The following is a 119,714-nucleotide window of genomic DNA, read 5'->3' on the forward strand; positions in this document are numbered from 1 at the left end:
TTGAACATCCATCTGGTGGAGAGTATCACCTCCATGAACCCTGAAAAAGGAAAGAAAGGACAAGGATAGTTAGCGAGGGAGGCAACAAGCGAGCCCTAAGCCCTTGCGCAGCCGTTGGTTGCTTCGCCGGGGTTGAGACGGAGGGCCCCTAGTGGAATCCCCCCCCCCCCCCTTTGTATCCGGTCTTATGCTGACACAAGGGTACTGGCCCATTAAGTGACTCAGGAGGACAAAAGTGCACGTCAGCCACAAGGTGCTTCATCGGCAGCTTCATCAGACTGGGGAATGGGGGAGTACATCTGGAGAGCCATAAGTTGGGCAGCAGCTCGGCGGTCAGCGATGCTTTCCATGGTGGAGCGGAGACACCTGAAAACTAAAGGAAAAGACAAAGGTATTAATAGGCAGGACAGCAAAAACAGGCCCCCCATGACGAGGAGGCCCTTTAGGCTCCCGGAGGTCGGCAACCAGCTGGTTAGGGAGGAAGTCCAATCCCAAGCGCTGTTCCAGGTTTGGACGGGGACGTGGGCCAACTTGACCATCCGGTCAGTTATCTCGCTGATGACTTGGCTTTGGTCATCAATCTGTAAGCAGCAATTACTGAGGTTAAACTTGCCACACACCCCGCCTTCCTGGGCCAAGAGGTAGTCAAGAGCCAAGCTATTTTGGTAAACTGCGGTAATAAGCTTAGTATTCTGTCGGGCTAGAATGTTGAGGGCAAAGGCCGAATCATTGGTAAGGATCTCGAGCACTGCCTGCAAGCGGATAATGCGGTTCAGCATGTAGATAGGAGTACGGTACCCGTAGGTACCATCTTCAGCCCATGTGGCCGGTCCATAGTAATGAATGATACGTTCTGGCGGCCACTCGTTGTCCTTCCAGTCTCCTATCTGGACTTTGGGTTTGGTGCTTGGGAGGGACCGTTTACGTCTGCCAATGTTATCAGGTCCCTTTTCCATGTAAAGGGGGATGCCCAACGTCTCGCCGACTCGCAGGGGCAGAAGGAAGAAACTAGGTCGGACGGTGCCCAAGAGACAGGTACCGTACCAGCGGGCCGGGAGCTGTTCATAGGCCCTGCGCCCGCAAATATAGTAGTAGCCCTCCGGGGCTACCCACTTAAGGGAGGCATTCCCTCCGTGTGTCCACGTTGCGTTCAAGGTGGGTTCAGTCCAGATGGGCTCCGGGGCAGGCAGGCGGTCCGTCTGCCACCAGGTATGTCGACTCCCGTTAAACTGAAGGACCCCCGTGCAAGCGGAATCTCCCACGGGTACAGAATAACGTTTCGATGGCGCTCGACTAGCGCAGAGAGTACCTATGAGGTTGGTTCTCAGGGCCCATTCGTACGGCTTCGGGCGCTGGGGAAAGGTAATGTTTGTGGTGTTGAGCGCATCCCATGTCTGCTGTCGGATCTCCCTCGCTTCCCAAGGCCATTGCTCACCCATATCGGTGCCTCCACAGACGAAACAGTTGGTAATCCCCAGGGAGAAGGCAATGTTTTCGGCCAGGTTAAGGAACATATTCCGCGCTTCTGGGGAGATGGGGAACTTAGTCGCTGCTTCTTCAGCGCGAGCGATTTCATCGAATACCTCTTGGTACCCAACGACAGTAGTCTGGTAGTGCGTGGGAGGCTTTGTTTCGAGGCTTTGAGATATGGTGATATACGTCAGCGGATCCATTCCTCCTCCGTCAATGCCAAGGCCCCACGTTCCTCTCCATGGCATGTCGTGGCCTCGGATGGGCCAGTCTAGGGACACATAGTTACCAGAACCTCGACGAAATTCGCCCAGGCCGGTGCATCCGGTATATCCTCCTCCCGTGTAAGCGCATACTCGTTCCCAGCCCGAGGCTCGAGTGTCGCCGGCACACGGGAGCCAAACCCAAGGGGAGCAGCATCTCATGTCTGGACTGAAAGGGCAGACATACTTGTGGTCGTTCACATATGCCTCACGCCAACTTTGGCTTCCACACTTACGGGACCAAGGGTGTTTGTCCATGGCGGCGCAAACGTCGAAGGTGAGTGTAGCCACAGTTTGGGTACCGCCAGCAAGGATGCGAGTGGAATTAACGTAATACAGAATGCCATCCCCTTCAACCCCCGGGGACCCAGCCACATACGCAGGGAGTCCTACACTGAGGGTGACATTGTAGTATCTTGGCTTGGTGGGGCTATGGCAGACGGTGAGGTTGCCTTGGAGGCACCTGTGGAACTGTTGGAGGCCAGCCGTGGTGATGATGGCGCAAGTCGGAAGGAGCCGACAACCGCTGTCCGGGGGCTGCGACTGGTGGATGAGGGTGGTGACTAGGTGGTACCCTCCTTCTATACGATGGCGCACCAGGCGCAAACATTCAGTACAGTTCTGGCTCAGGGGGTGATAGCTCGGGACTGAGCAAAGGAGGAGGAGTAGACTCAGCATCATCATATATATGGTGGGAGGTATCCGAGCCTTTGCAGCAAGAAGATGATAAGGCCCACGATTATGGCTACAATAAACGCAGAGCCAAAGACACAGTGGGTCCAAAAGCTGGGGTCCTGTTGCTGGGCAGGCATGAATCTACCGGTTCACGTCTTTCTGAGGGTCAGCCGTAGTGGAGCGTTAGGATGTTGATGCGCCGTCCAACGCTTCGGGGTGCTGCTAGTAGGAGCAGCAGGCTTCAGTCGGGTCCAATGTATCCACACTGGGTTTCCTGCAATTTTAACAGCGGTTGGGGTCGTTAGGAGAACAAGGGAGGGCCCTTTCCATTTGGGTTTCAGACAGTCCGATTCATCCCACTCCTTTACCCAAACTTCATCCCTCACCCTAAACTGGTGTGTAGGACTGGTGAGGACTAAGGGACCTACACTCTCAGTGTATTGTTGGATGTCCTGCACTACCTCGCGTAAGGCTTTCATCTGTCTCACTAAGGAATTCTCGCCCTGTATCTGCAAGGAGTCGGGAAAAGAGGGTAGTGGTGGTGGTCTAGCATACATCATCTCACAAGGAGTAAGGCCTGTGGCCTTGGGGGTGCACCTCATATGTAGCAAGGCCAGTGGGAGCAGGTCGGGCCATTTGGCCTTTGCCTCTTGGCACAGCTTGGCTAGCTGATTCTTCAGGGAACGGTTAGCTCTCTCCACTATACCGCTGCTCTGGGGCCTCCGGCACAATGCAACTTCCAGTCGAGGCCCAGTCTCGTACTGAGCTGTTGTGTAACTTCGCTGGCGAATGCAGGGCCGTTGTCGGAGTTTATTTGCTTGGGGAGGCCGTATCTCAGCAGAATGTGCTGGATCAATAAGGAGGTGACTTCCTTCGCCATTTCCGTTCTGGTGGGCTGAGCTTCAATCCATCCAGTGTAGGTACACAAAGCGACGAGGATGGCTTTATATCCCCGTGCTGGGGGCATATGCGTGAAATCAATCTGGCAAACGTGGAATGGGCTAGTGCCCCGGAGAACATGGCTTGGCGTCGGACCGGGTCCCGTCCTTGGATTGTTCCGAGCACAGGTTAAGCATTGACTGGAAGCATTTTTGGTCCACAGAGATAATTTGTTAATGTAATAGGTCTTCTCGAGCAGGCGTCCCAGAGCGTTCTTGCCTAGGTGGGTTCGTTCGTGGGCCTCCTTGGCCACGGTCCACGCCAGGGCTTCGGGTATCCATATGCGTCCGTCTTGTAGCATCCACCAGCCATTGCGTGCCTCCAGGCCCTCTTGCCGGGCCCATTCCGTTTCTTGCGGGGCATAGATAGGGATCTCGGTGGGGAGGTGAACAACGAGTACAGGGTCAGAGGAACAAGAAAGGTAAGGGAGTTGACTTGCTCTTCTTGCAGCGTCGTCTGCCCGCTGATTTCCCCGGGCGATAGGGTCCGTTCTCCCGGTGTGGGCCCTGCAGTGCATCACAGCCACCTTCTTCGGTTTCCATACTGACTCGAGTAACTGGCAGATCTCAGCGGCATTTGCAAGTCCTTTCCCCTCAGCTGTCAGAAATCCCCTCTCCTTGTACAAGGCTCCGTGCACCTGGAGGGTGAGGAAAGCGTATTTGGAGTCGGTGTAGATGTTAACAACTTTTCCTTCAGCCCACAGGAGGGCTTTGGTGAGGGCGATCAGCTCCGCTTTCTGGGCTGACGTTCTGGGCGGCAGAGCCATAGCCTCGATCACATGGTCCTCAGACACGACAGCATAGCCAGCTCTTCGAATTCCCTCTATCACCTGGCTGCTTCCATCGGTAAAAAGGGTGATGCCCCCTTGCCAGGGTTGGTCCTTCAGGTCAGGTCTGCTCGAGTGCACAGTGGCCATTACCTCTTCACAGTCGTGGAGTGGTGGTTCAGGGGCCGGAAGGAGAGTAGCGGGATTAAGGTTAGTTGTGTCCAGGATCCGTACCTCCGGATTTTCGCACAGGAGGGCTTGGTATTTGACCAATCGGGAGTTGGTCATCCATCTGGGTCCGTGGCTCTCGAGTAGGCCGCGGATGGTGTGGGGCGTAGTTACAAAGAGTGTTTGGCCGAAGGTGAGCTTATTGGCCTCATGTATCAGCAGACAGGCAGCCGCAATGCTTCGTAGGCAGCCCGGCCATCCTCGTGCTACGTTGTCCATTCCCTTGGAGAGATATGCTACAGGGCGTTGCCAGGTGCCGACCAGTTGGGTGAGGACTCCAAGTGCCAATCCCTTCTTTTCGTCGATGAACAAGTGGAACGGCTTAGTCACGTCTGGCAGTCCGAGCGCTGGTGGGGCCACAAGGGCATCCTTAAGGTCCTGAAGGGCTTTCAGTTCGTGTTTCTCCCACCGGAGATTTTGGCCCTCGAGTTCAGGTCCTTTCAGTTTGGCATACAAACTGTGGGTCAGGATGGCAAAATTGATGATCCAAATGCGGCAATATCCAGCGGCTCCGAGGAATGCCCGTAGTTCCTTCTTATTTGCAGGAGTGGGTTGGTTGCGGATAGCTTGGGTTCGGGGGATACCGAGCCTCCGGGTTCCTTCTCGGAGGCGAAACCCCAGATACTCGACTTCGATCTCGCATATCTGGGCCTTCTTGCGACTGGCCCGGTACCCCTGGGCTTCCAGGGTTTTCAAGAGGTAAAGGGTAGCTTCTGCACAGTCCGTGTACGTTTCACGGGCCACCAACAGGTCATCCACGTATTGGACGACCGGCCCATACTCGTCCTGATACGTCTTCAGGTCCTGAGCGAGTTGGTCGCCGAAGAGGGTGGGGGAGTTCTTGAATCCCTGGGGGAGTCGTGTCCAGGTAAACTGCTGCTTATTACCAGTCTGTAAGTCTTCCCACGTGAAGGCAAACAATTTCTGGCTGTCGGCGGCAAGGGGGATGGAGAAGAAGGCGTCCTTCAAATCAATGACACTGTACCACTTGGTCTGGGCTGGCACTTGGGCGAGAATGGAATAAGGGTTCGGTACGAGGGCAACTATGTCGGCTACCTGGTTGTTGACCTTTCTCAAGTCTTGGACGGGCCTATACTCCGACGTTCCTGGCTTCTTCACGGGCAATAATGGGGTGTTCCAAGCAGATCTGACAGGTCTCAGGACCCCGTGCTGAAGGAGTTTCTGTAGGTGTGTTTGCATGCTATGCCGGGCTGCATAAGGGATGTGATATTGTCCTTGGTTGACAACTTGGGCATTTGGTTTGAGTTCGATCCAGAGGGGGATGGCGTTGACGGCTAGTCCACCAGGGTTCACCTCCGCCCATACGTTGGGCACCTCTTCCATTAGGTCCCTTCTCTGTTGTGCGAAAGGGGTGTCCTGGTAATAGCGGCCGTCGTCAGGGCCTGCAATAAGGGGGGCATATAGTCTCCATTCCTCCCGCACCGGGCAGAGGAGCGTCACTGGTTGGTCTTCGAAATGGGCTTCCACTTCGCCCGTTGGTTTGAACTTCAGGGTGGCTTGGAGTTTGCACAGTAGGTCGCGGCCAATCAGGGGGACGGGGCACTCGGGGATATGGATGAACTGGTGAGACACCATCGTCCCACCGATCTGGACTTGGCGTTCCCTGAGGAGGGGGGCTGTGAGCGATTTCCCAGAAGCACCGATAATTGGTATGGTTTCTTTTGTGGCCGGGGCGATGGCTGTGGTGATGACGGAACGTTGGGCCCCCGTGTCTAGGAGGGCCTTCATCAATTGCGTCCCCACGCGGATCTCCACCAGAGGGTCAGTAGGGACTCTGCCCTCCCGGTCCCTTCATGCCGTATGGTCCCGGGTGGCGTCCAGAGCCATCTGCCATTCCTGCTGTTCGGCCCGTTCCCGGCCGCGGCCCCGTCCTCGTTGTCCTTGTCTGGGGGCCTTTGGGTGGTCGGTGTCTTCCCCCCCTCTCTTCTGGTCACGCGGTTTCTCCGGACAGTCCGCCCACCAGTGCCCTTCCTCCCGACAGTTTGCGCATTGGTTGCGTCCTAAGGGGGACCGTGTTCCTCTCCCCCCTCGGCCTCTACCTCTGCCCCGCGGCCTGGACCCTAAGCGTTCTTCCAGCACTGTGGCTAACACATCCGCATTCTCGCGCATCCGCCTGGTGGACTCCTTCCGGGCTTCGGCCTTCTCTTCTTGGTCGCGGTATCCGAACACGCGATCAGCTATGGCCTTCAGTTGGCTGATGCCCATCCCTTCAAATCCTTCGGTTCTCTGGAGTTTCCTCCGTATGTCGGGTGCTGACTGGCTAACAAAACTCATGACCACTGTGGAGACGTTTTTGGGGTCCTCGGGGTTTATTGGACTATGTCTCCTGAATGCATCCATAAGGCGCTCGAGGAAGTCCCCCGGACTTTCATTCTTCTGTTGAACTATATTGTGAATTTTTCCCATATTTGTAATTTTCTGTTTTCCCTTCTTAAGGGCCGCCAGGTATGCCTGTTGGTACCGGCGAATGACAGCCTGTCCTTCCTCGGTCCGGTAGTCCCATGCAGGGACCGCGGTAGGGGCTTCTGTATCTAGGATGGCCTGTACGTTAGCATTTCCCGGGTTGGCGTCTCGGATCGCTTGTTCCATATTTTGCTGTAGGAGGCGGCGTTCTTCAGTGGTCAGGATGTGGGCGCTCAACTGCCTGAGGTCGGCCCACGTAGGATTATAACTGTAAATGATGCCTTCTACCAGTTCTATCAGTTGTTCGGGTTTCTGATCATAAGATGGTCCGTGCAACTTCCAGTTATATAGGTCAGCGCTGGAGAAGGGGACGTGGCTGTAGACGGTCGACTGAATGGGCTGGGCATCGGCCACTGGGTTAGGGGTGTAGGTCGTAGACTGCCGGACCGGGTATAGGTTAGTCACTTCTGTCCTCCGGGAAGCCGGAAGTGTACTTCTCGGACTCGACTGGGGGTATCGGGTAACGGTTTTCACTACTCTGTGACTCTTCCTGTTAGTTGTGGGGTCCGGGATTATAGCGTCTCCAGTGTCCGACTCGGACTCGGAGGCCTCAGCGTCATCCGGGCCATCCGACAAGTCCGCGAGGTCGGGGTATAGGGGAACGTATGGAGGAGGCGCCACATCATCTTCGTAGGCTTCCGTGGTAACAAGAACTGGGGCCTTAGGGGGCACCTTTTCGGGCGGGCCCTGAGCTTTCCCTCGGCCTTTCATGGGTGGTTTAGGTTTGGGAAGCGCACTGGTAGCACGGGGCGTGGCCTTATTGTTCTTGGCGGTAGTACGGGGCGTGGCCTCTGGGGCTCTGACGGAAGGGGCGGTGGGCGTTATAGGGGCGGTTCCCCTGGCCTTCGGAACGGCAGCGACTGCCGGAGTTTGGAGAGCGAAGGCCGGGGTTCGTTTAGCTCCCCGCCCCTTCCTCTGTTTTATCACCATAAGGGCGGCCTTCTCTACCTTATGTTGGGCCCAGTCGGGCGGGTCTCGGACAACGCTTAACCATGCCTCAATGTAGGGGATGTCCTCTGGGCACCCGGGGTTTCCCCCAACTATGACAATATTCATGACCGCCGCCACCTTTTCGTACTCAAAAGACCCTTCCGGGGGCCATTCGGCAATTCCTAACCCGGGCCACATAAATTGACATCGCTGTATCATCCCGGCCCTACTGCATTTATCTTGGTCGAACACTTCGCTAAAGTGTTCCGTCATTAAGTCTAGCGGTGTGGAACCACCCCCGCCCATCCTAACCTGAGTGCCAAAGGATAGGAGACAGACGAAGGGGAGAGGGATGGTGGAGGAGTAAGGGGTCTCGTTCCACCGGACACAGAAGGGTCAACACTCGGCCTGACCAGGACGTGGTCGCCCAGCCTGGAACTGCAGGCCCAATCACACAACTTTCGCACACAACAAGAAACCCTCCCGTACGGTTTCTTCGCCCAAGCCTAGTGAGGTTCCGGGACCTAGTCCGTATTAGTCACTGGCTAAGAGGGTGATCAATCCTCTTCTTCGGCCCTTTACCGAGCCGGTCACTACGTTGAGTATACTCGCCTGTCCGTCGTCCCAGCAGGCCGCGCCGTCGTACGCGTCTCTCCGGAGAGAAAAAAGGAAAAATGAGAAAGCTGTTTTGTCGGAGCCACACAGTCCCACTTTCAGCCGGCCGGAATTGATCGGCCCTCCCGCCGTGAAGTGGACGCTGAAGTCAGCGGTGGCCACTAACCACTTTCCCGGCCGGGGGAGTCGGTGAACCGATCCGCCTGCAGTGGGAAGGGGAAAGAATATAATCCGATTTCCCTTTCTACTCCTGTCCCATCTGGGTCGCCAATGTAACGGGTCAGAAAATCAGGAGGCGAAAGACAAATTGGTTCCAAAACAAAACAACTTTTATTGCTAGCAATTCACACAGCACCGAGTACAATCTCAGAATACTGTGTGTCGAGCGTCATCTGACACTCGTTCTTATACAGATTACTGGTCATGCGCATAAAACGCATCATACGTCACACACACTCATGCGCAGTACAGGCACATGCGCAATACATTAGTAGTTCTGTAGTTCTCACAGAGAAAAGACACGTCAGTTTCATAGCTTTCATAGAAATTGTTACTTTGCAAGAAATGTAACTTATTGCAGTGTTCCAGCACATTTACACAATACAGCCTCTATGCATGGATCACGAGACTGTGCTGGCAGAGCCAGCTGCCTTCCATACAACCCTAAATTGCTGACTACTACAATTTGTTATCTAGCTGCTGGTTAACAAATACATACTACTAGTAAAAGTCTAAACTGCACAGGTTTTGGTCTTAGTCTAGGCTCATTATATGTAAGGCACAAAAGGTCCAGTGCATTAATAAGGTATGGCTAAAAGGCCAAAAGCAGAGGTAGAGTCCATAAGTATAAGTCCATCAGTAGGCACAAAACATGAGGTTGTTCTGGTGGTCAGTAGTATTCATAGTATTCGAGTAGTATCCGGCGTTCCACTCCTTCACTCCTAACAGAAACTAACAGGGGTGCCCCTACGCCCTACACTAACAGAAGTGCAGGGAAGCCACAAGGGAAAAGGAAGGGAAGACAAATGCCAGACCTAACACTGGTGCTTCCTAAGCACCAAGCTACAGCAGCTAAACACAGGTCACGAGGAAAAGTGGGGAAGACACAAGGAAACAGGCAGGAAAGCCAAATACCCAAACAACAAAAGGTACTTCCTAAGCACTTACTAACAAGGGTGCTCCCAGCACCAAACTCCAGCACTGCACCAACAGCAGTGCTATTCACCGAAACAAAAGGGAAAAACAGGGAAGTCAAACACACAAGTCACAAGTGCACACTGCACTAAACTAACCTGGACCTAAAGCAAGTAGCCAGAAGCAAACGTTGCGAAGGCCCTGAAGGAAAGAACACCACTTCCTTATCAAGGCCCTCCCAGATGATGTCACTCTCCCTAGAGCCAGGCAGAACACATTGAAACCCCGAGAGGCCCAACCCACATCAATGCAGCACTGAGAAGCTCTTGAAGCCAGTACACCCAGGGAGAGGTAGAGCAACTCAGACCACACTCACAGCTGCAGTGAAGTGAGACAATTAGTCCCATGCTGGCAGCAGCCGGCACAGAGAGAGAGAGAGAGAGAGAGCTAGCTCAAACAGGACAGAAAAACAGAACAGAAGCCAGCTAAAAAGCTGACCCCCAGGCAAAAGGTAAGTTTGAGAGGGGTTCTGACCATGATCATAACACATACAAAGTAGAGAAACATCCAAGAATAATTAAAAAATTAGAAAAATAATAATAAAGAAAAAGATACATAGGCTTAGTCCTTAGTCCACATCTAGGAAAGTGCAGTAGGCTAACGAGAAAGCTGTAAACTCAGGGAAATTGAAACACTGTAAAGCAGAGCAGGCAATACAAATATATTCATCTATCACTCCAAAGCCTCAAAAACCTGATTAGCGAGTACCGGTTTATCAGAAAGAAAACAATTCCCCAAAATATAACTATTGTTTCCCTCTTGAAGGCTTCACTACACTACACCTGGGTGTGGGAAGCCTCTCTGTGTTTCACTGTGCTTTCTGCCTGCTCTGTGGTTTGTGCCTGAACAGCCTCCGTAGTTACCTAGAGATTGCTGCAGCTGTGTCTCTGGTGTTGAAGGGCTTTATTAATCACTTAGAGACTGCAGCCTTTGCCTTTGCATCGTTTAAGGTCTCTGGTATGCTAGAGTGCTCTGTGCACTGCTACATTGTCCAGTTCTGTGTGATTGCCTAGTGTTTGACTAGTTAGCTTGGGCACAGCCTTGCTTGGTAGCCTGTGTACAGCTTACTAGTTCTTCTGTTTGCTCTGTGTGAGTTCCTAGTGTTTGCCAAGTTAGCTTGGGCACTGCTCTGCTTGTTAGCTTGAGTACAGCTTCTAGGTCTCCTGAGTTTAGCCTCTGGTTTTCCCCGGTGGGGTTTCCTTGGTTTCTGGAGCTTCAGCCCTAGTCTTGTCCTTTGCCAGTTCTCCTTGTTACTGGAGCTCCAGCCCTAGTCTTGCTATTGGTTCTGACCCTTGCCTGTACCTATCTACTGCTGCTAGCCGCCTGCCCAGAGATTCCTGCTTTGAACCTGACCATGCCTGTCTCTGCCTATTGCCTATACTCAGATATTCTCTGCCAGCCACCTGTCTCGGACTATTGCCTGAACCCGGACATTCCCTGTCTGCCTGTCTCACGTTAGCCTAGGTACCTGGGAGCACGGCTGGATCCTGACTCTGGTTGTTCCTGTTGCTGGTTTCAGTTCTGGTTTTCCTGTAAGCCCTACCGGCTGCTCGAACCTGAGGGCTGAACCCTTGGGGAAAGGCAGCTAAGCGTATGTGAAGCCTACTCCAGTGTGTTCCGGTCCGGTGCGTTCCAGTCCCGAGTGTTCCAGTGCAGGACTCCAGTCCGGGGTTCCAGTCCAGCCTTGTCTCTTCTCTGCTCCAAAGGTGATCTTGCCTGCCACTGCCGCTCCTCGGCCGTGGTCCAAGGACTCACGTACCCAGGGTTCCCGGGGAAGAAGCCTGACAGAATGCCAAGGTCCTCGAGAACGCGACACTTGGTGCTTAGGAGCACCTTTGTAGTTTAGTGCTTAGGAGCACTTCTGTTGGTGTAGGGCTTAGGAATTCTTTCTGTTAGTTTAGGGCTTAGGTTTCTTTTGTTAGTTTGGTGCTTAGGAGCACCTCTGTTAGAGTAATGCTAGGAGCACTTCTGTGGTTAGGTGCTTAGGAGCACTTCTGTCTGGTTCGCTGTAGGAGCACTTCTCAGTTGCTGAGTTTCCCTGCTTTCCCCTGTGGACTTCCCTGCCTTTCCTTTTGCACTTAGGAGCACGGCCGTCTGTCCTTGGCCCTGCATTCCTGGTCCTGGTACTGGCAAGCTTACTCTTGTATTCCAGTCCCGGTGGGTCCGGTATCTGGTAAGTCCTGCCGGCCGCTCGAACCCAGGGGCTCAACTCCTGGGGGACGGTGGCTAAGTGCAGGTGAAGCAGTGCAATCCAGTCCAGTGTGTTCCAGTCCAGTGCGGACCAGTCCGGTGTCCTCCAGTCCAGTGGGTTCCAGTCCATGTGTTCCGGCTCGCTGGTCAGCGCCTGCAGTCCTTGCCTGTGCCGGTGTGCTGGCCCATTGTTGGTTGGTGGGTTTTGCCTGCTGCTGTCGCTCCTCGTCAGCAGCCCAAGGGCTCACGTTTGCTCCAGAGCCCGTCCCCGCGGGCTCTGAGCCTGAGAACCTGACAACATGGTCTGGATTTGGGGAAAGGTGACCTGGATGTTGGTGCTAATTTTATTTGAGTAAGATGAAATGTAAATGGTATTTTGTGTAAAAATTCATTTTCTCCATTGGTTTTAATGGGGAAGAGCATGGGCGTAGACTGGGGGGGGGGCGAGGGGGGGCATTGCCCCCCCAAACGACGACGATCTGCAGCGGCGAACTGGCGGGCGGGGCACCACTTCAATAGTAAAAGCAGCAAGCACTAAGCAGGTCCGACGACAAGCCCAGCATTCCCCTCCCCTCTTCAGCCTGCAGCCCGCCTCCGCAGGGCTTCTATTGGTCCAATTTGCTGCCAATTTGCAATTTGCTGGCAATTTGGACCAATAGAAGCCCCGCAGAGGCGGGCTGCAGGCTTCTCTTAAATGCCTGCAGCAGCCGCGCCCCGCCCCCGCCTGAGACTGGGAGAGAGAAGACGTTTGACGACGTGAGTGACGTCACGAGCAGCCTGCCTGAGCGTGAGCGAGCCTGCTGCCTGATCTTGTGCAGCTTCCGGGAGAGCGGATTCGCGGAGGCGCCACTACCGCCAACAACATTGCCCTCACTGCTTGCACTGGTAGAGGCCCCTGGTAGAAACGAAGGACCCTCAGCCACCAGCAAACTCTCAGACATAGCGCGAAGTCCCCTGCGTTTTCTAGGAAAGTTGCACTGCATTCACCTGGCCACGTGTCACCACCGGAATACAAACAAGGCAGGCAGAAAAGTCGCGGGGGTGTTCAGCTGTTGTGCAGGAAGGAGGCTGAGCCTGGATAGAACGGAGCCGGTCGGTGTGAGCAAATCCCAAGAGTCACTGCTGTGGATGTGGATTAGCTGGTAGGAGGGAAGAAGGGAGACTGGACTTGGGGAAAGGAGGAGAGACACTGGACCGTGAATGGATGGGAAGAGAAAAGAGAGCGTCAGGGAGACAGAGAAGCGAGATTCTGGTCAGCGAGGGAGCATAGAGACAGGGACACAAAGGGACAGTGTTGGACACAGAGGGGATAAGGACACATAGGGATAATGCTGGAAGGGAAAAGGGATATTGGAAGATGCTGGACATAGGGTGAGTAAGAAGACAGGGGAGATGCTGGAAATGGGTGAAGAAGACAGGAAGGGAGAGAAAAAATAGGAGATGGACTGGAGATCTTGTAAAGAAAGTTAAGGAAGCAGAAACATGATGGGCAGGGGAGAGAGGAGAATTGCTGGACAACAGGGATTGATGGAGGGGACAGGGGAGAGAGGAAATTTGCTGGAGGAGAAGGCAGGGGAGAATGGAGAGTTGCTGGACATGGATGGATGGATGGAGAGGAGGGCAGGGGAGAGAATAGAAATCGCTGGACATGGAGCGGAGGGCAGGGGAAGGAGGAGAATTGCTGGGCATGGATGGATGGAGGGTAAGGGGAGAGAGGAAATTTGCTGGATATGGATGGATGGATGGATGGAGGAGAGGGCAGGGGAGAATGGAGAGGCTGGGCGGATGGGTGGAGGGAGGGGATAGAAGTCAGGAAGGAGATGCACATGGATGGAGGGAAGAGAGGAGAAATGCTGGACATGGATGGAGTGGAGGGCAGGGAAGAGAGGAGAAATGTTGGACAAGGATGGAGGGAAGGAAAGACAAAGGAAGGAGATGCACATGGATGGAGGGGAATGAGGAGAAATGCTGGATATGGATGGAGGGAAAAACTGCTGAGTTTAAGGGCTGGTTTGGAACACGTTGAGGGCAGATACTGAAACTGGAGGAAGGATAGGGACAGGGCTATAGATGGTAGACAGGACGCATAAGGACACAGGAGGATGGTGGACATGGTGAGAGAAAAAATATCAAATGGAAAGAAGACACTGCATAAAACAGAAGACACTGGGACCAAAGCGAATAGAAAAACTAAATGATCAGACAACAAAGGTAGAAAAAAGTATTTTATTCAGAATTTATTAATTGGAATATGTCAGCTTTTGGAAATGTGCATCTGTGATATTTTGCATATAAGTTTCAATTTTCCTGGTATTGCTGCATGCTGAGTCTGACTTCTTGAGTTAACTTTCCAGTTCAGTATTTTGCCTTCATATTTTTTGATTTCTAGTTCCTTGTGTCATGTCTGTTGTGTCATGTGTTTTTCATGTGTGATCAAGGTGCAGTATTCTGCTAGTGTGTAGTATTTGCAGCCCTTTTTGTTTTGCTTTTTTTTCACGAGGTAGTGTATTGGTGTTTTAGAGCCTGGTGTAATTACAGTTTTGCCTTTTCACGCATAAGGTTGTAGCTAGTCCTGTCCTTGGAATTAGTGCTGTTATGGTTTAGTAAGGATATGAGTGTGTTTTTGCACAAGTTTGTGTATAGCGTTTTGCAGTGGAGAGATTGTGTGTTGGCCTTACTGAGGTGGCACCAAAACATCAGAAAGGGTATAGAGCCTAAATCATGACACACTACCTCTTGAAGGATCTACATATAGAGCCTATGCATTTCTAAGGTCAACACTGGTATGGTATGGGAAAGGGGGTGGGGAAATACTACTGGAGATGAAGAGGGAGTGCTGGGTAAGGAGGAAAGAAGGAAGGAAGAAAGGGAGAAAGGGCTGGCTTGATATCTCATACATATTCATTATGGTTATTCCCCAAAAAAGCCAGCTCTCTTTCTCTTCCTTCCTCCATATTAGCATATTCATTTGCATATGTATATATGCAAATGAATATGCTAATATGCTCCGCCCCATCCTTTGCCCCCCCAAATGAAACAGTCAAACTACGCCTATGGGGAAGAGGGATTTTAAAATGGAGATGAGCTGAAAATTCCAAACTGTAAAAGGTAGCTGACAGTCTGTGCGCCAGCACCTGATTGGTGATAATAGGTCAGGTGGCTAAGCAGAAGCTTGGTTGCTAGGGTAACTGAGTGGCTTACAGGGTCAGAGGAACTGAAGAAGCTGAAGGAGTCAAACCTGTGTGACAGTTGTCCCTGTCTGAGACAGGAAAATTGAGCTTAAATCAGTGAGCACAGTGAAATAAGATAGAGTGTGGTGAAGGTAAAGAAGAGTTGATAATTGGGAGAGGTGTGTCTGGTTTAGCATGGGGCCTGAGGTGTGTGCTGGAGTATTAAAATGCTAAACAGGGTGTTTAAAAGGTTGCTTCAGAAAAATATACCATTTTAAATATTGGTTTTATTTTAAGGAAAAGAGAAATTGTGTTTTGTAAAAGGAGTTAAGTGAGAAAAGGGGTAAAGTATAGCTGACCTGCCTATCTGCCTGAGTATAGCTTATAGAAATTGGTGCCTCTGTTAAACCTGTTGGTACCGTTTCAGTAGGCGTATTGTGATTTAATATCACGCTGGGCATTGCCGTTATTAGAGTGAGGATTGAGGTATGTGTGTTGAAAGTGAGTTAAAGTGAAATTGTGAGTGAGAGTGAGTGTGATCTCGGCCAGGAGGCAAAGTGTTCCTCCTTAGCCAGGGAAATAAAGTCAAGTTAGGCTCTTGAAAGGGAAATTAATTATTTTTCTTTTGAAAGTGAGGTAGACGGCCATAGTAAAATGGAATTAACTAAGCCCTTACCTAAGGTTCCTGACCGAGTAAGAAGAGAAGGTTTTGCTTCTTTTTTAAATTATTTAGAGAACAAGTCACCAGCGTAGTCGAGAGAACAACGCTAGACCCGAAAGTGCACCAACGTAAAGAAAGAAAGACCAAAGTTATCATCATACAAATCGGCTAAGTGATCCAGCCATCACCCCTTCCAGCAGTTCAAGAGACTATATGCATATATCTATAGATACTTACCTGATAGTTGAGAGTATAGGGGTCTTCTGCATCATTTTTAATAGGAAGAAAGATTGATTCTGAAAACAAAAGAAGTAGATATAAAGAATCAATTTACTTCATTAAAGTTTCCAAGGATACGGTAAAGCTAAGTAAGGGAAACTTGCAAAGGCTAAAACGCATTTGATTAATTCATGCTGTGCGCAGCTAATGCTGGGAAGAAACCTTGTTGATTGAAGATATAATCGTTTATTTCCTGGTGGGGATAAAAATAGTTGAAAGTTGTATTTGCATATGTGGTAGCGCAATATAGAACTGACTGCAATTTGAGAACTCATAATTTAAATTTGACAGCCAGGTTTTAATGCCGCTGTTTTGTTTTCATATATACAAATATTTATAGAAACTATTTATTGCATTTTTAAACATCTTGCATAATAAATTATTTTAATTTATTCTCATAGTGTGCAATTCCGACATCATTCATAATACTTCAACATCAGAGGAAATTCCTTATTTATTTTTCACTGCACCTAATGACATACATATCATAGAATTTCCTCAAATACTTTTTCTGTATAAGTCCTTATTGGTGACTGTAAAGGTGGGGAACCCCGATACCGTGAAAAGAACATCTAACCACCCTATTTGAAATTCACCAAAGGGGGATTCTATAATTCCTGCTGAGATTTCTGGTGTGGAGAGGTAGATCTTGGAGTCATCAGCGTAAAGATGATACTGAAAACCATGGGATGAGATCAGAGTACCAAGGGAAGAAGTATAGATGGAGAAGAGAAGAGGTCCCAGGACAGATCCCTGAGGTACACCAACTGACAGTGGGATAGAAATGGAGGAGGATCCACCAGAGTATACACTAAAGGTACGCTGGGAGAGATAAGAAGAAAACCAGGAAAGAACAGAGCCCTGAAATCCAAGTGAGGACAGCGTATCAAGGAGTAGGCTGTGATCAACAGTGTCAAAAGCAGCAGATAGATCGAGAAGGATGAGTCTAGAAAGAGACCTTTGGATCTGGCCAGGAACAGGTCATTGGAGACTTTAGCAAGTGCTGTTTCAGTTGAATGAAGGGGGCAAAAGCCAGATTGGATCAAGAATAGTTTGAGATGAAAGAAAGTCAAGGCAACGGCGGTGAACAGCAGATAATCCTGCTTTTTATGAAGGCCTTAATTTAAAGTCAAAGTTTAGTGTATAGGATTTAGTGTATAGGATTTTCACCACTGCTTTTGTCTCCTAGCTACTACTCATTTGCCTCCCTTTGTTTCTTCTCACCCAGTACTTCCCTCGCCCTTAATTGTCTTGTCTTAATTGACTTAATTCTCTTAATTGACTTAATTGTCTTAATTGACATCGCCCTTAATTGCCTTGTCTGTCTGTATTATTTTTAGATTGTAAGCTCTATTGAGCAGGGACTGTCTCTCTGTGTCAGGTGTTCAGCGCTGCGTGCGTCTGGTAGCGCTATACAAATGTTAATAATAGTAAAATAGTCTGTCTAAACATATGATAGGTGATTTCCTGTCCAGAAGTGAAAAAAATATATGTATTTTGACATGCTCAGGTGCTTGCACAGCCCTGTGGATTCTCAGAGGCACTGTCCCTATGTTCATTCTGGAATTGCAGCTTCTTCAGATTGGGGTCGGTGGTCTGGTATACATTGAGAGCACTCCTCTGAATGGCATCAAAGACAACCTGTAAGATTTGTTCATCCCAACTGATCTATGTGCCGCCCCTGCCTGTCTCTCTGTTCAGGACCTCACATACTCATAAGTATTGCCATAATGGGACAGACCAAAGGTCCATCAAGCCCAGCATCCTGTTTCCAACAGTGGCCAATCCAGGTCACAAGTACCTGGCAAGATCCCACAAAAAGTACAATACTTTTTATGCTGCTTATCTCCCCCCCCCCCCCCCCCCCCTCAGTTGAGATGTGTTTGGACTAACGGTGTCTATTTACATTTTTCAATTATTCTAGAAATAAGCAGTGGATTTTCCCAAAGTCCATTTTAATAATTTTCTATCGACTTTTCCTATAGGAAGCCATCCAAACTGTTTTTAAACCCCGCTAAGCTAGCTGCTTTTACTACATTCTCTGGCAACAAATTCCAGAGTTTAATTACACGTTGAGTGAAGAAAAAATTTATCCGATTCATTTTAAATTTACTACTTTGTAGCTTCATTGTGTGCCCCCTAGTCCCTAGTATTTTTGGAAAGAGTAAACAAGCGATTCACATCTACTCGTTCCATTCCACTCATTATTTTATAGACCTCTATCATATCTCTCCTCGGCCGTTATTTCTCCAAGCTGAAGAGCCCTAGCCGCTTCAGCCTTTCCTCATAGGGAAGTGGTCCTATCCCCTTTATAATTTTTGTTGCCCATTTCTGTACCTTTTCTAATTCCACTATGTCTTTTTGAAGATGCTATGACCAGAATTGAACACAATATTCACGGTGCGGTCACACCATGGAGCGATTGAAAGGCATTATAACATCGTCATTTTTGTTTTTCATTCCTTTCGTAATAATACCTAACATCCTATTTGGTTTCTTAGCTGCTGCCGCACACAGAGCAGAGGGTTTCAACGTATCATCAACAATGACGCCTAGATCCCTTTCCTGATCGGTGACTCCTAATGTGGAACTTTGCATCATGTAGCTATAATTTGGGTTCCTCTTTCCCCCACGCATCACTTTGCACTTGCTCACATTAAACATCATGTGGTATTTAGATGCCCAGTCTCCCAGTCTCGTAAGGTCCTCTTGTAATTTTTCACAATACTCTTGCAATTTAAGAACTTTGAATAACTTTGTGTCATCAGCAAGTTTAATTACCTCACTAGTTACTCCCATATCTAGATCACCTTCTCTATCATCTGGGACTCTAAATGTCCTCCGCCAGAGTACATCTCGGCACTCTCTCAGCTGAGGGGTCTAAGGAAGAGCGAGTTTGTTTTTTCAACTATTTAAATTCTTGCAGTAAACTTCTTAGATTTACTTTATGAGTAGAATGGATAAGTTGGTTATGTTTGAGGTCGACTATTTTCAGCCCATAATGTTTCATAAGAACTGAAATATTTAGCGTATTTTGAGAGCTGTTATTTTTATCTGTCAGTCCTCGCTCTACTCTGGCCTACCCTACTGTTGGGAAGGTAGGCCAGAGCAGGCTAATGGCCTGGACCAGTGGCGTAGCCAGACCTGACATTTTGGCTGGGCCCAGAGCTAATATGGGTGGACACTATATATATATATCTATATATATCTATATCTACTGTATATCTATATATCTATATCATATAAGCTCCTCATTGCCCTAGGCAGTGAAACGTGTACCCCACCAGACCAGAGTAATCAAAACGCTGGCTGGTCATGGTGGTGGGCTTCTGGGTGGGGGTGGGCCCTTCACTGCAGGGCAAAAAAAGGTATACTTTAATCATTAAATATATACATTTTTTGCCCTAGGCAGTGAAGTGCTTACTCCACCCAGAAATTCCCCAACAATAAATTTTAATACTGCCCAGGCCCCAGCTAGCTTAATTTTTAAAAATGTTAAAAATTATGATGTAAAAGTTTAAAACAAAACGTATTAAAAAATGTATTACCTGTAGTGCTGGGCTGGGCTCAGTGGGCTGGCAGCTGCTTGGCAGTAAAGTTGCACCACGACAGTTCGATTGTAATTTTATATCACACTCACTATCTCGAGACGGACGGAGCGGATCGAGAACCAGGCTGTGCATGCCGCCGCGCACAGCCGCTGGATACCGCGTAGGATGGAACAACATCATCACTCTGTCATCTGAGTCATCAGCAGCACGCAGCGGCCTCAGTGCGGAAGAGGACATCATGCACGGGGTTAGAGGTCTGTGCCTGCGTGCCATGCATGCTGTCTGCCTCAAGCCTGAAAGGTAGGTGGGCTGGATCAGCTGAGCGGGCGCCCTACGCTACAGCTGCGAGAAGGCTGCTGCAGTTTGTGCGCTTTTTAGCCGCGTTTGTTTGGGTGGGTGGATGGGCCAGAGCCGACATTGGATGGGCCTGGGCCCACCCAGGCCCACCCGTAGCTACGCCCCTGGACAGACAAATAAGAAGAACCAAATAGAGGGATTGTGCAGACCTGTCACATAGTTTAAATATGAAAGATATGATTCAAGACAAGGATCTTGGATCAGAGTGTGCAAACTGTGTAGCAGTGCTGATGAGAATATATGGGAGTTCAGTGCACTGAGCATGGTGTCATTATAAGCTCTTCACTACTACTACTACTACTTAACATTTCTAAAGCGCTACTAAGGTTACGCAGCGCTGTACAGTTTAACAAAGAAGGATAGTCCCTGCTCAAAGGAGCTTACAATCTAAAGGACGAAATGTCAAGTTGGGGCAGTCTAGATATCCTGAATGGAGGTATAATGGTTATGTGCCAAAGGCGACATTGAAGAGGTGGGCTTTGAGTAAGGATTTGAAGATGGGCAGCGAGGGGGCTTGGCGTATGGGCTCAGGGGAGTTTATTCCAAGCATAGGGTGAGGCGAGGCAGAAAGGGCGGAGCCTGGAGTTGGCGGTGGTGGAGAAGGGTACTGAGAGGAGGGATTTGTCCTGTGAGCGGAGGTTATGGGTAGGAGCATAAGGGGAGATGAGGGTAGAGAGGTAATGAGGGGCTGCAGATCGGGTGCATTTGTAGGTAAGTAGGAGAAGCTTGAACTGTATGCGGTACCTGATCGGAAGCCAGTTTAGTGACTTGAGGAGAGGGGTGATATGGGCATATCGGTGATATGGGCATATCAGGCAATGGACTTACACAAGAAGCCTGCATGGAGATATGTGTTTTAATATCAGCTTCATATTGCTACAGCATCCTTAGCTTGTATTTTGCGTAGATAAGGGAAGGTACCAGGCGCTAACTGACTCTGGAATTAGGAATTTAGAGCAGTAAATTGTAGCTGGATAGGACAAAGAAACAGGATTCAGAAACTTGGGAAGGATGGGTGAGAGAAGATAGGTTGAAAGAAGAGACAGGCAGAGATGAGAAGGAGGAATAGAGAGATGGATAAAAAAAACTATAAAATGAGAGAACACATTAGCCCCTGTGCGAGGATCTGGTGGGCCTCTGGGGAGCCAGGTGTCTGCTAATTTTTCCCAATTTTAATTTTGTTCTCTTTTCTAAGTATTAGTAGCGCCTTGCACTTTGCTTTCGCTTATGCTTATTGACTGCTGTTTGGAGTGAAGAAAAAATTAAGAGAAGTTGCTGTCTTAACAACCGGTTATGTGAGAATCATTTGGGTATGCTTCACCCATTGCAGAGGTGGTGTGAAGAAGGTAAATCTCACAAGTGAGTGTACGCTTGAGCTGTGCTCTTGCGGTACAGTATCTACCGATATCAGATGGGGAGTGTCTGCCCCCATATTCATGGAGGCAGGGTGCTTCTTGTTTATATGTGTTTTGTGCTCTTTAAGTAGGATAGGACTACAAAGTGATGTAATTGTAGTTCTCTTGTGATAGGCTTTTCCTGAGTACCTGTCCCTGTTCCCTTTGCCTTGTGGGAATTATCCTATTGACTGGCCCTTGTCTCTGTGTATGCTGGGCTGTAGCCCGCCCATGTTCTCTCCATTGAGTGAAAGGAATCTGTCTGCAGCATGCTTGTTATGAACTGTATTTAACACTGGACCTTGCTGCTTTTAGCTTTTCAAAAAAGCCTTGTAACATCATCAAACTTTTACCAAGTATTTACAGCATCTACTTTTCAGCCAGTGCTGAGATTTCCTGGCCTCCCTGGTAGACAGGGTGAGCTGGTAGAGAACAGACTCCCGGTTCTGCAAGGCAGAGACACACACACACACACACACACACACACACACACACACACACAGTAAATGATGGCAGATAAAGACTTGTACATCTATGGTGAAATTAGGTCTTACCTGCTAATTTTCTTTCCTCTAGACCCTCCAGACCAGTCAAGACGCTTGGGTTATGCACGCCTACCAGCAGAGGGAGACTGAGAACACTAAAACCTAATAAAGTATAAGCCACCTGCCAACCCCCAAGCAGCCAGTAAATCCGAAACAAATCAGAAAAGAACAAGCAAACATAGAAACACATAGAACCCTGTACTCAGAACTGAAAAACCAATACGAATGTGCTTCTGTTGACCGAACGCCAAAGCGTTGCGGTCCGCCCCTGACAACCCAGAGGCTACTGTCACGATGGTGACTGTTTCCTTGTCTGTGCTCACCTCACCCTCTTGTGGCCAGAACCGGTGGCTGCTATGAATTGTCACACGTTCCAGACTTCAGCCCAGTCTGGTCCGAATCTTCCGGGCTGCCAGACTTGCTTTTCTTGTTTGTGCCTGAACAGCACCCATAGCTGCCTTGTGATTCCTACAGCTGAACTTCAGCTGCTGATGGGCTTTATTAACCACCTGGGAACTTTTGTGTTTGCCTTTGCATCGTCTAAGGTCCCTAGTATGTTGGTGTGCTCTGTGCACTTCTGCCTAGTCCAGTTTCTTGTCTGAGTTCCTTGTCTGGTTCTAGTTAGTCTGTGTGTAGTTTAGCTTTGGTTTTATTGCTTATTTCCTAGTCTTGTTTCTGGTCTGTATTCCTTGTCCAGTTCTTGGTTGTCTGTGTTTCTTTCTTAAGTGGCTGCTTGGCAGCTTTTAGTCCTGACTCTTTCCTGTCTGTGTTCCTTTCTTAGTGGCTGCTTTGCAGCTTTCAGTCCTTGTTTTTGAACCTGTCTGCTTTCTACCTAGTGTGGTATTGTTTGTCTGAGAGCCCTAGTCTAGTATTCTGCTTAGCCTCCCTTGTGTATTCTAGCCCCTACGTGTATCCTGTTGGTATCCAGTTTCTGCCCTGTCCTGTAAGTCCTGCCGGTTGCTTGAACCCGGGGGCTCAACCCGTGGGGAATGGTGGTCAAGAGCAGGTGAAGTTTAGCTGTTCCTGCTCTGCCTGTTCCAGCTTGTTTGCCTCAGCTGCAACTCCAGTCTGGGGTTCCAGTCCTGTTCTGCCTTGTCTCTGGTTTGGGGGTGGTTTTGCCTGCCACTGCCACTCCTCGGCAGTGGTCCAAGGGATCACAAACCTAGTGTTTCCGTGAAAAGCCTAACAGAATGCAAAGGCCATGAGCTTGGCAAGATCATCCTTCCAGCTGGGCTTCCAGCCCAGGACATTTGCTCCTGTTTCCTGTGTGAAGGTCGGTTCCCGCTTCATTGTTGTTCTTGATCCTTTCATGACACTTTATGAGTATCGTGGAAAACTTTTGTCTGATCCAGCCTTGAAGAAGTGTCCTGAAGCAGCAGCAGAGAGAAAGTGTGTCCGGGAGCTTGGGATTGCTGAAAATCCAGTTTCTGCCATTGATCCTAGGACCCCGCTCTGTGAATACTGCCGCCTACTTGTCTCCTGTCCAGCCCTGCAGAATACTCCGGAAGCTGCCGCTGAAAGAAAGCGTCTTGAGAGTCCCACGCTCCAGGCTTACCTGGAGTCCAACCTGAGGGGCGCTTCCAGCCGAGTTGCTCTGGAGTCCATTCAGAGGTCCAGCCTGAGTTCCGCGTCCAGCCAAGCTTCTGATTCCAGTCTGAGTGGTGCCTCCAGCCTCCGAGTGGCGCTTCCAGCCAAGCCTCAGAATCCAGTCCGAGTGGCGCTTCCAGCCAAGCCTCTGAGTCCGGTCCGAGTGGCGCTTCCAGCCAAGTCTCTGAGGCTGGAAGTACCCGAAACCAACAGCTCAAAAGGAGGGCCCACCAATACCTCCAACACCAGATTCAAATCCCACGGAGGAACTAACTGACGCTGCGGTGGATGAATCAACTTTACAGCATGCAAGAAACGAACCATGTCTAGAGAAGAGGCCAAGGAAACCCCCTGTACCTGAAACAAGCCAAAGCCACCACCTGTACCTTCAATGAGGAAAGAGCAAGTCCTCTATCAACACCATCTTGCAAAAACGCCAACACCTCTGGAACCAAAATGCGCCAAGGAGAACCAGAACGCTCGTGACACCAATATTCAAAAATTTGCCACACACAGATATAAGCGAAGGAAGTGGACCACTTACGGGACTGCAACATAGTATCAAATACTATGGAGGAAAAACCTTTCTTCCGCAATTTGTTCCTCTCAAGAGCCAAGCCGTAAGTGAGAACTGAGACAGATTGGGCATCACGATGGGGCCTTGCACCAAGAGCACAGAGTCTTCTAGAATCAGGGGTCCCCTTACTGCCAGACGAACAAGATCTCTGTACTACGGACGACGAGGCGAATTTGGAGCTACCAGAATCACCGTGCCTAAATGCCGCTCTATCCTTTGCACCACATGACCTACCAGGGCCCAAGAAGGAAACACATACAACAGCTGTTGAGGAGGCCATGGAAGCACCAGGGCGTTGATCCCCTCGGACTGCGGATCCCGACAACGACTGAAAAACTTGGGCACCTGAGCATTGTTGGACGTTGCCATGAGGTCGATCACCGGAAGACCCCATTCCATCACCAGACAGTGAAATAGCGGACGATGCAATGACCACTCTCCAGGGTCTAACATGTGTCTGCTTAGAAAATCAGCTCTCACGTTATCCACTCCGCCCACATGACCTGCGGATAGACACTGCAGATGAGTTTTCGCCCAACGCATTAACTCTGCTGTCTCCTCTGCAACTGCTCGACTCTTCGTGCCGCCCTGATGATTGACATATGCGACGGCCGTGGCATTGTCGGACAGCACCCTGACCGCCTTGCCTCCTAGAACATACAGAAGATCCTGAAGGGCCAAGTGGATCGCCCGCGTTTCTAGACGATTGATGGACCAACCGGCTTCCTCCACCGACCATCGACCCTGGGCCACTTGTCTGTGACAATGGGCCCCCAACCTCCTAGACTGGCATCCGTGGTGAGAACAATCCAGTCCGGAGAATCCAAGGGCATGCCCTTCACCAGATTCGGCGTATAAAGCCACCACTGAAGGCTGAGGCGAGGAGCCTCCGGCAAAAACAGTCTCTCCTCCGTCCTATGTCTGAGGCGACCAACGATCCAGCAGGGATGACTATAACTGCCTCATGTGAGCTCTGGCCCATGGGACTACCTCTACTGAAGCTGCCATGAGACCCAATACCTGCAGATAAGAGGGAGCTGAAGGAAGACTCTTGGAGCAAAACTGACGAATCAGAGCCTGCATCTTGGTGATTCGAAGAGACGGTAGGAACACACGTCCCTTCACCGTGTCGAAATGAACTCCCAGATACTCCAGGGACTGCGATGGTACAAGGTGACTCTTGTCCACTTTCACCACCTAACCGAGCGACTCCAAGAAACTCACTACTCTTGCGGTCGCTTCTACACTCTCCTGCCTTGACTTGGCTCGAATTAACCAATTGTCGAAATACGGATGAACCAGGACTCCTTTCTCCCTCAAGGCTGCCGCCACGACCACCATAACCTTGGAAAAGGTACGAGGTGCCATCGCCAGACCGAACGGCAGAGCACAGAATTGAAAATGCTGACCTAAAACAGCAAATCGAAGGAAACGCTGGTGCACCACCCAGATGGGAATATGTATATAGGCTTCCGTCAGATCCAGAGAAGTGAGAAACTCCCCCGATTGTACTGCTACAATGACCGAGCGCAAAGTCTCCGTCCAAAAGGAGGGAACCTTTTTAGATCTAGAATAGGTTGGAAGGAACCCTCCTTTTTGGGCACCATGAAATAAATGGAGTAGCAACCCGCCCCCCTCTCCGAGTGGGTACGGGCACCACAGCCCCCAAACTGATCAAACGAAGGACAGTTTGGCAAATTGCCCTGGCCTTGAGCCGAGAGCGACATGGAGAAGTCAGAAAGAAGTCACAAAGACGGCCATCGAACTCCAGGGCATACCCGTCGCGCACCACTTCGAGCACCCACTGGTCTGACGTGATGTGGGTCCACCTCTGGTAAAACTGACGTAGACGAGCACCCATGTGAACCAGAGGCTGGACCTGCACACCTTCATTGAGAGGCACGCGCCGAGGCGGAACCCACCTAAGAAGCATTTTGGCCTCCCCGGCGGCCTCCACGAAAGGGCTGAGTATGCTGAAAAAAATCGCCCTCTAGGCGCACCATTGAACCTCCCTTGCCTGTACCGGCAAGCATCTCGCAGACGCCCACGCCCCGACAGCCCGTGACCAGCTGCTCTGGGACGCATCTCTGGCAGGCGCAGAACCTTAGCATCTCCGAGGCCGCATACCAACTTATCCAGCTGTTCCCCAAAAAGCATAAACCCCTTGAAGGGAAGAGAACACAAGTTGGACTTAGAGGCCGCATCTGCGACCCAACCTTGAAGCCACAGAGCCCGACGAGCTCCCACAACCAATGCCATATTCTTCGCTGACGCACGCAGTAAATCATAAAGATCATCCGCCAAGAAAGAAGAGCCCATCTCCAGCTTAGCTAGTTCCTGCACCCACACAGATTTATCCACCGCTGGATCATCCAGAAGTTTTTCAGCCCAGTGGAAACAAGCACGGGCTACTAAACCTCCACACACCGAGGCCTGTAGCGACAACGCAGAAAGATCAAAACTACGCCTAAGAAAAGATTCCAACTTCCTATCCTGAGGATCCCTGAATGCAGCCCCCCATCAACAGGAATAGCAGTGGCTTTGGTGACCGCCGTCATCACCGTATCTACTGTAGGATGCCTTAAACAGTCCCTATCCTCCTGCGGAAGAGGATAAAGCCTCGCCATAGCCCTAGCCACCCTACACGCAGAATCATGGGAGGACACTCCTGCATGACCATATCTCTAAGGTCTTTATTCATGGGAAAAGAACGGGCAGACCGACAAATACCCTTAACCAACGGGTCTACTTGCTTTATCTCTGCCACCGTGGTCTCAGGAGAATCAAACCAGAGTAGCCACCACCTGATCAATCAATTCCGCTAGCTCATCTCCATGAAAGATTCTCACTACCGAGGAATCATCACCTGGTAAGGACCCCTCCTCTTCAGGACAGGTGTCCAAAGGAATTTTGTGTCCAAGATCACTGCACTCCTCTTCCAAGGGCTGTAAGGACAAAAACTCAGGGTCCTCTGACCACTCTAAACGACGGCGTTTGGCCACAAAGGGACCTACCCCCTTCTGAAGATCTGCCTGCTGAGAACCTGACTTCCAAGCTTGGAACATGGACCAGATAAAATCAGGAGGGAAGCCTATGCCCCCTGAGCACTCTGGAGACCAGCCTACATTCTGCCCTGAAACCTCCTGAGGAGAAACCGCAGCACCGGAGGAATCCAAGATGGCGGCGGTTCCCACCAAAATCGGAACCGCCACCACAGCACCCGAGAGCGAGGAAGCAGCAGCAGAACCGAAGCTGACCCCAGACACCTCTGCTGACAAAACTGTAGGTGAAGAAAGAGGCGGCTTCAGCTCCCCACATTGTGCCCCCAGCGCGTCCACCCCTCGGCGCGTACAGAAACAGCAGCGGGACGGTTTTGCCGAAGACATCCGACAGGGAAGGAAGAAGGTAAGCAAAACAAACAGCAGCAGAGCCCCTGCTCACTCTCACTCACAATCACACTGCAACTCTCCCAAACCACTCCAAACCAAACAAGCAGAGATTTCCGTTTCTTTTTTTTTTTCCCAACTTGCTTCTAAGCTCCCAGCCTGCTAACAGCTGACAAGGGGTATGGCTGTCAAGGTTCCTGCAGTACACAGGAGCCGAGGCACAGGGCTGACTGCTCAGGAGAGCACAGCAGGGGGAGGGACCCAGTGGCGTAGCCAGACTGCCAATTTTGGGTGGGCCTGAACCCAAAGTGGGTGGGCACAAAATTTTCTCTCTACCCCCCCCCCCCCCCCCCAGCAAAATGTAGTCACACTCAGATGCATTTGTCACACAGGGTAAAGTGCTGTTCAGTGCATCAGATTTCAGACAATATATTTAATAGCCTAATCCTTTTCAGTGAGCTTTCAGAGGCCAAAACCTCCTGCCTCAGGTCAGTATAATGCTGTTACGGTATCCTCTCCTGACCTAAGGAAGGAAGTATTGGTCTCTGAAACTTTATTAACACCATATTACTTTATCCTAAATTAAAAATAAAATTATTTTCTTTACCTTTGTTGTACGGCCATTTACTTTTTCTCATTGTGTTGCTCCCAGTCTCTAGATTCTGCTTTCCTTCGTTTTCGCTTAACTCTTCTGCCAGGGTTTCCTGGCCATTTGTCATTTTTCTCTCCTTTTTCTTTGCTTTCTTCAATATTTTTCTGCCTCTCTCTGTGTCCAGATTTAATTCATTCTTACTATCCATTCTTTAATTTCCTTCATCTACTTATGGCTTTTCATCTTTTTCTCACCCTTGTTCTCCCCATGCCCCTTCCTCTTATTCTCCAATCTTTCACTACTCCCCCTTTCCATGCAGCCTCTCCTCTTTCTCTCCCCATCCTTCCAGTGTCTCCCCTCTCTCTCCCCATCCTTCCAATAGTCTCCCCTCTTTCTCCCTACCCTTCCATCCAGCGTCTTCCCTCTTTCTCTCCACATCCTTCCGTTTTCCCTCTTTCTCTGCCATCCTCCCATCTGTTTTCCCTCTTTCTCTCCCCATCCTTCCGTTTTCCCTCTTTCTCTGCCATCCTCCATGTGTTTTCCCTCTTTCTCTCCCCATCCATCCGTTTCCCCTCTTTCTCTGCCATCCTCCCATCTGTTTCCCTCTTTCTCTCCCCATCCTTCCGTTTCCCCTCTTTCTCTGCCATCCTCCCATCTGTTTTCCCTCTTTCTCTCCCCATCCTTCCGTTTTCCCTCTTTCTCTCCCATCCTTCCGTTTTCCCTCTTTCTCTGCCATCCTCCCATCTGTTTTCCCTCTTTCTCTGCCATCCTCCCATCTGTTTTCCCTCTTTCTCTCGCCATCTTCCATTTTCCCTCTTTCTCCCCATCCTGCCATCTGTTTTCCCTCTTTCTCTCCCCATCCATCCGTTTCCCTCTTTCTCTGCCATCCTCCCATCTGTTTTCCCTCTTTCTCTCCCCCATCCTTCCGTTCCCCTCTTTCTCTGCCATCCTCCCATCTGTTTTCCCTCTTTCTCTCCCCATCCTTCTGTTTTCCCTCTTTCTCTGCCATCCTCCATCTGTTTTCCCTCTTTCTCTCGCCATCCTTCCATTTTCCCTCTTTCTCCCCATCCTGCCATCTGTTTTCCCTCTTTCTCTCCCCATCCATCCGTTTCCCCTCTTTCTCTGCCATCCTCCCATCTGTTTTCCCTCTTTCTCTCCCCATCCTTCCGTTTTCCCTCTTTCTCTGCCATCCTCCCATCTGTTTTCCCTCTTTCTCTCGCCATCCTTCCATTTTCCCTCTTTCTCCCCATCCTGCCATCTGTTTTCCCTCTTTCTCTCCCCATCCATCCGTTTTCCCCTCTTTCTCTGCCATCCTCCCATCTGTTTTCCCTCTTTCTCTCCCATCCTTCCATTTCCCCTCTTTCTCTGCCATCCTCCCATCTGTTTTCCCCTCTTTCTCTCGCCATCCTTCCATTTTCCCTCTTTCTCCCCATCCTGCCATCTGTTTTCCCTCTTTCTCTCCCCATCCATCCATTTCCCCTCTTTCTCTGCCATCCTCCCATCTGTTTTCCCTCTTTCTCTCCCCATCCTTCCGTTTCCCCTCTTTCTCTGCCATCCTCCCATCTGTTTTCCCTCTTTCTCTCCCCATCCTTCCGTTTTCCCTCTTTCTCTGCCATCCTCCCATCTGTTTTTCCCTCTTTCTCTCGCCATCCTTCCATTTTCCCTCTTTCTCCCCATCCTGCCATCTGTTTTCCCTCTTTCTCTCCCCATCCATCCGTTTCCCCTCTTTCTCTGCCATCCTCCCATCTGTTTTCCCTCTTTCTCTCCCCATCCTTCCGTTTTCCCTCTTTCTCTGCCATCCTCCCATCTGTTTTCCCTCTTTCTCTCCCCATCCTTCCATTTTCCCTCTTTCTCCCCATCCTGCCATCTGTTTTCCCTCTTTCTCTCCCCATCCATCCGTTTCCCCTCTTTCTCTGCCATCCTCCCATCTGTTTTCCCTCTTTCTCTCCCCATCCTTCTGTTTCCCCTCTTTCTCTGCCATCCTCCCATCTGTTTTCCCTCTTTCTCTCGCCATCCTTCCATTTTCCCTCTTTCTCCCCATCCCTGCCATCTGTTTTCCCTCCTTCTCTCCCCATCCTTCCATTTCCCCTCTTTCTCTGCCATCCTCCCATCTGTTTTCCCTCTTTCTCTCCCCATCCTTCCATTCCCCTCTTTCTCTGCCATCCTCCCATCTGTTTCCCCTCTTTCTCTCCCATCCTTCTGTTTTCCCTCTTTCTCTGCCATCCTCCCATCTGTTTTCCCTCTTTCTCTCGCCATCCTTCCATTTTCCCTCTTTCTCCCATCCTGCCATCTGTTTTCCCTCTTTTCTCTCCCATCCATCCGTTTCCCCTCTTTCTCTGCCATCCTCCCATCTGTTTTCCCTCTTTCTCTCCCCATCCTTCCGTTTCCCCCTCTTTCTCTGCCATCCTCCCATCTGTTTTCCCTCTTTCTCCCATCCTTCGTTTTCCCTCTTCTCTGCCATCCTCCATCTGTTTTCCCTCTTTCTCTCGCCATCCTTCCATTTTCCCTCTTTCTCCCCATCCTGCCATCTGTTTTCCCTCTTTCTCTCCCCATCCATCCGTTTCCCCTCTTTCTCTGCCATCCTCCCATCTGTTTTCCCTCTTTCTCTCCCCATCCTTCCATTTTCCCTCTTTCTCCCCATCCTGCCATCTGTTTTCCCTCTTTCTCTCCCCATCCATCCGTTTCCCCTCTTTCTCTGCCATCCTCCCATCTGTTTTCCCTCTTTCTCTCGCCATCCTTCCATTTTCCCTCTTTCTCCCCATCCTGCCATCTGTTTTCCCTCTTTCTCTCCCCATCCATCCGTTTCCCCTCTTTCTCTGCCATCCTCCCATCTGTTTTCCCTCTTTCTCTCGCCATCCTTCCATTTTCCCTCTTTCTCCCCATCCTGCCATCTGTTTTCCCTCTTTCTCTCCCCATCCATCCGTTTCCCCTCTTTCTCTGCCATCCTCCCATCTGTTTTCCCTCTTTCTCTCCCCATCCTTCCATTTGCCCTCTTTCTCTGCCATCCTCCCATCTGTTTTCCCTCTTTCTCTCCCCATCCTTCCGTTTTCCCTCTTTCTCTGCCATCCTCCCATCTGTTTTCCCTCTTTCTCTCGCCATCCTTCCATTTTCCCTCTTTCTCCCCATCCTGCCATCTGTTTTCCCTCTTTCTCTCCCCATCCATCCGTTTCCCCTCTTTCTCTGCCATCCTCCCATCTGTTTTCCCTCTTTCTCTCCCCATCCTTCTGTTTTCCCTCTTTCTCTGCCATCCTCCCATCTGTTTTCCCTCTTTCTCTCGCCATCCTTCCATTTTCCCTCTTTCTCCCCATCCTGCCATCTGTTTTCCCTCTTTCTCTCCCCATCCTTCCGTTTCCCCTCTTTCTCTGCCATCCTCCCATCTGTTTTCCCTCTTTCTCTCCCCATCCTTCCATTTTCCCTCTTTCTCCCCCCATCCTGCCATCCATTTTCCCTCTCCCATTCAGGCCCACCAGCCCCAGCTCCCATTGCCGGCCACTGCTGCTTTTCCTGATGAGCAGCAGTGGCCGGCGCTACAAAAAGAAGAAGCGCTCAGCTGACTGAGCTGAGCGCCAACGCATTGCTAAGGAAGAGAAAAAAATGTTTTTCAAAAACGCGGCACTGCACGCAGCCTCGAAGCATTGGCTGCTGGCTCTGCAGGCTCCTTCCGTCTCTTACGTCACTGCCCCTGCTTCGCTACAGGGGCAGTGATGTAAGAGATGGGAGGAGCCTGCACAGAGCCAGCAGCCAATGGTTCGAGGCTGCCTGCGGTGCCGCATTTTTTTCTCTTCCTTAGCGATGCGTTGGCGCTCAGCTCAGTCAGCTGAGCGCTTCTTCTTTTTGTAGCGCCGGCCACTGCTGCTCATCAGGAAAAGCAGCAGTGGCCGGCAATGGGAGCTGGCGCTGGCGCTGGGCGGGCCTGGACTGAAATTGGGTGGGCCTGGGCCCACCCAGGCCCACCCGTAGCTACGCCCCTGGAGGGACCTGATCACTGGGTGTAACACCCCAGGGGAAAAAATGGAGCCCCACCGGACCCACTTCCCCAAAGCACACAATCTAAGTACAGGGTGGAAGAAAAGGCCTAAAAACAAATCCGAAGCCTATCAGACCAGACTGGCTGCTCAGGCTGCACGTCTACCCTCTGCTGGAGACTGAGATTTACTGGCTGCTTGGGGGTTGGCAGGTGGCTTATACTTTATTAAGTTTTAGTGTTCTCAGTCTCCCTCTGCTGGTAGGTGTGCATAACCAAAGCGTCTTGGACGGTCTGGAGGGTCGCTAAGGAATTGCAAGTTGTTTCCTTTTGTTTGAATTTGCACTAAAGAAGATTTTGGTTCAAGAGTTCTAAGTCTTCACAATGATGTGCACTGCTCTGGTTTAGCTGACGGTCTAGCTGAGTGTGTGAGACAGCACTTTTGCAAGGACTGTACAGTATGACATTTAAATCTTTCTAGGTTTTGTACCCCAGACACACTGTCTGAAAAGCTCTTTAGCTTTCAATGTCACTCATTAAGGTGGTAAATTTATGATGGTCCACACTTGGCATCTCTGCATTCAGACTCCCAGAATTCTTAAGATTCAAAAGAAATAACCCAAAACAAAGAAAAGAAAATAAGATTATACCTTTTCTAAAACGTGTTATCTTACTTTTTTTTTGTTTATTATTTATTTTATTTATTTATTTATTGCATTTGTATCCCACATTTTCCCACCTCTTTGCAGGCTCAACGTGGCTTACAGAGACCTGTTATCGTAACACCATTCCAGGATGTCAGGTACAATTGGTGATATAGAAGGATTAGGATGGTAGAAAAGGAAAGATCTAGACAGATAGATCTAGAAAGAAGATTTTTTTCAGTTTTAGTTGTATTGGTGAATTGGTATAGTTAAGCTATGGGTTCTCTTTGCAGGCCTTGTTAAAGAGATATGTCTTCAGAGATTTACGAAAGTTATCTATTTCATTGATTATTTTCAAGGTAGTTGGTAATGCGTTCCACAGCTGCGTGCTCATGTATGAGAAGGTAGTCGCATGTATTAGCTTGTATTTTAGTCCTTTGCAGCTGGGGAAGTGTAGAGTAAGAAATTTGCGGGATGATCTTTTGGCATTTCTGGGAGGCAGGTCCACGAGGTTTAGCATGTATGTCGGGGTGTCTGCGTGGATGATTTTGTGTACAATTGTGCAGATCTTGAACGCGATACATTCCTTAATTGGGAGCCAATGAAGTTTCTCTCTTAAGGGTTTTGCACTTTCATAGTTTGTTTTTCCAAATATGAGTCTGGCGGCGGTATTCTGGGCTGTTTGGAGTTTCTTGATAATTTGTTCTTTGCAGCCAGCGTATAGTGCGTTGCAATAGTCCAGGTGACTTAGTACCATTGACAGAACCAGGTTACGGAAGATGTATCTCGGGAAGAAAAGTTTTACTCTTTTGAGTTTCCACATGGAGTGGAACATCTTTTTCGTTGTATTCTTCACATGGGTTTCAAGTGTGAGGTTTCGATCTATGGTAACTCCAAGAATTTTCAGATTATTTGAGACGGGAAGAGAGAAATTTGGTGTAGTTATGGTAGTGAAGTTGCTTGTGTTATGTTGTGAGGTAAGTAGAAGACATTGTGTTTTTTCTGCGTTAAGTTTTAACTGGAATGCATCCGCCCAGGAGTGCATGATTTGGAGGCTTTTGTTGATCTCCTTGTTGATTTCATTTAGATCACGTTTGAACGGGATATAAATCATGACATCGTCTGCGTATATATAGGGGTTAAGGTTTTGGTTGGCTAGTAATTTGGCTAAGGGTATCATCATTAGGTTGAAGAGGGTTGGTGAGAGGGGGGATCCTTGGGGGACTCCACATTCAGGTGACCATGGGGCTGATATTAGGGTTACCATACGTCCGGATTTACCCGGACATGTCCTCTTTTTGAGGACATGTCCGGGCGTACGGACGGGTTTTGGCCAGCCTGCCCATTTGTCCGGATTTCTGGACAAATGGGCGGGCTGACGCTGATGTGCGGGCGGCGGACTGATGCTGACGTGCGGCGGACCTCCCCTCCCATTACTCACGATCTTCCCTGGTGGTCTAGTGACTTCGGGGCAGGAAAGAGCCCCCTCTTTCCTGCCCGGCGCGCTGCTCTGCATCCTGTATGCTGCCTGTTACGGTCTTGGCGAGATTCAAAATGGCCACCGAGAATTGAAGTCTCGCGAGGCCGCTTCAATTCTCGGTGGCCATTTTGAATCTCGCAGAGACCGTCACAGGCAGCATACAAGATGCAGAGCAGCGCGCCGGGCAGGAAAGAGGGGGCTCTTTCCTGCCCTGAAGTCACTAGACCACCAGGGAAGATCGTAAGGGGAGAGGTGGTGACGGGGCCGAGGGGAGGTGAGGTGAGGGGGTGACCAGGGGGAGGGGACAATGCAACAGGGGGCATGGCAAAGCGCGGAAAGGGGCGGGGAGAGTGCGTGAAAGGGGCGGGGCGAGGGCGTGAAATGGGGAGGGGTATAGGCGGGGCAAGTGTCCTCTTTTTTTAAGGACAAAAATAGCGCTCTAGAAATGTTAAGTAGTAGTAGTAGTAGTAAACCTAGTTGATATCTCCGCATTCATTGTTACTTGGTATGCTCTTGTGGTCAGGAATCCTCTGAACTATTTGGTTAGGCCCATGAGACGGGAGGGGCTAGAGTGTCCGGGCTCTATAAAGCCTTCATGTTTAATATTCCTTCTTAAAGAAATTCCAGTGTCTTAGTTCTCATTCTCTTTTTTTCCCCCTCTCCTAAATATAATCTCCTATATTGTATCTGTTAATTACTTGCCACTGCAAATCACCTAACTAGCGTTTAACACGAACCTTGAGAAACTTCAAGGAAGGTTTACAAATCTAGATCTGCCATGTAGCTTTTTGCCAGTCAAAAGATGGCTGCCTGCTTTTCACTCTGAACTCACACGGCACTTCTCTAGGTCATTGTTTTTCTGCCTAGATCCCTCCTCCCCTTCCTTCCTCCCAGACCAGTAACATAATTTCCTGCAGCTTCTGTGCAAGCGAGAGAGGCAGAGCTGGCCGCCGCAGCCTTAATCCCAGGAGAGAAAGGAGTCTAATCCTTCCAGCTAAGAGAGCAAATCTTCCTGCAGCTGATTCCCCAGAAAAGCAGGAGCCAGAATGATGATTATTAAGGCAGCAGAGCCTCAGCCTACACAGGTACAGCAGTTTTCACTGCATGGCTGGGGTCAGGGACAGGGTGGGAGGAATATATGAGAAAATACCCGGACTGGAGGCATGATTATCCTTACTGGTTACAGACTTAGTGTGTGTGGGGAGGGGGCAAACAGGATGACACAAGTATTGCATGCAGCGCAGCAGCAGCTGAATTACATTTCCAGGAAGTGAGACTGAGGCCGAGAAAGGTTTAGCACAGGACAGGACAGGCTGAAAGGCTCAGCCAGGAAGAGTGAGGCAGGCTGGGAGATGAGGGAGAGAGGCCGAGGAGGAACTCTTGAGATGGTTGAAAGCATAGGAGTCAACTTTTCAAAATGATTGGGGGTGTTGAACACAAGCCAATATTTTCCTTCCACCTGCCACCACAAAAAAAGAAAAAATCTTAGTTTGCATTCAAAGATATCCTGACCGTCCCCCCCCCCCCTCTCGTGCTGGCCATGCAGCATCTCCTCTCTGTGCCCCCCCCCCCAACCAACATCACCCCTCTTTCTCTCCCTTCCCCTGCTGTCCAGGATATCTTCTCTGTCTCTCTCCAACCCAATCTAACATTGGCCCAGTGTCTGTCTTGCCCCCCCCCCCCCAGACCACCACGACACTGTCTCTTCCTAACGCCATTCCATCATCACGTTCATCCAACATTGCCCCCTCTCTCTGCCCCATCCATCTAGCATTACCCCCCTCTCTCTTGCTCCTCCACCATCCAGCGTTGCCCCCTCTTTGTGTCTCTCCTCCATCCATCATCACCCCTCTGTCTCTCCTCCCTCACTATCCAGTATTTCTCTTGTTTGTTTCTTTCTCTCCCTTCATCTCACTATCCATCTTCACCCACCTATTCCCCACCTCCAGCATCACCCCATCACTCTGTCTTTTCCCTCCCCACCTGGACACTCAGTCACTCACTCATGGGCACCAACCCCTCAGCCCCAGAGATACCAAGTCACATACCTTATGCGTGTGGCATGAGCATTTTAGCTGCTCTTATGCTGAGCACTCCTCTTCACACATTCAAGAACATGCCTCCTGCAGTTCAGCATCTCTCCCTCTCCTGCCCCCCATCCCAGCATCTTTCCCTCCATTCACCTCCTCCCTCCCCTCCCCCACACACAGTGATCTGGCGTCTCTCCCCCCCCCCCCCCCCCCCCCCCCCACTCCCCTCTCCCAACCCATTTCTACAATTTCTTTGTCCACTCTCTTGCCTCTCACGGTCTGGTCTCGCTTCCCCTCCCCACCTGTGGATTATTGGTGCCCATATTGGTGCTGAGGACTTTAAGTTATCAATATATGCTGATGATATTCTTCTTTACACAACAGCTGACTCCTACTCCTTACCCTCTCTTCTCACCTCCATTAACTCCTTCTCAAGTATATCCGGTTACAAAATTAACTGGAGTAAGTCAGTTGTTAAGCCCCCCCCCCCCCCCCCCCCCCCGTTCAAAGACATCGTATCTCCAACTTGGAACCCAACAGCATCAAATGCACTCAATCTGCAGCCCCTCACTACCTCTCTACCCTCATCTCCCCTTACGCTCCTACCCGTAACCTCCGCTCACAGGACAAATCCCTCCTCTCAGTACCCTTCTCCACCACCGCCAACTCCAGACTCCGCCCTTTCTGCCTCGCCTCACCCTATGCTTGGAATAAACTCCCTGAGCCCATATGACAAGCCCCCTCCCTACCCATCTTCAAATCCTTGCTCAAAGCCCACCTCTTCAATGTCGCTTTCGGCACCTAACCATTGTACCTCTATCCAGGAAATCTTCTAGACTGCCTCAATCTTGATTGACTGCACTTTTTTGTCCTTTAGATTGTAAGCTCCTTTGAGCAGGGACTGTCCTTTGTTAATTGTACAGCGCTGCGCAACCCTGGTAGCGCTTTAGAAATGTTAAATAGTAGTAGTAGTAAATACCTGGGTATCCGTTACAGCAAAGATGTAGTCAAATCTCTCCATCTCAACTCTGCTACTTTTTTTTATCCACAGTGAATTCTTTACTAGACAAATGGTCCCCTCTTTAAGAACATAAGAGTACCCATACTGGGACAGACCAATGGTCCATCTAGCCCAGTATCCTGTTTTCCAAACAGTGGCCAAGGTTAAAGTGAAGGGCCTAATGTTAGGGTTACCATACGTCTGGATTCCTCTGGACATGCCCTCTATTTCAGGGGACTGTGGGGGGTCTGGGCGGTTTTTACCAGCCTGCCTGTTTGTCCTTTTCACTTAAAGGAATGTGCAGGGCGTGCAGGAGGACGTCAGGACTCGCAGCACAGATCAGCGAACGTGCCGGAGACCGGCGCTGAAGAAGACTAAGGCTGGCAGGGGTTGGGGACCCCCGTCAGCAAAGGTACCTTGCGGAGGAGGGTCGTCGGTGGTGGGGGGCGAAAGTGGCGGGGGAGGGTCGGCGGCGGGGGAAGCGGGCTAAAATGTGCCCCTCACCTTGGGCTCTAGACCCCCCTCCCACTGAGGTCTGGCTATGCCCCTGCCGTGCAGGTCTTAATCTACCGTCGTTTACTGTGTTACTATGGGGCCCTTTTACTAAACCTATGTGCCTATGTGTTCCCAATGCAAGTCAATTTGGAGCTACTGCCCGGCTACCGAGTGGCCCTTGTGGTAATTTCATTTTTGGCACGCAGCTGCTAAGCGCGCTGGAAAATAATTTTTATTTTCTGGCGCACAGCAGAAACCAGGCGGTAATCATCATTCTATGTGCGTAGACAGTTACCGTACGGTTAAAGTGTGAGACCTTACCGCTTAGTCAATGGCTGGTGGTAAGGTCTCAGACCCAAAATGGACGCACATGCGCCAATTTTTATTTTGCCACACGTCCATTTTTGTCAAAAATTTAAAAAAGGCCTTTTTTACAGGCGCCCTGAAAAATGGATCTGCATGTGCCCAAAACACGTGCTTACGCTTAGTAAAAGGGCCCATAAGTTCTCAGTACTAAAACTTCAGAGCAGGTAAAGAATGCAGAAAATACAGCTTTATTGTTGAAATGTGTTTTTTTGTGATTGTGGTTCATGGACCCCTATGGGACCCCTGTATCCATTAACCTTGAGCACACATTGCAGTGTATTTTCAGTTTTGGAACTGAACGGGTAACGTTTTGTGTTCCAGGTCCCTGTGATATTTGAGGACGTTGCCGTCTATTTTTGGGAGGAGGAGTGGGAGATGTTAGAAGAATGGCAGAAGGAGCTTTACAAGGAGACCATGAAGGAGAATTACAAGACTCTGGTATCACTGGGTAAAGATTGCTTTTTAATTTCTGTTCTAAAGGATGGACATTGAAACATTCTGGGTGCCCTTAGTACAAGGAATAAGTTGAAATTTAGTTGGTAGGTGGTCAGGTATATGTACTTGGAAAAAGAATGGTAGGGAAAGGGAAATGGGTATTGATATACTGCCTTTCTGAGGTTTTTGCAACTACATTCAAAGCGGTTTACATATATTCAGGTACTTATTTTGTACCAGGGGCAATGGAGGGTTAAGTGACTTGCCCACAGTCACAAGGAGCTGTAGTGGGAATTCAACCCAGTTCCCCAGGATCAAAGTCTGCTGCACTAACCACTAGGCTACTCCTCCACTAGCAACGCGGCCGCGCAGGCTTCTGTTTCTGTGAGTCTGACATCCTGCACATACATGCAGGACGTCAGACTCACAGAAACAGAAGCCTGCGGGGCTGATCTGCAAGGGCAGGCTTCTACATGGAATGTTGCTAGTGGAATAGCAACATTTCTTGTAGAATGTCAAATAGTAGCAATAGAATCTCCAATAGTAGCAACATTCCATGTAGAATCTCAACTAGGGAAAGGGAACTGGGACTTAATATACCGCCTTTCTGAGGTTTTTGCAACTACATTCAAGGGCAGGCGGTTTACATATATTCAGGTACTTATTTTGTACCAGGGGCAATGGAGGGTTAAGTGACATGCCCAGAGTCACAAGGAGCTGCAGTGGGAATGGAACTCAGTTCCCCAGGATCAAAGTCCACTGAACTAACCACTAGGCTACTCCTCCACTAGCAACATTCCATGTAGAAGGCTGCACAGGCTTCTGCTTCTGTGAGTCTGACAGGACGTCAGACCCACAGAAACAGAAGCCTGCGCGGCCGCGTTGCTGATCTGCAAGAGCAGGCTTCTACATGGAATGTTGCTAGTGGAATAGCAACACTCCATGTAGAATCTCAAATAGTAGCAACAGAATCTCAATAGTAGCAACATTCCATCTAGAATCTCAAATAGGGAAAGGGAAATGGGACTTAATATACCGCCTTTCTGAGGTTTTTGCAACTACATTCAAGGGCAGGCGGTTTACATATATTCAGGTACTTATTTTGTACCAGGGGCAATGGAGGGTTAAGTGACATGCCCAGAGTCACAAGGAGCTGCAGTGGGACTCAAACTCAGTTCCCCAGGATCAAAGTCCACTGCACTAACCACTAGGCTACTCCTCCACTAGCAACATTCCATGTAGAAGGCCGCGCAGGCTTCTGCTTCGACGTCAGACTCACAGAAACAGAAGCCTGCGCGGCTGTGTTGCTGATCTGCAAGGGCAGGCTTCTACATGGAATGTTGCTAGTGGAATAGCAACATTCCATGTAGAATCTCAAATAGTTGCAACATTCCAGAATCTCAAATAGTAGCAACAGCAACATTCCATGTTGAATCTCAAATAGGGAAAGGGAAATGGGACTTGATATACCGCCTTTCTGCAGTTTTTGCAACTACATTCAAAGCGGTTTACATATATTCAGGTACTTATTTTGTACCATGGGCAATGGAGGGTTAAGTGACTTGCCCAGAGTCACAAGGAGCTGCAGTGGGAATCGAACTCAGTTCCCCAGGATCAAAGTCCACTGCACTAACCTCTAGGCCAGTCCTCCACTAGTAACATTTCATGTAGAATCTCAAATAGTAGCAGCTGACCACTAGGCTACTCCTCCACTCCAGTAGAGAGATGGTACTGATCAGAGATTTTGAGCTTCATGTTTTGCTGGTTCTTCTGGGCACTGCTTAAACTTGCTCGCAAACATTCATAACACAGGTGCACGTAACAGATATGGGCTTGCATGAATTATTATGGAAAGTGAAACCATTACATCCGTCTTCTCACAAATTCTTAGCTATTTTCAGTGTTACAGAACGGGGGCAGTTCCATAAACGGGTACCACAAGTTAAATGTGTCGCTGCCGTATGCTCAGCACCAAATCTAGAACGGTGTCTGTGTGCCAAGGTTCCATTATAGAATGCTAACGTAAGTCAGCGTTGGCACGCCTAAATGTAGGTGCAAACAGTTAATGCCTGGTCTATTTATTTATTTATTTATTTGATTTTATAGCCTGTCCTTTCGACTATGCCCAGAACGGGTTACATGGTTTACATCCATAATGAAACACAATACGTACAGCTTATGATCAATTACACACAGTACACACAAACATAAAATCAATCAAACCAATCTACCAGCTTAACAATTAAACAATTTGTCAGAACTCTTTAAACCAAGCGATTTTTTGCAGCCTTAGGAAAATTTAAAAGATTATTAATGGATCTCATCGCAGGAGGCAGCTTATTCCATAACCAAACCAATAGATAAGAGAAAGCTCGTGAACAAGCACATTCCAGCTGGAAAAAATCTTGCAGAAGGTAAAAGAAAATGTTTTCCACACCGAGAGCATAAGAACCGGTTTGGTGTATATATGGTAGCTTTTCCGACACATAAATCGGAAGCATATCATGAAAAGCCTTAGAAGCTAATGCCAACATCTTAAATACACCATTTACTAATAGGAAGCCATTGTAATGATAAAAAACAGGATGAAACATGATCACACAATGCCAACTTTTTCAAAAGCTGAATTGCCGAATTCTGAACCCGCTGAAGCCTCTTCAAGCTCTTACTTCTTGTAATTTAACAACTTTGAATAACTTTGGGGTCCTTTTACAAAGGCACACTGAAAAATGGCTTGTGGTAGTGTAGGCGCGGGTTTCGGGGGCGCATAGTTCCATTTTTCAGTGTTCCTGCAAAAACATTTTGCTGAAAATGGGCGTGTGGCAACAATCAAAATTCCCGTGTGTCCATTTTGGGTTTGCGGCCATACCACCAGCCATACACCTGGCAGTAATGACCTATGTGCGTCAGATGCCACTTGGTGCGCGTCTGTTATGCACGCCAGAAAATAAAAAATATTTTTCAGTCGTGCGTCAAAATTGAAATTACCGCAAGGGCCACGCAGTAACCGGGCAGTAACTCCAATTTGGCGCATGTTGGGTGCGCGTAGGTACCTATCCGCCTGATAATCGAAAGTGATTGGCGCCCATATTTCGACCCAAATCGGGAGATGGGCGCCCATCTCGCAAAAGCGCCCAAATTGGTATAATCAAAAGCCGATTTTGGGCGCCTTCAACTGCACTCCGTTGCGGAAACGGCCAAAGTTGACGGGGGGGGGGGGGGGGGGGGGGAGGGGTGTCGGAGGCGTGGTGAAGGCGGGATTGTGGCGTGGTTATCGGCCGAACAGAAATGGGCGGCTTTCGCCAATAATAAAAAAAAAAATAGGCGTTTTTAGCGAGAATTTAGGGCACTTTTTTTGGACCCTTTTTTTTTACGAACAAGTCCCAAAAAAGTGCCCTAAATGGCCATATGACCACCAGAGGGAATCGGGGATGACCTCCCCTGACTCCCCCAGTGGTCACTAACCCCCTCCCACCACAAAAAAAGAACTTTCAAAATGTTTTTTTCCAGCCTCTATGCCAGCCTCAAATGTCAGACCCAGCTCCCTGACAGCAGTATGCAGGTCCCTGGAGCAGTTGTTAGTGGGTGCAGTGCACTTCAGGCAGGTGGACCCAGGCCCATCCCCCCCTACCTGTTACACTTGTGGTGCTTAATGCTGAGCCCTCCAAAATCCCCCAAAACCCACTGTACCCACATGTAGGTGCCGCCCTTCACCCCTTAGGGCTATGGTAATGGTGTGGACTTGTGGGTTTTGGGGGGATTTGGGGGGCTCAGCACACAAGGGAAGGGTGCTATGCACCTGGGAGCTTTTTTAATGTTTTTTTTTAATTTGTAAAAGTGCCCCCTAAGGTGCCCAGTTGGTGTCCTGGCATGTGAGGGGGACCAGTGCACTACGAATCCTGGCCCCTCCCACGACCCAATGCCGTGGATTTGTTCGTTTTTGACATGGGCGCCTTCGGTTTCCATTATCGCTAAAAACTGATAGCGCCCAGCTCAAAAACGCCCAAATCCTAGGCATTTGCCCCGCAGAACCCGTATTATCGAAAAAAAGATGGGCGGCCATCTTTTTTTGAAAATACGGTTTGTCCCGCCCTTTCGTATGGCTGCCCACGGAGATGGGCGTTCGCGTTCGATTATGCCCCTCCACGCGGCTTATTAAAAGGGGCCCTTTGTGTTGTCGGCAAATTTATTTACCTCACTAGTTATTCCCATATCTGGCTCATTTATAAATATGTTAAAAAGCAACGGTCCCAACACAGACCCCTGTGGAACCTACTATCAACCCTTCTTCATTGAGAATACTGACCATTTAACCCTACTCTCTGTTTTCTATCATTTAACCAGTTTTTAATCCACAATATAACACTACCTCCTATCCCATGACTTTCCAATTTCCTCTGGAGTCTTTCATGAGGTACTTCGACAAATGCCTTTAGAAAATCCAGATACACAATATCGACCGACTCTCCTTTATCCACATGTTCCCTCTGACTTGCTTACCATTACCTTATCTCTGGGGCACAGGGGCCAAGGAGGCAGGGGCAATCATCATGCATCCCAGTTATAACATCCGAGAAGGACAATTAGATTAGATTGGGGAGAATCCTGGGATCCCTCAGTGCGTCTTCCTTCTCTGCTTGCACGTCTGCTCATCCAAGACCAGTGGCTGCCAGTCTGAAAACTCCAATAGACTTGTACCCTTTTCCTGTTGTATAACTAGCCTCTATTTAGCTAGCTTCCTGGGAGGGGCTTTCAGCTACACTCCTCTTATCCCTTTTGGTTCCTCAAACCACTGCTTTAGAATTTGCTGTAAGGCAACAACTCCTATACCACCACACAAGTGAACTGCCTCTCCTAAAGCCCATTGGGATCCACTCCCCAGAGTCCAGGCGTTCGCTTTCAACCCAAGCACTCTACAGAAAGGGTAGAGGGCAAAGGGAGTCCTTCCTAAACCCAGCATGAAGTGTTGTTAGCTATAAACCCCTTCTTTTTGATTCCATGGTTTGTCTTTGAAGAGCCATCCCTTTACCCTACTTCTCTGGACATTTTTCGTGGGTGAAGAGTCACTTTCAACCTGGCTATCACCCCATAGGCAGACTTATTTATTTATTTCATAAATTTGTATCCCGCTTTAAAATCAAAGTGGGTTATAATAAAAGTGTTCACAATATAAAAACAAATCCATCAGACAATGACGAATAATTAATCTCATAAAACTAAAACACCATTTACAGGCAGGAAGAGCTGTTAAATACTTTTACAAAATAAAAAGTCTTCAACAAACGTAGCATTGCTAAGGAAAACCTCCAACGTTCTTGATGTCACTGGTCACAAATGGTGTTTTGTTTATTTTTATCATTTGTCTTCTGTCTGGCTTTATAGCAGAATCTGCCACATATTAATAACTGAAAGATGTGTAAATGCGATCAGCTTCTGGTGCAAGCTGGATGCCCTCAGTGGCAGGAAGGAGATCAACCCTACAGACCGCTTTGGTTAAACTTGTTTTCTCTACACTTATAGGGGTTTCTTTGTTCCTCCACCTCCGGTGGTTTTCTTTTGTTTCACCACCCATGCCACATCTTAAAACAAATTTGCGTGATTCAAAATAATAATTAACAGGCCAGAGGCCAGCTGAACGGCAGTGCCGCACAGTGTCATGTGGGACAGCCCAGCTTTTGCTGTTGTGGAGGAAGGAGTCTTAGGCACTGCACCACCGCCGTATCTAGTGGCTGTATTTAGTGTAAGATACCAGCTTCCACTGTCGGCTCTCAACAGTCCCTCTTGTAATTCCTCTTGTAGCCTTGCAGAGAACCAGAGGTTAATGGGAGATTGCAGACACTTGGAGGAGCAAGAAAAGAGAGCTATTGGGGAACCATCTCTCTGACCTCATGTGCAACTTTCTAACTCTTCCTACTTTCTTACCTATCTATATGTTACATCTTTGCTTTACACTTCACTATCAATTATAATGCTCTGTTACGTGTTGTGTTGACATTGTAAGTAGTATACCATGCCATACTTTGTATTGTTTTTGAATATTTTTTCTGCTGTAACTGTCTGTTGCTCATGTTTGATCTATTTTTACTGTGCACCGCCTTGAGTGCATTCCTTCAAAAAGGCGGTAAATAAATCCTAATAAATAAAAATAAATAAATTAAACACTTGCAGGCTTAAGGAAAGGGGATTAAAGATATAAGATGATAGAGAGACTGAGAAGGTGTTGGAGGGTGGGGGTGGACAGAAGCAGGGAATAGATGGGTGAAGGAAGACGTTTGGAGGCAGAGAGGTAGAACAGATGGGGAAGCTGATACAAACTTCTGCATCATTTTTCCATCCTGTTTGTTTCCGGGAAGCCTACTAACAACACTCCTCTTGTAACCCCTGGCAAGCACATAATGCAAGCATTAAAAATGTATACGTCAGTAGACATGCAGAGAACTAAGGCATTGACATTTCTGATTCAGTTTAGTAAGGAACCATATGGGCCTTGCATATGGGGGAAGTAAACTGTTTACTTGGCATGTTTTATGGAAATTACTTCATGAAGTTAGAGGAGATGCAATGAAATCCTCTTTTCCTAGGAATGGAATTGCCAACTGAGAAACCTGATCTGATAGTAAGGATTGAGAGAGAGGAAAACCCATGTGTCAAGGCTCAATGGGATTCAAGAGACAAAACGAGATGGAGAAACTCCTGTGGAGGTAAGTGATGGGACATAATAACTGGAGTTAAGATGATACGTATGAACACTGTAACACATTAAATAGTAGCAGAAAAGAACCAAATTGGCCCATCTACTCTGTCCAGTTGTGATTCTTCTACTTCGTTTGAATTCACATACTCAGCCCACTACCTTCTCTTTAACTTGAACTTTCAATCCCCTTCTCGTCCTTGTCCTCCATATCAGCCACAAGCATGTCCTAAATTTCTGAAAGTACTCGCTTTCAAGCTCATCTCATCTTCCAGCCCCAGATCGAACACTCCACGTCTTATTGCCAAGTTCTCTAATAATCCACATCTACCATAACTAGTGAAGCCAGTATCTAAAACATCTGGCTTCTACACGCTCACTGAAGTTTGGTCATGCCTCGTAAATGATCCCACTTTCTTCTCGGAAGACCAGTGAAATCATACCGCTACTCTTGAGGTCGTTACATCAATGCCTTTTCAGAGGCCCGTTGCAGTCATGCCATTGCTGTTAGGGCTGCTGTTATGATCAGTTTACTCCTTGGCTACCCCTATGACCCGTGGTGCTACTAGATCTTCCACTTTTCCTTCACTTTCTAGAAATAAGGATTCTTTGTGTTTATCCCATGACTTTTAAAATCTGTTACCATTTCAATTTCCATCACCCATTGTGGGAGGTGTGAGGAGGTTAAGGATAAGCCCCTAGGAAACAGGGAACATACCTGAGGGGTAGGGTTTCCAGATTCCCTAAGCTTCTAGCTGTCCATCAAAGGAAGGGGTGGTTTCAAGGGATGGTCTTGAAAACCCCTGCAGTTAGAGAGGAGGAAGTGGAAGGGCAGGGACATGCAGAGCTAGAGGAAGAGCCTCAGCCTAGAATCTCAAAACCCAATCACTGAGGAAAGGCTAGATATGGACTTAGAGGAGGCCTGCAAGCAAAGTTACAGAGGAAGGCCCTCTAAAACTAAAAGCCAGTTTGGAGAGACTTTTGGATAGCATAAAGGTGCTAAGGAAATTGTTACCCGTAACTAAGAGAAAACAGAGTAAGAGAAAAGAGGGGGAGGGGCAAAGACTTTATTGGGGTGAGCGGGAGCCCCAAAACATCTGTTGCCAGGCCAATGACCCAGGTGTAACCGGAGAAGAAGAGTGCCCAAAGAAAGAGAATGTATGGATAAAGTGTTGACAACCATAGTTGGAGTGCTGCATGGGCAAATTGACTACTTAAGCTAAAACTGTGTTTACTATTGGAAACTGCCTCACAAGAATTGTTGTAGTGGAGCAGGGCTACTGGAGAGAAACACAGAGCAAGGGAGATCAACTGTGCCAGAGCTGTCTTGCCTGTAACAGAGTATCCACCCCCCAGGTATCCACCCCCTTTTCATGAAAAAGTATTTTCTGAGTATCTTCTTGAGTCTACACTCTTGGAACTTCATCTCATGACCCTTATTTCAACAACTACTACTACTACTACTGTTACTACTATTTAACATTTCTAGAGCGCTACAAAGTGTACGCAGCGCTGTACAAACACAGAAGAAAGACAGTCCCTGCTCAAAGAGCTTACAATCTAAATAGACAAAAAGTAAAGCATTTAATATTTAAGCAGTCAAGCACAAGAGAACAGTACTACTACTACTACTTGACATTTCTAAAGCGCTACTAGGGTTACGCAGCACTGTCACAGTCACAGAAGGACTGAAGATGTTGAAGGGTGGTCAGTGTGATTTATTTCCACTGCAAAAAGGTTTGCTTCTAGTATGTAAATGTCTCTATCTAGGTTTTTTTTGTGGATATGTTTTGTTAACCTGAGGCAATGGAGGGTTACGTGACTTGCTCAGGGTCACAAGGAGCTGCAGTGGGAATCAAACCCAGTTCCCCGGGATCTCAGTCTGCTGCACTAACCATTAGGCTACTCCTCCATTCCTCAACACTTTTTGAATGCCACTCTTTTGCCCTTTATTTTTGTACCACTTCGCTAATATTCTTGCTAATGAATATACTTCTAATCCCTTATTAAGCAAGTACAGTTTCCTCTTATTCAACTAATTGTCAAACTTTAGTGATTAACTGGAGGAAAAGACTTCAGATGATCGGCTTTCACTTATTAGAAATATTCAGTATGAATGCCGCGGGCTTCCTCATTAGCCAGAAAAACCTCCGGATATTCAGTCACTATTTTATTGGTTGATTTTTACTCTTTTCTTTATCTATATTGGTAAAACTTTTTCTTTAAATATGATATTTGATACTAAATGGGCACTTATCTTGAACGTGGCAAACGTGGTTTGTTCTACAGAGAGCCTCTGTTTCACATTTAGCTTCTTCAGGAGACAAACCAGTAGCCCTTCAATGTCGTGCCCTGAAACAAATGGTGAACTTAGAGGAATATATTGAAAGCCTCATGAAATTCGTTAAAATTGCATCGTTTTATCAGCATTTAGCGGTTTTAGCCTCCCTTCTTGCTTATCTAGTGCTTTCTTCATTGAAATGAGTGAATCCAATATGGCGCCTGGTTTTTTAAAGGATGCTGACTGGATCCACCAATCAAAAACACTGAAACGCTTGTCAGCATTTAAAGAGACCCCTGGGCTCTAACTTCAACTTACATGGATACGAACAGAATCTTGAGGTTATCAAGTAACTCGTAAGAACATTTTCCATTCCATTTTATTATTTAACCTGGTAGGGATGACTGACCTCAACCTATGTATCCATCGTTGTTCTGACTGGATTAGTTTCCGGTCTCGATCACCCCCTCTAGGAGACTGAGGGATCTGATCTACGACTACACATTGATAAACTTCAAATATATGTTGGACTACCAAACTATGTGCTACAATGGGATTGCCTTGCATTATATGGTGTTTATGTTCACTAAGGAGTTGTTTAAGCACCCTAGTGGTTTTTCCTACATATATTTTCTTACATTTGCAGATCAAAATATATACCACATGTGCACTGTTACAATCCATTGTATATTTCAGAGTGGAGGAGTGGCCTAGTGGTTAGGGTGGTGGACTTTGGTCCTGAGGAACTGAGTTCGATTCCTGGCCCAGGCAGCTCCTTTTGACTCTGGGCAAGTCACTTAACCCTCCATTGCCCCATGTAAGCCGCATTGAGCCTGCCATGAGTGGGAAAGCGCGGGGTAATAAAATAGATACTATTGGAGATTCTACATGGAATGTTGCTACCTTTGGAGATTCTACATGGAATGTTGCTATTCCAATAGCAACATTCCATGTAGAAGGCTGCGCAGGCTTCTGCTTCTGTGAGTCTGACGTGCAGGACGTCAGACTCACAGAAACAGAAGACTGCGCGGCCACATTGGTGATCTGCAAGGGCTGACTTCTACATGGAATGTTGCTACTATTGGAGATTCTACATGGAATGTTGCTATTCCACTAGCAACATTCCATGTAGAAGGCTGCGCAGGACGTCAGACTCACAGAAACAGAAGCCTTCGCGGCCACATTGGTGATCTGCCAGGGCCGACTTCTACATGGAATGTTGCTAGTGGAATAGCAACATTCCATGTAGAATCTCAAATAGTAGCAACAGTGGAGGAGTGGCCTAGTGGTTAGGGTGGTGGACTTTGGTCCTGGGGAACTGAGGAACTGAGTTCAATTCCCGGCCCAGGCAGCTCCTTGTGACTCTAGGCAAGTCACTTAACCCTCCATTGCCTGCCGCATTGAGCCTGCCATGAGTGGGAAAAAGTGCGGGGTACAAATGTAACAAAAATAAAAAAATATATATATATTGTCTGCTATCTAAGGGATTTACGAATGTATCTGTGATTAACATAGAAGAACAGTACAGGCAGGATCCACATTTTTGTGTCCTTTTGTTTCCCCTTGCAGCATGGAAGAAAATAGGTTTTGCAAAGTTTCTCTAAGATTTTTTTCCCTGTTCGTTCCCTGAGGGGAAGCGAGAGCAGGGCAGGCAATGCGGCAGCATTGGAGACCAGCGCTGGACAAAGGCTTCAGCTGGTGGGGGTTGGGGACCCCCGCCAACCAAACTAGGGGCCCAGAGCCAACTCAGCACAACTGGAGCTGAGTAAGCCGGGGTTGGTGGGGCAGGATGGGTGCAAGGGTGGGCACAAGGCTGAAGATTTGCCTGTGGCATCCAGTGCCCTTGCCCCCAACCCTGTTTACACTTACAGTGGTGGAAATAAGTATTTGATCCCTTGCTGATTTTGTAAGTTTGCCCACTGACAAAGACATGAGCAGCCCATAATTGAAGGGTAGGTTATTGGTAACAGTGAGAGATAGCACATCACAAATTAAATCCGGAAAATCACATTGTGGAAAGTATATGAATTTATTTGCATTCTGCAGAGGGAAATAAGTATTTAATCCCTCTGGCAAACAAGACCTAATACTTGGTGGCAAAACCCTTGTTGGCAAGCACAGCGGTCAGACGTCTTCTGTAGTTGATGATGAGGTTTGCACACATGTCAGGAGGAATTTTGGTCCACTCCTCTTTGCAGATCATCTCTAAATCATTAAGAGTTCTGGGCTGTCGCTTGGCAACTCGCAGCTTCAGCTCCCTCCATAAGTTTTCAATGGGATTAAGGTCTGGTGACTGGCTAGGCCACTCCATGACCCTAATGTGCTTCTTCCTGAGCCACTCCTTTGTTGCCTTGGCTGTATGTTTTGGGTCATTGTCGTGCTGGAAGACCCAGCCACGACCCATTTTTAAGGCCCTGGCGGAGGGAAGGAGGTTGTCACTCAGAATTGTACGGTACATGGCCCCATCCATTCTCCCATTGATGCGGTGAAGTAGTCCTGTGCCCTTAGCAGAGAAACACCCCCAAAACATAACATTTCCACCTCCATGCTTGACAGTGGGGACGGTGTTCTTTGGGTCATAGGCAGCATTTCTCTTCCTCCAAACACGGCGAGTTGAGTTCATGCCAAAGAGCTCAATTTTTGTCTCATCTGACCACAGCACCTTCTCCCAATCACTCTCGGCATCATCCAGGTGTTCACTGGCAAACTTCAGACGGGCCGTCACATGTGCCTTCCGGAGCAGGGGGACCTTGCGGGCACTGCAGGATTGCAATCCGTTATGTCGTAATGTGTTACCAATGGTTTTCGTGGTGACAGTGGTCCCAGCTGCCTTGAGATCATTGACAAGTTCCCCCCTTGTAGTTGTAGGCTGATTTCTAACCTTCCTCTTGATCAAGGATACCCCACGAGGTGAGATTTTGCGTGGAGCCCCAGATCTTTGTCGATTGACAGTCATTTTGTACTTCTTCCATTTTCTTACTATGGCACCAACAGTTGTCTCCTTCTCGCCCAGCGTCTTACTGATGGTTTTGTAGCCCATTCCAGCCTTGTGCAGGTGTATGATCTTGTCCCTGACATCCTTAGACAGCTCCTTGCTCTTGGCCATTTTGTAGAGGTTAGAGTCTGACTGATTCACTGAGTCTGTGGACAGGTGTCTTTCATACAGGTGACCATTGCCGACAGCTGTCTGTCATGCAGGTAACGAGTTGATTTGGAGCATCTACCTGGTCTGTAGGGGCCAGATCTCTTACTGGTTGGTGGGGGATCAAATACTTATTTCCCTCTGCAGAATGCAAATAAATTCATATACTTTCCACAATGTGATTTTCCGGATTTAATTTGTGATGTGCTATCTCTCACTGTTACCAATAACCTACCCTTCAATTATGGGCTGCTCATGTCTTTGTCAGTAGGCAAACTTACAAAATCAGCAAGGGATCAAATACTTATTTCCACCACTGTATGTACACAGATGCGAAGCATTTGTTTACACTTTCAAACGACAACAAAACCAGGGGACACAAGATGAAGGTAGAATATGGTAGATTTAAAACAAATAGGAGAAAGGTTTTCTTTACTCAGCGTGTAGTTAGACTCTGGAACTCGTCGAAGAATGTAGTGGCAGCAGCTGGCCTTACGGAATTTAAAGGGGGTTTGGACAGATTCCTGAGGGAAAAGTCCATTGAACATTATTAATTTTTTTTTTTTTGGGGGGGGGTGGGGGGGGGGGGATTGCCAGGTTCTTGAAGCTCGGATTGGACGCTGTCGGAGACAGGATGCTGGGCTTGATGGACCCTTGGTCTTTTCCCAGTATGGCGGTGCTTATGCATTTAGGGGCCCTTTTACAAAGACGCGGTAGACTCTACGTGTGTGCAGTGCACGCCAAAATGAGTACTGCCAGGCTAGCTTGCCCCCGTGGCAGTAATTTCGGATTAGGCGTGCACTCATACCGCTGGGAGAAATTATTTTTTTATTTCCTATTGCGTGTGGCGTTTCTGGCATTAATCAGCAGTTGGCGCACCACGTGTGTGGCATATGAGCCCTTACCGCTAGATCAATGGATGCGTTAAGGGCTCAGGCCGTAAATAGTCGCATGCTGGTTTCAGTTTTGCTGCAGGCCCTTTTCCCAGCCCATTGAAAAAAAAAAACTTTTCCCCAGATGTGGTACCCACACTACTGCAGGCTACTTTTTGCCGTGGCTTAGTAAAAGGACCCCTCAGCTCTCCATAGCACATTCAGCTCTGAGGGTCTGATTATAGAGCCCAATAACTATTCCTGTATCTCTAGCATATGAAATAATACACCTGGACTTTCTCTGTTATCCAACAGGTTATGAAAATAAGAAGCACCATAAGGAATGTGTTAAAAAAGAGAAAATGCGCAAGACGCTTCCAGAAGCAGAGAAGGCAATGTTTACCTTGGGATCAGAGGGGAGAAAAGACTGGAGGAGAGAATCTCATTCAGGCAAGGAAGGGATCGTTGTTGCAGAACCCGTTTATCAAGACACTACACGATCCCAAATACTCCTCTCAAAACAAAAAATAAATAACAATGCAAGTATTGTGTCTAGGGAGTATCCTAGTGAAAAATCAACATTTAGATATCATTGGGGATCTCCTACAGAAGAGCCACCATTTTCATCCCCTGAATGTGAAGAAAACTTCACAATGAAAGACCATGTTCAACTCCACCAGTTAAGTTACATGGAGGAAAAACCATTTCAATATAATGAAAATGATATGAGCCTAATTAATAAGTCAACTGTAATACAACATGACAAGATCATACCCTGGCTGAATCAAGAGATTCATTCCTGTTATGCTAGGTATGAACAACAGACATTCGACTATACCAACCCTCAAGAGAAACCCTTTGTGTCGACAGAGGCAGGAATAAACTTCATTTGTTGTTCAAGTGTAAACAAATACTCGAGGATACAGAAAGAGAAAGAGAAGCAGTTTAAATGCACCGTGTGCGATAAAAACTTCAATCGGAAATCATATCTAAAGACGCACCAAAGAATCCATACAGGAGAAAGACCATTTTCTTGTATGGAGTGTGATAAACGTTTTTGTCAGAAAGGCCATTTACTGAAACATCAGAGGATACATACAGGAGAGCGGCCCTTTACCTGTGCTAAGTGTAGTAAAAGATTCACTCAGAAATCAGATTTAAGAATACATATCAGGATCCACACAGGAGAGAAACCATTTACATGTACAGAATGTAATAAAAGTTTCATTCGTACATCAAGTCTAACAGCTCACCAAAAGATACACAAACACAGAGAAAAACCATTCACGTGCACTCAGTGTGCTAAAACTTTCATGAGGAAATCACATCTAATAACACACCAGAGGACCCATACAGGAGAAAAACCTTTTTCTTGTACAGAGTGTGATAAATGCTTCAGTCAGAAAATACATTTCATGAAACACCAGATGATTCATGCTGAAGAAAAACCCTTTAGGTGTATGAAATGTAATAGAAGCTTCTGTAGAAAGTCAGATCTAACAACGCATGAGGTACTCCATACTGGAAAGAAACCATTTACATGCACAGATTGTGAGAAAGGATTTATGCGTCTATCAGGTTTAATAAAGCATCGGGGTGTGCACACAAGGGTGGGACAAAAGTCATTTAAATGTACTCAGTGTGATAAAGACTTCAGTCGTAAATCTCATTTAAAAATGCATCAGAGGACCCACACAGGCGAGAAACCCTTTATTTGTAATGAATGTAATAGATGCTTTAGTCAGAAAGGTCATCTTGTGAAACACCAAAGGATACACACAGGAGAGAAACCCTTTACATGTACTAAGTGTAATAAAAGCTTTGGTCACAAATCAGTTCTAAAAATACATGATAGGATCCACACAAAGGAAAAACCATATGCATGTGGAAATTGTGGTAAAACCTTCTATTGTACCTCAAATCTAATCAAACATCAGAGAGTACACACGAGACAAAAAGAAAAAGCATTTGCTTGTGCTGATTGTGATAAAACATTCTATCAAAAATCGGCGTTGAGAATGCATCAGAGCACCCATGTGGGTGAGAAACGATTTACTTGTACAGTATGTGATAAGTGCTTCTCTCACAAAGGACATCTAGCAAAACACTTGCTCAGTCATAGAGAGCATACTCTGGCCTGTGAGTGAGGTGTATTCCTTTTATGGTGTGTGCAAAACTAACTCTTTGCAGAGACCACACTGGAAGATAGCATTAGTACAGTTAAAAATACCATGAACTAAAGTGGAAACATAAAAGTTTGAGAGAAATTTATATGAGCATGCCTTAGAGCACAATCAAGAAACAGAATTGAAATGTTGAATAAAACTTACAAATGGGGGGGGGGGGGGGAAAAAGAAGCAGAATGACCTCCCAGTATGCAGGAGAACAACAGAAAAGACAAATATTAGAATTATGGTACGGCTTGAAGCAATAGCAAAAGAGTTGGAATCTGGCTTGAGGAGAGCTCGGACCCTGGGGAATTGCCCAACATTTGGCTCAGTGAATATCTTTCTAAGACCTGGAAAACTTCACAAATCAACTGATCAGACAGCCAGTCCTGTCACCACAATGGTTAGCAACAGAAAGAACATTTCTCCTTCCAAAGGAAAACCTAAGTAACATCCCTAGAAGAGAAAGACTAATAATTTGTTTGTTTGTGTACAAGATGTTCATGGTAATATACCATTGAATTGACTCTAATAACAGGGTGATAGGAGAGCAGTAAGAGGGGAACATGCGGCATTAAAGACTAGTTAAAACTGAATAAAGATATCACGGATAACTGAAAGCTTAGTACATCATAGACTGTATGAAAGTTTATGATATAGAACTATCTTAACATATACAATAATTGTGTAGTCCTGGATTGATCGTGTACATCAAGTTCTCCATGAAGTCATGGCAGACTACACTATGGGCCCTGTTTACTAAGCTGTGTTATAGGCGCGTTAGCGTTTTTAATGTGCGTTAAACCATGTACGCTCGTTAACTGTGTAAATGCCTACAATATCCCTATAGGTGCCTACACGGTTTCCACACGCTAATTGTAAGCACGTTAAAAATGCTAACACGCCTTAGTTAACAGGGTCCTATGAATTATGAAGTTGGACAGTTTTTCATTCCTAACATCCAGACCTAGCAAGGCAATTTTTCATGGAGATCCCTTTCACCACTCTTCTTTTGTTTGGCACTAACTCCCTCATTCTATAAAAGTTACCAAAAATTGTGTGTGCAATTTAATTGATAACCAGTTAATTAGCACCTATAATTGACTTTTCTTTAAGAAGGAATTATTGGCACTGATTAGGTTTAATTGGCATTTATGCACGTACATTTAGGTGCTGATCTGAAAAAAGGGGGGCACAGAAATGGGAGGGTTATGTGTGTAGCAGGGGTGTTCCTAAAATTAACGTGCATTGTTATATAGAGTACCAGTGCCTAATTTAGAGTGTATATCTGCACCATGTTCCCCAGGCATAAGCGCTGTTCTGTAAACTGCACCTAACTTTGGGGCCCTTTTTTTGCTGAAAAATGGCCTGCACTGGTATAGGTGCATGTTTTGGACGCACATAGGTCCATTTTTTTAGCGCACCTGGAAAAAAGGCGAGGTTTTTTTTGTGGCCGAAAATGGACGTGCGGCAAAATTAAAACAAGCCGCGTCCGTTTTCGGCCTGAGACCTTACTGCCACCCATTGACTTGGCGGTAAGGTCTCACGCGCTAACCGGGCAGTAAGCGTCAGTGCGCCGGGTAAGCGCCATGCGACAGGAAATAGAAAATATTTTCTATGGTGTGTTTTGGACGTGCGTAAAAAATGGAATTACTGCCCGAGGCACACGGTAGCTGTGTGGTAGTTCCAGTTGGACGCGCGTAGGTGCCTACGTGCCTGAGTGAAAGGGCCCCTTAAGCGCAGCTGAGAGAATAGCGCTTTTTTTCAGGGCTGATTTTTTTTTTTGGCACTATATATAGAGTCTAGCCCTAAATGCACTGAGTATTCTTATTCAGCCCTAATCCTAGAGAGAGGAATGACCACAGGTAAAATTACACCTAATATTTGTAAATTATTTGAAGCTTTACAGTACCAGTGATATTACTACTACTACTAATAACATTTGTATAGCGCTACCAGGCATACGCAGCGCTGAACATGACACACACAGAGACAGTCCTTGCTCAAAGAGCTTACAATCTAGGTAAAAACAGACAAGCAAGACATTTACGGGCAAGGAAATTACTGGTAAAGCGGAACAGGTAAAGAGGAACAGGAGAGAAGGAGGGCGGATGAGTAGGGTTAGGAGCCAAAGGCAGTAGTGAAAAGGTGGGTTTTCAGCATAGATTTAAAAACAACGCTGAGTAGTAAAAAAACTTGTCAAATTACAGGATGACTTTTGGATGAATGTTTCTAAAGCAATTGTCTTTAAAAGAGAATTAACTAACCCCCCCCTTTTACAAAGCTGTGCTAATGGCTGCTGGTGCGGTAAAGCCAACACAGCCCGTTCAGAGGGAATGGGCAGTGTCGGCATTACCGCATGGCAGCTGTTAGCACAGCTTTGTAAAAAGGAGGGGGTAAAACTAAAACTGAATACCTCTTTTTGACTGAAAATTGTAATATAAATGAACTTAAGCAGGGAGGTGTTTATAAATACCCATAAGCAGAAAAGAAAGCAATAATGCGGTCAAAATTACTGAAAGGAAAAAAAATCACCAAGGACTACTACGGGTGACAGAAAATGTTAATGAATTTTCCTCAGACTAGGCTACCTCCGGTGAGAGATTTGTTTCATACATTTTTGCAAACGGTATTGAAATTTCCAGAAGCAGCCCTACCCACTTCTGCAAAAACAAAAAAAAAGCTTCAGTGTGACCTGTACTGATAAAGGAGTGTCTGACGTCCCTGTGGATATGAATATTTCAGATATTTTGGAAACTTTGGAATCTGAAAGAACTGTGACAGCAACAGCCATTATGTTGGTGTCAGGACAGGGACTCAGTTTTAAGATTATATTATAAGATAAGGACCCTGTTTACTAAGCCTCACTATAGGTGTGCTATCGTTTTTAAGGGGGTGCTAATGCTAAAGAAAATCATAGGACTATATGGGTGTCTCTAGCATTAGCGTGTGCTGAAAACGCTAGTGCGCCTTAGTAAACAGGGCCGTAAAAGTGCAGGTGTTTCCCGATGTGTCCAAATGGACGCAATCGAGATGAAAGAAGTTTTCGGAATTAAGTTCTGCAGTAACCGAGTTAGGAGCAACTTCAATTTCCTTGCAAATGTTGTGTTCTGTATCAGAATATTTGGTGCATTTTCTAGGAATCTGCTCAGTTGTGATTCTTGAAGGAAAAGGTTTAAACTCTTACTTGAGTCTCAGTTTCTCTAGGGTTGTTGATGGGTCTGTTTGTGTAATGAGAGGGGTGTTCCTTACTGCATTTTCTTTGTATAATTTTCTTTTTGCATCCATCTTCCCATGGATTTACTTTTTCTTGACACTTCCACCAGGTGGACTATATTTAATTTTTTTAAATTTCTTCTGATTTGTCTAATGGGTATATTTGTTCTTATTAACCTGAATTTCCTCTCAAAGTAAATTTATATCTTTGGTGTAATTTTGAAATGCAAATAAAAAAAAACCTCTGCTTTTAAATTGCATGGAATAAAGTTCAAGTCATCAATCAGTTACAATCCCTGTACTTTCATGCAGTTTTGGAATTGTAGATTGGCCCCATAAAGTTGAACAAGAAAACTCCTTCATATTAATGAACAACAGGGGACTATCAACGTCTGTATTTAAACAAATAAAATAACAAGCAATTGGCCAAGTGATAAATTCCCAGAAAGCACTGAAACAGGAACTTGGAAGCTAGAAGTGGGCTACCTTTTCCATAGGAGCTGGAGTCAGTTGCCTATGCTATACTGTATTAGCACTGGGCAAATGAAATTGAACAATTTGCTGATTGGAGAAGCTTATAGGACTGTTCATGATTGACAGTACAGTTGTACCCGTCTGTCCAACCCTGGCCATTATATGCTCGCGGGTTTTCTCTTCTCCCAAGTGGCCTCTAACAAATGACTGTGTGCCCAGCTGCATTACTTGCCTATAATAGGGTTGAGGTATTAACAACTAGGGCTGCAGGTCAATTAAAATTCTTAATCGCAATTAATCACACTGTTAGAATTTTAAAATTGTGATTAATTGCGAGATTAAAAGATGCCTGCCAGTATCTTATTTCTGCCCTGTGTCCATCTCTTCCTCCTTCCCCTCTGCTCCCCAATCCAACATCTCTCTCTCTCTCCTCCCCTCCCAGGTCCACCCTCTCACTTCCATCCTCTCTACTCCCTGGGTCCAACATCATGGTTCTCCCAGCCCTTCCAGGTCCCAACATCATTCTTTCTCTGCTCCCCCATCCCCCCAGTTCCCAACATTGCTTTCTATCTCTGCTCCCGTGCCTCCGGGTCCCAATATTTCTACATCCCTGCCCCCGTACCTTCCAAGTTCCTTAGATAGCAGTGACAGCACAGCAACCTCTTATAGCCTACCTGCCGCCTGCTATGGACATAAGAACAGAAGTGCTGCAATACTGGGACAGACTGAAGGTTGATGAAGCCCAGCATCCTGTTTCCAACAGTGGCCAATCCAGGTCTCAAGTACCTGGCAAGATCCCAAAACAGTGCAATACATTTTATGCTGCTTATTCTAGAAATAAGCAGTGGATTTTCTCAAGTCCATCTTAATAATGAAATATGGACTTTTAGGAAATTATCCAATCCTTTTTTTAAACCCTGCTAAACTAATTGCTTTTACCACATTCTCTGGCAACGAATTCTAGAGTTTACTGTCACATTGAGTGAAGAAATATTTTCTCTGATTTGTTTTAAATGTACAACTTAGTAGCTTCGTTGTGTGACTCCTAGCATAGGAGCCAACTTTTCAAAATTATTGGGGGTGCTAAGCCCAGTGAAAATAACCCTTCCTTGGACACAAACAAGGAATTTTCTCAATATTGGGGGTGCTCAAGCACCCACAGCACCCACAGAGTCGGCTCCTATGACTCCTAGTCCTAGTATTTTTGGAAAGAGTAAACAAGGAGTTCATATCTACCCATTCCACTCCACTCGGGGGGTCCTTTTACTAAGCTGCAGTAAAAATTGACCTACAGAATTATTAGCGTGTCTTTTGGGCGCATGCTGGGCTATTTGTTACCGTGTCTAGGAAACGGCTTTTTTTAAGGGGACGAAAAATGGACATGGGCTATAATTGAAACCAGCACGTGTCCATTTTCAGCCTGAGATCTTACTGCCACCCATTGACCTAGCAGTAAGGTCTTATGCGCTACCCGCAATGCACACCAACTGCTGTTTACTGCCAGGTAAGCAGCCCATTGTAGAAACTAGGAAATTATTTTCTATTGCAGGTTTCGTTGCATGCTAAATTTGGAATTACCACCCAGCTCACACGCTAGCCAGGCAGTAGTGCCAATTTGGCACACACTATATGCGTGTAGGCCTTCCCGCGCCTTTGTAAAAGGGCCCCTCCATATTTAATAGACCTCTATCATATCTCGCCTTAGCCATCTCTTCTCCAAGCTGAAGAGCCCTAGCCACTTTAGCCTTTCCTCATAGGAAAGTTGTCCTATCCCCTTTCTCATTTTCATGGCCCTTCTCTGCACCTTTTCTAATTTCACTATATCTTTTTTTAGATGTGGTGACTAGAATTCCACACAGTATTCAAGGTGCTGTTGCACCATGGAGCAATACAAAGGTATCCCTTTCTCAATTTTATTTGCTTTCATAGCTACCGTTACACGTTGAGCAGAGGGTTTGAATATATCATCAACAATGACACCTACCTAGATCCTTTTCCTGGGAGGTTCCTTCTGACTCATCCCACCCCCCTCTGATACAATTTCCTGTTTCCTGAGGGGTGGGATAGGTCAGAGGGAGCCCCCGGAGCAGGCAGCGTAAAGACATTGTTGTACTGCTGCTCTTTAAGTAACATGGAAGGTACAGGGGAACCAGCAAGCAGTGGCGTACCAAGGGTGGGGCGGTGGGGGCAGTCCACCCTGGCTGCACGCTGCAAGGGAGTGCAGGGTGCACCTTCGTGGCTGTCAGCCCCACTGGTTCCCTGCTCCTGACGTTACTTTGTGTTCCGGGGCAGGGAACCAGCGGAGCTGACAGCTGCACGACTGCTCCCTGCACTCCCAGGAGGTGATGCGCTGGGAGGGAGCTGATACGCTGGGAAGGGGGGGGGGGGTGCGCAGCGGCAATCTGCCCCGGGTGGCAGCCGGCACAGGAACACCTCTGCCAGCGAGGGAGGGAAGTGCAGAGTGGGGATGATTTGTTTTATTAGCCGCAATAACTTTTCAAATTATGACTAATAGCGCATTAATTGTGGTGTTAAGCATGATTAACATGCAGCCCTACTAATAACTGTTCTACCTCTTCTTCTTGTAGGGTTCCCTTGGCTACGCTATATAGTAAATCATGTTTTATTATAAAGTACAAGAGGGATATTGGTTGTAGTTTCCTATCTATTGCTAGCACCTTAGGTTGGGCTCTCTGAAGGATTTGTCTTTTATTTGGGCTCTCTTCATATTACCAGGAGTTTTCTCCCTATTCCACTCAGGTAACAGTCTAAGGGGTCTGGGTTATATTGAGTGGTCTCCTCTGTATCAGAGTCCCTGCCTACTGCCACCCCTAGATTCTGGGTATAACATGACTTCTCTAACCAACGTTGCCACTGGGACTTAGGCAGTTTAGGGTCCTAAACATACAAATCCAGATTTTCCATCAGGAAGATCTCTGGGAATGATTCCTCTCTCAACTTTCCTGATGAGGTGGTTAGCTGGATCCAAACAGCTGCAAAGTCTGGATACTCCTGACCTAAGCAGGGCCGCCGAGAGACACAGCTGGGCCCAGGGCAGGACTGGACCGCTGCTCACTGCCCTCCCTGGCCGTACCCTTACCATTCTGTTTCTGCTTTCAAGGGGGGGGGGGCCCGCGCCCGACACCAGCAAGCCTCTTCCTGCCTGCCTGCTCCCACAGACTGTCCTTTCCTGCTCCTGTCCGTGCCGGGACTTGGGACCTGGATGATTGCATTCACACAATATTGGGCTACTAATGCAATCATTTGGGTCTTAGGCAGCATACAGGAGAGGACAGACCCAGAAGCAGGCAGGCAGGAAGAAGCTTGCCGGCAATGAGCCCGGACCTCCCTTGGAGGCCAGGCTCAGAGAATTATGCCTCTCTTGCCTCCCTCTCGGTGGCCCTGGACCTAAGACATCCGGGCAGAGAAGCCAGGACAACACTGACACTTCCAGTTTGGCTTGTCCCACTGGCATTTTGATTTAGATCAGAGTCATTGGGTATTGCCTCTGGTCTCCGTGAACACCAGCCAAAGTTACTGTCCACTCATAATTAACAAGAAGTCTTTTTATTCTTTCCTTTTGAAAGAGTGTCTTTGTGCTTCCAGAACGTACCAGTGCCTGCAGGGGAGTCCCATCCAGCTCAACTTGAAGCACAAAGGACGAGATTTTATATATGGTGCCTGAAAATTCCACACAGAATAAAAATATGCCTAGGCACACTTTAAAGAATAAGCCTAAGTTTCCACACGGACTACAGAATACGCCAAGCGCCCCTATAACAATGCACAGTTTTTAGAAACACCTAGGACCTACCTACTCCACACCCATGGTCATGCCCCCTTTTCAACTATGCGACTTAGAATTTAAGTGCATCATGCTACAGAATACGCTTAGCTGTGCATGTAAATTCTAATTAATGCCAATTAGTACGGATAAAGGCTTGTCAGCATCCAATTATCAGTGCTAATTGACCAATTAAGTTATGTGCATTGTTGTAGAATATGCCTCAATTTCCACACGGACTTTTTGGAGTGGTATAGAGAATGTGGGGGAAAATTCCTTATCTCTGGGTGGGAAGCAGCCACAAAATTACAGGAGTGTAAACTCCACTAGACTCACATTCATTACGTTTTCTTCCACTAGGGGGCATTCTCTGGCAAAATGTCCCTTTTTCACCAATCAATACCATTCAGCCCTAAATCTACTGTCCCTTAAAAAGATAGCAATTCTCAATCAACCATTCACACAAGACGTTCATGGTCAATATATATTTTTTTAATTTTAACAGATCTGTTCTTGGATTTTATTTAATTTTTGTGTCAATTCAGCCGATGAAAAAGAAGAGCAGTGATGACTAAGGGGCCCTTTTGCCAAGCCGCGTAGGCGCCTACGCACGCCCAAAGCGTGTCAATTTGAAGTTACTGCCCAGCTACCGTGAGGCCCGGGCGTTAATTTCATTTTTTTTACACGTGTCCGCTACACATGCCGGAAAATAATTCTTATCTTCCTGCGCATGGCGGAAACCGGCGGTAATCATTATTCTATGAGTGTAAACAATTACTACTACTACTACTACTACTTAGCATTTCTATATGTACAAGTTTAATTACCGCACGGTTACTGCGTGAGATCTTACTGCTAAGTCAATGGTTAGCAATAAGGTCTCAGACCCAAAACGGACATGCGCCAATTTTTATTTTGCTGCATGTCCATTTTCAGCAAACATTTAGAAAAGGCCTTTTTTTACAGGCGTGCTGAAAAATGGATCTGCACGCGCCCAAAACACATGCCTACACTAGCGCAGCCTATTTTCCGGCACTCCTTAGTAAAAGGACCCCATAGGGAAGGAATGGCAAGCAACTCAGGAGACCTCTGGGATTCAAGAATTGCATTATGTGTCCTAATGTAACAGTAAATCAATTCAAGGCACTCACAATGGTCCGACACAGCTGTGTTTCAGTGTAGTATGCCTGCATTCACAAGTGTGATACATCTAACTCTCTATACTGAGTAGAGATTTTTTAATTCTCTTAGGCTCCGCCTTTACTGGAACTCGATAAGACTGAGAACACACAAAGCTGTTTTGGAATTGAAACACTAAGGAGTTGCAGCAAGAGCAAAGGAAATAGAGAGCACGACATACAGCCACCTTAGCACTGGATCCCCTGAAGAAGCTTGCATAAAGCGAAACTGAGATCCCCATTGGGATGGTGCATGAGAAGTGCTCTTGTTTGATCTGTTTTTTGCTGCCGATACTTTATTTAATGAGTGAATAATAGGATATATACTTAATAATATGAAAAAGTAATAAAAAGAAAAAGGAGGTTTTTTTTTTATGACCGATGATTGGGGCTGGTGGTTGGGAGGCGGGGATAGTGCTGCGAATGACTTATACGGTCTGTGCCAGAGCCGGTGGTTGGGAGGCGGGGCTGGTGGTTGGGAGGCGGGGATAGTGCTGGGAATGACTTATACGGTCTGTGCCAGAGCCGTTGGTGGGAAGCGGGACTGGTGGTTGGGAGGCGGGGATAGTGCTGGGCAGACTTATACGGTCTGTGCCAGAGCCGGTGGTGGGAAGCGGGACTGGTGGTAGGGAGGCGGGGATAGTGCTGGGCAGACTTATACGGTCTGTGCCAGAGCCGGTGGTTGGGAGGCGGGGCTGGTGGTTGGGAGGCGGGGATAGTGCTGGGCAGACTTATACGGTCTGTGCCCTGAAGAGCACAGGTACAAATCAAAGTAGGGTATACACAAAAAGCAGCAAATATGAGTTATCTTGTTGGGCAGACTGGATGGACCGTGCAGGTCTTTTTCTGCCGTCATCTACTATGTTACTATATGTTACTATGATTGGATTGGAGTCCAATGTAATAAATTCAATATTATAAATTAAACCACTTGACCTCAGTAGTCCCCTCCATGAAACCCTTCTCATAATGTGCAGCGTCTGGTTGATGAGAAGGGTGTCATGGTGGGGACTACTGAGGTCAAGTGGTTTAATTTATAATATTGAATTTATTACGTTGATTGGGGACAATTCTTTGGATAATAGTGAATTCTTTAGCAGTTTTTGTAGTTGTGGACTCCCAGGACAGGTTTGAGTATCACTGTTCTAAAGGATGAAACCAGTCATTTTATTTAGTCAACAATTTAATTACGAACAGTGGTCACTTAGGGGCCCTTTTAGTAAGCCGCGTAGGTGCCTACACACACCCAATGCATGCCAATTTGGAGTTACTGCCCAGCTACCTTGTGGCCCGTGCGGTAATTTCATTTTTGACGTGCGGCTGCTACGCGCAACAGAAAATATGTTATTTTCTGGCACGCGGCGAAAATTGGGCGGCAACTCTGACTTGATGCGTGTAAGCAATTACCGCACGGTTAACACGAGAGACCTTACCGCTAAGTCAATGGCTGGCGGTAAGGTCTCAGACCCAAAATGGACGCGCGCCAATTTTTATTTTGCTGCATGTCCATTTTCAGCAAACATTTTTAAAAAGGCTGTTTTTACAGGCGCGCTGAAAAATGTATCTGCGCACGCCCAAGGCCCACAACTACACTAGTGCAGCCCATTTTTCAGCGCACCTTAGTAAAAGGACCCCTTAAACCTGAATCTTCCCCATCAGCGATAGAAAGAAAAAATGTTACAAATGTTCTTGATGAGACCAAGATGGCGCTTGGGAACAGACGCGCGTCGTGAGAGCTCCCGTACCTCCGTTGTGTGTTTGGCAGCGCGGCGCGTCCCCAGAGAAATGGGGAAGAGAAAGGGGAAAACCGGTACCCCTGCCTCCTCGGGACCGGTTGGGAACCCCACCTCACGCCAATCTACTCTGGAGGCATACGGGATCCGGGCGCCGGAGACTGCAACGCTTACCTCAGTAGCGCAGACATCCGCACACAGCAGCAGCGAGGGAGTGACGCTCAGTCCTCCTTCGCAAGGCCTAACCCCGCCACAACCCGGAAGCAGTGTTGTTCTAAGCAGCGAACGCTCGAGGACGTCCGAAGTGGGCTTGCTTCCTAAAGCGCTCGGAGGAGGCTTACTCGTTGAATCTCTCTCTGGAGAAACATCAATCGAGGGATTGAGATCTACCTCGACGCCGTTACAGCCCAGAGAAGGTATTTCCGGGGGAATTTGTGGCCTGGTAAGACCTGCGTCAGTCACAATTGACATGCTCTGGAATGTCATACAGAGGCTTGACTCATCTTTAATTAAAATTTCGGAATCTCTTCAAGGAGAGACTCAAGAACTTAGAAATAATTTTCAACAATTATCCAGTAAAGTAGAGGGAAATAAAGATGGTATAAAAAAAACTGGAAACTGAAATGGTATCTTCAAAAGAAACTACAACAGCACTAATTAAGGAAAGAAATGTAGCTGCTAGAAAATTTGAGTTTCTTGAGAATCAACTCAGGAAGAATAATTTAAGACTTTTGAATTTTCCTGTTTCAACATTTATTTCCAAGTCCAACGAAGCAAACACCCACAGAAGGTGAACTCTCCACAGGAAAACCAATGAAAGGCAAAACACACAGTGGATCCAAAAAAGTCCTCTCACAATGAGTGTCTTCCTGAACAAGGTCTTTATTGACAGTAGCAGAAATGACCCGACACGTGACGTGTTTCGGCCGTGAGGCCTGCGTCAGGGGTCTATAAAATAATATAATATACAAAGACATGCATAAAAATACAATTATAATTAAAAACATGAATAAAAACTTGAACATCCATATACAATTTCTTGTACAAATTTAGACAAATAAAACATCAGAATGAAAGATGCAAAGTATATATAATAAAAAATATATGATAAAAATATAAGAGTATATGACTTTAAAAGAATAAAGAATATTGAATTATGTAAAGATATGAAATTGTACCACATAGAGATAATGAGGACAAGGCATGAAATAAAATACACAACATAATAAAGTATAAATATAGAGGACATACCTAGTATTATCTGTAGAAAAAAGTACCTTGTAGATCAGATGAAAAAAAGCACTAAAGCTGCTAACAACGATATCTATAATAAATATGTAAGCGAAGGCATAAATCACTACATACTCTCCATACATACATATACAACAAAATGAAATGATACTGAAAAAAGTGAAACATAGAATATATGGACAGGGATCCCAAAAAATTGTTTTGATGATGGAGAAAAATGAAGAAGACCACACGGGTATGAAAATAAAAATAAAAAAATGAAAATGAAAACAAGGCACGGATGCCAAATGAATCAGCAAATGTCAAAGGTGATAAACCATAAAATGATAAGGATGGGAGAAACAGAAAAAAGAATTGCCTGATATTACTGTGAAAAATAGCATATATTAAAAAAGAAGACCATAAACTACTAAGAAAAATGGACCATAACATAGGGGAACCACCTAACTGAAAAATAATATTACCTTTGCAAAAGTGCATAAGGAACCACATTACATGCTGGCAGAGTACACCTGAAGGCCATGTTTAGACGATACTGTCACCATAAAAAATATAAAATAAGAGTCAGCAAAAGTATATTGGCATGTAAAGATAAATAAAGCTGTGCCCACAGGAATGATGACATAAATATCCTCAGTGTAAATCAAAAAGGGGGCAAAATTACAAATAAAAGGTAAATGCCAATCGAAATGAGAAAAAATAAATAAGAAAAAATAATGGGTGTGGGGCATGCTATAAGCTATTACAGCAGCCAGCATAGCTATCAGCGATACAACGCGATCGAGCCATGAAAACGCCAAAGTTAATACTGAGTGCTGAAAAGTACGCTAGTTTATGTAAGGCACCATGCTAAACTCAATAACTGCACTAAATCAGCACTAATTTAAGTGAAGACTTAATGAAAGTTGGAAAGGCAGAGGAGAAATCGATAAAAATGCTTATCATACACAAGAACCCGTTAATACATATGAGAGCATATGAAGACAATATGAAACAATACTATCAACACGGAATATTAAAAAAATGAGTCTAAAAATGTATATTAACATCTAAAAATATCTAAAACTGTGCCCAAGGGAATATTGACGTAGCTCCCCTAGGTGTAAATCAAAAAAGGGGGGGATTATTGCAGATAAAATATATAACAATGAAAATGAATGGAATAGTCGGTGTGGGGCATGATATAAACTACTAAAACAGACTACATAGCTATCGGCATTGCACAAGATCAGGCCATAAAGGCGCCTAAATGACTGCTGAGTACTGGGAAGCAAATTCGTTTGTGTGAGGCACAATGCAAACCGCTATAACTGCATTGAATTAGCACTGGTTAAATAAAAGCTAACAGGACTAAGGAAAAACCAATGAAAATGCTTACCGTACACAAGAAAACGCTGTGCTGCTTTGTGAAACGAAATGTATGGCAAAACATGAAACCACCTTCAAGGGAAGGATTTATACAGGAAGTAAAGATGACATCACTTCCCCTGTGATTGGAACGAACCATTACTAAGGAGATATAGCACATGCGAGTGGTGGGGTCTATACTTAATGGTATGATCGATATAAGAGACTCCACTGCTAAAAAGGGGTTAGTGAAGACAATGGGGCGCACATAAAGCTATAGGTGGAATCTAACAACAATAAAACAAGAGATTGGACTATATAAACCATGTGATCCCATATGTAGTTCCAGCTAACTACAGAATACAAATGAAAAATAAAAGATAAAAAATAAAAAATAAAAATAGCGATTCAATTGTTCGACATGGACAAATAATTTTGTAAAAAATTTTTTTAAACATATATATAGGTCCTCGTATACAATGTATATGCTATAAAAATAAAAATAAAAATAGTAATAATCCTGAATGATGGAACAAAATAATAATAATGGAAATGAAAAAAATGAATATGAAAAACCAAAAAATGTGTAATAGAAAAAAGACAGGCGACTGGGAACACTGAACAAAAATAAAAGCAAAAATGAAAATAACAAGGATGATCATAAAAAAGGACTGAAATCCATGTCCATATTGAGTCCATGCGGTGTGGCTGTACCTAATGTACAGTGGGGGAAATAAGTATTTGATCCCTTGCTGATTTTGTAAGTTTGCCCACTGACAAAGACATGAGCAGCCCATAATTGAAGGGTAGGTTATTGGTAACAGTGAGAGATAGCACATCACAAATTAAATCCGGAAAATCACATTTTGGAAAGTATATGAATTTATTTGCATTCTGCAGAGGGAAATAAGTATTTGATCCCTCTGGCAAACAAGACCTAATACTTGGTGGCAAAACCCTTGTTGGCAAGCACAGCGGTCAGACGTCTTCTGTAGTTGATGATGAGGTTTGCACACATGTCAGGAGGAATTTTGGTCCACTCCTCTTTGCAGATCATCTCTAAATCATTAAGAGTTCTGGGCTGTCGCTTGGCAACTCGCAGCTTCAGCTCCCTCCATAAGTTTTCAATGGGATTAAGGTCTGGTGACTGGCTAGGCCACTCCATGACCCTAATGTGCTTCTTCCTGAGCCACTCCTTTGTTGCCTTGGCTGTATGTTTTGGGTCATTGTCGTGCTGGAAGACCCAGCCACGACCCATTTTTAAGGCCCTGGCGGAGGGAAGGAGGTTGTCACTCAGAATTGTACGGTACATGGCCCCATCCATTCTCCCATTGATGCGGTGAAGTAGTCCTGTGCCCTTAGCAGAGAAACACCCCCAAAACATAACATTTCCACCTCCATGCTTGACAGTGGGGACGGTGTTCTTTGGGTCATAGGCAGCATTTCTCTTCCTCCAAACACGGCGAGTTGAGTTCATGCCAAAGAGCTCAATTTTTGTCTCATCTGACCACAGCACCTTCTCCCAATCACTCTCGGCATCATCCAGGTGTTCACTGGCAAACTTCAGACGGGACGTCACATGTGCCTTCCGGAGCAGGGGGACCTTGCGGGCACTGCAGGATTGCAATCCGTTATGTCGTAATGTGTTACCAATGGTTTTCGTGGTGACAGTGGTCCCAGCTGCCTTGAGATCATTGACAAGTTCCCCCCTTGTAGTTGTAGGCTGATTTCTAACCTTCCTCATGATCAAGGATACCCCACGAGGTGAGATTTTGCGTGGAGCCCCAGATCTTTGTCGATTGACAGTCATTTTGTACTTCTTCCATTTTCTTACTATGGCACCAACAGTTGTCTCCTTCTCGCCCAGCGTCTTACTGATGGTTTTGTAGCCCATTCCAGCCTTGTGCAGGTGTATGATCTTGTCCCTGACATCCTTAGACAGCTCCTTGCTCTTGGCCATTTTGTAGAGGTTAGAGTCTGACTGATTCACTGAGTCTGTGGACAGGTGTCTTTCATACAGGTGACCATTGCCGACAGCTGTCTGTCATGCAGGTAACGAGTTGATTTGGAGCATCTACCTGGTCTGTAGGGGCCAGATCTCTTACTGGTGGTGGGGGATCAAATACTTATTTCCCTCTGCAGAATGCAAATAATTCATATACTTTCCACAATGTGATTTTCCGGATTTAATTTGTGATGTGCTATCTCTCACTGTTACCAATAACCTACCCTTCAATTATGGGCTGCTCATGTCTTTGTCAGTGGGCAAACTTACAAAATCAGCAAGGGATCAAATACTTATTTCCCCCACTGTATATATAGTTCTCTGTTCTTCCCTTAGCAGTTTCTCACCCATATTACCACCTCTCCAGGACATAGATATTTTTTTGAATACAAAAAATTTTAAATGTTCAATTGTATGATTTTTTTCAACCCAATGAGTCACCAGGGGGGCGCTATGTATCTGCCTTGTGAGGCAACTCCTATGTTCTATAATTCTTGTTTTTATGGCTCTCTTAGTTTTTCCTACATAGAGTAAGTCACAAGGACATATTATGATGTAAATAACTCCAGTAGTATTACAATCTGAAAAATGTCTGAGAGTGTAGTTTTTGTTATTATGTTTACTGTGAAATGAAGTGATAGTAAGTGAGTGTTTGCACACTGAACATCTCCCACATGGTATATGGCCAAAGGAATCTCCTCTTGTGGAATGGGGCTCTGGAAGGGTAGAGGGAACCAAAAACTCTCTAATGTTGCGGTTGCGGGCGTGTGCAATGACTGGAACTTGATTTGTAAAGCAGGTATGTGTCTCCAAAATATGCCAATGCTTTTTAATGATGTTTCTAATGCCTCCTGATAAATGTGAATATTTTAATGTGCAAACCAAATCTGGGCTTAGTTTGTCTGGCTTGGCAATCAGGAGATCATTCCTGTTCTTATTAATGGCCCTCTTTAGACTATTATTAACACATGCACGGGGATATCCTCTGGAGCTGAACCTGTTGGACATATCAACAGATATAGTTTGAAAATCGTCAAAATCTGTACAAAGCCTACGCAACCTCAAGAACTGTGAATAAGGTAAGTTTTCTTTTAATGATCTATTGTGAAAACTAGTGAAATGTAAATAGTTATTCTTATCTGTAGGTTTCCTATATATAGTAGTTTTGAACCCATATGTAGTTTTTTGTATCAAAATGTCCAAAAAAGGAATCTCACTATGGTGATGGTGCATCTGAAAACGTAGGTTGGGGTCCCTGGTGTTCAACCAAGACATGAACGAGGATAAACTATCTATGTTGCCTTTCCATAGCAGGAAGATATCATCTATATAGCGTTTGTACATTCTGATCTCTTTTTTATATGGGTGTATTCTGAGAAATCTCTCTTCAAACTGGGCAACATATAGATTAGCAATATCAGGGGCCATGGCTGACCCCATAGCTGTGCCTTTAATTTGTTGGAAAAAACTGCCATCAAAACCAAAATAGTTCTTAGTAAGGGCAATAGTAGCCAAGGCAAGAATGAAATGATTAGGAATACGTCGCTCATGGGTCCTTCTCTTAAGTGTATTCTCTATTACTATCAGGGCTTCCAACTGAGGAATATTGGTATAGAGAGCTTCTATGTCCAGGGTCACCATAGTAACATCTTCAAGATCTCCATCAAACATTTCTAAAATGTTGATCATATGGGATGAGTCTCTAACGTATGAGTCAATCTCTGGGACAAAGGGTCGTAAAAAATAGTCTACAAACTGAGAGAGAGGCTCTAAAACTGAACCGTTTCCTGAGATGATAGGACGACCAGGTGGGTTATCTAACCTTTTATGTATCTTAGGAAGAGTATATATGGTGGGGATAGAAGGACACTTAACTGTAAGGTAATTTTTTTCTTTAAGAGTGATATACCCAGCATCGAAAGCAAAAGACACTAATTCTAATATGTCTTTCTGAAGTTGGTCAGTAGGATCTTTTTCCAGTTGGATATAATATTCTAAATCAAAAATCTGTCGGTGTATTTCCATGATATATTCTTGTCTGTTTTGTATAACAATAGCTCCACCCTTATCTGCTGGTTTTATGACAATATCTCGATTCTGAGAAAGTGTTAATAAGGCATTGTGCTCATCTTTTGTAAGGTTGTGATGAGCCTTACGATTCTTCCTTTCAAGGCGTTCTATGTCTGAAAGAACACACTTGTAAAAAGTGAAAACCACAGGATCTGGAGGTCCAGGCGGTATCCATTTGGATTTACCTTTGATCACTGAGAAGTCTTGATAACCCTCTGTATTATTAGAAAAAAAGTTTTTAATCAGTAATTTCCTATAAAACCTAAACATGTCGACCCTTGTCTGGAAAGAATCATATCTTGCCGTAGGGACAAATGAAAGGCCTTTCTTTAAAATGTTTAATTGATGCTCTGAAAGAATGGAATTTGAAAGATTGACTATGGGAGTATCATCATTTTCCTCTCTCATATTCAATATTGTTGGTTGTATCGGTTGTGATAAGGATGGCTGCTGCCTCTGGGTCTTCCTCTTGCCCTTCCTCGATTGTAGCCCCGGCCTCTTAGTGGTGGCCCTCTGTATTGTCGTGATTGTTCTAGAAACGGGGTCCTCGTGGGCCAAATTTGATCTAAAAAAGTAGTAGAGGGACCAGCTGTTGGAACATTGGTGGGGCTGGATAAAGGGGAAGTAAAACATTCATCGGAGTCACTCCTAATGCGTTTATTGTTTCTCCTACTGGGTGACTCTATATTTTCTGCTGGTCTCCTAGGTCTTTGATGAATGTCACTAATCATTTGTTTAGAATCATATTCACTTTGAAAACGTGGCCTAGATTTATATTGAATATTTCTAGTATTCCTTTTAGGTTTAGACCAGGGATAAATAGGACCCCTCCTATAGTCTTCAGAATCTCTATGTAGTTTATTGATTTTACTCTTTTTTATTTCATTTCTAAAACTATCCATCCGTTTATTAACATCTATTATAATCTCATCAAACTTTGGATCAGTATTTTTTAATACTTCTAATTTTTCATTAACAAATGGTCTTAAAATATCATTCCTTTTTTTTGACGTTTCTATAATAAGAATCATCAGATCAAGTGAACACTTGTTCAGAATAGAACACCACTGAGTGAGGAAGTCCTCATCATCAGTAAACAAGCGAGGTTCCTTCATAATTCTGAGGCCCCTAGGTATCTTTTTATTCCTACAATATTGTAATAAAGTAGCATAATGTAACTCATTTTGTATTATAGATTTATTATTCTTAATCATATCTGTCCATAAATCTACAAGAGATACACCGGGACATTCTTCTGCCTCTAATGGTGTAAAATCTTGCATTAATCTTTGTAACCTCTCGCCACTGAAGCTGAGGACGTCATCCCATGGCTCGAAGGCCATGGTGTACCTCCAAGTCCAACGAAGCAAACACCCACAGAAGGTGAACTCTCCACAGGAAAACCAATGAAAGGCAAAACACACAGTGGATCCAAAAAAGTCCTCTCACAATGAGTGTCTTCCTGAACAAGGTCTTTATTGACAGTAGCAGAAATGACCCGACACGTGCCCCACACCCATTATTTTTTCTTATTTATTTTTTCTCATTTCGATTGGCATTTACCTTTTATTTGTAATTTTGCCCCCTTTTTGATTTACACTGAGGATATTTATGTCATCATTCCTGTGGGCACAGCTTTATTTATCTTTACATGCCAATATACTTTTGCTGACTCTTATTTTATATTTTTTATGGTGACAGTATCGTCTAAACATGGCCTTCAGGTGTACTCTGCCAGCATGTAATGTGGTTCCTTATGCACTTTTGCAAAGGTAATATTATTTTTCAGTTAGGTGGTTCCCCTATGTTATGGTCCATTTTCTTAGTAGTTTATGGTCTTCTTTTTTAATATATGCTATTTTTCACAGTAATATCAGGCAATTCTTTTTTCTGTTTCTCCCATCCTTATCATTTTATGGTTTATCACCTTTGACATTTGCTGATTCATTTGGCATCCGTGCCTTGTTTTCATTTTCATTTTTTATTTTTATTTTCATACCCGTGTGGTCTTCTTCATTATTCTCCATCATCAAAACAATTTTTTGGGATCCCTGTCCATATATTCTATGTTTCACTTTTTCAGTATCATTTCATTTTGTTGTATATGTATGTATGGAGAGTATGTAGTGATTTATGCCTTCGCTTACATATTTATTATAGATATCGTTGTTAGCAGCTTTAGTGCTTTTTTTCATCTGATCTACAAGGTACTTTTTCTACAGATAATACTAGGTATGTCCTCTATATTTATACTTTATTATGTTGTGTATTTTATTTCATGCCTTGTCCTCATTATCTCTATGTGGTACAATTTCATATCTTTACATAATTCAATATTCTTTATTCTTTTAAAGTCATATACTCTTATATTTTTATCATATATTTTTTATTATATATACTTTGCATCTTTCATTCTGATGTTTTATTTGTCTAAATTTGTACAAGAAATTGTATATGGATGTTCAAGTTTTTATTCATGTTTTTAATTATAATTGTATTTTTATGCATGTCTTTGTATATTATATTATTTTATAGACCCCTGACGCAGGCCTCACGGCCGAAACACGTCACATGTCGGGTCATTTCTGCTACTGTCAATAAAGACCTTGTTCAGGAAGACACTCATTGTGAGAGGACTTTTTTGGATCCACTGTGTGTTTTGCCTCAACATTTATTTCCCCAATGGAGCTGTTAAAGAAATATTTCTCACAAATTTTGGGTTTCACAAATGACAATTACCCACCAGTGACAAAAGTTTATTATATAAAAGAAAAAAGGGAGATTGAACAATTACCAAATGCTGGTGAAGAACATTTAAACGTAACAGAACTTTTAGAATCTTCTGTGGTAACAGAGAGCAGTGGCGTAGGAAGGGGGGCGGGAGGGGCTGTCCGCCCTTGGTGCACGTGCTCAGGGGGTGCCGGTTACTTCCTGTTCCGGGGCAGAGAGAGCAGGGAACCAGCGGGGCCGAGGCAGCTCCAAGTGATGTGCACTCGGGGCGGATCGGCCCTCCCGCAGGTAAGAATGTGGTCCGGGGGGGGGTGCGCCGCAGAGGGGGGGGTCGCGCCGTGCTGCACCCGGGGGGTGCGCAGCGGCGACCCACCCCGGGTGCCATTAGCCCTCGCTACGGCACTGACAGAGAGAGCTACTTTATTGGTATCCTTCGCTTTTGAACTGGATAAAATCAATGTTCAACGTATATATTTTCAACATATGAAAGAAGATTTCATGGGGGGACAGATAAAAATCTTTCCTGATTTATCATGGAAAACTCAGTTAAGGAGGAAAAACCTCTTGGCTTTCAAGGCAAGAGTTTTAGCCCTAGGGGCATCTTTCTTTATTAAGTTCCCATGTAAATGTTTAATTTCTTATGAAACTAATAATTTTCTTTTTACTGACCCCATGAAACTTCAAGAATTTGTAATTGCTAAAGAAAGTTTGAGAAATCCCTCTGGGGCAATTAACCAGAATAATGCTGCTGTTTGATTGTATAGTTGGTTTAACCTCTGTTCTAAAATTTAAGATGATATTGTGCTTAATTTCTGATTCTTGGTATCCCACTGGTGGTGGTCTATGAAAATGAGAATATTTTCTTGTATGTTAATTTTTGAAATGAATTAATTTCTAATAATTTATTTTATTGCGTTCCTTTGTGAATGTTATAAACTAAAATTAATAAAGAAAATTAAAAAAAAAGGTTCTTGATGATTTTATTTCACCACTAAGCTCAAGTGAGGCATTGCCTGCAATCATTCCGTTCTGTAGACCTCAAGCAATCAGTTACAGAACTCACCTGAAGACAGGCTTTATTTGATCTGTTACTGACAAATGGAGAGACATTGGTCCTGGCCTCATTACAACAGAAAATTTACAGGCCAATATTCAAAAGCACTTATGCCTTCAGTGCTTCTGTTTTAAAATTTGGGCCAGTGAAATGGATACATTTTGGACAGACAAGTTGATGTATGGTGAAAAAGTATCCATCTAGGTGGAGGAAAAACGAGGGGAGTTTCAGGAGTGAGGCTGGCATTTATCCTTTAGGGGGATCACACAAATAATGGCCTTAACTTTAAATAAATCAAATGTTTTAAGTTTAGTATCATATATTCAGCAGTCTTACCTAAATAGTTATTGCTGATTTTTTATGTGAAAATAATGGATAATTTATTTATTTATGTAGTGGCTGTGTCTTTCAATATTGGCCTCTTAGGGTCTAAAGATTATCATACAGCGTTGTTCAGTATTGCATTTGGACATGAACAATGCTAGAACCAGCATTTTGGACTTCAGAAGGGTTGACTTCAAGATCATGAGTTACTGTGGAGAGGAGGCCTCAGCAGAAATCCGTAATCTGAAAGTTAAAACTGTAACCCATAATAACATAAGAGTTGCCATACTGCTGCAGAGCGAAGGTCTATCTAGCCCAGTATCCTGTTTCCAACAGTGGCCAATCCAGGTCACAAGTACCTGGTAAGATCCCAAAAGAGTAAAACAGATTTTATGCTGCTTATCTAGAAATGTGGACTTTACCAAGTCCATCTTAATGGCTTATGGACTTTTCTTTTAGGAAATTAGTCAAACCTTTTTTAAACCCTGCTAAGCTAACTGCTTTTACCACATTCTCTGGCAACGAATTCCAGAGTTTAATTACACGTTGAGTGAAGAAACATTTTTTCTCATTTGTTTTAAATTTTTAGTAGCTTCATGGCAACTAGTCCTAGTATTTTTGGACAGAGTAAACGTGGTTCATATTTACCCATTCTACTCCATTGAACTTGGGCTATGGTGTAAGTTAGGGAAAATGTCAATATCTGACTGGATGAGTTATGAAAGCTACTCATTTCTCCTCTTCTCTGACTCCAAATGAACAAAATCTTCAGCAAATACCTTATTGCTGGACAATGCTCTCAGGACCAAGTTCTTATTCCCTTGACCTGGGAATGCACACTGTCCTGGAACTCACCCCAACCGCTTAAGAGCAAGTCAACCCACTTTCCAAGATGAAAGGAAGAGACTCTCCTCTTCCCCTCCAGAGGAACAACCCCTCCCATTTGACTCAGGAGTATCCCAAGCCAGAATCACACCCGTGTGACACATCCCCTAGCTCCTCCACCCTGCTCACTGCAACACAGCCACCTAAGGAGAGACAATGGATGGGGAGCAATTTTTATTGCTCCCATCTCTCTTGCACCCTGAGTGACCTCACTGCTCATACAGGCCTTGGGACAGACCTTCTTGGGTGTCTCCAACTGCCCATACATCCTTTTCTCTCACCCTTGAGAATGGGCAGCACCCCACACTACTTTTACCTCACTTCATTGGAACCCTCCCTACTCTGAACATTTCCCCTTAGAGGAACCCTAGGGTACCCACACATATTATTAAAAAAAAATGCTGTTATGACATATCACTCAGCTTATTGTGCTTAGCAAATTCTGCTGGGGAACAATGTCTCCAAATAGGTTAGTTTTGCACATACCATGTCAGCAATAAACCTCACTCCTAAATCAGGGACAGTGAAGTATGATCTCAGTCTCTCAAATTTACTGGTAATGGTCACTGTAGTACTTGCAACATACCAGACAGAGCTTCCTTGTGGAGTTCATAAGATGTTAAATGTATGGGCAACCTATCCAGGTGTTCTAGAAAATTCCTTTCAATCAGACCTGTGGCACCCGAAATGACAGGAAGTATTTATTTGTCCTTCTGCCACACTCTTCTCCAAGTAAATAGACTTATATTGCAGCAGACTCAGATATAGGGCCACCGATAGTTTGCAATATTGTTGAATTAGATACTGGTCAGCCAACATGAACGGAGGCATAATAGCACATCAGAACAATATTTATTATTCAATCAGACAGTGTAAATAAGAATCCATAAAGCATGATGATTTAAGTTTAAACTACAAGAATAATCAAGTGCTTAACTGAAATACACAATCCTCAGACACTTCCTTTATCTCACTGTACACCCCAAAAGTATAATTCCCCTGTGTGAAAAGAGGAACTGCGGTAATTGCAGTCAGCATGAGTCCAGTTATTATTATTTATTGCATTTGTATCCCACATTACCCCACCTATTTGCAGGCCCAATGTGGCTTACATAGTTGTGTTATGACATTGTCATTCCAGAATATCAGATACAGTTAGTAGTGTGCAGAGATTGAGTAAGGGAGGAGAGAGGGAGTAATTAGTCGGGTGATTGTGAGAGTGGATTTTCATAGGTGGTTGGGTTGGTAAAGTGGGTCATTGAAGCTGTTGGTTTTCTTTGTAGGCTTTGTTGAAGAGGTGTGTCTTCAGAGATTTGCGAAAGTTATTTGTATCGACGATTGATTTCAGATCTGTGGGTAGAGCATTCCATATCTGCGTGCTCGTGTAAGAGAAGGTGGTGGCATGCATCAGCTTGTATTTTAATGCTTTTGTATCGCTCCATGGTGCGACTCCATTCTCTTCCGTTCTACAATTAACCCTTTTGACAATAAATGTTAACTCCCTAATCTCCAACTGGTCTGTCTTGAATAGATTGTAAGCTCTGATGAGCAGGGACTGTCTCTTCATGTTCAAGTGTACAGTGCTGTGTATGTCTAATAGCGCTATAGAAATGATACCTAGTAGTACAAGTAGTAATAGCAATGCTGCTCAATTACACACCCCGGAAGTATCTGCTTTACAGAGAGAATAATGGCTTCTTATCCCACCAGCTCTGAATTCCTAAATAATCCCAGCTGATTTTATTAAGATGTGCAGGAGGGTATAAAAAGGATTCCAAAAAGAAAAGCAAATCAAGAGAAGATAAGAGCATGATGAGACTTTTGGTGCTTAGTCAATGTGTGGGTCCAGGACACATCCCTCGCTCATATGTTAGGAAATAGGCTTAGTCTATTAGAAGCGTGTAATGTGTTAATTGAATAATAGCGTTAGAACTGGCTCCCATTGATGTTCTGAAATTCCAATAGGAGCCAAATGTAATCAGTCTTTATTGTGCAATAATAACGGTGCCTTTATCACTATAAACACATAGCAATTAATGAATGCTAAAACCTATCCGCCTGATATTCAGCAGGATTTATCTGGATAGGAGATGCTTCTACAAGGATCGGTCCTGCTGACCGGGTCATGCTCGGATATTCAATGGCGCTTACTTGGATAGTATTCAGTTAGTGCCAAGATGGTCTGGGGGCAAACCCAAAAGTTATACAGACACTGCCAATATTAAGTTCTGGTACCTGGATAGCCACCCAGGCAAGTAGGAAGCACAAAGAGGTCCTAATTTACCCAGACATTAGCCAGCACCCAGATAACTTCTGGTGACTGGCCAAGCCCAGATATTTAGTACCGGCAACAAGATCAGGCCCGGCACTGAATATCCAGGTACAATTAAGCTGTGGCGTCAGCATCCTGGGGATGCACAGTGCAAGGCCAGTTTGTCATATAAGGCAATAATTGCCTTATTTGGCAGACTGACTCCACGAGGTGCATCCTGGGATGCCTCATGCAGGGTCAGGTGCTGCCATTTTATCAAGATGGCAGCATGGAGACAAGAATGAGTGGGCATTGTTCTTGCCTTCCAACTTTTGTACAGGGAGGGGGTGGGGTCTAGGAGGAAGGGTCATTTGTGAGACTAGAGAATGGGAAGTCCAGGGGGCCCTCTTGATCCACCAAGGATGTCTTTGGGGTCATCCAGGGTGGGGGTCCTAGGGAAGCCCAATTGGGACACTGATTTGTTTTGGGGGTTGGCGAATGGGGGGTCTAGGAGGGCTCCTTAAGCCACCAGGGGAGTGGGTATCATGAGTGTTCAAGAGAAGGAGATCAGGGAGTTGGGGTGACTGTGCTAGCGTCAATTGGAGGTCTTGCACAAGACCTCCAGTTGACACTAATGCAGACCTGTGTGCGTATGCATCCAGTGTGCCCTGGCCTGTAAAATACACATTTTCTTGGGCTAGGCCAATTTCTATTGGATTTAATTACTGCATTGGGGAGCTAGATTTTTGCTTTAGGCTTGTTAGGAAGCCATGCATTAAGCATTAGCAGACAGCTCTAACAAAATCTTACTGTATTAATTCTAGGATTTTGCTATTGAAAACCTTGTCACGCAAACAGTGGATCATCTCATCTTAAATTTTGGTATTCAGGGAATACAGCCCGTGAGAAGAACAGAGTTGCATTTGTTTGTTGAATTGGTTACTGGTTTCCAGCCAAACAGAACAGTATTTATTTTATTTGTGACATTTATATCCCAAACAAGTTTGAGTTCAATGTGGCTTACAATAAAAAGTATTGGATGCATAACAAAGAATAATGCATAAGAAAGTAATTTCTTGTAAGAATCCAATTTTACAATACAGTATCATAAACATACTGGGATAGCTATGGATGTTTAACACTTAGAAAATCTATTATGAATGAGAAATTGTACATGAAGCAAAGATAACGTTAATGGTAAATAGAGTAATAACCAATTCAGGTATAATGAATTGTTTGAGATATGGTTGTTCTTTGTGAGGATTTGTTTGAATAGGAACGATTTGAGGATTTTGCAGAATCTAGTATATTCCTGTATATTTCTTATTTTGGGAGTTCCACCATTTGGTTCCTAGGTAAGTGAAGTCTGCAGAGGGGACAGTTTTGTAGATCACTTTTTTTGCAATTTAGGAGGTGTAGCCTGAGATATGAAGCTGAAGCTGGTTGTAATTCTTGGTGAACAGACATATGTTTCTACCTAACACATTGCTGGTCATCCCATGGAAAATTTTACATTAATGGAAACAAAAGAGAAAAGGGGGGTCCACGCCTTCCACAAAAATGAAAGCACACCAAACAAAAGGTTTGACTGTGTCCCTGCTCGCGGACCCAGCACCCAGCTTTCCTAGCACTCAAAGTTTGGTTTGATATTCAGCAGAAGATTTATCGACCCCTGAAGAAGGCATTTCTGCCGAAACACGGACCATGTAGGGTCCTAATAAAACTTTGTTTGGAGCTCTTACAACTGTGTTTTGGCTGGTCACTTGGACTTGGTTTTCTTCCAAAGTTTACATTAAGGCATAGGAGCCAACTTTTCAAAATGATTGGGGTGCTAAACCCAATCGAACTTACCCCTCCCTGGACATAGTCAAAGCATTTGTTCAATATTGGGGTGCTGAATGTTCACTGGATTAATAGAGTCTTTAGAGAGGAAGTCTCTTTGCCTGGCCTTATGAATATTGACGGGTTCCCACATATTTGACGTTCTTGCATCAGTTTTCAAAGATATTTGCACGGAGTTTGCCGTCAGATTAAAATTCTTAGGACAATGAGTCCAAGTTTGTGAAAGCCAGCATGGCGATGATAACAAAGATGAAGATGCAAGTGATGAAGCAGACAGCTGTACTTCTAATGCAGATGATGATAAAATATTCTTTATAAGGAAGTCACGTGTTTGAGACAGAGATTCCCTTGATCAATACCTGCAGATCCAATCAGTAGATATCAATAATACTGCAGCCTGGCCTGATCTGAAGGAACTTTTTTTTTGCACACTGAGAACTCCACTTCCTGTTAGTGCACTTGCTTAACACCTTTCTAGCTATGCTGGATTAATAATAACTCGAGTGCACTCACATGAGTGACAATCATTTTCCAAATTCACTTTTACTGAAAACAAAGTGGATTGAATTGTAGAGCAATAAAACTGGGATAAAAACATTCAAATGGAGCTTGCTCTGAAGAAAAGGATGTTGTCAGTGGAGTACCGCAGGGATCGGGCCTAGGGCCGGCTCTTTTTAACGTCTTTGTGAGCGATATTGCGGAAGGGCTGTCTGGTAAGGTTTGTCTCTTTGCGGATGATACTAAACTCTGCAACAGGGTGGACACCCTGGAGGGTGTGAATGACAAGAGGAAGGACCTAGCGAAGCTGGAGGAATGGACCGATATTTGGCAACTAAGGTTTAATCTCAAAAAATGCAGGGTCTTGCACTTGGGTGGCAAAAATCAGAGGGAACGGTACAGTATAGGTGGTGAAGTGCTTCAGTATGCAAAGGAAGAGCGGGACTTGGGGGTGATTGTGTCTGATGACCTTAAAGCTTTCAAACAGGTAGAAAAAGCAATGGCCAAAGCCAGAAGGATGCTTGGGTGCATAAAGAGAGGCATGACCAGCAGGAAAAAGGAGGCGATAGTGCTGTTGTATAAGTCTCTGGTGAGGTCTCATTTGGAGTACTGAGTTCAGTTCTGGAGACCGGACCTACGGAAAGATATAAACAGGATGGAATTGGTCCAGAGGGCGGCTACGAAATTTGTAAGCGGTCTTGAATGCAAAAATTATAGGGACAGGCTTATGAACCTCAACATGTATACGCTAGAAGAAAGGAGGGAGAGAGGAGACATGATAAAAACATTTAAATATCTCAAGGGCATTTACATACAGGAAGAGAGCCTTTTTCAAATGAAGGAGAGCTCTGGAATGAGGGGGCATATGACAAAGTTGAGAGGGAATAGGTTTAGGAGTAACCTAAGGAAGTATTATTTCACAGAAAGGGTGGAGGAGGCGTGGAATGACCTCCCGGTGGAGGTTGTGGAGTTGAGGACTGTTCCAGAATTTAAAAAGACATGGGATAAGCATGTGGGATCGCTTAGGAACAGGAAGAATTAGGGGTTATAGAGGATAGGCAGACTGGATGGGTCATATGGCCTTTATCTGCCATCATGTTTCTAGTTGCAATCGTTGTAGTTGCGCTACTTTTACTTTTCCTCAGAAAGTATTATATTAGGCAATAACTTTTTTAAACTTTCACTTAAGTACATCTTTAAATTTGTTCTTCACTGTATTTTTACTTGACTTAAGTATTTTGACTTAGTACTTTGAACAACACTGAGGAAAAGCAGGCCCCTCACCAGATTAACCACTTTTTAATTATGGGGTATAAGTAGTTTACTATCTCTGGGCTATAGCTTTTTAACACTTGCCAGAAGATGTCTGCAATATCTCTCTCTGCATCCTTCCAGACCTGCGGTCTTTTGGCCTCATATTCTTTCTCTTTTCTGGCCTGATCCTCCTGATACATTTTTTCTTTCTGCTTCTTTGACTCTTCTTTTTGTTGAAGTAAAGCTTGCAGTATTTGTTTTATTTCTTCAGTTTGTCTTTGTTGATATTCATTTGCTGCTTTTTCTTGCCTTTGTCTTTCCAGCTCTTTCTTGAGTTCTTCCACCTTTGCTCCGTATTCTTCCTCGATTCTTCTGATTGTTTTTTGAAACTGCTTTTGCATCTTTGCCTTCTCTTTTTCAAGCTCCACCTTGTATTTTTCCAGAAGCTCTGCCACTTTCTCTTTGAGCATCTCCTCGGTTTGAAAGTACGTTTTGTTGGTATAACATGTGCCGCTGTTCTCTTCCACCATTGTGTCGATCATTGCGATCAGCTTAGAGACCTGCTTCTCTTTATCCTCTTCAGATGCTCTGTTATTGAAAGCGTGGTATCGGTTTCCACACATTTCTATCAGCTTCCGAAGATTTTCATCTTTTAAATTTGTTACATAATTTTCAATTGTGCTCTTTTCATGATCTAAATAATCTCTGTGGGTGAATAAGACAATCATGTATTTTATCACCTGCTTTCCAAAAATATCAAATAGCATCTCCACTGTTTTCCTTTCTTCCTCAGTGTAACGGCCTAGACGTAACACCAAGATAATTGCATGAGGACCTGGAGAGGTTATTGTTATACATCGACCGATCTCTTTGCGAAGAGCCTCTGGAGAAAGAACAGTATCAAAAAATCCGGGAGTATCAACGACCACAATGTCTTTCCCATTCCTCTTCACCTCCTGTTTGCTGCACTGGTTTGTCACTGAATGATCTGAGAGGCTGGAAACAAATTTCCCTTCTCCAAGGATGGTGTTCCCACTTGAACTTTTCCCTGTTCCGGTCTTACCCACCAGGATCATTCTCAGCTTTGATTTTCCGGAATATCGATCATCACTGATTGAAACTGATGAAAAAAATGTAGAGTTATTCATATGGCATTGGAAACTTTATTTTATGTGTCTACTTATTTTGGTTTGAACTTTCAATTAATCAGTTTCTACTATAGATTTCCAGCTGTATATATCGCAGTACAGTACAAAGTTCTAGATGCCATATTGTTCTACAGAAAGCTGAATCCCATGCTTTCCCTAATCTTTCTGTGAGGAAATACTTAGTTTTGCTACTTCTAAATTTCATACAATGACCCCTTGGGACAAGGAGTGGTCTTATGGTTAGATCAATGGGCTGTAAACCAGGGTCCAATATCTGCTTTTCTCACTGACACTACTTGTCTCCTGTTGCCTCAAGTATCCAGATAAATTGTAAGCTCTTTGGGGCAAGGATTTATTGCATGGAAATGTAAGTTAAAGCTCCAGATTTTACGTATTCTAGAACCACTTCATCAGCTTAAACTGTTTGCCTTTTTAGTACTTTATCAGAGAGAGGGCATGAATGCACCTTCAAGAACAATTGAGAGAGTCAAGCACAGAAGATCATCAGGTGTGGGGGACGGAAGCAAAGATGAAGCCAGAAATATATAACACTAAGGAAAACTGGGCAACCCAGTGGGACCTGACAGTCTTCAGCTGCTCTCAATGTCCCTGTTTCCATTTCCAAATTATTCTGACAGCTATTTGCTAATGTACCATCACCTTGTGAGCGTCTCTGGGTCCGGGGCTGACCTGGAAGCAGTCTCACTCTGAAAGGCTCCATTGGTCCCTTGGGTGTTTGGTGTCTGATGCCTCCACCTGTGTGAGATTTCCCTCCTTTCCCCACAGGTAAATCCCCAAAAGACTGCTGAGAAACAAGGCTGGCTGGCTGGCTGGCTGAAAATCAATAAGACAGTCAATTTATGCAAAGTATTTTGGTAAAGCAACTTAGTAAGCCTTCTTGATTAAAGTTAATCAGTGAGCAACCTATTAAACAGTAAGAACCAGTCTCTTTACCAATGTGGCAGCCTCAAATATATCTCCCTGTTCCTTCCTAAGTCTTTTTATCAGAATGGCAGTATCATCTATGTCCCCCTGCCCCTTCACGGAGATTTTTCTCCTAACCATCCCCACCATGTTCCTCAGATCTTCATCTTACCCTCCTGCTGGTGTACTCTAGACCGGTAGCTGCTGGTCCTCCGTAGACGATCTGAGTTAGCTTGGCCTGGCCAGTCTCTATTGCTGGGCCCCAAGTACTGGTTTCGCTCCCAGGGGTCTTTGCATCCACTGGGCCCTAAGTACTGGTTGTGCTTCCAGGCATCTTCACTTCGTCTGGGCCCTGAACGCCAGTTGCGCTCCCAGGGGCTTTTGTCTTCATTGGGCCCCAAGCACCGGTTGTGCTCCCAGGGGCCTTCATCTTTGTTGCGGCCTGAATGCCAGTTGTACTCCCAGCGACTTTTACCTCCACTGAGCCCCGAGTGCCGGTTGTGCTCCCAGGGGTTGCTGGTGGGCTCTGAGTGCTGAATGTGCTTGCAGGAGACTTTCTGCCCCTGGTCTTTGTACGCCAATTGTTCTCCCAGAGGACTCTCGTCTTCCTCTGAGCATGATCCCAAGCGCCTCCTGCCCTGAGCATGCTCCCAAGGGCTGTTCTGCTGCTGGGCCTTCTGGGTCAATCTGCTGTCTTAACACATGTAAAATTGGCATGACAATTAAGTTATCTGAATCTGAATGTTAGATTATCCTCTCCTCCTAAAGTAGGCTCTGCAACTGCTCCCAAACCACCCTTAATTTCCAAAACAACTTCCCCACCAGCTTCTCAAGTTCTTCATCCCAAAACACTAGCTCCTGCAACTACATCTCCACTACCAAATTTTCCCAGCATGAAAAACTATTCCCCAGCTGCTCTACCATCCCAATGTGACCCAACCCCTTCAAAAGAACCTTGTAATTTCCCCCAACCCCCGCCACCCAAAGCTACACTCTAACTGGTCTACCACCCCAACCACCCTCCACCACTCTAAAATAACCCAGACAACTTCACCACCCCAAAACTGATCTCGTCATCTAAAACTGCCCCGTACAATGGCTCCATCCCGTGAAAATACCCACACCATCCTAAGATAACTCTCCACACTGTCCCAACCACAACAAATTATTTCACCTCCAAACCTACACCTACCCCCTGCAATTGCCCCACTATCCTCTAAAAAGCTCCCATCCTCATACATTATCCCCCGCAAGTGCCTCACTACCACTGACTACCCAAAAACACAAAATGACCACTACACTGCTTCCTCCTCCCCAAAGGCTACAACCCCAACTGCCTCATCATTCCAAAAATGCTCTCACCCTCCTAAAATAACCCATCAACTGCTCCACCACCCCAAACTGCCCCACCCCCCAAATTTACCTCCACACACTTGTTCCACCACACTCAAAATGGCCCCAGCTCACAAAACTGTTCTTATCTGCCTCACCACCCTCAAATTACCCAAACCCCAAACTACCCCACCCTACTAAAATACCCCGTAATTGCCCCAACCTTCTCAACCCCCAAAAGTATCTCCCAAGAACTTCCCCAGCAGCCCTCAAACTACCGTAGCCAACAAAATTACCTCTCCAGCTGGCTTTACCACCCCAAACTACTCCATTACCTCAAACTAACCCCACAACTATCCCAACATCCTCATATTGCCTCAAGCCCCAATATACCCCTTGCAATTCCCCCAGCACCCAAAACTATTCCCACTGCTCCTCCATCCACAAACTACCCCCAACCTTTTAAAATAATCCCCACAACTACCCTAATGCTGTAAGCTAGCTCCTTCACAACTGCCGTACCACCCCTAATCTGACCTCACCATCCAAAACTACCCCTAATAATAGTTCTAAGACATCCAAAATGCCCCCACATTCTAACATATCCCCCACAAAATGATCCAAGCTGCAACACTTCCCAGCAACTGTCCCAGCACTCCCAAACTAATTCCACCCCTTACACCTCAACCCAAAATTGCTCCAATACCACTGACTGCCCCAACCCCCCCCCCAATTATTTTATTTACCCCAATAACTGCCCCATCCTCCCAAACTACCCCCACTACCTATACACATATTCTTTTACAAACTCATAAACACACACATACTAGCACACATAACAGACACAAACCCTCACATCCATCAACCCATAGACAACATACACACACACACACACACATACGTATATAATTTATATATAGTCAGATTGACTGCTCTTTGGGTTTCAACCACTTTAGGCAGTTTTTCCTCAGAAAATGAGCAGAGGTTTTCAAATATGTGGCGAGAATGCAGCCTGAACTTTAAGAAATAGATTCCTTCTAAAGTACTGGTTCTCAAATCTGTACTGGAGGACCCCAGCCAGTAAGGTTTTCAGGCTGTCCACAGTCAACACGTAGGAAATAGATTTGCATGTGACCAGGGGTGGACTGAGAGTGGTCTGGGCCCCCAGGCACTGAGGGTGGTCTGAGCCCCCCGCCTGGCTGCTGCCCGATACCACCTTACCACCACAGCTGACACCTCCGCAAACCGGGCACCCCGGTCCTACCTGAAGGGCCCTTGTGGTCTAGTGCTGTTCGGGTGGGGAGGGCAGCATGTTCCTTCCTGCCCACTGTGCTGCTGCTAGTCCCCCGCCTGCCGGCGCCACCGTGTTTTCTAAATGATGACCGAGACTTCCCATGATAGTCTCTAGACAGTCTTGCGAGACTTCTGCAGGGAGTCTCAGCTGCCATATTTAAAATATGGCGGTGTCGTGCAGGGTGAAGAGTGGCGGCACAATGGACAGGACAGAACAGGTTCCCTCCCTGCAGAGGCCACTAGATCACCAGCAGTGCGCCTTTAAAAGTTGTGATAAAGTCACATCCAGGATAGTTGGGTTAAGGCAGCTTCAGTCTGAACTACAAGTCCCAGAAGGCATTGCAGGCAAGGAGCCAGGGGGGTGAGATGGAAAACCCGGCCTGGACTCCTAGCTGCAATAAGGGAGGACATGGGTGTAAACTAACAGGAGGTGTAGATTGGCTGCCACTAGGAGGAAAAAAAGCTAGGAAACCCTGTGTGCAGGAGCTCCTCATTAGGCTAATGCTCAACTCAGCTGGTATGGGTGTGTAGAGAAGCTAATGAGTGGAGAATGATTGGTTGTGAAGGCAGAAGTCAGGGATTGATTAGGCAGGTGGGAAGGAGTCTTGGCAGTTCAGTTCAGTTCAGGGAGAGCAGCAAGGACGGAGAGAAGCAGTTGCAGGCTGAAAACCCTTGGGCAAGGAGGTCCCTTAAAGTACTGGCAGTTACAGGCTGAGAATCCTTGGGCAGGGAGGTCCCTAAAGTACCGAAGCAGGCTGAGATTCCTTGGGTGAGAGGAAGTCCCAAAAGTATTGAATTCACTGTGAAGCTGATGCAGGGGAAAACCCTTGAGTAGAAGGAGTCCCTAAAATATTGAACTCTCCTGAAGGTAAAGAGGATAGAAGGTAGAAACTGCTGCTTGGTGACTGGTGATGAACTGAAAGAACTGTTTGTCTTAGGAACTGAATTACTGTTTATTGTGCACTGGATAAAGAGCCCAGACTGGAGCCTGTAAGCCTGTATTCAATCCTGGTATGTGCTATGCTGCTGTTGGAACTGTGTACTAGAAACCTGCATGGAATAAAAGTCCTTAAGATTGAAGTTACTGGTGGACATCTATTTCTTCATGGTACCGGGAGCCTGTGGCTGGAGGAGATTGTTCTATCCTTGGCTGCACAAGAGAAGCGCCTGGTTACAAAGTAGAACTGGGGCGGGGTGTAGTGTGCCGCAGGCATCCAAGCAGAGCCTCTGGGCCCTCAGGCACTTCCCCGTTGCCCAAATGGTCAGTCCGCCCCTGCATGTGATGGTAACAGTGCATTCAAGTCTAACTCATGCTTGTTCTCTGTGGATATCCTGAAAACCTGATTGGCTGGGGTACTCAAGGACAGGTTTAGAAACCACCTTTCTGAAGTAGTTCTGTTTGGTTCTACACACCATAACTTTTCACTGGGGTTTTCATTGGAGGAGTAGCCTAATGGTTACAGTCATTTGTTAAGAACTAGAGGAGCCCAGTTCAAATCCCTACTACAACTTCTTATGATCTTGTTATACTGGGCAAATCGTTTAAGCTTCCATTGTCTCTGTACAAACTCTAGGGCCAATGCAGAAAATCTCCTGCAGGGTTACCGCGGGTTTATCTCCATTTTACAGCAGGATAGCAATGCAGAAAGGGTTTCAGCACGAGTGTTTCAGCAGGCCCCAGCTGGTGCACCGCACAGGGCAGGGCACTGCCATTTTTCAAGATGGTGGCATCAGAGGCAGGAGCGACTGAGCATCACTCCTGCCTCTCCTCTAATGTACAGTGGAGTAGGCTCAGATGGGCTGGGGAGTGGGAGGGTGCCATTAATTTTTTTTATTGGGTCTGGGAGAAGGAAGGAAAGGCCCACTAGACTACCAGGGACCGTTCAGGGGACAAGAAGGAGACAGTTAACAGAGGCCGATACACACTGCCGCAACAATTTAAAAAAATATATATCACCCTTTCTGTTAGTGCTTGAGCCAATCACGGCTCAGGCACTGACAGGTAGGGTGACATTTGGCAATGAGCTGAGGATTACTGCCACAATTTTAATGCAGCAATAATTTGCATGCTCATTGATTACTGCATCCTGGAGCAATTTCTTTTCTGGGAAAACCATGTGTGGTCAGCAGCTCCAACACACTGCTTTCTGCATGGGCCCCTCAGACTGTGACCCTCCAAGGACCATTTTTTTAAAACCCTAAAACCCTACTGTACCTAAACAGATACTGCTTCAATAGCTTTCAGGCAGTGTTTAAGAAATTCAATAAATAATGAAGTTGCCACACAGTCAAAATGTATATGTGACCTGGCTTTTCCCTGCCAAACAAGTGGGGAAAGAATATGGTTTGCGTTAATTGCCAACTGAGTGGAGAATCTGTTTTGAAGTACTTACTTTGGTTTTCAAGGTTGTGTGAGGATACCTTCACCTTGTCTCATTTATTTATTAGGATTTATTTACCGCCTTTTTGAAGGAATTCACTCAAGGCGGTGTACTGTGGTTTTAAAAGTTTATACACCAGCACATACTTACACTCTGCCGATATGGGGCTACTTGACGTACTTTCATTTAGAGAGATTAGATTTGATGTCTACTGTGTGATTCACTTTTTATGGTGATAGAATCGGGTCTTTGGAATGGCCTTCCACCTTGTGCATGTTCTATACTAGCACTGCTTCTTTTAGAAAACAATTTTTTCTCAGAAACCCTAGACCACAATAATGTTTATAATGTAGAATGGGGTTTTTAGTTATCAGTATTGTCATTAGCTTATAGTCTGTATAATGTTTTATATATTGTTTTATTATTTTTGTTTGATTATCTGTGTTGATTCTGTTATCTGCTTGGAGATTTAAGTCTGTCTGGATTGCTTATGGCTATATGTGTTGCTTGTGAGTTTGTGAATGTGTGTGTTTGTGTACAGATTGCAAAGAGGATGGGAAAAGTTAGTGACTGGGATAGTTTTGGGGGGGGTTGGACAGTTATGGGGGGAAGTTTTGAGTTGCGGTAGTTACAGGATTTTTTTTTTAGAAGGGTGGATCAATGGGGTAAGCCTTTTTGAAGAGGTTGGTTTTTAGTGATTTCCTGAAGTTTAGATGGTCGTGGATTGTTTTCACAACTTTTGGGAGTCCATTCTATAGTTGTGCGCTTATGTAGGAGAAGCAGGATGCGTAAGTTGTTTTGTATTTAAGTCCTTTGCAATTTGGGTAGGTTTAGGTATGATCCTGATGATCCGATTCTGTTTCTGGTTGGTAGATCTATGAGGTCTGTCATGTATCCTGGGACTATGCCGTAGATAATTTTGTGGGCCAAAGTGCAGATTTTGAAGATGATCCTTTCTTTGATTGGGAGCCAATGCAGCTTTTCTTAGAGGGGTTTGGCACTTTCGAATCGTGTTTTACCAAATATCAGCCTGGCTACTGTGTTTTGGGCGGTCTGGAGTTTTTTTGTGAGTTGTTCTTTGCATCCCACGTAGATTCTGTTTCAGTAATCTGCATGGCTTAGGACCATTGAATGTACTAGGTTTCGAAAAATTTCTCTCGAGAAGAAAGGTTTTAATCATTTGCGTTTCCACATTGAATAGAACATTTTCTTTATTACGGAGTTTACTTGGCTCTCAAGGGTAAGGTTGTGGTCGATTTTGACTCCGAGTATTTTTAGGTTGTGACCTGGGGTGTTTATGGGTTTGTACTTGTTATGTTGAGATGAGAGGATGAGGCAGTGTGTTTTTTTCAGTGTTCAGTTTCAGTTGGAATGAGTTTGCCCATGAATCCATGATGTTCAGGCCGTTATTGATTTCATTGGCTATTTCTGTTAGGTTGTATCTGAAGGGAATGTAAATTGTAACGTCATCTGCATAGATAAACGGGTTGAGGCCTCGATTGGATAAGGACTTTGCCAGTGGGATCATCATTATGTTGAGGAGTATTGGTGATAATGGTGATCCTTGAGGTACTCCGCAGGCTGCTTTCCACCGTGGTGATATGTTTAAGTTTGATTTTTCTTGGTATGTTCTGGTAGTTAGAAAACCCTTAATCCAATTAAGTACATTTCCATCAATCCCAAAGTGGCCAAGGAGTCTTAGTAGTAGATTGTGGTTTACCATGTCGAATTCGTTCGACATGTCGAATTGGAGGAGAAGTATGCTTTTACCTGCGGCTATTTCCTGCTTGAATTTCGCCAGGAGAGTGACTAGGACAGTTTCAGTACTTTGGTAGGGGCAGAATCCTGATTGTGAGTCGTGTAGTATTGAAAACTTGTCCATGTATTCCGTAAGCTGTTTGGTCACCAAGCTTTCCATCAGTTTGACTACTAATGGGATAGACGCAACTGGGTGGTAATTGGTGAGGTCGTTTGTGTTTTTCTTAGTGTCTTTTGGTATTGGGGTGAGTAGGATGTTACCATATTCCTCGGGGAAGAGACCTTGTTGTAGCATGAAGTTAAGGTGGGATGTGAAGTCTGCTAGGAAGCGGCTGTGGGGCGGATTTGAGTAGATGACTGGGACATATATCCAGTTTGCAGTGGGTGTTGGCAAACCTATGAGTTGTTTGTGTAACTAATTCAGTGGCAAGGAGGGTAAATGTTGGCCAGATATGGTCAGCTGGGTATACACCAGGGATTAGGTCCAGTTCGTTGATGAAGTTTTCGATGTCGGTGTTGTGCTGAGGAAGTGTGCTGCGTAATTTTATTATTTTTTCGTTAAAAAATTAGCAAGTTTATCTGTGGGTGGGATGTCCGTGTTGGTTGTGGTGAGAGGGGTGATGTCTAGTAACTTATTTACGAGTTGGTATAGTTTCTTCAGATCTTTATAATCCGGTCCTATTTTAGTTTTGTAGTAGGACCTTTTGGTTTGTCTTATTGCATATTTGTATTTTTTACGTATTTGTTTCCAGGCATTGAGTGTATGTTCATCTTTTATTTTTTTCCATGCTTGTTTAAATTTCCTGGATTGTGTTTTGAGTTTTTTAAATTCAACATTGAACCATGGTGTTGAGTATTATCATGTGTACTAGTGGCCCACATCTTAAATTGCTTGATCCATTCTTTCCTGTAAGCTCTCCTGCTGGATTTACTGACCTTTTCCTATCTTGTGCACTGACTTCTTCATCCTGAGAGATGAGTTCTGGACTGCTGCAGGTTCTCTTTGCCCTGCATAAGAAGGAAAGAAAATGACCCTAGATTACATCTTCCATTGCTAAATGATATTCTTCTTCAGAACACCTGTAAGATCAATTTTTTCTTATGTAGGCCTATTTCTCTGGTATTCTTTGCCCAAATCTTTTAGAGAAATTGGAGATTTTCTTGTTTTTACAAAGATGGGTTTACTTCAGCTTGGATTTTATAGACAGGACAATGTGTCACGGATTTAGGGATGGTGAGCCCTAGGGCTGCAGCAGACAAGTCCTCTGGGATGCCACAGACACAAAGTAGAGGCGAGCCAGACGCTGAATCCAGACAAGACAAGGCAAACCAAGAACTGAATCCAGACACCAAAGGAACAACCCAAGACAAGACATAAGACATGGCAAATAAGCAGTGCACACTAAAAGCAAGGTAGAAACAGAGCCTGGCTGTGGCAGGAGCCATGGATGGAATTTGACTATAGCAGGAACCAGGATCAAAAGGAAGGATACTCATACGGGCCGGAAGGCTGAACTGGAACCCACACGTAACAGTGTCCAAGCATACGGGCCACAAGGGCGAACTGGAACTCAAACAAGCAGAAAGAAAGGGGAAAGAAACAGAATGGAATTCCCTAAGCAAATATTAACCAAGCAGTGCACACACACTGCGCAAAACAGAGCCACAAGCAAGAGGTCAAAAGACCCTACATACAGGCACAAAGTAACTGAAGGAAAAAAGACAACCTCACACAGGCTCACATAGTAGAATCAATAAGTAAAAGGATAAAGGGAATCCACACAAGGGGGCAGCTCAGGGCTGTGATTAGAACCACAGCTATACAGAAGAGCAGTCCTAAGTAACTCAAACAGAAATCACACAGGCCCTCATGATCCAAAGCCCCGCGCTGTTCCAAACAGCGCTCTAAAAATAGTGCTGGAACAGCGCAGGGCTTTTCTGCATCAATGATCAGAAATAATGCATGCAAATTTAAGCAGCACAATTATCTCTGATCAAGGGGTAGAAGTGCGGGAGAATTGTACCTGAGCATGTGCTCAGCACAATTCTCCCGCACTTGTTTGACAGGTCTGGGCTGTCAAAAGCCCAAACCTGTGAAACACAGGGGCTGGAGGTCCATGGGACCACCAAGCCCTGACTACCCCTGCCCCGAGCAAGGCAAAACGGGGGCTGGAGGTCCAGCGGACCTCCGGTCCCCCCGACGATCTCATCCCCCCCCCCCAAGTTCAGGGAGGGCTGGAGATCCGGTGGGTCTCCAGCCCCCCGAACCCCCAGAAAATATCAAGTGGCCGGCGGCGGCCAAACCCTCTCCCACCCTCCCACCCAGCGAGCGACAGGGGGGGCTGGAGGTCCACCCCAACTCCCCCCCCGCGTTGTTGTACCAATCCCTGGTGGTCCAGTAGGAGTAGTGACAACCCCCCTCCCGGCCCCCCTACCCTCTTCCACCCTCCCACCCAGCGAGCGAAGCCACCCCAACTCCCCCCCCAGCGTACACCAATCCCTGGTGGTCTAGCGTGAGTAGAAGTAGTGACAACCCCCCTCCCGGCCCCCCCTACCTTTAGTTGGAGGAGGGATGCAGCCTGCCTCCCTCCTCTTCCAGTGGATGACATCGCAAAATGGCGGCGCCCAGCCCCGCCCATTGTATCCTGGGATACGCTGGGCGGGGCTACAGACCATGTAAGGGAGCAATTCCCTTACATGGTTTGTAGCCCCGCCCAGCGTATCCCACTGGGCTACTCCAGGGACCTGCTTGCTGCTCTAATAGGACTGGCCATAACATCTGAAGCTGTCATAGAGGCCGGTATGGTTTCTTTCACATCTTTGGGGGGTGGGAGGGTATCAGTGACCACTGGGGAAGTAAGTTGGGGGTCAAGCCTTAGTCCCTCCAGTGGTCATCTGGTCATTTAGGGCACCTTTTATGACGTAGTCGTTATTGACACAGGTCCAAACCAAAATGACCAACTTTTAGCCCTGGACATTTTTACTATGTTCCATTGTAGCATGAAAACGTCCAAATTTTGAACACCAAATCCCGCCTTGACACGCCCCCTTGTGATTTGGATGCACTGCAGATGAACTGCACAGCAAAATGTCTTTAAAATGTGTTTCAAAACTAGCAATTTGGATGTTTTTGCAAGAAAAACATCCATCTGCCATGTTGTACCATTTTTTGGACATTTTTCTGCTTCGAAAATGAGCCCCTATATGACTTTTTGAAAAAAATGTTAAACTTTTTTTGTTTTCTAAAAACTTAGAAATTTAATTCCATCTTATCTTTTGAGCTATCTATGTCAAATTTTCCCAGGAGCTGACTGGCTTCTTTGTTGTAATCCACGGAATATAAGAACTGTATATTGTATCGTATTAACTGCTTTCACCACATCTTTCTGGCTACAAATTCCCACAGCTTAACTGTGCACTGGGTGAAGAAATACTTCCTCAAATTATTTTTTTTAATGATAGCTGTTAGCTTCATTGAGTGTTCCCTAGTCTTAGCACAGTCTGCAAGGTAAACAACCATTCCCTATTTATCCAGCACCACCTACCAGATCTGAGAGTAATGGGACCAAGTAGTTTGGCAAATCAAATCTAGAAATATATGTATTTCCCCACAATCAAAAGGACAACTACTTCTTTAAAATGGAAAAACATTTTGGAATCTCAAAAGAAGTATAACATGCAAGAGACCCATCTAAGCAATATTAAGTACCAATTGCCCTGCACGCATTCTTTCTGTTGCTGATCACTGAGCCAATTCAAAATGGCCACCAAGAGTTGAAGTGGCCTTGCAAGACATCAACTCTCGGCGGCCATTTTGAATTGGCTCCACTATCAGCAACAGGAAGGATGGGTGCAGGGCAGCGATCCGGACAGAAAAGAGGAGGCTCTTTCCTGCCCTGAAGAGGTCACTAGACCACCAGGGCAGTAGTAAGGTAAGGGGAACGGGGTGACGGGGTGCGTGACAGAGGGGAGGGGAAAATGTGACAGGGGGTGGAGCGAGGGCGGAACGGGGCATGACAGGGGCGGGGCGTGACATGGGGGCGGGGCATGTGTCCTCCTTTTGGGGGACAACATATGGTAACCCTACTCGCAAGCAGAGCTATTCGTTTACCATAGGAGTCAACGATTTTCCACTCAAGCAGAAAAAAAAGTATGCTGATTAAAAATGCTTCAAGCATTGGACAAATTTGAGTTTCCTAACTAGAAGGAAGAGAAGGGCCTTACTAAACTTTTTTCCTATTCATACAAGCAAAGGACCAAACATCACTCCCTGCCTGTTGGCTTTTCCCTGTACTATGAACTGACTTGTCTGGGTAAATCCGGACATATGGTAACCCTACTTGTGAGCCACCTCAAAAGCAGAGTGTTATTCAACAGGCCTCATAGCTGTGGCCTAAAACTTCTAGGCCACAGCCTGCAGGGTCTGTGCTGCCCCCCCCCCCCCCAGATCACATCCTCTTCCCCGCCCCCACCCTTCAAGGGCCTACCATTAAGTTCATTGGTGGTCCAGAGGTCATTGGGCAGTTTATACAGACATGACCCTCTTGTGGCAGTAGCGTGGGGGTACCACCAATAGCACCAGTTTGGAGACAGCACCGGCCAGGGCAGGAGCAACTGGGCATTGTTCCTATCTGATGACCTCTGGACCAGCAATGAACCTAATGGGTAGAGCCTTTCGGAGGGCCTGTTTGGCGAAGGAGGGGCCTTGATTAGGGAGGATGTGGGGCCTTGAACAGGGGGTTGGGGCTGTGATCAGGAGGATGGATATAAAACCAAAAAAAATGCGGAATACCAAGTTAGGATACAAAAAACACACTTTATTATATAAAAAACTTGAATATATAAAAGACAATTGTATGAAAAAATGACCTGACACGGCTGTGTTTCGGCCCTAAGGCCTGCCTCAGGGGTCTTGAACAATCTCGGATGATCTTGTGTATGAACATACAGTGGTGAAATTTTACTTAAACGCAGAGGAGGTAAGCTTCAGTTCCCCCTCTCGCCCCCTTCCTCTCCATTCCCTTCCCTCTCCTCCTCAGCTTCTTCTGCCTTAAGCTTTGGCAAGAGCTGAGATATCCAACAAAAAAGGGTAAATAGACCTGATGCAAAGGCAAGGCATGATTTCTCTTTATCTTAGGATGGCCAAGTGGCCCTGCCTTGAGTTCCTTCTCTGTGTGCTTTCTGTTTCAGTCCTCTTTTTGAGGTTTCTGTTTGAGTCGGAGTGGGTTGCTCTTCTGTTTAGCTGTGACTACTAGCACGGCCCCACCCCCCAGATGCCCCAATGGCTTCTTTTTGTGCATTTTTCCCTTGGATGTTTTTTTTTTTCACAACTGGTCACAAACGAAAAATGCACTGAGCACAAAACATTTAAAAACATCTAAGAAATGGCCATTTTCGAAACAATTTCAGGTTGCAAAATGCCCATGTTTGCCCCTTGATTTCTAGACGTTTTCAACAAAACGTCCTAACTTGGATTTAGACATCAAACTGAAAATGCCCCATAGTGTGATTGAAATCTGATGTCCTTTAGGAGAAGAGTCCAAATTTTACCAGGCTGATATGAGGAAGAAAAAAATGTTTATATTTAACACTAGTAAAAGAAGCCCGTTTCTGAGCAAATGAAACGGGCGCTAGCAAGGTTTTTGTCGTCAACACCCCCCCTCCCTCCCTGGCCAACCCCTTCGTTGCCATTGCTCCGCCCCCAACGTCATGACGTTTGACGCGAGGGCGGGGCCCGGAGCGATTTCCCACACCCCCCCCCGCCTCCCTCCCTGCCAACCCCTTCGTTGTTCTGCCATTGCTCCGCCCTCGAGGGCGGGGCCCGGAGCGATTTTGGTGGCTTCACCACCACGAACCTTCGAACTTTTTTGAAGGAAGTCAGGGCTTGGTTTCACTGACGTCAGTGTCCTCAGAACGTTGAGGGTGAGTTTTATTATAGTAGATTACTTACAGTTGGAAAGTTAAGTGAAAACTGAGCTTTTCTGCATGATGTGTAACAAAAATATATATAATGGGCTGCTAATCCATATACAATTCTAAATATAATAGTATATAATTTAAAGGTTTTCCTGCCCTCCAAAGCAACCAATGTAACCTCTGAAAAAGTGAGGAAAGTTCGATAAACTATTATTAGTCAGCCAGACTTGGAAAGCTACTCTTATTCAATTCAAATCAATTCTTGTATACCGCTAATATCCCCTTTCCAGGGTTCAGTGCGATTTACAATCTAGGTGAGACAAAAGCAGATAGTGTTAGTGTGAGGTATGAGAAAATTAGATATCATTGATGCAATATATGAGATCAAAAATATTATAAGAAGGATAGTGGGTGGTACTAGGAGGTAGAAGTCATAATGGATTGTTATGAAGCAGTCTTCGGGAAGAGAAAGGTTTTTAGCCTCTTCCTTAGGTTATCAATAGAAATCAAACAAAATAAAACATGGAAAAGAAAATAAGATGATACCTTTTTTATTGGACATAACTTAATACATTTCTTGATTAGCTTTCGAAGGTTGCCCTTCTTCCTCAGATCGGAAATAAGCAAATGTGCTAGCTGACAGTGTATATAAGTGAAAACATTCAAGCATTACTATGACAGTAAAATAGATGCTATTGGAGATTCTACATGGAATGTTGCTACTATTGGAGATTCTACATGGAATGTTGCTATTCCACTAGCAACATTCCATGTAGAAGGCTGCGCAGGCTTCTGTTTCTGTGAGTCTGACGTCCTGCACGTACGTGCAGGACGTCAGACTCACAGAAGCAGAAGCCTGCGCGGCCACATTGGTGATCCGCAAGGGCCGACTTCTACATGGAATGTTGCTAGTGGAATAGCAACATTCCATGTAGAATCTATAGAAATCAAACAAAATAAAACATGGAAAAGAAAATAAGATGACACCTTTTTTATTGGACATAACTTAATACATTTCTTGATTAGCTTTCGAAGGTTGCCCTTCTTCGTCAGATCGGAAATAAGCAAATGTGCTAGCTGACAGTGTATATAAGTGAAAACATTCAAGCATTACTATGACAGTAAAATAGATGCTATTGGAGATTCTACATGGAATGTTGCTACTATTGGAGATTCTACATGGAATGTTGCTATTCCACTAGCAACATTCCATGTAGAAGGCTGCGCAGGCTTCTGTTTCTGTGAGTCTGACGTCCTGCACGTACGTGCAGGACGTCAGACTCACAGAAGCAGAAGCCTGCGCGGCCACATTGGTGATCCGCAAGGGCCGACTTCTACATGGAATGTTGCTAGTGGAATAGCAACATTCCATGTAGAATCTATAGAAATCAAACAAAATAAAACATGGAAAAGAAAATAAGATGATACCTTTTTTATTGGACATAACTTAATGCATTTCTTGATTAGCTTTCGAAGGTTGCCCTTCTTCGTCAGATCGGAAATCATTGATATTCTAACAGGTAGCTGTTTTCTGTTCTGTTCTCTCTACATGTAAGTGACATGGAGGGGAATAATCAAAAGGGACGCCCAAGTTTTGCTGAGGACGTCCTCGCAAAATGTCCCGACGGAGGAGCGGGGAAACCCATATTATCGAAACAAGATGGACGCCCATCTTTCATTTCGATAATACGGTCGGGGACACCCAAATTTTGAAATTTAGGTTGTCCTTAGAGATGGTCGTCCCTGATTTTCTGTGATAATGGAATCCAAGGACTCCCATCTCAGAAATGACCAAATCCAAGCCCTTTAGTTGTGGGAGGAGCCAGCATTCATAGTGCACTGGTCCCCCTGACATGCCAGGACATCAACCAGGCACCCTAGGAGGCACTGCAGTGGACTTCATAAATTGCTTCCAGGTACATAGCTCCCTTACCTTGGGTACTGAGCCCTCTAAAACTCCCCCAAAACCCACTCCCCACAACTGTACACCACTACCATAGCCCTAAGGGGTGAAGGGGGCACCTACTTGTGGGTACAACGGGTTTGTGGTGGGTTTTGGAGGGCTCACAAACGTAACGTAACCACAAACGTAACAGGTAGGGGGGGTGAGCCTGGGTCCGCCTGCCTGAAGTGCACTGCACCCACTAAAACTGCTCCAGGGACTTGCATACTGCTGTGATGGAGCTGAGTATGACATTTGAGGCTGGCACAGAATATTTTGAAATATTTTTTTTTTTAGAGTGGGAGGGGGTTAGTGACCACTGGGGGAGTAAGGGGAGGTCATCCCCGATTCTCTCCGGTGATCATCTGGTCAGGTCGGGCAACTTTTTGTGGCTTGGTAAGAAAAACAGGACCAGGTAAAGTCGTCCAAATGCTCGTCAGGGATGCCCTTTGTTTTCCATTATGGGTTGAGGACGCCCATGTGTTAGGCATGCCCAAGTCCCACCTTCGCTACACCTCCAACATGCCCCCGTGAACTTTGGTCATCCCCGTGAAGGAAAGCAGTTCAGGATGCCCAAAATCGGCTTTCCATTATACAGATTTGGGTGACCCTGTGAGATTTGTGTCGAAAGATGAGCGTCCTTCTCTTTGGAAAATAAGCCTGATAGCATGGATCTTTTCTTTGTGATCCTGCTGGATAGTTGTGAGCTGGATTAGATGTTATTGGAAACAAGATGTTGGACTTGATGAACCTTTGGCTGACCCATAGTAACATAGTAAATGACGGCAGATAAAGACCTGAATGGTCCACCTAGTCTGCCCAACAAGATAAACTCATTTTACATGGTATGTGATACTTTATATGTATACCTGAGTTTGATTTGTCCTTGCCTTTCTCAGGGCACAGACCGTAGAAATCTGCCCAGCACTGTTCTTGTACTTAAACGTCTGAAGCTAACATCGAAGCCCCTTAAATTTACACTCCAGCCCATCCATATCTATTCAGTTACAATCAGGGTGTAGACTGTAAAAGTCTGCCCAATTACCAGTGTTGCCACCTAAACTCGGCTAAGCTCCAAAGGATCCATTCCTTCTGAACAGGATTCCTTTATGTTTATCCCACGCATGTTTGAATTCCGTTACTGTTTTCATCTCCACCACCTCCCACGGGAGGGCATTCCAAGTATCCACCACTCTCTCCGTTAAAAAATACTTCCCTGTAGGGCATTTCTTATGTTCTCATAGGTTTCCTTTTTTCTTTTTACTCTCCTACAAACTCTTAAGTAAACATCCTTCAAACAAGGTGAAATTTCCCCGTACTTACATTATGCGTAGCTGTCTGACATGTACCCCACCCCTCCAACTCAATCCAAACACCCTGTATTCACAGTAGAAGACCAAACATGACTGAGGGTAGGTCATCGTATAAAACATCCCTTATTTCCTCCATGTGTAATGAAGTCTACATTCAGTAGTAAAATCAAACATACCAAGGACATTAGAAGAAAGGAGACCCTCGGGGCCTGCCCTCTCTGCCACTGACCTGATACAGTTTCATTAGATACAGCTGGTACATCTGCAGATTAGCCAGGACATTCATACTCACCACTGCTTGCCTCCTCTCCTGTTTATTACTTGAGGTACATTCTTGTGTGCTTTGGCAGGGAGAAAGCAGTAGCAGCCAAGGCAGGGGACTGCCACAGGAACCAAAAAAAAAACACACCCACCCTCCAATTCCTGTTTGTTAAAAGTAAAAAATAGAAAAGAAATGCCCCACCCTCAAACTGAACCATCCAAAAGAAAAGAAAGTTTGAGATAAAAGTCTAAATAGAGAACCTATTCTGAGCAGGACAGAAAAAAAAAAAAAAGAGAGCAACCCTCCTATCTGTTCCTTTCTTAATCTCTGTTGTTTCCGCCTTTTCTTGTCATTGTGCCTCTTTCTCTTCTTGGCTTAGCACAGCTTCCAGCTACCTCACTCCCTGATGCACCTTGTTGTTGATTGCTGTTCTGGTCCTCTTATAACCTCTCAGGCTGCTCCTCCCCTTCTTGAGCTTCTTTTGGTGGATTTTTCTTCCTCTTCTGTCTGCTGTACTGAAAAGGTCCCACTGCTATTAGTGCTATTAGTGGTACCCCCATGCTACTACCACAAGAGGGTCATGTCTGTATAAACTGCCCAATGACCTCTGGACCACCAATGAACCTAATGGTAGGCCCTTGAAGGGTGGGGGCGAGGGTTTGGGGATGTGATTGAAGGGGTTGAGGATGTGATCTGGGGGGGGGGGGGGGGGGTGGGGGGGGGGGGTGGGACAGCACAGACCCTGCAGGCTGTGGCCTAGAATTTTTAGGCCACAGCTATGAGGCCTGTTGAAGAATAACACTCTGCTTTTGAGGTGGCTCGCAAGTAGGGTTACCATATGTCCGGATTTACCCGGACAAGTCAGTTCATAGTACAGGGAAAAGCCAACAGTCAGGGAGTGATGTTTGCTCCTTTGCTTGTATGAATAGGAAAAAAGTTTAGTAAGGCCCTTCTTTTCCTTCTAGTTAAGAAACTCAAATTTGTCTAATGCTTGAAGCATTTTTAATCAAGTCTTATTAATATTTACCATCCCGCCATGCGGACAAGCCATTTAGATAGCTTACAATCTATATAAAGAGGGGTAGAAAAGGAGATTTCACATATAAGTACATAAGTATTGCCACACTGGGACAGACCAAAGGTTCATCAAGCCCAGTATCCTGTTTCCAACAGTGGTCGATCCAGGTCACAAATACCTGGCAAGATCAAAGAAAAGTTCGATACATTTTATGCTGCTTATCCCAGAAATAGCACTGGATTTTCCCCAAGTCAATTTAATAATGGTCTATGGACTTTTCCTTTAGGAAGCCGTCCAGACCTTTTTAAAACCCTGCTAAGCTAACAGCCTTGAACACATTCTCTGGTAACAAATTCCAGAGTTTAATTACACATCGAGTAAAGAAATATTTTCTCCAATTCGTATTAAATTTACTACTTTGTAGCTTTATCGCATGCCCCCTAGTCCTAGTATTTTTGGAAAGAGTAAACAAACGATTCACGTCTACCCGTTCCGCTCCACTCATTACTTTATAGACCTCTATCATATCTCCCCTCAGCTGTCTTTTCTTCAAGCTGAACAGCCCTAGATGCATCAGCCTTTTCTCATAGGGAAGTCATCCCATCCCCTAGGGAAGTCGTCCCATCTCCCTTTAAATAGGGAATTACAATAGTCTGATTTAATACTATTGGGTGTAAAAGGATATTCAAAGCTGAGAGTTGTAGCCAGGGGCGTATCTGACCTGTGGCGGTAGGGGGGGCCAGGGCCAGAGTGAGGGGGCACATTATAGCCCCCCCCCCGCCGCCGCCATTGCCGATCCCCCTCCCCGCAGCCGCTGCCATTGCCAACCCTCCCCCTCCGTTGCTCGCCTACCTTCGCTGGCGGGGGACCCCAACCCCCGCCAGCCGAGGTCCGCGTCCTCCTGCCCCTGCCGGCTGCCTTTAAAGAATTCCGTCAGCTGGCGGGGGACCCCCAACCCCCGCCAGCCAAGCCGAGGTCCTTTCATTTTTCCACCGAAGCTGGCGCCGACGAAAGTTTCTTTTGAGTCTGACGTCGCTGCACGTTGTACGTGCAGGACGTCAGACTCAGAAACAGAATGAAGCTGTTTCTGAGTCTGACGTCCTGCACGTACAACGTGCAGCGACGTCAGACTCAAAAGAAACTTTCGTCGGCGCCAGCTTCGGTGGAAAAATGAAAGGACCTCGGCTTGGCTGGCGGGGGTTGGGGGTCCCCCGCCAGCTGACGGAATTCTTTAAAGGCAGCCGGCAGGGGCAGGAGGACGCGGACCTCGGCTGGCGGGGGTTGGGGTCCCCCACCAGCGAAGGTAGGCGAGCAATGGAGGGGGAGGGTTGGCAGCGGTAGGGGGGTCCAGGGCGAAATCTGCGGGGGCCCAGGCCCCTGAGGCCCCACGCAGATACGCCCCTGGTTGTAGCAAGGGTTCTATAGATTTGATTAAGCAGAGCCTGTAAATAGTATGCCAGCTTATCGGAAGGGAGGGATGGGGAAGGGAGGGGGGGGAGGGAAAAAGGAAAAGGGGGGGGGGGAAATTATTACAAAATATTGTTGATGTTATACTTAATTGACTGAGATGTATATGTACTAATTTTGGTATATGTATAACGGTCTGCCATTATGATAATATAATAAAAAAGTTGAAACATAAGCAGGCATTTTTTCCTTGCCGTCTTCTCCTACTACAGGCAATGGGAACAGGACAACCTGTGGCTGTAATTGCCTCTGCCTACCCCTTGCCTCTTCTCCAGGTGCTCTCAATGAGGCTTCCACAGCCCCACCTTCAGTCCTGCTTACTACAGAAGCTGCCTGCAGAGGCCCCGACTGACTAGCAAGATTTGTCTTAAATTTGAGTGAACCTTTGGAAGAATATCTATATATGCCAATCCATAGACCCCTGAAGAAGGCCTCTTTGGCCGAAACACGGGCCGTGTAGGGTCTTAATAAAGGAATTTGGCTTTTTTACACCTGTGATTTTAGTTTGGTCTTTCTGTACATCTTCCGTTCTTGCTGTTTTTTGTTTTTTTTGAAACATAAGCAGAGCCTGTAAATGTGAGGTCAGGACCGAATATAATACGGAGAATGTGGGTAGAAGTGGCTTGTGGGATAGGGTTGTTGCATAAATGGATGGGATGGCCGAGATTAGAGAATGACATGGAGATGGGGACCCACAGTAACCGCGGAGATGGGGACGGGGACAGAGCCCATGGGGACGGGGCAGCGACATATCCTGCGGGGACGAGGTTGGGAAAGGGACAGATCCCACAGGGCGGGGATGGGGACAGAGAGCCTATGAGGATGGGGACAAACTTTGCCCCTGTGTCGCTTTCTACTTTGAAGCCTGTTATTGAACTGGACTGTTATTTATGTTTGATTGAGGCAGACGACAATATTTTTATTTTTTGGAAAAACAAGCAAACATGCTGGCCACAGGTAGCAAAATTTGCATGTGGGATCCTGTACATCCTGCTACCAGCACATCTTCTAAGAAGACAACTTCTATTGCAGGAGGGACTGTGGAAGACAGGAGAGCTAGACTGAATCCTGAGATAGTCGATGACTTCTTATTTATCCACAGATTTAAAAAATCATAACAGTGCTTCATAAGGCATATTTCTCCCCTCTAGGGCAAACAGAATGGATTGTATTTTGTACCTCTGGACATTTTAACAGGGTGGATTAGGATTCCTTGGGGTAGTAGAAGTCATATTGTTCCTTTTTATACTTTAATAAAAAGATTTAAATATAAAATCATAAGTGTTCGAGGCTTCTGCAGATTAGAACAGAGCCCATGGGGGTGAGGCGGGGACGAGAACAGAACGCAGGGGCGTAGCCAGACAGCAGATTTTGGGTGGGCCTAGGCAAGAAGTGGGTGGGCACCAAGTGTTCTCCTCTCTACCCTCCACCAAAAAAATATCTCAGCTGGTGGGAAAATGCTTCGCTTCACCTTGGCCATCTGCAGCAGGCATGTGCTGAAAACTGAGCAGTCGCCGGTACTAGTATCGTGGAGAGCAGCATTTTTGTTACCATCATGGGGAAGTCTTCAGCTGGCAGAGCTTGGGATCCCCACCAGCTACCACTAAACGTGTACTACTGTTGGGTGGGCCTGACTGAACCCTAAGTGGGTGGGCCCTGGCCCACTTGTGGCTACGTCACTGCTGCAGGGATAGGGCGGGGACAAAGTCAGGGCCTGTGGGGACAGGATGAGGATGGAGGCAGGGCCTGCGGGGACGGGGTGGGGACGGAGACAGAACCCACAGGGACAAATTTTTTCCCCATGTCATTCTCCAGCTGAGATGTTTCATGGGGTGATTAGTAAGGAGGAGTGCTTTAGATTTGTCTGGATTCTCTTGGGAGGAGCCAATGGTCTTCTTGCTCCTTGCCGGGCAATGGGGTGAACATTTCTTCAAGGGGTCCCCTGCCAGATTACATTTCTGGTCAGAACTTCTTCCTGCTTCTGTGATTGTCTACAGCTGCAGCCACCAGTTACTTCTTCACCTCTAACACATCCTGCTTGAGCTGTTTTGCCCCAGGGCACTGCGTCTGTGGCAGTCAAACTGCCTGAGACTGTTCTGGATTGCTTAATCTCTCCTGCCACAGTCCTTTTATAACTGTGGTTTCTCACATCTCTGCTTGGAAGAGATTATTACTTTTTTTTTTTTGGCTGTTTTCTTTGTCCTGAACTTTCTGTTTACCAGATCAGCTAAGTACGGGTTTCATTCTTCAGTTTCATTTCCTTTCCTGCTTTTAAGTTTCGATTTCACAGCCAGCCAGCTCAGAGCAATTTCTACCATATTAGGATGGGAGGGGAAAATGACCGTGTCACAGAGAAATACACACAGAAACATAATCCCCAGCAAAAACATTTACAAGCAGGAAAGATTGTGGAATTTTGACCCAATGTCTGAATCTAGTCTGAGCAGCAAAGTCCTTGAGGGGTCCTTTTACCAAGCTGTGGGAAAAAGGGCTCCTGCGATAACCAATATTCAGCCAGGACCTGCCTAAGACACTTTATACAGGCCCCAGCTGAATATTGGCCAGGATCTATATGAGGTGAAGTGTCCTCATCAGTGGTGTACCAAGGGGGAACGGTGGGGGCTGTCCGCCCCGGGTGCACGCCGCTGGGGGGTGCTGTGGCGCGGGCCTGTGGGCTCCGACTTCGCTAACTTCGCTCGTTCGCTGCAGCTCCCTCTGCCCCGGAACAGGTTACTTCCTATTTCGGGGCAGAGGGAGCTGCAGCGAACGAGCGAAGTTAGCGAAGTCGGAGCCCACAGGCACGCGCCGCGGCACCCCCCCAGCGGCGTACACCCGGGGGGGGCTGTCATTTTGCCAGAGGGGGGGAAGGTGTAATTTCGCAGGCGGGGGGGGGGGGGGTGGGGAAGGCGCATCGGCAATCCGCCCCGGGTGCCATCCAGACTAGGAACGCCACTGGCCCTCATCCCATCCAACTCCCCTCCCTTCCCCTACCAAAGCAATGTCCAGACCACTAAACAGACCCACCCACCCCACCCCCTGTATGCTCCCCAGGTCTACCCCTGATATCCTTGATGGTCTAGTGCAGTGTTTCCCAAGTCCAGTCCTGGAATACCCCTTGTCAGTCAAGGTTTCAGGATATCCACAATGAATATGTATTAACTTGACTTGCAAACACTGCCTCCATTGTATGTAAATCTCTTCATGCATATTCATTGTGGATATCCTGAAAACCTGACTGGCAAGGGACTTGGGAAACACTAGTCTAAACAGTATGTAGATGTTTAGTTAGTGTTATAATTTATCCATTTTTCAGTTACCTGTTATTGTTTGCTAATTGCACATTTTTTATTCAGTGTTCAATTTTTATGAGAATAAACAAAATTGTTTGTTCACTCTGCTTGTCTGGACTGATAAAGAATCTTGGTGGTTTGTATGTTGGGTCTCTGAGTGCTTTATGGGAACTATAGGACCACTGGCAGTGTGGCTCCAGCAACCTAGAAATCACGGGGGATAATTTGGGAGCGGGAGGCTTGCCTAGAGGTGATTGTAACCCAGTTGGTGGGAGGAGGTGCTAGTGTAGAGCACAAGCAGCAGGTGCAGGTGAACTTGAGCTGTGCTGGGGATAGACCCTCTGAGTGGCCGCGAGGTAACCCAAGGCGGGTGGCTAGGTGTTTCGTCACAACCTGCATAAGCTCCAGAGGCCAGCACGGCCCCAGATATTCAATGCCGGTGTCCAGACATGGCCCAACATTGACTATCCAGGCCTAATTCTGCCCATAGTGGTGAACGTTTAAAAAAATACATTCTTCTTCAACAAGGCCTACAATGAGAGCCTACTACCTCACTAAGTCACCTCACCAACCCACTCAATTATGAACGCCCACCTTCTATAAGTACCCCAATCACTCTCTTCCTTCTTCTCTCTTCCCTTCCTTGATCACTATACATTACTAACTGTATCTGATATCCTGAAATGACAATGTTAACAAATCTATGTAAGCCACATTGAACCTGCAAATAGGTGGGGGAATGTGGGATACAAATGCAATAAATAATAATAATAATAAAACACTGACCGCTACCGACTGAGTATTGACCCATTAGGGTGTGTGGGTATGGACCTGTTCAGGGAACTGCAAATATCTTTGGGAAGAGGGGGAGAGATCAGGACTGGGAGGAGGGAGGTGGCACCAGGAACCTCTCTTGGCTGTTACCTGGAAATTAACCGGGCACTGGCTGATATTCAGCTTGATGTCTAGTTCGGAAGCCTTTTGCTATCCTAAATGTAGCTACTTACATAGCCAACTGAGTACCGTCTCTGTCCACTGGCTGCCCCTGCACTATCCGCACAGTGCAGGGGTTGTTTGTACTGATATTTAGTGGAACTGATCAGTTCAGTGCCACCGAATATTCGTAGAGAGGCATACACAAGTGATTTAACTGGTTAAATTGTTTTGAATATTAACCACTAAATATTTTGTGTTAAGCAATTTTTAAAATTAATGTTAAGATATTCTTTTTTTGGAATATTGTCAGTTTTAGGGTAGAAAATTGCCTTGCCCTACTCCACCCCACCCTGACCCCACCGCTGGTCTCATTGTATTCACTGAGACCTAACACATATTATCAACTCTAGTGAATGCTAACGTAGTAGCACAATATTTAATCTAGACTAATGTTTTTCCAAAATAACCCTCCAGGAATGCCTGCAGCCAAGCCTTTCATTGTCCAGCTAAGTTGGTGTGGCAGTGAATTGTGGTTTTATCCATGTTAATTCAGTCAGAGGAGTCAGATTTTTAACTGGATAGATTTATCCAGCTAACAGTCCCTTAGTAAATGGGCTTAGTGCCTCTTATATGGGACTCTCCCGTGCTCTAAGGGGTCCTTTTACTAAGGCGTGCTTAAAGGTAGCCCACTCTACCCAGGGGCGGACTGACCATTCGGGCAACTGGGCAGTGCCCAAGGGCTCAGAGGCCCTTGAGGTCCCAGAGGCTCTGCCCAGATGCCTGGCGTGCCACTGGTGATCTAGTGGCCTCAAAGTGGGAGGGGGGCTGGAACATGTTCCTTCCTGCGCGGCCCACTGGGCTGTCGCTGTTCCCCCCCCCCCCCCCCCCCCGCCTGGCACATCGTATTTAAAAAATGGTGGCTGAGACTCTCTGGGCAAGTCTCGTGAGACTGTTGAGACCTGAGAGACTACCACAGGAAGTCTCGGCCGACATTTTGAAAACATGGTGGCACCGGCAGGCGGGGGAATAGGCAGTAGACAGGAAAGAACATGTTCTCCCCCCACCCCCATAGAGGCCACCAGACGACCAGGACCCCTCAGGTAGGACAGGGGCAGCAAGGGAGTTGGCTGTGGTGGCAGGGGGGGTGTCAGTCAGCAGCCAGGCGGGGGGCCCAGACTACCCTCAGTCCGCCCCTGGCTCTACCTTTAGCACTTGGATTTCCAGTGCTGCGGCCACCTTTAGTATGCCAGTAAAATAGCCTTTTTTTAAAAAATATATTTGTAATGGCCATTACCACCAGGAGCTGTTAGGAGGTGGTAAGGGTTCCCGTGTTGCTCCTGTGCTAGTCAAGTAGCATGCGGTAATGAGCCTGCGCTACCCAATTAGCATGGGCATGCCTCCTCTACGACCCAGACATGCCTCCTGTGCTATTAAAATATTTGTTGTTTTTGACGTAGGATTAGCACGCGCTACTCCAAAAACTACTGCGGTAGGCTCGCATTAGACCTACCACGCCTTACTAAAAGACCCCACACCCACACCCATTTCTAGCATAGCCATAAAAGAGGCATTTTTCTATTTGTGGAATTTCTGGCCACGTGCTTCCAAGCCCATTCTCCGCTCCTAACACACTCTCTCCCCTAAAAACAAAAAAAAATGAAATACCATGGGCTTAGTGCACATAGATGTCAAAGCTAATGCTTTAGCCTGTCCTGTGTTAGGCCGTTTTTCCTGCGTTAAGAACACATTAGCATTTATTATTAAATGCTCTGTTTATTGAAACTTTTTAACAAAACATTACAAACCAACAATGCATTAATGAAGATTCAACCATCACAATGACATTCACAAGAGAAGATCTTTGTGTAGAAATATATCCCCAGTCCCAAAAAAATAACTCCCCGATATCCCCTATTCAATTAAATTTTTTCTCTAAAGATCTAAGACCTTGATTCTGATACTCCCAGGACTAAGCTACTAACCCCCCCCCCCCCCCCCACTTTACAGTGCATATCCTAATACCTACCCCCCCCCCCCCATCTAGGAGTTATATAGGTAATCTACTAACCCCCCCCCCCCCTTACAGTGCATATCCTAATACCTACCCTCCCCCTCCCCCCCCCCCCCTCTAGGAGTTATATAGGAATCTAAGTTCTGTGAAATCAGTTAAGCACTTGACTACGGGCTGTAGTGGAGATGGAAGCTAAATATGGTCTCCAAATGGTAACAAATTTTTCTTGTCTTTTCTGGTATGGTCGAGAAGTCCAGCCTGGCTTCCTACATCATTAAAGCATGTAGCCTACTCACACATTAACATTTAAAACCGCTTAGTAAATAGGCCCTGAAATCTAATTTTGATCTTGAATTTCATGAATAAATGCAGTCATGTTATATATCTTTTAAGCATGGAGAAAGCAACATAAACCCTGAATATTTTCTAAAATTTGCCTCTAAAATGTCACAGAATAGAGAACAATTACTGTCTCACTTTATCCCAAATTGTATTAATCATCCCATAATCAGGGTTTAATTTGTAGACAGAAAGAAAGTGGAACTGAAAGGTAGGTAGGCCAGGGTCAGGAGCAACAGGAACAGAACAAGGGCTTGATCAGGGAGCAGGGTGACTCTTCACTTCTCTGCTCCAGGCCAGGGTTGCCAGGTGGAAAATATTTTTCCAGCCTAAAGGAGCCCAAAATCCAGCCCAAAACCCGCCCAAACTCAAACCCCGCCCCTGACACTCCCTCCCCTCCCCCTCCCCTCCCCTCCCCTCCTCGCCTCTTCTCTGCAGGCGGTGTGGAATGGAAGGGCTGTAGCATAAAGCCTCTGCTACTCTGGAGTCTGAAAAGAAGGAGTGGAGTCAAGGAGACTGAGTGGAACTGTGTTTCAGGTTGTTCCCCCAGAAATTAAACCCTGACCATAGTAAATAACAGATATCAAATAATAATATCAAATAAAAATTATAACAACAGATATCAAATGGACAGAAACACCCTGGACCGACCATTACAAACTAAACTTGTCCCTACATTGGCGGAAGAAGGGTCTACAACAAATACAAGAACACACATCCTACAGCACACGAGGTCAAGTAGACACGAAAACATTCTGGCAACTGATATACAATAAGAAATGGTCAGCACAAACAGACCCCATATACTGCCTCATAGAATGGGACAAAAGATGCAAAAGCACACTAGATGAAATAGCACCCTTACGAACAAGAACCTCACGCAAACACAACTCGATACCATGGTTCAACGACGAACTGAAAAAACTAAAAACACACTCCAGGAAACTTGAACGAGCATGGAGAAAAACAAAAGATGAACACACACTCAACACATGGAAATAAATACAAAGAAAATACAAACACGCAATAAGGCAGACCAAAAGATCATACTATAAAACCAAAATTGGGACAGATTAGAAAGAAAAGTCCATTGATCGTTATTAAATTTTGGGTTTTTGCCAGGTTCTTGGGGCCTGGATTGGCCGCTGTCGGAGACAGAGTGTTGGGCTTGATGGACCTCTGGTCTTTTCCCAGTGTGGCAGTGCTTATATACTTATGTATACCAACTCGTGAACAAACTCCTAAACACCAACTTGGTCACTACAGCGAATACAGACATCCCATCTGCAGATAAACTTGCTAAATATTTCAATGAAAAAATTATAAACCTACCCAACATGCTACCTCAGATCACCACTGACATCGAACACTTCCTTAATGAGTTGTACCCAACCACTGGAGTATACCCGGCTGACCGGACTTGGCAAAACTTCGCCCTCTTTACCGTCAAAACAGTCACCCAGGCAATCAGAAGATTCTCCAACACTCACTGCAAATTAGATACCTGTCCCAGCTATCTAATGAAATCCGCCCCTGACCGCTTCATAGCAGACCTCACATCCCATCTAAATGTCATGCTTCAGCAAGGCCTCTTCCCCAAGGAAAATGGCAATATCCTACTCACCCCGATACCAAAAGACACCAAGAAAAAAAACAAATTATATCACTAACTACCGTCCAGTAGAATCGATCCCGCTGGTAACCAAACTTATGGAAAGCATGGTAACCAAACAACTGACAGATTATATAAATAAATTCTCAATATTACATGAATCATAATCAGGTTTTCACCCCCTCCACAGCACTGAAACAGTACTAATCACCCTCCTAGCCAAATTCAAGCAGGAAATAGCAATAGGCAAAAACATCCTTCTCAAATTCGACATGTCTAGTGCATTTGACATGGTAAATCACGATATACTATTAAGATTACTAGATTACTTCGGGATTGGTGGAAACATACTTAGCTGGATCAAGGGTTTCCTAACCGTCCTTATCCAATCAAGGTCTCAACCCTTTCATATACGCAGACGATGTCATAATATGTGGAAACTTCCGGAAGTCACTAACAACCAGCCTGTTTAAAAAAGCATACCCTACTGATCCAACCTAAATACCTGATCTCTGCAACACAACAAAACTAAAGCATATATGGACATAACTCAACTCTTCCGTTGCACAATTTCTTAATACAGCAATGCTACATGAACTTTATGTTACCACCAGTGAGTTTTCTCTAGCAAAAAAGGTGCCGGTACTCAAATGCTAGACCACCCTTCAGGAGTGGGGTGATCACTGAGGGACCCACCTCATAATAGCCAGGCCCCCTGCAACCTGTCACAGAATCTATGACAAGGCAGAATTGGTGTGTAGAGCCTGAGCTTGTTCATTAAAACTTGGGTCCCATGGGTCAATTTTAGCAGACAATGGAAAAAGTGCCGGTACTCAGTACCTCCAAGTACCCCCTCAAAAAAATCCCTGGTTACCACAACATCACATTGTATTTGTTCACACTGGAGTCTGTAAACGACTCTCCGGTATCATGTAAGCCACATTGAGACAGTAAATAGGGTGTGTGGGGGGGTGGGGGTGGGAATGTGGGATACAAATGTAACAAATAAATAAATAAACATTCCCTACAAAACCAAACGGGCAGAAATCACTAACGAAATCAAGCTTAGCTTAAACATCATGGACACATGGGCAAACACATTTCAACTAAAACTCAATAAAGAAAAAACACATTGTCTCATCCTCTCATCCCAGCACAGTGCGGACAACCCTACAAGTATCAACACCCCAAACTGCACCCTCCCTATCTCAGACAGCCTGAAAATCCTCGGCGTTACAATAGACCGAAACCTAACACTAGAGAGCCAAGTGGCATCCACAACAAAGAAAATGTTCCACTCAATGTGGAAACTCAAACGCTTGAAACAATTCTGCCGGAGGGAAACATTTTGCATCCTGGTACAATCAATGGTACTAAGCCACGTAGACTACTGCAATGGAATTTATGCGGGATGCAAAGAACTAGGGTTACCATATGGCTCCAGAAAAAGGAAGACACTGATCCAGTCCGGGTTTTGCTTCCATTGAAAGCAATGGAAGTAAAACCCAGACTGGCTCAATCTGGGATAACTCACCAATAACAAGGCAGTATACTGTATTTATTTAAATGTATATACTGAGCAGTGGCGTACCGAGAGGGGGGCGGACCGCCCCGGGTGCAAAGCAATGGGGGGTGTAATTGTGCTCCGCTGCTCCGTCCGGCGTCCGTCAATCAGTTTGGGCTTCCTTCCCCTAACGCTGCACCAGCACGCGCGTCTCCTCCCAGCGGCTCCGCCTCCGAGTCCTCTCTCTCACCCACCCTCTCTCCAGTCTCCGAGTTGGAGTCCACGACAAGTCCCGCCCATCTGGACTTTGTCACGTGACGACGTCATGACGCCTTCCTTCCCCCCTGCGGCACCCTGCGCGCCAATGCGCCTTGCAGCTTGCGGCCTTCCTTCCTGCTGCAGTAACTGGTCTGAGTCTCAGACACAGAGAAGCAGAAAAACAAATGACTGTCACTGCAGTGAAGTCAGTAGAAAAAGCAGCCTCTTCCCGCACCTCTGAAGGTAAGTAAGTGCAGCAGACAGGGTGAGGGTGTCTAGGATGGGTCAGAAGGAGCCATAGTTAAAATACATTGAGGGGCATAATCGAACGAAAACGTCTATCTCCATGGGCGTTTATCTCCGAGAACGGGTCCGTGAAGGGGCGGACCGAACCGTATTTTCGAAAAAAATAGACGTCCATGTTTTATTCGACAATTTGTGAGCTGGGCATTTTTGTTTTTCAGCGATAATGGAAAATGAAAGCGCCTAGCTCAAAAACGAATAAATCCAAAGCCTTTGTTCGTGGGAGGGGCCAGGAGTCGTAGTGCACTGGTCCCCCTCACATGCCAGGACACCAACCGGGCACCCTAGGGGGCACTTTTACAAAAAAAAAAAAAAGATAAAAGAGCTCCCAGGTGCATAGCACCCTTTCCTTGGGTGTTGAGCCCCCCAAATCCCCCTCAAAACCCACTGCCCACAAGTCTACACCATTACTATAGCCCTAAGGGGTGAAGGGGGGCACCTACATGTGGGTACAGTGGGTTTGGGAGGGGGGGTTGGACGACTAAGCATTAAGCAGCACAATTGTAACAGGTAGGGGGGGGATGGGCCTGGGTCCACCTGCCTGAAGTCCACTGCACCCCCTAACAACTGCTCCAGGGACCTGCATACTGCTGCCAGGGAGGTGGGTATGACATTTGAGGGTGAAAATAAAAAGTTGTGAAACATCATTTTTTGTGGTGGGAGGAGGTTAGTGACCACTGGGGGAGTCAGGGGAGGTCATCCCCGATTCCCTCCGGTGGTAATCTGGTCATTTAGGGCACTTTTTGGGGCCTTATTTGTGTAAAAACAGGGTCCAGGAAAAGTGCCCTAAATTACTACTACTACTACTTAGCATTTCTATAGCGCTGCCAGGGTTACGCAGCGCTGTACAAGTTTAAACATGGGGAAGGACAGTCCCTGCTCAAGAGAGCTTACAATCTAAATTCTAGCTACAAACGCATACTTTTTTTCCATTATCGGCGAAAGGCGCCCATCTCTGTTCGGGTGATAACCATGCCCCAGTCCAACCTTCACCACGCCTCCGACACGCCCCCGTCAACTTTGTACGCTTCCGCGATGGAGTGCAGTTGAAAACGTCCAAGTTCGGCTTTCGATTATACCGCGTTATTCGTTTTTGTGAGATAAACGTCCATCTCCCGATTTAGGTCGGAACTTGGGCGTTTTTCTCGTTCGATTATAAGCAGGATTGTGTTTGGACTGGAGTAGATCTTTTCTGACTATTTTTGGGGGGGGCTGAGCCTGACAGGGCCACTGAGAGACAAGCAGAAATAGGAACCTGCATCACAGGGAAGGCTACGCAGCACTGGAGCCGACTATGTGGGTGCTGTGAGAAAATTCCTTGTATGTGTCCAGGGAGGGGTTATTTCCATTGGGCTTCTTAACACCCCCAATAATTTTAAAAAGTTAGCTCCTATGCAGTGCAGTTGGTGTATCTGCCTGCCACCGGCTGCTCATGCTTGCTACCAGCAAAGAACTGCTGTTTTAAAAGGTGCATGGGGGGGGGGGGGGGGGGGGGGCTTTGATTTTTACAAAACAAATTGATTCAAATTAATTTTCCAAAATTAATCAGTGAATCAATTCAAATCGGACTGCGCTAGCACCAGGCCCCGGGAATCTTGTCTCCCCTGCCCCCCTCTCAGTGGCCCTGGAAGTTGGGAATTTAAAACAACCAATTAGAGCTTTGAAATGGTATTTCAAGCGGACGAGTCGGAGAAACTTACTGACTTCACGGTAAACCTGGAGGACGTAATGGGGCAGTTCGGCAAACTGAAGAGTAACAAATCTCCTGGACCGGATGGTATTCATCCTAGAGTACTGATAGAACTGAAAAACGAGCTTGCGGAGCTACTGCTAGTGATATGCAACTTATCCTTAAAATCGAGCGTGGTACCGGGAGATTGGAAGGTGGCCAATGTAACGCCCATTTTTAAAAAAGGCTCCAGGGGAGATCCGGGAAATTATAGACCGGTGAGTCTGACGTCGGTGCCGGGGAAAATGGTAGAGGCTATTATTAAAAACAAAATTACAGAGCACATCCGAGCACATGGATTACTGAGACCGAGTCAGCATGGCTTTTGTGTGGGGAAATCTTGCCTGACCAATTTACTTCAATTCTTTGAAGGAGTGAACAAACATGTGGACAAAGGGGAGTCGGTTGATATTGTGTATCTGGATTTTCAAAAGGCGTTTGACAAGGTACCTCATGAAAGGCTACAGAGGAAATTGGAGGGTCATGGGATAGGAGGAAATGTCCTATTGTGGATTAAAAACTGGTTGAAGGATAGGAAACAGAGAGTGGGGTTAAATGGGCAGTATTCACAATGGAGAAGGGTAGTTAGTGGGGTTCCTCAGGGGTCCGTGCTAGGACCGCTGCTTTTTAATATATTTATAAATGATTTAGAGATGGGAGTAACTAGCGAGGTAATTAAATTTGCTGATGACACAAAGTTATTCAAAGTCGTTAAATCGCGACAGGATTGTGAAAAATTACAAGAGGACCTTACGAGACTGGGAGACTGGGCAGCTAAATGGCAGATGATGTTTAATGTGAGCAAGTGCAAGGTGATGCATGTGGGAAAAAAGAACCCGAATTATAGCTACGTCATGCAAGGTTCCACGTTAGGAGTTACGGACCAAGAAACGGATCTGGGTGTCGTCGTCGATAACACACTGAAACCTTCTGCTCAGTGTGCTGCTGCGGCTAAGAAAGCGAATAGAATGTTGGGTATTATTAGGAAAGGTATGGAAAACAGGTGTGAGGATGTTATAATGCCGTTGTATCGCTCCATGGTGCGACCGCACCTTGAGTATTGTGTTCAATTCTGGTCGCCGCATCTCAAGAAAGATATAGTAGAATTGGAAAAGGTGCAGCGAAGGGCGACTAAAATGATAGCGGGGATGGGACGACTTCCCTATGAAGAAAGACTAAGGAGGCTAGGGCTATACAGCTTGGAGAAGAGACGGCTGAGGGGAGACATGATAGAGGTATATACAGTGGTGGAAATAAGTATTTGATCCCTTGCTGATTTTGTAAGTTTGCCCACTGACAAAGACATGAGCAGCCCATAATTGAAGGGTAGGTTATTGGTAACAGTGAGAGATAGCACATCACAAATTAAATCCGGAAAATCACATTGTGGAAAGTATATGAATTTATTTGCATTCTGCAGAGGGAAATAAGTATTTGATCCCCCACCAACCAGTAAGAGATCTGGCCCCTACAGACCAGGTAGATGCTCCAAATCAACTCGTTACCTGCATGACAGACAGCTGTCGGCAATGGTCACCTGTATGAAAGACACCTGTCCACAGACTCAGTGAATCAGTCAGACTCTAACCTCTACAAAATGGCCAAGAGCAAGGAGCTGTCTAAGGATGTCAGGGACAAGATCATACACCTGCACAAGGCTGGAATGGGCTACAAAACCATCAGTAAGACGCTGGGCGAGAAGGAGACAACTGTTGGTGCCATAGTAAGAAAATGGAAGAAGTACAAAATGACTGTCAATCGACAAAGATCTGGGGCTCCACGCAAAATCTCACCTCGTGGGGTATCCTTGATCATGAGGAAGGTTAGAAATCAGCCTACAACTACAAGGGGGGAACTTGTCAATGATCTCAAGGCAGCTGGGACCACTGTCACCACGAAAACCATTGGTAACACATTACGACATAACGGATTGCAATCCTGCAGTGCCCGCAAGGTCCCCCTGCTCCGGAAGGCACATGTGACGGCCCGTCTGAAGTTTGCCAGTGAACACCTGGATGATGCCGAGATGATTGGGAGAAGGTGCTGTGGTCAGATGAGACAAAAATTGAGCTCTTTGGCATGAACTCAACTCGCCGTGTTTGGAGGAAGAGAAATGCTGCCTATGACCCAAAGAACACCGTCCCCACTGTCAAGCATGGAGGTGGAAATGTTATGTTTTGGGGGTGTTTCTCTGCTAAGGGCACAGGACTACTTCACCGCATCAATGGGAGAATGGATGGGGCCATGTACCGTACAATTCTGAGTGACAACCTCCTTCCCTCCGCCAGGGCCTTAAAAATGGGTCGTGGCTGGGTCTTCCAGCACGACAATGACCCAAAACATACAGCCAAGGCAACAAAGGAGTGGCTCAGGAAGAAGCACATTAGGGTCATGGAGTGGCCTAGCCAGTCACCAGACCTTAATCCCATTGAAAACTTATGGAGGGAGCTGAAGCTGCGAGTTGCCAAGCGACAGCCCAGAACTCTTAATGATTTAGAGATGATCTGCAAAGAGGAGTGGACCAAAATTCCTCCTGAAATGTGTGCAAACCTCATCATCAACTACAGAAGACGTCTGACCGCTGTGCTTGCCAACAAGGGTTTTGCCACCAAGTATTAGGTCTTGTTTGCCAGAGGGATTAAATACTTATTTCCCTCTGCAGAATGCAAATAAATTCATATACTTTCCACAATGTGATTTTCCGGATTTAATTTGTGATGTGCTATCTCTCACTGTTACCAATAACCTACCCTTCAATTATGGGCTGCTCATGTCTTTGTCAGTGGGCAAACTTACAAAATCAGCAAGGGATCAAATACTTATTTCCACCACTGTAAAATAATGAGTGGAGTGGAACAGGTGGATGTGAAGCGTCTGTTCACGCTTTCCAAAAATACTAGGACTAGGGGGCATGCGATGAAACTACAGTATAGTAAATTTAAAACAAATCGGAGAAAATTTTTCTTCACCCAACGTGTAATTAAACTCTGGAATTTGTTGCCGGAGAAAGTGGTGAAGGCGGTTAGCTTAGCAGAGTTTAAAAAGGGGTTGGACGGATTCCTAAAGGACAAGTCCATAAACCGCTACTAAATGGACTTGGAAAAATCCAAAATTCCAGGAATAACATGTATAGAATGTTTGTACGTTTGGGAAGCTTGCCAGGTGCCCTTGGCCTGGATTGGCCGCTGTCGTGGACAGGATGCTGGGCTCGATGGACCCTTGGTCTTTTCCCAGTATGGCATTACTTATGTACTTATATTATTGCAGAGAGAGAGGACTGCCTTTCTTTTTTATGTTCAGCTGCATCACTTATCCTGAGGAAATGGTAGAGCTAAGGATACTTGAATCCAGGGGCGTAGCCACAGGTGGGCCTGGACGGGCCCAGGCCCAGCCACTTTTGCTCCAGGCCCACCCAGCCTCTTCTGCCCGCTCTCCCTGTCCACGTGGTCTGCTCACTTTTACTGCCCTGAAGCACCGTTCTCCCTCCAGCACCGGCGATTCCCATAGCCAGCCTTCTGCCAGCGCGCGTTGTCGGGGCCTCTTCTCAGTTGCGTCCCGCCTACTCTGCAACTTCCTGCGTTCCACCTTTGCGGAAAACAGGAAGTTGCAGAGTAGGCGGGACGCGCCTGAGAAGAGGCTCCGATGACGCACGCTGACAGAAGGCTGGCTATGGGAATCGCCGGTGCGGGTGGAGAGGAAATGTGGTGGTGGCGGGCGGAAGGAGAGGAAATGCAGGGGTGGGGGGGGGGGGGGGAGGTGGAGAGGAAATGTGAGGCCTGTGCCCACCCAGTCCACCTCCAGGCCCATCTAAAAATTGAACTCTGGCTACGCTACTGCTTGAATCACCAAGACCACATAGTCAAGATTTTATAATTTAGCAGACAGGGGACCTGGGATCTTTAGCACTCGTTCGAAGCGGAGCTAGGTTCAGCCAGGTTGATGGCGCAGTGGGGGGGGAGCGGACTTCTGCCGGTGCTCATTTTCAGTGCTACATGACAAGAAAAAATAGGCACCGGCACTGGTAGAACTCCGTTTGGGGGAGCAGCCGCTCCCCTGGTGCCCCACCTAGCTACGATCTGATTTCCTGCTATAGGTTCTTTGAAAAGTTGTTAAAAGTTTTAGGGAATACAGTCAGTGAACCCTAACAACAGGGGCGTAGCGGGGGAGGGGGGGTACAAGGGGAGCAGTGGCTTCCCCAAAGTGATTTTGAATGAGATGTCGCCTATGTGGATTGTCCCTTCAGCCTGGCACTGTTTGTTCAGCAATATGACAGTTGGATTTTCACATCTTTTTTTCGAAAAAAAACATTAATGTAATTAAAAAGCATCAATCCTTTACTTTTTACTGTCTATTTCTTTTCTGACCACTCATTTCATGATTATTGCTAAAAATAATTTTTTCATGGGGGAAGTGTGTTAAAAAAAGGTCAGCCCCGGGTGTCAAGTATGCTAGGTACGCCACTGATACTGAGGCCACTCTCTATATGGAAAACTCTTTAAAAAATATATACCGGTCTCAGAATCGTTCTCAGTCCTTAAACAATAATCCTCCCTTACATATAGGTTTTTCATATATTACCACAAATATTTCATTTTGCCTCAGTGGTGCATCATTGTCCAAAATTTACTTTATGGCAATTTCAACAGCACCAAACTCTTAATCGGCTTTTACTTCATCATTTTAATCCCTCTATAATATCTTACACACTTATCTTAAAGATATTCGGACTGGGGGCTCAAAGCTGTCCTTTTTCTGAAGCCATATGGTAACCCTACAAAGAACAGATCTTAAAGAAACTTCAGACCGCTCAAAACATGGCAGCCAGACTTATATTTGGAAAAACGCGATTTGAAAGCGCAAAACCCCTCTGCGAAAAACGACACTGGCTCCCAATCAAAGAACGTATCGCCTTCAAAATCTGCACCTTGGTTCCCAAAATTATCTACAGTGAAGCACCGGGATACATGACAGACCTGATTGACTTACCAACCAGAAACACATCAGAATCAACAGGAACATATCTAAATCTGCACTACCCAAGCTGCAAAGGCCTCAAATACAAATCAACTTAAGCATCCAGCTTTTCCTACATAAGCACACAACTGTGGAACGCATTACCAAAAGCCTTGAAAACGATACACAACCACCTAAACTTCCGGAAATCACTAAAAACTAACCTGCTTAAAAAGGCATACCCTACTGATCCAACCTAAATGCCATATCCCTGCGCCACAACAAAACTAAAGTACATAATGAACATAGCACACCTCTCCAGCTGTATGATTCCCTAATTGTGGCTGTGCCACACGAACTTTATCTCACCACAACATCACTTTGTATTTGTTTCTCACCGGAGTCTGCAAACGCCTCTCCGGTACTATGTAAGCTACATTGAGCCTACAAATAGGTGGGACAATGTGGGATACAAATGCAACAAATAAATAAATACAATGAAACTCCTAATCCAGTGGCTCTGGTCCTGGAGGCACCCCAGCCAGTCAGGTTTTCAGGATCTGCACAATGAATATTCATGAGAGAGATTTGCATACAGTGGAGGTAGTAAGTGCTTACAAATCCCTCTCATGAATATTCATTGTGGAGATCCTGAAACCCTGACTGGCTGGGGTGCCTCCAGGACCAGGTTTGGGAAGCACTGCCCTA

At 45.9% G+C, this 119,714-nt stretch overlaps 2 protein-coding genes and 1 long non-coding RNA gene across 7 annotated transcripts; 1 reads left to right on the plus strand and 2 right to left on the minus strand.

Annotated features, from left to right (window-relative positions):
• Positions 1–34,874: 34,874 nt before the first annotated feature.
• LOC115460024 (oocyte zinc finger protein XlCOF6-like) lies at positions 34,875–53,594 on the plus strand. Its single transcript, XM_030189883.1, has 4 exons — positions 34,875–35,026; positions 38,154–38,280; positions 44,849–44,968; positions 51,569–53,594. The coding sequence occupies exons 1-4, from the start codon at positions 34,988–34,990 to the stop codon at positions 53,398–53,400; spliced, it is 2,118 nt and encodes a 705-aa protein (XP_030045743.1). The 5' UTR covers positions 34,875–34,987; the 3' UTR covers positions 53,401–53,594.
• Positions 53,595–58,047: 4,453 nt separating this feature from the next.
• LOC115460025 lies at positions 58,048–75,209 on the minus strand. Its single transcript, XR_003940358.1, has 3 exons — positions 75,192–75,209; positions 59,137–59,140; positions 58,048–58,153 (listed from the first exon to the last, which is right to left on the minus strand). It is a non-coding gene; the product is annotated as an uncharacterized LOC115460025 (long non-coding RNA).
• Positions 75,210–81,093: 5,884 nt separating this feature from the next.
• On the minus strand, positions 81,094–99,850 carry LOC115465268. Of its 5 annotated transcripts, none has more exons than XM_030195676.1 (5): positions 99,617–99,850; positions 91,090–91,161; positions 83,566–84,083; positions 83,126–83,303; positions 81,094–82,437 (listed from the first exon to the last, which is right to left on the minus strand). In XM_030195676.1, the coding sequence occupies exons 2-5, from the start codon at positions 91,118–91,120 to the stop codon at positions 81,344–81,346; spliced, it is 1,821 nt and encodes a 606-aa protein (XP_030051536.1). In that variant the 5' UTR covers positions 91,121–91,161; positions 99,617–99,850; the 3' UTR covers positions 81,094–81,343. The 5 variants fall into 5 exon arrangements, with proteins under 5 accessions (XP_030051536.1, XP_030051555.1, XP_030051532.1 ...); XM_030195695.1 differs by having other exon boundaries at positions 83,156–83,299; positions 83,562–84,083; XM_030195672.1 differs by having other exon boundaries at positions 83,126–83,299; positions 83,562–84,083.
• Positions 99,851–119,714: the final 19,864 nt, after the last annotated feature.

The sequence above is a fragment of the Microcaecilia unicolor genome, chromosome 1 (assembly GCF_901765095.1).
Source record: "Microcaecilia unicolor chromosome 1, aMicUni1.1, whole genome shotgun sequence".
Classification (NCBI taxonomy): Eukaryota; Metazoa; Chordata; class Amphibia; order Gymnophiona; family Siphonopidae; genus Microcaecilia; species Microcaecilia unicolor.

Excerpts from the sequence above, each read along its gene's own strand:
- LOC115460024 (XM_030189883.1), top strand. The coding sequence starts at position 34,988 with ATGATGATTATTAAGGCAGCAGAGCCTCAGCCTACACAG. Across the intron at positions 35,027-38,153 it reads CAGAGCCTCAGCCTACACAG|GTCCCTGTGATATTTGAGGA; the intron begins GTACAGCAGTTT and ends TTTGTGTTCCAG. Across the intron at positions 44,969-51,568 it reads ATGGAGAAACTCCTGTGGAG|GTTATGAAAATAAGAAGCAC; the intron begins GTAAGTGATGGG and ends GTTATCCAACAG.
- LOC115465268 (XM_030195676.1), bottom strand. The coding sequence starts at position 91,120 with ATGAAGAAGTCAGTGCACAAGATAGGAAAAG. Across the intron at positions 84,084-91,089 it reads AGTGCACAAGATAGGAAAAG|ACAGCAGATTGACCCAGAAG; the intron begins GTCAGTAAATCC and ends ACATGTGTTAAG. Across the intron at positions 82,438-83,125 it reads GACCCAGAGACGCTCACAAG|TTTCAATCAGTGATGATCGA; the intron begins GTGATGGTACAT and ends TTTTTTCATCAG.